General features: G+C 54.0%; 1 protein-coding gene across 2 annotated transcripts; it reads left to right on the top strand.

The window, feature by feature from the left end:
• The first annotated feature begins 24,610 nt into the window (after positions 1–24,610).
• HPCAL1 (hippocalcin like 1) lies at positions 24,611–138,645 on the top strand. Of its 2 annotated transcripts, none has more exons than XM_026518802.4 (5): positions 24,611–24,903; positions 111,496–111,581; positions 132,602–132,997; positions 134,860–134,965; positions 137,769–138,645. In XM_026518802.4, exons 3-5 carry the CDS (start codon positions 132,620–132,622, stop codon positions 137,864–137,866), a joined length of 582 nt encoding a protein of 193 aa, XP_026374587.1. In that variant the 5' UTR covers positions 24,611–24,903; positions 111,496–111,581; positions 132,602–132,619; the 3' UTR covers positions 137,867–138,645. The 2 variants fall into 2 exon arrangements, with proteins under 2 accessions (XP_026374587.1, XP_044246230.1); XM_044390295.3 differs by lacking the exon at positions 24,611–24,903 and adding an exon at positions 55,332–55,587.
• The last annotated feature ends 2,207 nt before the right edge of the window (positions 138,646–140,852 follow it).

The raw sequence follows: 140,852 nt of genomic DNA, 5'->3' as shown, positions 1-140,852 counted from the left end.
GCAATTACAATTGCAAAAGAGCATGGGGGGAGGGACAGCCCCAGTGTACCTGGACCAGGATTAGGATTTTACAGATAGTGTCACAGCGGGGCAGGGGGATGCAGCTTGGAATCAAGGAGATGTGGTGAAGGAAGATGAGGTAGGAAGCAAACCATACCACAGAGACCGTAGTGCAGCGGTTCTCAAAGTTTGGTCCAGGGGCACCCCTGCAGAGCTCCAAGACTGGTTCAAGGGGTCTGCAGATCGAAACTATTCCCATAAAAATAGGAAGACATTATTTGCTTTTATTGTTCTTATTCTCTCATGAATGTGCAGTGGAGTTTAAATGCAGAGTCCTCTATCAAGCCAAACATCAAAGATACTTGCAAAAATGTAAAAGAATGACATTTTTCTCACTAAATTGTTTTGTTTTGAAAATATAGGTTTTTTTTTTCATTTAAAATGCTATTATGCTAACATGTAATGGACCTATTTTAAAGTGAATCAATAAGAAATATTTCTGAAATTGTTCTAATTCCTAACCCAGTAAATATCAATAAACAGACCTCCCCTACACAAAGCATCTTTGGGGTCCTTAGTAATTTGTAAGAGGGTGGAGGGGTCCTGAGACTCTACAGCCTGAGAATCCTGGTCTAGAGCCGGCCCTAAAATAAGCGATGGAAATGCAACATGGGGGCGGGGGAGACGACTCTGAACTTGCAGCAGGAGACAAGGGCTTGTGGGCTCTGCACACACAGCTTCATCTCTCTGCCCGTCCTTCTCCTCTGCCTGGGATGGCAATTCCACTCCACACTTGTGTGTGTGTGTGTGTGTGTGTCTGTGTGTGTGTAGGGACATGGCTTCAAGCCGAAATTCTGTGCAAATAACGACTTTATCACATTTCACATTGTTCCTTTTGCTTCCCTGGGTATCAGGAGGGCGTGTGGCCGACAAGAAGCCCAATTATGGAAGCCGTGTGAGTGGTAGATGGGGAGTGGTTTCTTTCTTTCGGTTTCTCATACACACACACACACACACACACACACACACACACACACACACACCCCTGCCGTGGGAGGTTGCTCAGGTGCTGGCCTGTTTCTGCTCCCCCCCCCAAGCCCTGGTAAAGCCAGGTGAGCCAGGCCTTCTGGCTTTGAGAGGTGGGGAGGGCAGGCACGCTACAAGGAGCAGCAGCTGGCCAGCGGTGTGACCTTGGGCACGTCTTTCTCCTTCCACGGCCTCAGTGGGCCAGCTGTGAAGTGAGAAGGTCGGAGTCTGCTCCAGGATCCCGAGCCTGAATGGGAGGGTGAGGGGTCTTCTCTAGGGGGAAGGCCTCCAGGGACCGGCTCCACCCGGCAGACGGGCCAAGGGCGTTAGCCGGGCCCGTAAGCCACGCCGGCTGGCCTATCTGGTGCCAATCCCCTTTCTTGGGTCAGCACGGGAGCCTTATCAGAGTAGCCCTGCCCAAGACACCCAATCTAGAGCTTTCAGACCAGCATCTCAGGCTGAGTGGGAAGCGTGTGTGTGGGGGGTGGGGGGGGTGGGTGTGTGTGGGTGTGGGTGCGCGCGCACGCTCTGCCTCTGTTTACACCAGAAGGATGTTTCCAATTGGCTCCTCCTTGACCTCAGGAAAAGGCAAGGTCAGAGGCCCCCCAACGCATCAGCTCCTGCCCCAGAGGGACGGCTTGTCCCTGAGACGCTGCCCAGGGTGGGGGAGGGGAGGTGCTTTCTTAGAGCCTGAATGCCAGGCAGGGGATCTGGGCTATAGGGGCTGTGACCGTGCTCCCCTACAATAAAGAGGTTTTGAGGGGTGCCTGGGTAGCTCAGTCTGTTAAGCCTCTGACTCAGTTTCGGCTCAGGTCATGATCTCAGGGTCGTGAGAGCCCCGATAAAGCTCCCCCATTCAGTGGGGAGTCTGCTTGAAGATTCTCTCCCTTTGCCCCTCCCCTGACTCGTGTTCTCTCTCTCTTTCTCTCAAATACATAAATCTTTAAAAGAAAAAAAAAAGGGTTTAAACCCAAAGAATACAAAAAACACTAATTCAGGGGGACCTGGGTGGCTCAGTCAGTTAAGTGTCTGCCTTGGGCTCAGCTCATGATCCCAGAGTCCTGGGATCCAGCCCTACACTCCCTGCTCAGTGGGGAGCCTGCTTCTCCCTCTGCCCCCCTCCCCACTCGTGCTGTCTCTCGCTCTCGCTCTCTCGCTCTCTTTGTCTCTCAAATAAATTAATTAATTAAAAACCACAGTAATGCAAAGGGATACATGCACCCGTGTGTTTACAGCAGCGTTATCCACAACAGCCAAGATACAGAAGCAGCCCGAGTGTCCATCAACTGATGAAAGGACACAGAAGATATGGTGCATACATGCAATGGAATATTACTCAGCCATTAAAAAAGAATGAAATCTTGCCATCTGCAGTAACATGGATGGAGCTAGGGAGTATTATGCTAAGTGAAACATCAGTCAGAGAAAGACAAATACCATATGATCTCACTCATATGTGGAATTTAAGAAACAAAAAGAGAAGCAATGGAAAAAATGGAGTCAAAGCAAGAAACAAACTTTTACTTATAGAGAACAATCTGATGGTTACGGGAGGGGAGGGGGGGATGGGGAAAGAGGTGATGGGGACGGAGGAGGGCCCTTGTCCTGAGGAGCACCGGAGGACGTACGGAAGTGTTGAATTATATATTGTACACCTGACACTAATACAACATTCTATGTTAACTAAGTGGAATTAAAATAAAAACTTGACAGAAAAGGGGTTTCGAGCACACCCCTGCGGTGTATACCTTTATTCATTTATGTATTATACACAAGCGTTCCTGTGCTAACATATTACATGAATTATGAAACATTCCCCAAAGAGGAATTCTGAAGGGCCAATCACATCATATGGAGAAGCTGTATTTTCTCACGTGGGTCGTTCCCTACTCTCACCCCAGGTGGGTCTACACTCCACTTGGGAGACCTTTGGGGGGAGCCATCCTTGTAGGACCTGAGCCTGTTCTCTTGGCGGACTCAGGTGGTGCCTCCCCAGGCTGTGCCTCCCCCCCAGCAGCATAACCCCTCCTGGGCTCAGATTCTGGCTGTCCCCTGAGGCTGGCTTCATGCCCGGAAGGCCCGGCCCCTGTAGAGCCCCCAGCCCGGGAGCATTTCCACCTGCTGCTGGAAGCTCGCTGTCCTGCGCACGGTCGGTCTCTGTCTCGCCCCATGTTAGAGACACAGCAAGAACCTGAATGAGCCCGTCTGTAGGACTCTGAACCCATTCTCGGCGTGTGTGTCCTGTGTGTGTGTGTGTGTGTGTGTGTGTGTGTGTGTGTGTGTGAGCCTGTACCCTCCCTCTGCTTCCTGCAAGTGCTTCCGTTGTGAGGTTTAGCGCATGAGAAGGGTAGCTTATAACCCACCTTTTCCTTTTCAGACCCTGGAGTCCAACACCGCAGCAAAGCCAGCAAGAGGAGACAAACCGAAATTTCTTTTGAAGGGTGACAGACACTGTCACACGGGGCCAGCCTCCATTCACGCGGCCAGGCGGACAGCCTCCGGGGACGCAGCTACACACACACACACACACACACACACACACACCTCCCCGGGCTGCACACAGGCAGGGGAGGGACCCACAGGGCCCTGCTTTACTCTTTCTTCTTCAGACTGTCTGGCCGATTCATATTTTCCTCAAGTCCTAGTGACCTCACCACCTCTTTATCGCTCCTGTGGTTGTGGCTGGGTTAAAATGTTTTTCCAACTTCCTTTTACTCTTTCCAGCTGATTTAACTTTCCACGCTTGAGGCCAAATTACACACCGGTTACTCCCAGTTAGCAGCAACAGTATTGGTTCATGCCGCGGTGCGAGGTGCTGGGTTCTGAAGGGGGATCCCCCCCCCCCCACCGACGAAGCGCTCTCCTGAGAAGGGAGAAGCAGGGCTGGGTGGAGGGGACCCGGGGACCTGTTCTAAAATAAGGAGGGCTTCTCCTGCTTGAGCTCACATCCCATGCTGATGGCTGAGATCCCTCCTCCCCTCCTGGTCACACAGACCGCGTCTCCCCAACCCCACCCTCTGTTCACCAAGAAAACTCCTGAGCATCCGTCAGGACCTGGTTGGGGCAATGCCTGCTCTAGAAGCCCACCCAGATTCCCCGGGTTGGATTTGATGCCCTTCCCTCCCATGAGGCTTGAGTTCTGTCCCCTCCAAATTCATACAGTGAAGCCCTAAGCCCCCAGGACCTCGCAACACCACCGGACATAGGGCCTTCAAAGAGGTAATTAGGGTAAAATGAGGTCATATGAGTGGGCTCTGATCCAAGGAGACTAGTGTCCTTATAAGAGGAGATTAGGACGCAGAACACACAGAGGGGAGGCCCTGTGCAGAATGGAGAGGAGGGCCGGCTGCAAGCCCAGGAGAGAGGCCTCGGGGAAAACTAGCCCTGCTGACACCTTGACCTTGGACTTCCTGCCTCCCAGACTGTGAGAAAATAAATGTCTGTTGTTTAAGCACCCTGCCCCCCCACCCCGTGGTATTTTGTGGTGGAGACCCCAGGCAAACAAGTACACTCCCTTGGGGTCTCACACCTCCAGGCTTCCCTCCACCCCAGCCCCAGGGAGCACTGGTGGGGATACTCCCTCTACCTCTGTTCCCCTCACCGGACCGCCACTTCCCTGGAGAATTCAGCTCCTTTCAGGGCCTGGGTCTTCAAGGGTTCAGGAAACGCCTCTTGGAGTGAACTAGCCTTTTTTTTGGCCCAAACATACATACTTTGTACAACTCCTAGGTTCACCAAAGAAATAAAGAGTGGACCTGGGTTCGGAGACTTTTCAATCCTCCCAAGGGCTCCAGGGGCACCAGACGGCACATGAGGCTCTGTTTCTGCATTTCTGACGAGGCCCAGCGTGCCTCCCGCTCTCCCCGGTGTGCCCGCGGCACTTGGCAGCTGGGGGGGGGGGTACCCGATCACCTGTCAGTCAATTATGCTCCCAAATCCGTTTATGTTAGTTACGCTCATTATTATAACGACATTGTGTAATTCAATATACATACAATGATAAAGTAGGAATTCAAAGAGACGGTTTTTCTATGAACACTAAATTAAATGTTTTGAAAAAGATTCATGAAGGGTGAGTTGCTTTAAAAATATTGCTGTTGAATTAAGCTTGGTGGGACAGCCAGGGTGCATGCTGCCCCCACCCCCACCCCCACCCCGGGTCCGGTTGCCTCTTGGTATTCACAGTTTCGTGGGGGCTCTCCCACACCGGGTCAAGACTGCTCTGCGAGACCCCGAGAATGTGGGGTCCACGGCGCTGTGTGTCTTCCGAGGAGAAGTAAAGGGAGTTGCAGCTTCTGCCCGCCTCCTGGGTCATGAGCTCTGGAGGAAGCTGTCAATACTGTGAGGACACTCCAGCCTCTTGGAGAGACCCACGTGGAGGGGAGCTGGGGCCTCCCACGGGAGGGCCCGCACCTGCCTCTACCACGAGAGCGAGGGGATTTGGAGGCCGATCCCGCAGCCCCGGGCCATCCTTCTCTGGAGGCAGGCCTGGCCGCCAGCGGGCCGCAGCCTCAGGAGAAACCCTGGGCCAACCCGTAAGGTTCACCACCTACCGAAGTAATTTGTTCCGTGGCCAGAGGTAACTAGGACACACGGGGAAGGCCTCTGTGAAAGAATCACAGAAAAACGATAAAAATCTAAGTGGAGCCCGCACTCGGGCTGTTCCACAAATGTTTTTGAGCTCTCTATAGATTTTAAAGAAGCAATAAGTAGGCGTCAGGAGTACGGTGTGGGGGTTCCTGGAGCAAGACGATCGCTCCTACTCCAACCATGGGACCCCCGCTCAGAGGAGCCTTTGCCCCTACGTCCAAGTTGACTGGTAAATATACTTTTGTAGGATTTCAGTTAAAAATAAAAATTTTAGGGGCGCCTAGGGTGGCTGAGTCAGTTAAGCGTCCGACTCTTGGTTCCGGCTCAGGTCACAATCTCAGGGTCAGGAGATCGAGCCTAGTCTCGGGCTCCATGCTCAGCGGGGAGTCTGCTTGAGATTCTCTTTCTCTCCCTCTGCCCCTCCCATGTTCTCTCTCTTTCTCTCTCAAATAAATAAATATGTTTTTTAAAAAAATTTTAAACATAAAAATTGTGAGATACGTTTGAGTCTTTAAAAATAATTTTCCACGTTAACCAGCTTTTTGGTGAACTAAAGCGACACCGACCCTGAGAGCTTGGGAGAGTGTTTCTGGAGGCTTCTGCAAATACACGTGGATGGCCCTTTGTGCCGTGACCTGAAAGGTTATATGTTAATCAGACTGAGAACATTTGAATTACATGTTAAACATCCAACCAGATGCTTTACATGGAAAGGCCCATAACAAATCCTTTGACCTAATTTGAGTTCGGGTCCCAAGCATAAGCGGGTTTGGCCAGGAAGGAGGATTCCTGCAGAGAGCTGTTTTTGGCCAGTGCTGCTGTCCCTTCCACCCTGCACAGCTGCCAGCTTGAAGAGTTTCTTCCTCTATGTTTTCATGAACTGAAAGAGTGTTGAGAAAGGGCCTGGCAGCTCCGCCGGCCACTGTCTTTCTGCTTTCCGCCAGCATCTGCCCCACACTCAACCACCTCCTCCTGGCTGCCACCCCCACTTGTCGCTCTCCCAGCTCCCCCCCCTTCCTGCGTACTCAGCCATGCGCAGGGCATCTTGCCCATGCCCATTGCTTGCCGTGACCTTCTCTCCCTTACCCAACCCCTCACTCCTCTAGAGCCCTCTCCCAGCCAATGGTGCTGCCATCCACCCAGCTCCTGAGCCAGGAGCCTGGGCTTCTCGCCTCTTCTTTCCCCTGCTCCCCTCCAATCACCTCCCTTTCTGTTCTCACAGCCCGAAGACCCACCAAGAGTGGCCTCCTTGAGGCCAGGAGACCTGGATCCCCATCCCTGATATGCAGCCAGGAAGAGGGCCCTCAGCAAGAGCCAAATCTGCTGACACCATGACCTCGGACTTCCCAGCCCCCAGGACGGTGAGAAATAGTTGCCTAAGCCCCCCCACTTCCCGCCCACCCTTGCGCTGTGCTATGTTGTTCTAGTGGCCCAAGCTGACTACTTCAGGGACCAACCCCAGGGTCTCAAGCTCATCAGAGATTGTTCCATCAGGAAAGAAGTTTAGAGGTTGGCCATCCAGTGTGGGAATGATATTGACTCCCTCGTATCTGCACTCCTGTGTGTCTTTCTTGCACTTAGCACGGTAATACCACTGTCTCCTGAGCTCTCTCCGGCCCCTGGGTCTGCAGGACAAAGTCAGCATGTGTCTCAGCCCCAGCCCTGTAGAAATGAAGGGCTCGGAGGGTGAGGACACACCAGAAGCAGACAGGGAAAGGGGAGTGCCATGCCGTTGTGCAGGACAGTGACTGTGCCCGTGACCGTGCCAACTGCTGCTTCCCCAGTGGGCAGCCAGAAGACACAGCAGGCACCCAGAGAGAAAAGAGGGAAACACATCTGCGCAGGCTCGCATCACCCAGTTCCCACTGATCCAGGTCACCCCCAGGGAGCTCCCGTGGTCTAGGGCGCGTCCTCCAGGAAGCGGGTGGTGGGTCCTGCAGAGTGCTTCAGCTAATTCCCAAGGTGAGCGTGCACCCTGCGTGGAGAGCTGCCAGGAAAGAGAGGGAAGCAGCAGAAGGCTCGAGGGCCCTGGTTTCTGGACCGAATGTCCTCTGCTCAACTCCTGTGTTGAAACCCAATTCCATGGTGGTTTCTCCCAGGAGAAAGGGCCTTTAGGGGGGTAATTAGAGTTTAGGGAGACCATGAGAATGGGGCCCTGATTGGATAGGACTAGAAGGGACACCAGAGAGCCCTCTCTCTCTTCTCCCTTCCTTCACCTCAAGGACACAGAGGGAAGGCTGTCTTCTACAAGTCCCGGAGAGCTTCCTCACCCAAACCAAATCTGCCACCAACTTGATCTTGGGCTTCCAGCCCCAAAACTGTGAGAAGTAAGTGCTGTTTAAGTCACCCACTCTGTGGTATTTTGTTATGGCAGTCTGTGATACTGTGATTTTTTTTTTTTTAAGATTTCATTTATTTGAGAGAGAGAGAAAGAGATCTTGAGCAAGGGGGAAGAGTAGAAGGAGAAGCAGACTCCCCGCTGATCAGGGAGCCCAATGCAGGACTTGATCCCAGGACCCTGAGATCGTGACCTGAGCCAAAGGCAGACGCTTAACCTACTAAGCCATCCAGGCGTCCCAATATTGTGATTTTTAATAAGAAATATATATTTGGTCTTCATTTCTCCCACGCTGCCCCACCCTACTTCCTGGCACAGAGCTCCAAAACCCTTGGAATTTCCTAAGTGATAAGAGAGATTAAGCCTCTTTCAACCACACCTGAGTTTGTGTTATTGAGGTGACTTTTGGAAAGCCCTGGAGGATGGGGGCTGGTTGCCAGGGAAATCAACCAAGCAATTAGAGGCTTAGAACTTTCAGTCCCAAAGCCTGACCTCTGGGAGGGGAGAGGGGCTGGGGATTGAGTTCAATCATCCATGGCCAATGATCTAATCAATCATGCCTCTATAATGAAGCTTCCATAAAAACCCCAAAGGATGGGGTTCAGAGAGCTGCAGGTTGGGGGAGGTGTGGCGGTGCTGGGAGGGTGACGAGCCTGGAGAGGCTGTGCGAGCTCCACGCCCCTTCCCACGTCCCTATCCCCGTGCATCTCTCCCACCTTGCTGTGTCTGAGTTGTATCTTTTCCAACGAACTGGTAATCTAGCAAGTAAACTGTTTTCCTGAGTTCCATGAGTGGCTCTAGCAAATTCATCGAACATAAGAGGGGGTCATGGGAACCTCCACTCTTCAGCCAGTCGGTCAGAAGGGCAGGTGTCAGCTGAACTTGCGACTGGCATTTGAAGAGGGTGGGGCCAGTCCGGTGGGACTGAGGCCTTCACCAGGTGGGACCTGCCTCTGTCTCCAGGTAGAAAGTATGAGAATTGACCTGCAGGGCACTAGCTGCTGTTGAACTGCCTGATGCAGGGAAAACCCACACGTCTGGGATACAGAGTATTCTGTGAGCAGAGAGAACAAAGGAGTTTTTCCCAGATGCAACCAGGTTTGTGACCAATACTATGAGCAAGGAGTCAAATTTGCCTCTGCTTCCTGCACTGTCCCTGGCTGGGTGCCAGGCCCAAAACCATCCCAAGGAGGGGAGGAATGAGCTGTGTCCCTGGCCACCTCCCGCAAGGATGGAGCCCACCCGTGTGCAGTGAGGGCTCCATGGCCTTCTCGCTGTGCGTTCTCACCCGGCACATCCCAGGGAGAGGAGGTCCTCAGGCCCTGGAATGGGTTTGGTGGAGGAGCCAGGAAAGGTAGGGGAAGGGCGGCATGTCACAGCTGTGGCCTTGAAGCCAACAGAACCTTGGGCTGCACTCCAAGGACCACCACATTGCCTCTCTACGTCAGTCACCCCCCCCACCACTAACTCGGCTATCATGAGGTGTCACCAAGCACCCCCAGCTCAGAGGCTTGTCATCAGCCCGGCAGCCCCGGCAGCCCCGTTTGGCGGGCTGGGACTCTGGGCACTTCAATGAGGCGGCCGTAAGTGCTGGCCTGTGGGGAGAGGTTTGTTCTTGATGGCCAGCTTCTAGGCCCCCAATCTCAAGCCCCACTCCCAGCCCTCCCCGCACAAGAAGCTCCTCATCCCCACTCACCCCTCCAAAATGGAGGGGCCTCTTTGGCAGGAGCAGCTCCCAGCCTGGGCAGCTATCCCGTCTTTCACCTTCATCTTCTTTATCTTTCCAGCATGAGGCGCTCGTCTCTTCTTTCACATCAGATCCTGAGGGCCTGGGTTCCCTCTCTACAACGGGCAGGATGGCTTAACTTCCAGATACTTCCTGGATATAAGGGAAAATATTTGCATTTTCTCCTGGGAGGTGCATTCAACCCTGAAATGGGTTGGATCCTTCTTCTGCAACAAAGAAAACGAAGAGGGGAAAAAAACCCCATAGTTTCCATATCAAACTAGGTTGTACCTTTATTTCCTGTCTCACGTCATTCAGACATTTGTTGTCAGGGCCCTGACAATAAGCTGGGGACACGGAGGGGAATAAGACCAGTTCCTGTCCTCGACTCTACTTGGGCAGAGACCGACGTCAGAGCACAGAGGTCGTGCGGGCTGGAAGGTGGCTCTGGGCCCCCGTGACTCTGGGTCTAGGGCAGGCTGGCCCAGAAGGGAAGGGGGGAGGGCTCCTCTGGCCCAACCTCAGAACCCAGGCCTCAAAGCGCAGAAGGGGGAGGGGCTCCAGCCTTCAGGGGAGAAGGGCAAGCTTGAAGATAGAAGACACCACCCCTGCGTCCCCTCAGGAGCCCTCAGACCTGGGGTGGGAGCGGGGGTTCATGGAGCCCCCCGCCCTGCTCCAGGCCCCTCTCCCATTAGGGTGCAGGGAGCTGAGGCCTGTGATGGGTTTGCTTTGTCCGAGCCTGGCACGGATGCCAGGTTGAGTACAAAGCCGCATTGTGCCCTCTGGCAGGCGCTAATGGACCCCGTGCAGGGGCTGGCCCCAGGGCGTGGATGCTTCCGCAGGCCCCATTAGCACTGGAGCAGCCTCCCTTCCCCCTGGGGTCTGAGTATACACCCCCCAACACACACACACACACACACACATCCGGCCTGCATACCTTGCAGCAGCCTCAGCACCCAGAAACTCCAGGACAGGCACCTTGCCCCACTGCCAGTCTGGGTGTCCGGATTCGGGGCTTGGCAAACACCACCACAGACCCCATGCCTGCTTGTGCCCCAAGACCCGGACAGAGAAGCAGGTCACACGTGACCTCCATGCCCTATTCTGTCCCGGCTGCACAAGCCTTTGCGAGCTTCCCTGTCACAGGGCCCTTCCTGAAGGTGGACTCTCTCAAGTCCCACCACGCCCATGGGAGGAAAGGCCAGGCCGCTGTCAAAGCCACTTCCTGGAGCTGGACACGGGCAGGAGCAAGGGCTCTGCCTTGGGGCCCGTGGCAGAAGCAGGAATTGATATTTGAGCTTGAACTTTAGTCCATTGCTTTTCCTTTGCCACCCCCCTGTCTCCCCTTTTGCAAGGAGAGAAACTCGGGGAGCACCCGCCCTGAGCGGGAAGGGAACAGACACGCAGAGAGGCACCACGGGGTACCCAAGGGCCACAGGGAGGGGGTGCAAAGTGCTGGGAGCCACAGCCCCTCCCACGGGGACCCAGGCACCCGGGAGAAGGGTTCTCAGGGACCGAGGCAGGAAGGGCTGCGTGGAACAGCCACAGGAGGAGCAGCTCTGAGAGGTACAAGAGAGCGAGGCGCCCGCAGACGCGGGACAGGACGTTGGGGCCAGAGGTCACAGTTACTTAATTCCTGAATCAGCTTTGGGAGGAATGTGGACACCCAATCCCTACTTCCCAGAAATAAGCAAACCCAGACTCAGAGAGGTTGTGCAACATGCCCAAGGCTACCCAGCTGCAAATGGTTTATTGGAAGCTCAAGTCTGAGCCCCGGTCCAGGGCCAGCATCCCAGAAACACAGGCCCCAGGCCCTAGAAGGCACGCAAGCTCGCCTAGCCTAGCCGCTGGCTGGCCGGCTGGAGGAAGTGGCTGGGCTCTCAGCAGGAAGCCTGCCTGCCGTGCTGAGTCACTCTGGCCCCTGGCTGGTACAGGGTAGGAGGAAGGTGGCTGCCCAGCAGCCCTGTGGGTCTTGTCCAGCTACGTACAAGCCAACCCACTCACCACTGTGGGGCCTGGGGAGGGCCGTCCCTGCCTCAACTGCTGTGTGTTTACTGGGTGAGGGCTGCTGCGTGCCGCTGAGGGAGCCCCGCTCAGTGTGCTCCCAGGATGGGGGGGGGGGTACAGGCAGGTAACCAGTTACTGCAAAGTGCAGCCACAATGCTGTGAGAGGGGGACCCAGGAACTGGAGGCACAGGCCGGAGCATCAGGGGGCCACTTGCGCTGGCTGCTGGAGAGGGGCTTAGGGAAGTGACATTGAACTTTGAGACAAGTTCTGAAGGGTGAGAGGCGCTTGATTAGTAGAGAATGTGGGGACCACTTTCCCGGCCCGGAGGTGTGGGTAAGGCTGGCATGTGGCAGGCAGGAAGAATTCCAGGGTGGGCCTGTGCAGACTGGCCTTCAGGGGAGCAAGAGAGAGAGGAGGCCCATTTTCTGGCTGTCAGGGCCTTCCAGCCTGTGGTGGGCCCTGCATTCTCAGCTGACACGACTCTTACCAGGTTCTGGGTGGGCTCTGAGCAAGGAAGGCTGGTGGGGCTCTGGGAGGGATCCAGAGCTGGAAAAGTCTGCTGTGTCTTACTGAGTTCAGAAGACAGAAGGTCTTGGTGCCAATTGCATGGTAGGGTTCCCGCCCCTCCCCCCCATATAGTCTTCCCCGAATGTACAGCTCTGATGGGGAGTCCTTTCTGGAGAGCAGGCCTGCCTGGGCCGGGAGATGCCAGGCCTCACCTGCCTCCCCGCGGCCAGGCCGTCACTTGCCTCTGCTCTCAGCTGGGGCGGTCAGGCCTGGGGCTGCCGAGGGTCAGCGGGCACAGTGCCCTGCTCCCTCTGAGCTGGTGCATTCTCTGACAAACCAGGACAGCTGGGGCCTCCTGGGAAGGTGGAAGAAGCCGGAACAGCCCCTGAATCCAAACTAGCAAGTCACCCCTCACCCACCCACCCGGAGCAGAGCCTGGCCCCCTTCCAGCTGACCCAGCACACTGGTAGTCCACAGCCCTGAAAAGGGAAACAAAACGAGCTGCTTTACGGCCTGCAAAGCTTTCAAGTTCCTTTTCTTGCTGGTGCCTTGCCCACCCCGACTCGAAGACAGTGAGAAAGCTTCTGCCCTGGCCTTTGGGGCAAAGCAAAGGAAGGAGGGGACAGCACAGTGTGGGTAGGACCAACCGTGGGTTGCGTGGGGTCCAGAGCCCTGGTTTCTCAGCTAGAACTGTCACTGGCATAGAGAGGGGCCTGGGTACTCTTGCCCCCCTCCACCTGTAACTGACATGGGCGGATTATTCCAGAGCCAGACTCCCCGGAGCCACCTCCGGTGAGCCTCTTGCCCATCTGTCCAGAACATCTGCCTGAGACATTCCTGCTAGTATCCGGAAGCTGGGCCTGAATCCAGGGACAGTGGCGTAGAAGGGGCCATCTTCTCCCCAAGCCAAATCACAGGGCTGCTCAGCCAGCCCACATTAGGCCTGAAGATAAAGCCTGGCCCCCCAAGCTTCTCAGGGTCCAAGCAGCTTTCCCAGGGAGATAAAATGAACATAGGTTACTCCTTTGTTTTACTTTCCAGGAGGTGGTGGGGGGGCAGGCAGGGAGACTGGGCTCTCTGGCTCTGTTTTTCTAGTGCAAAAGGGAGAAGGAGCCACGGAGACTGGGTCCCGAGGTCGCTAATTCAGCCAGTTGGTGACAGCCTGCCTCTGGCCATTCTGTCGAGGCCCTGGGTATAGAGAGGGGTATAGAAGAAAAGTCCTGCCCCCAGGGAGCTCATAGTTTGATGGTGGAGATAGGCCAGTATTGAGCTTTGACAAAGCTGTGGGACAGAGTTCGAGAGAAGCAGGACAAGCAGAGGGAAGGCTTCCACGGAGCAAGGATCAGGGCGAGGAGACAGATGGAGGCACTCACCTTACACACAAGATGTAAACGGGCCCCAAAAACTCGGTCCTCAAGACAATTCCATTTTAATGTCATGTTTTTAAAACTCAAAATTAATGTAAAAAAAATCCGTGATGAACAAAATATCAAAAGCATAAACAGAGACGGGCTGGTGCTTCTTGTACGAACCTGCATTATTGAGCAATGGGACCAAGGGCGTCTGATCTACCCAAGGTCACGGCCATGTGGCCTTCTTGCCCCTGGACAGATTTGACAGTGGCTGAGAGAACTAATAATGGCCTTTGTGCAGACTGGGCGACTCGGGGCTTTCCGCGTAGCCATGGCTTTTGAATGTAGGACTTCTCTTCCCATTGGGGTTCAGAAATGGGAGGAACTGTGATGAGTGTGAGGAGGGGCGCGCATCTCCCTTCGCTGTGGCTCAGGCCCCCAGAGGAACTTCTAAAGGCTAAGCGTGTTTCTAGGTGGGGGAGGGGTGGGGAGTGCCTCGGGCAGAGGGCACAGTGAGTGCAAAGGCCTGGAGGCAGGAATGCTATTCAGGTGACCGCCAAGAGGATACAGGAAAATAAACACTTTTTTTTTTTTAAACAGCTGTATTGAGATATCATTCACAGAGTATGCAATTCACCCATTTAAGTGCACAATTCAATGGTTTCTGCATGTTCGTAGAGCTGTGCAATCACCACGACCAATTTTAGAACGTGTCCTTCACCCCAAAAAGAAACCCATTCCCTTTAGCAGATAACCCCACATTGTACTCTGATCACTGCCTCCAGCCCTAGGAAACCATGAGTCTACTAAGAAAATAAAGTGATTTTTACTTTGGCTGTTTGATCTTTGCAAATCCTAACCGTGTCTCCATGGTATAGATACAGATCTATGCCAACGTTTGCATCTCGCTCCTTCTCTGGGGGAGCCCCGAGCCCTCCACACGGTCAATTTTCTAGCTCGATCCTTTCCCTTTGAAGCGTGCAAAGTATTTTTTTTTTATTTTAACCGCTTCATCATGGAAATCTAAGATACTGTGAAAATTGGCCCAATAGTGATTCTCCTCCTGTTCCTTAACAACAGGATCCCCAATTTATTTGGAACTGCAAAGACCCCATTTAAGGACTACACGTTTTCTAGCTTCCTTAGTGAAAGGTGTAGTCATATGACTAAGTTCTGGCCAATGAGATGTGAGCAGAAGCACCGGCGCGGCTCTTGCCTTCTCTTTAGCAGGCGGGGATGGCGCTTTTCCCTTTTCTTCTTCCTGCTGCCTGAACGAAGTTATAAATGCTGGAGCTTTTGGAGCCATTCTGAGCCACCAAGTGACTTTGATACCAGAGATCGTGGAAGGAGGAGAAACATAAGAAAAGACTGGATCCCTGTCATCTGGGACCATTTTAATCCAAGACTTCCTGTCTCTGGACTACTTAAAAAAAAAATTTTTTTAAATCAACTTCATTGAGTTACAATTTACTTAAAATGCACCCATTTTAAGTGTACTGTTCATCGGAGTTTGACAAATGTATGCCCGAGCAACCACCAAGATGTAGACTATTTCCATCACTCCCCAAAATTTCTGCACCCCTCTCCATTCCATCCCTGCTCCCCCAACCCTCCATGCATCTGCTCCAGGTACTACCTTCCTGCGTTTTGTCCTATAGAATAGTTTTGCCCTGGGCTGCTCTTAAATGAGAAAGAACTCAACCTCTATCCTCCTGAAGCCAATATTTTGGGGGCCTTTATGATTTGCAGCTGATTCTAATACAGAAGTGACTATAGCTGTGTTACACGCAGCCTCAGAGCGGCTCCTAACACACTGTAATATTGTCTTGACTGTTGTTAGATACCCCGTATCTTACATTGTTCCCTAGGAAACAGATTTGGAGATGAGATTTTCGAACCAGAGGTTTATTAGGGAGTGCCCTTGGGCACGCACCTCTTCGGGAAGGAAGGGCCACAGGGTGAGGGCAGCCGTCCCCACAGGGAGCTCCGAGGCCAAGCTAGACCTTCAGAGATGCTCTGGGCTAGGTCCCCACGTTACCAGTTATTGGATGGGGGGATGAACCTGGGGGGGCAGGGAACCTGGAGCCAGGCAGCTCTTTTCACTCAACGGCAATTTCCAGGGAGGGATCAGCCAAGAGCCATGAGCAACCAATGTTCCCAGCAGCTGAGGGGGGCGTGTCTCAGCTCTGACGGGGAATCTGGGAGGCATGTCACAGCAGCTGTGACACCGTGAGTTCGGGGTGTTGTCCTCAGGGGTTACTTAGCTCTGTGGGAGCAGCCTGCATATGCCTGGAAGTCCTCATGCCATTGACTGGACAGATGCCTGTCTCTGTGGGTCCTGAAGTTCTATCCCTCCTTCCTCCCCTCTGCACAGGGTCCCCGCCCTCCTGGGAAGCTGTGGTATGCAACGCTTTCTCTACCTGTGTCTCTTTGTGGGCTATCTCTCTACACACTGACTTTGGCAATGCCTCCCCATGTCCTGGCCCTTCCTTATTCTGAGCTTCACAGTGACGTCACTGACCCTACTCCAAAGACGTGAAATTTACCATCCTCCTCTGCTCTGAGAATGGCTCACTGGTTTCCATGCTTCTGCCTCGTTTTACCAACTAAGGCTGAGGCTTCTACAGAATTCAGGACCTGGGCTGCGCAATGACCTTCTCCTCCATGGCAGGAACTGTTCCCTCTACTTGGTTTGAGGGCTGTGTTCCCAAAGGTTGGGGTTCCTGGCACCCTGACTTTTACATTCGCTGGGCATTACCATAAATTAGCATGCAGACTTCGCAACAGACAAAATGAAGGACAAGGGATACTGTTCATGTTACCTTTTTTTAATGAGAAATACAGTAAAACACAGATAAATATAGAGATAAATATGAGACACATACGTTTCCGCAACAGAGTTGCTATCGGAACAGATTGGCTTTGTATTTTTAGAAATAATGCATGTCAGGTACAGTCGATTAGCACTGTACTCTCTTTCCCATCTCGCCCTGTCCCAGAAGCAATCATTAACAGGAATCCGTGGGCTGTCTTTCCCTCCACGTTGATACTTTTGCTATATTTGTACACATTTACACAAATGTACATTGTATTGTCGTATGAGAACTTAACAGTAACATGCCCTTCTGTTTCCATTCCTTATCTTTTTTTAAATTCAATGCTTTTTTAAAGATCTGTCTATGTTGATTCAGGCATATCCAGTTGATGGATTTTACTACCATCTATAGTAAAGCGTTGTATGAGTATAATGTGCTTTGTTCACTCCTCCCACCCATGCAGGACCCTAAGGCTGCTTTTCACTCCTCCCATGTTGTGATGTGTTCTCCCACATGGCGTTTTGACTTATGTATGCACAGAAGTTTCTTGGGGTGGGTAACTAGAGGGGCAATTGTTGGGTTGAAGGGTATTTGACTCTCCAACTTTGCCAGATCTTGGCAAATTGTTCTCCAAAGGGACTGTTGCCATTGACGCTCTCCCCTCAGTGCCTGCGAATGTGTCTTTCCCCCCACCCTCTTCATTACTTTGTAGCAATTACGAAGAGTGCTGCTATTGACACCCATGCCCAAGTTTTGGGGTGAATATATTTTCCATCCTCTGGGGTATACACCTGGGAGTAGAACTGATGGTAAACTATGTTTAGCTTTTGGAAGAACGGCCAGACTCCCAGCTAGCACACGATTTTGTATTACCACCGGCAATGAACGGGGGTGGGTTCCCGCTTCTCCAAATCCCCACTGACACTTACTGTTCCTCTTTTTGATCATAAAAACACTACTGTGTGTGAAGTCATCTCACAGAGTGTTTGCTTTGTATTTCCCTGATAACTAATAACGTTGGTCATCTCTTCATGTGCTTATTGGCCCTGGTTTTATCTTCCTGAGAGAGATGTTTACCCAAATCCCTTTACATTTTTAAATTGGGTCATTTGTCTTTTTATTGTTGAGTTGTGAGAGTTCCTTATATATATGTCACAGAAGTTCCTTATTAGATATACAGTTTGCAAATATTTTCTCCCTTTCTGTGGGTTGTCATTTCATTTTCTTTTTTTTTTTTAAGATTTTATTTATTTATTCGACAGAGATAGAGACAGCCAGCGAGAGAGGGAACACAAGCAGGGGGAGTGGGAGAGGAAGAAGCAGGCTCATAGTGGAAGAGCCTGATGTGGGGCTCAATCCCACAACGCCGGGATCACGCCCTGAGCCAAAGGCAGACGCTTAACCGCTGTGCCACCCAGGCGCCCCTGTCATTTCATTTTCTTGATGGTGCCCTTTGGAGAACCGAAGTTTTAAATTTTGTCAACTTTTCCTTTGATTGCTTGTACATTTTCTGTTATACCTAAGAAGCCATTGCCTGATCCAAGGTCCCAAAGATTTATGCTTGGGTTTTCTTCTAAGGCTTTATAGCTTTCACTCTTACATTTAGGTCCTTGATCCATTTAGAGTTAAATTTTTGTAAATGGTGTGAGGTAGGGGCCCAACTTCATTCTTCTCCAGGTGACCATCTGTGACCATCCAGTTCCAACATCACATGTTGGAAAGACTATTTTTTCTCCCCCTGAACTGTTTTGGCACACTTGTCAAAAAGCAATTGATTACAAATGTCAGGACTTATTTCTGGACTTCCGGTTTTATTCCATTCATCTATAGATGTATCCTTATGCAAGTACCACACTCCCTTGATTACTGTAGCTTTGTTGTAATGCTACAGCTTTCCCGGATGTCAGTTATAAAGCGTGTTTTGTCTGCCTCAGAAGACTGCCTAGGCCAGTGGTTCTCAAAGTGTGGACTCCTGACCAGCATCGTCATTATCACCTGGTAATTTGTTAGAAATGCAAATTCTCGGGCCACACCCCTGACTTTGTGAATCATTAACTCTGGGGGTGGGGCTTAGCGATCTGTGTTTTTGCAAGCTCTCCAGGGGATTCCTACGCACCCTAAAGATGGGGATCCATTGCTCTATGTGTGCTCCCTCTAGATGACAACCACTGGTCGCATATGGCTCTTAAGCCCTTGAATTGTGCTAGCGGGAACTGAGATGTGCTATAAATATAGAACACACCCTGAATGTCGAAGACTTAATATGAAAAAAAGAATGCAAAATATTCATAATTTTTAGAGTGATTACATGTTGAAGTAATAACATTTCCTCTATGTTGAATTAAAAAAATGTATCATTAAAACTAATTTTGCCCGTGTCTTTTTACACTTCAAAATGTGCCTGCATATGTGGGTCACATTTCTTTCTGTTGGGATGTGGACAGTTGGCTAGAAGGTGAAATGAGAGACAAGCAGGGCTGTGGGGTGTGACTTCTACTCCACCTTAGCCACTGAGCTGTTTCGGGCAGACATTCGCCTACTGTCCTGCTCAGGCCAGGTACCGAGTTCTCGGGCTCCAGGAGCCCTAGTTCCCAGAAGAGGAAGGCATCGGGAGCAGAGCTGGAAAGGCGAGCAGCCTTCTCCAGTTCAGACTGGTTGGGAACAGAGGTCAAAGCCACTGTTTGTGTTTGGCTTTGGGTTTCGTGCTTGAGCTGGAGTGTGATGCAGCCGGACAGACTCTTGGCCGCTTGCCTCGTGGGTCACCAGCATGGAAAAGACAGCAGGCCCGGTGTGCAGCTCCCCGGGCTGGGGGCTTGGCTTGCCATACGGGGGGGCCTGGCAGGCTGTGGCTGCGGTGTCCCCCGCCTACCCTGGGTCGTCATGCGGGACATGGACACAGGACCCTGTCCATCCAGCTGTGCAAACCAGCAAGGTACACCTGTCCCAGGGGCTCCAGTCTGATGCACCATGACCGCTCCTTGTAGAGCCGTGACTTCAAGATCAGCACCCGAAGACCCCAGCAGGTGCTTCAACAGGGTCCCAGGCCACTTCCCACACCCTTGGTGCATCTCACCCTCTCTCCGAGCTGGTCATCTGTGGGCAGCGCTGTTCTGAGGAGAAAAGCTCCCAGAGGTTAGGTGTCTTGTTCAGGGGATGCAGCTAGAACGTGTCAGAACTGGGTCTAGAACCTGGGTCTCCTGAGATCCACCGGGGATGCTTTCCTCTATACATTTGTACTAAGTCGGTCCGCCTTGGTGCTGCCGCTGACGATGCTGAGGGTAATGTCTGTATCATGTAGCGAGTATCTACCACGCCAGAGGCCCTTTATGTGCATTGCCTCTTTTAGTCCAAGGGAGACCCGGGCATCCACAATTCACAAATTAGGACATCAGAACCCTGGATTAGGGCTCCATTGGGATTGCTGAAGAGAATGTTCTGGACCTGCTAAAGGAGAAGGAGGGAAGGAGGAAAGGAGGAAGGGAGTGATTGCCAAGGTCCCCATGCCGATGACTGCCGGAGCCAGACCTGCCTCTAGGTCTGCCTGCCCTGGAACCCCCTCGCTTTCCCCGGAACCCCCTCGCTTTCCCCTGCACCTCAGCGGCGTGCCTGTGGTGCTGCTGAGAGACGGCTCGGCTCCCGAGCCCTCACCGGCAAGCCAGGCTCCCTTCCACACCCTCACCCTGCTCTTCAGGCGGCAGGGGCAAGCGGGCGATGCACCGCTCCAGACAAGGTCCTGAACGCCCCTGGTCCTGAGGACTGGGTCCCCGGGCCCAGCCCTGAGATGCGAGGGGGCAGCTGGGCAGATGGGGTGGGAAACAGAAGATGAGAAGATATACTGGCATGTCTGAGCTTGTGCCACCATAACAAAATCCCGAGACTGAGAGGCTCACAGCAGACATTTATCTCTCACAGCTCCGGAGGCTGGAAGTCCAAGACCAAGGTGTTGGCAGATTCAGAATCTGGTGAGGGTTCCTTTCCTGGCTTGCACGTGGCTGCCTTCTCGCTGTGTCCTCGCATGGCCTCTGTGGAGAGAGGGAGAGATCTCATTCCCTCATTCCCTCTTCCTCTTCTTATAAACGCACCAATCCTATTGGATGAGGATTCCCCCCTTAGGACCTCATTAACCTTAATTACTTCCAAAAAGCCCTCTCTCCGAATACAGGCACACTGGGTGTGCTACGGCTTCAGTGTGTGACTTTTGGAGGGACACGATTCAGTCCATAGCAGGAGAGTTGCTCTAGGAGAAGGGACACTCTCGTTTATCTTGATCCCTCGGAGCTTGCAAGGGGGAGGGGGGAGGGGAGATCCATCCGAATGCGCCTCTGAGTCACACTCCCTAGGTAAGCCATGGGTCACAGCATCTGCTTCGAGGGCCTGCATGAATGCTGGTGGACCTCAGGGAGAGGCAAGGTGGCCTCCTCATCCATTTTTCCCACCTCTGAGCCATAGTGACCCGAGGCAGGATCCAGCGATCCCAATGAGTCTTGCTGTGGGCGCTGCCGGCAAGTTCTCGGACTGTTTTCCCTGGTTTGAGCTTCTGGCGTCAGGGGAAGGGTAGGCAGCCAGAGGTGCTGCGTGTAGCCCAAGGCAGCACGCCCCCCCCCCCCCCCATTCCCAGTAGCCACACTTCTCCCCTCGGTAGTTACAATGACACAGAGGACCAGAGTCAAAAGAGGACCCGGAGACAAGTGGGCCTTCACTTCCTCAAGCATTCAGAAGCAGGGGTCTGTGAGCTAGAACCCAGTTTATTGGAAAGAACCTCCTTAGTAAGGATACACACTCAAGTTCATCAAAGGACTACAAATCATTGTTTTTTAAATAGTACTTTTTCCGAAGCCTGTACAGGCCCAGCACAGTGATACTGAATCCGGCTTTTCGACCTGGCCACCACTGATGCTATGTGTCCTTGGACATTTCCTTTCTCCGAATATACGTGCTCTCATCTGTAGAATGTGGGAACGATCTCAAGAATGTGGGAAATAGCATATGTGAAAGTGCTTCACAAACAGTAATGTCATAAAACTAAGTCAGTTATTACTATTATTTTTAAAGATTTTATTTATTTATTTTGAGAGAGTGAGAGAGCACAAGCAGCAGGAGCAGCAGGCAGAGGGAGAAGCAGGCTCCCCACTGAGCAGGGAGCCTGATGCAGGACTCGATCCCAGGACCCTGAGATCATGACCTGAGCTGAAGGCAGACGCTTCACCGACAGAGCCACCCAGGTGTCCTAAGTCAGTTACTGTTAAGAATGAGACTCATTCCTGACTGTAAGTGTTCACAGTCACGGTATGGAAGACAAATGGTATATACAGCAGGCCACCTGCTACGTGTTGGATGTCCCCCCACAAAGATGTGGAAGTCCTCAGCTCGGGTACCTGTGAATATGACCTTATTTGGAAACAGTGTCTTTGCACACGATCAAGGACATATTAGAATGGGCTCTAATCCAATAGGACTGGTGTCCTTCTACGAAGGGGAAATTTGGGCCCAGGGGCGCACACACACAGAGGAAAGGTGATAGGAAGACATAGGGAGAAGACAGCCATCTGCAAGCCAAGAAACACCTGACAGAAATCAAGGGAGAGGCCTGGAACAGATTCCCCCTCAGGTCCCTCAGAGGACCCCACCTTGCTGACGCGTTGATCTCAGACTTCCCAGCCTCCAGAACTCTGAGCCCATAAATGCCTGGGTCTGAGCCAGCCAGCTGGTGGTACTTCGTTAGGACGGCCCCAGGAAACTAACAGAACACCGTATCCTGAATTTGCTTTTTGCTTTGCTCTAGTGTATTAAATTCAGAAGTACTTACTGAGTAACGGCTCTATGCCCTGCAAGAACAGAAGGAAAAGATCAGGTTGTATCTCACCTGAGGGAGACACTCCTTTAGAAGTTCAGGGGAGGGAGAAGCGCTCAAGGGCTGAGAGGTCAGAGGGCGGGGTGAAAGCTAACTGAGTCCTGAGGGATAGGTAGGTTCCAGATGAGTGAGAGAGGACGGCTCAAGCAAAGGCCGGGAGGTCCACTGACGGGCGGGGTCCAGGACTGCCCCAGTGGGCCTCTGTCCTCCCCCTGAGACTCCTTGTCCTCCACCGGCCTCCCCCTGGGCCTCCCGTGCTTTCCCCTCCTCCTTCTCTTTCAAGGCCCAGTGAAACTGTCACCTGCTCTGTGAGCGCTCCTGCCCCTCTCCCCATGAGCTGATTTTGCAGGGGGTCACAGCCAGCTCTAGCCCAATCCTCCGTGATGGTGATTATCAGGCTGTATGTGGATGTCTGTCTATTGCCCTGCGACTGAGCTGGGGAGACTTGTGCTCTGAATCTGTGGCAGAGACATTGCGACGTGTTCACCAACACGAAGGTTTTCTCCCGGGCACAGAGGAAGGCTGCAATTCCCGGACCCCTGGCAGCCAGAGAGCACCACGTGACTAATTCTGGTCACTGAATGCAGACCCATGTGATGTGTGCCTCTTCCAGGCCTGGCTCCCGATGACCCCCTCGCCCCACCTGGAGACCCCCGCCCCCTCGTACTATCTCCTGCCTTGTTGCTGGCTGGAAGTCAAGGGGCCAGTGGAGGCCTTGGAAGCCCTGAAGGAAGAATCTCGAGATGGAAGAGGCTGGAGTTCTGAAAGCCTGTGAGGCGTCTTCCCCGTGCCCTCCCACCTAGCACCAAACCGCAGCCTAAGTGAGAGGTGGGTCTTAGGTGTGACCACAGCAGAACATAACCTACGCCATGTAACCCAGTATCTGTGGTCACCTGGCTGACGGGCCTGACCGTGGCTGGGGGCTTCTCACTTGTATGCCACCCCACCGTCTGCACCGACAGACGACAGGAGAGCTGCTCAGTGACCCTGGTCCCTGCTCTGCTGAGAAGGAAAGATGCTCCCTGTGGGTACAGAGCCTCTGGGTGTGACATCACCACCGCCCCATGCCGCTGACGCTCACAATCATTACTGCATTTGGTTCCCACAGCAGGGCTGCCTGGGAGACTCACTCCCTCTGGGTTGGTTTTGCCATTTGCTTGCTGAGAGAGGGGTCTGGGCTCGGACCACCTGGCCTGCCAGCCCAGCTATGGCCCCCCAGCTGCCCACCAGCATGCCTCTCAGCAGCACCCTGGGTGGTGGGAGTTCACTCACTGGGTTTTTGTGGAGGAGGATTCGAGTTTTCCCCTGGAGACGCCAGAACGACAGTCTGTCTCAGCCTAACACTAACGCCCAGCTCCACATTCAGGGCTGTTTCTGTGGTTACCTTTCTTCGGGGATGTTTGGGGTGGGTGGTGGTGGTAGTGGTGGGTGTGTGTATATATTTGCTTTTTCCAGGGCCCAGATTTTCAGGAGCTACTGGGGTGAGGGGCTCTGGGAAGCACAGTCCTTTCTTCCTTCCTTCTCAGGTAGGGGCCTTCGGAGGGGCACAGAGGAAGTCCACAGGAAACACAGGTTTGTCTCTCCCCGGCTCCCAGGCTGCCTGTCTCTGGGACCGAGATGTCCACCAAGTCCCTTCCTCAGCAGAGACTGAAGACCCACAGCATGTCAGGGAGGGAAGGGCCCGAAGAAGCCTGCTCCTCCTCCCGTCCATTTTATAGGTGGGGAAACCAAGCCCCCGGGAGGGAGTCTCAGAGACTTGCCCAAATCGCCCAGAACCCGCAAAGGCAACCAGAACTGCAACTCAGGTGTCCCTCCTCCCGGTCTTCGGCTTCTTCCCGGAAAGAGGCGCGGGAAGGCTGGTGGTTTGTGCTTAGGGGACTGGCGGTGAGGGTGCCAGAGGGCCCTGGGAGACGGCCTGGGGCGACTCCGGCCTCGGCCTCTTCCCTTTCTGGGCCACCCCGGCCGCACTTCCTGCGGAGGACTGGGGAGGCGGGGGAGTGGGCGCGGAGCTGGCCCCTCCCGGTGCCGCCTCCCCGCCTCTCCCACACCCGCAGGCCAAAGGCCAAGGGTTAGGGAAGCGGAACCGGTGCTCGGCTCCGCTACTGCGCCCAAACCCACCCGGGACTGGGATCGAGTCAGGGCCCAGGCTGGGCGGAGAGTGCGCTGAAGAGCAAGCGACCGGCCAGGCTTGGAAGGCTTAGAGGCCCGGCACCGAAGGGCCAACAAGGGGCGTGGCTAGGGACGGGGGCGCGACCCAAGCAGGGTGGGTGGGCGTGGCCAAGCCTGGGGGCGTGGCCGGAGCGGGGGCGGGTCCGCAGGAAACTTGTGCGCCAGCCTCGGCCGCACGCCCCGCCCCCGGCCCCCGCCTCCGGGTCCCGCCTTCGAGTCCCTTCCTTCCCGGCGCTGGCAGGCGGGCCGCGGCGACTGCAGGCGGCGGACGGGCGGACCGGCGGACGGGCGGGCGCCTCCACCTCGCTCCCTCCCTCGCTGCCGGCTTCCTTTTGTTTTTCTGGGAGGCGATGAGCGCAGGGCCGGGGCGGAGGCTGCGGGCGCACAGAGGCCCGCGCTCCTAGCCACCCTTCCCGGCCTCGGCGCGCTCGTCCCGGGCAGCGGCCCGCGCCCGCCCCAGCGCCAGCCGCTCCGAACTTGGGCTCGGGAAGCCGGCGGACCGCGTCCTGCGCCGGAGCAGGTAGGGCAGCTGGGGGCTGGCTGCTGCGGAGAGTGCGGGCGTGTGCACCGGCGTGAGCTGTGAGCGGGCTCTCTGCGTGTGTGTGTGTGTGTGTGTGTGCGCGCGCGTGTGTGTTGGGGGTGCCTGTGTTTGTCTGCGTGGTGGAGTTGTGGGTGACCGAGGACGGTGGTGTGTCCCTGGAATGGCGTGTCCTCGTGGGGATCCGTGTGTACAGTGGGTGTGCACATTTTGGGTTGCGTTTGTGGAATTGTGTGTCCGGGCGCAGTTGCTGGTGGGGACGGGTGCGGGGCGGGTGGCTGGTGTGAGCGGCTGCGCGTGGGGCGCTGGTGGCAGGGTGGGCGTGGGCGGTCCAGCCCTGCGTGCGGAGCCCTCTGTCTCCCGCCGGCCGGCGCAGTGCGGAGCTCCAGGGACCCGGGGACAGCTGGGATCCAAAGGAGCTAGAGCGGCTCTCTTGTGGGCAGCCTGGGCTAGCCCCGCTGGGGGGCAGGTCCGCGCGGCCCACGTGGGTGGCAGGTGCGCTCCGGCCAGGGTAGGGGGCTGGCGCGGCGGCCATCTGCTTCCTCCGTACTAGGCCGAGGGGCGATGGACAGAGCCCTGCTCCGGCGTTAAGAGCCCTGGCCTCGCTGTGACCCGCACTGCGACCTGGGCCAGACACGCCACCTTCTCTGGCTTAGGTTTGCTTCTCTATCAAATGGGGACAGTTCCTCCCTCGGGGTCTGCCGTGACATTTAAAATGAGAACGCACTAAAGATAGCTCTCGGCCCAGCGCTTGGCACATAGTAGGTGCTAAGTTAGTTGAATTAGTGTCAATTAGTGTCTCTCCCTTTATTAATCAATTTTTTCCTTTATCGTGGGTGGGGCTATTACATCCCCTGCTCGCCCCCCCCGCCCCGCGCGTGTTATGTGCCTTTCTCACGGCCCTAACTTAACTGCGAAGCACCGAGATTCGAGAAAGTTTAGGCTGCCGGGTGCGCTGTCTGCTCGCCGCACCTCCCGGGCGGCGCCGCCTCGGGTGTGCAGGAGCGCGCGGCGCCCAGCAGCGAAGGCTCCCGCGCCCGAGCTGGGGGTCCCTCTCCTGGCCAACTGCGGCGGCTGCTGGAGTCGGGAGCCTTTTTGTTCAACAAGTGCCTAGTCCCCCGGGGCTTGCAGCTCGCACAGCCTGACAGCCAGGGCGTGGAAGTGATGCTTCTCGCAGAGATGGACCTCGGGCTCCCAGGGCATCCCGGCCCGGCCTGGTCAAGCTGAAGGCCATCCCCTTTACTCCCGGCCAACACCTAGTCCCCCTAGGGGAGGGTGTTTGCCAGGACCTCAAGTGCTGCCTTGGGCCTCGGCTTTGGACACCCTCCGACCCTCCCCCCACCCACCCAACTGCGGCTCTGTTGGATCAGCCTTACGCAGGAGGCCGAGGGATCCTTCCTCCTAGTCCTGCACCTCAATTTCTAAAATATTTGGTTTGAAGCCTACTGCTACGTAACATTGAACTGCAGTGAACGTGCGCTCCCTCTAACCACGATTCACTCCCGGGGAGAGTCCTGCCAACCGCATCCTAGCACTTGCTAGACCCAGCAGGGCCAGCTGGCCCTGGCTGCCCTGCTGCCTTCTGCCAGAGCTGGAGATTCCTTCCCTCCATCGCTGTGGTTTCTTCCTTCCTCTCAGGACCCTTCCCAGTCGGAAAAACAAATAGCCTTTCAAGAAGGGAGCAGCCGACCTCATGGTGCATGACGCTCTCAAAATGGAGCATCGGCATGGAATGGGCACGGGGCCGTGGGGATCATCAGCTGGGCTGGGCGTGGGTATGGGATGTGTTTCCCCGGATCACCTGCTCCTGGTGGGTGTGCTCAGGGAAGCTGGAATCGTTTGCAGGCTTTTATGACACAGGAGCAGAAAGCTCTTGCTTGGTCTGTCTTCTGCCAGCCCCGAATCCTGGGGTCTCAGTGGTGACGGCAGGCCAGGGGACCTGGATGAGCTAAGTTTTCATCCGATTTGGTGTCAGGGGCACACTTAGAATGCAACCTGCTTTTTCTGCTGCATAAAATGGTTTTATATCCTGGAGGAGAAAAGGGCTTTTCATCCGAATCCTTCTCTCTTCCCCATAATCAGATTGAATAAGAGTGAAAAAAAAATCAGGCTGGCTTTCTCAGCTCAGGAGACAGACCAAAAGCCGGGCTGTTTGTTGTTGGGGTTGTTGTTTTGTGTTTTCCTGCTTAAAACCAGCCCTTTGTCTCAAGCAAACCAGTGTTTCGGCCCTCGATCTATTTCTGTTTCACTTTTGAGAGCGCCTGTAATTACTGAGCTCTTGAGGTTTTATTGGATAATGTGCCGGAGGGAAGGCCCAGGGGTTCTGCTTCTCGCTTGCCGTGGGATGTGGTGCGTTTTAGCCTTGCCTGCTCCCTTTGGGGTCCACCTGGACGCTTTTTGTAAGGTGAAAAATAGATGTCAACGTGCGATAATAATTGGGGACGCTTGGCATTGGGAAGCAGATGCCTGGAAGTGCAGACTTGTGGAGAAACAACAGGTCAAACCCCCAGAAGAACAGAGATTTGCCCAAACCCTAGCCGGTGATCCATTCATTTCCAATAAGCCCTCTAGAGGGAAACTCTAAGAGATATAAAGCAGCCTGGACTAATTTCTTCAGAATTTTATCTTAATGCCCCTTTTTGGCCACTGGGCTGTGCAGAATTGGAAATATAAGCTGTTGAGCGACAAGGAGTAGACTCGCCTTCCCGCACAGCCCCATCCGGGCCTCCTCCTTCCCGAGCTCTGTCTCTTCCTGGAGTTGCTCTGGGGTTTCATCCTGCTAAAGCAGTCGTGTTTGCTGTCTTTCTGGGGGGGTCGGACCCACTGCCCCTGGGGCTCCACGTGCACGGTTCCCAGGGTCGCCTTTTCCCATAAGAATACCCTATTAGGCGTTTGTGTATTAGCCTACGGTCCTTCCCCCCAACTTATCCTGGGACCTAGTATAGCCACTCATAAGTGGTCAAGTGCACAGGTCATTGGGAGCCGGGTTCATCCTGGATACTACTAAGGAGCCCCAGAGTTTATCTGGCACCACAGAGTGAGCGCTTTGGCTGCCGAAATTTTATCTAGATCAGGATCAGGTTTGTGTTAGAGTCTAGCATGCCAGCAAGCCCTACACCACGCTTGTTTGTTATGGGATAATGCTTCCCGTTTGTGATTTGTGAGCCAGGGCTTGATGGGGGATTATGTGTGTTTTTCTAGTTTGTCAGCCCCGGATGTCATTGTGTCTGGGGAAGGAGGGCACTTATAAGCCTTAATCGCGCTCTACTTTGGGCTTCACCACTCTCCCACAGTCTCATTGGGTTTTTTTGGTGTTTTCATGCCCACACGTAAGGCTGTGCCTCTGGGCCTCTCATGTAGCTCTTGTCCTCTTCCCTTTGGGTTGAGTTTCTAATCAGGGGGTGACAGGTAATGGTATACGGAGATAGAGCAGGCTTAGGTGGGGGCTGGCTCAGTGACTCTTGCTCCATGGGGGAAAAGATTTCTTTCAAATCACTTTCCACAAAAAAAAAAAAAAAAAAGAAAAGAAAAGAAAGAAAAGGTTGGAATCTAGTGGCATGGGTTTTAATGTAACTTCTGGTGATCAATACGGTTTGACAGGTGAACATCTCTTAGGCACTGATGAGCAAGGTGCAAGTCTAAAGATTTTTTTTCTTCTTATCATCAGGAAAGCACAGTAAATCCTTTAAGAGAACTCTGCCTTGGCCATGTCCTTTCAAGTCTAATTGAATTTCAGAGGCAAAGCTTCATATCTCTGCATTTATGAGGCATGACTATCTAAAGACACTTTCGGAGAGATCCCAGGCTCTTCCTGTTACAGCCCTCCCCTGCTGGCATCAGGTGGGCAAAGATGTCTTCTTGGGGCTCTTTTCATTTACCTTTTTCTTTTTTAAAAAATATTTATTTGAGAGAGAGAGAGAGAGAGCGAGCACGCATGAGCACAAGCAGGAGGAGGAGCAGAGGAAGAGGGAGAAGCAGACTCCCTGCTGAGCAGGGAGCTTGATGCGGGGCTCCATCGATCCCAGGACCCCAAGATCACAGTCTGAGCTGAAAGCAGCCGCTTAACCTACTGAGCCACCCAGGCACCCCTGCATTTATCTTTCTAAGCCAAGCGCACCCCCCCCACACCTGCTAATCCAGCAGCTGTGTTTTCCGATATCTGTTGCTTTTCAGCTTGGGAGGTGCAGCTTGTGTTGGCAGGAAGCCAGGAGACGGGTTGGGGGGCAGTTGCTGGCATCAGTCCCACCCACCTCACTCGAGGAGAAGTTTCTGAGGAGCGAGTGATGGGCCTATGACCCTTGGCTAAGAAGCACTCAGGGTAGTTACATTTGTACTCCGTGGATAAAGCTGCCATGCTTCCGCAGACAGAAAGAAGGCTTTGCGGGGTGCGTGTTCTCCCCGTGGAAGTCTCCCTGGATTGCCTCTGTACTCTGTTGTCCCAGCTGAAATCTTCCCTTGCTCTGTGTTTCGTTCGGCCAGGGAGGTGTCCCTTGGTCAGACACCATTCTAAGTGCTCTCCTTTCACCTGGGCTCATGTCCGTGCCTTGGCAGGTGAGCAAACCTGAGCTCTCCCCAGGCTCAGACCCAACGCTGGGGGGCAGGCCCCACGCTGCACCACATCAAAACAGAGCCCAGAACTTCCTTCCACCCCCAAGCGGGTCCCTCTCACCTGTTGCAGTGAATGCGGCTCTCCTACTTGCTCATTAACAGCTAGAAACCTCAGGAGTGTTTCTGGCTCTTTTCCTTTCTCTGCCCGGAAATCGTGAATTGGTCGGTCCTGGGTTGCTCTAGCCCCTGCTCTCCATCCCGCTTTCTCACCCCTTATCCTGGAGCTCTGCTTCCGTTGCAGTCATTGTTGTCATCAGGTCACTCTGCACTCCTGCCCCTCCCCGCCCCCCCACCCCAGTTTCATGCTCTTGATCAGTAAGTGTTCTTCTGAACACCTGCCGAGTGCCTTGCTCCACGCCGGACTCTGAAAGCTGGACTCTGAAACCCGGACGCAGGCTTCCCCCTGCCAGAGCCCAGCTTGGGCTGGGGTTGGAGAGACCACCTGAGGAGCCCTCAGAGCTTGGCAAGTGCTCCAGGGAAGCTCCTCCCCCTGGGCTAGGGTGGGGCGGGGAGGTGGGGGGAGCTGGCTCTGGGAGCTTTCCTCAGCTGTGCTGGGAGGGGTGCAGGTGTCTGGGGGGAGGTGAGATTGGGAGGGTGAGGGTAGCCGGGTTGCCACAGCACCTGCCTTTCTTCTCTCCCACCCAGACTTCTTTATCTGCTAAACGCCTACTCATCCTTGAAAAAAAACCTTTTTAATTAACAGCTTTATTGAGATATAATTTATATACCGTGAAGCGTACCCATTGCAAATGTACAATCCAGTACTTTTCAGTAAATTTACAGAATTGTGCAACCGTCACCACAATCCAGTTTTAGAACCCTTGCATCACCCCAGAAAGCTCCCTCCTGCCCTTTTATTGTCACTCTCTGTCCCTGCCCCCACCCCCAGGCAACCGCCAATGGGCTTTCTGTCTCGAGATTTGCCTTTTCTTTCTGCGTTTATAGATTTGGCTCCAGGGCCTCCTCCTTGAGGCTTTCCTGGAGTTTTCCAGGGAGAATTGATTGCTCCCTCAGGCTGATCAAAGAGTCTGGGTGCTTGCCTGCCTGCAGGCTGGCCAGCTCTTTGACGCAGTGACTGCGTCCTTCTGGCCCCCATTTCTTCCCTAGCACAGCGCTGGGTTCCTGCAGGGCCTATTGGCTGTGCTCAATGAAGTTCCTTCCCCCCTTTTCTCTTGTCAGCTCCTGAGTATCCAGCAGGGGGTTTGAATTTAAAGTATAGGGTGAGGCAAAAGGGGTCAAACCCTTTTTTTAAACGGAAAAATCCAGGATGCACAGAGCACACCAACTCACCCAAAGCCGTGGGCAAGAAGTAGAAGAGCCAAGAATTCAGCCGGGTCGCTTTCTCTCCCACCCCTGTTTGGTAGTCAGGATCTGCCCTTCTGGGGCTTTTCCCGGAGTGATGTTCAATTTTTCTTGTTTTTTTTTTTTTTTTTTTTTTTTTTTTTTAAAGATTTTATTTATTTATTTGACAGAGAGAGACAGGCAGTGAGAGAGGGAACACAAGCAGGGGGAGTGGGAGAGGAAGAAGCAGGCTCCCAGCAGAGGAGCCCGATGTGGGGCTCGATCCCAGAACGCTGGGATCACGCCCTGAGCTGAAGGCAGACGCTTAACGACTGCGCCACCCAGGCGCCCTCAATTTTTCTTGTAATGGCCTCCAAGCCATGGAAATTCCTTGGGGGGCGTGAGCGGTACACGGTGTGTCTTCATTTGCTCAGTATTGGCTCACAGCTGACCAGGTAGGAGTGACGTGAGCATGCGTGGGCGCGGAGAGGTCTCCTGGGAGGGAGACGGACAGGGACCCTGGGAGAGGCGAGCACTTGCCCGCCGTGAGCATTTCAGAAGAATTCCCTTCTTGGGTTATTTTTGTTCTTCGAGGAAAAGCAAAGGAGGAGACCCCATTTTACAGATTGCGAATTGAGTCACAGAAATTGTATGCGCAGCATAGGCGGGTAGATCTGGGTCTGGTGTGTGGACCAGGAGGTCACAAATGGTCTCTCTTCGCTGTCCGTTAACCAACAAACTTAAGAAAACAAAAACCAAAACTAAAGAGAAACCCTCCTATAGAGGTAAAAAACAAAACCAAACAGAAAACACAAATGGTCTTTCTCTCCCACTGAGGCAGAGAACTTTCGCGATAGACAACAAGAGTGTCTTGTTTCTTTCCGAAGATCAGGGATGTTGGGGTCCGGCAGACCTGGGTTTGAGTCAGGCTCTGCTCTGTCATTTATCATCTGGGTGAGCCCAAGTTTGCTCACGGTTGTGAAGGGGTTCTGGGACCATGTTAGACTATCACATGGAATGTGGACATGGAGTAGTGTGGAGTCTTCGGCTGGTCACATGTCTGTGGTAAGTGTTGGTGGCCATTGTTGCCACTTAAATGTTCTTGGGCAATGCCTCCTCTGCCACTAAGGATTTCTTTTCATTTTCAGGTTTATTAGGCATCTTTTGACCCAGACTGTAGTAGCAAAGCATTTGATGTGAGAGTCTGTGAGTGCGTGTGAAGGCTCCTGGAAGGGAGCTGGTGCGGGCCATGTTTTGGAGGTTAGGGAGCTGCCATTTTGGATTGCCCAGCTCATGTCTTCTCAGAAGCCTTTCTGAGGGTCTCTGACACAGCCGTGGTGACCCCAAACTTGGGGGGCTGCACAAAAAGATCTAGGTTATGTCATTCCTCAGACCCAGTGAGGCCCCGACCTCTTGATCCCTTGCCTCCCAGAGTGCTTGGAAGCATTTTTTGAGTTTGCTTGTGAGCCTGCTAGTGTGCCAGTGGGCTGCCCCGGGGACACTTGGGAACACCGGCAGGATTACGATTCTCTGCCATCGTGTGTATGGATCACAGCACTTTTCTCCCCCTCCAGCAGCAAAATGCTCAAGTCTTTGCTTCCTTCCTGTGCATTTAACAGACATTTCCAGAAAACAGAATTGACGACAGCTCCCCACCCTTCCCTGTCACTCCCATCCTTTCTCTTTGCTGTGCAGCAATCCATTTTTGGAGGGAAGCAAGAACTTCTCAAAATCAATCACCTGGGTTTAAAAACAAATCATTTCCAACATCGTACAATTTTCTGTATTTACATGTGGGGCTGGAGAGTCACTCCTGCCACAGTGAGTGTGGGATGTCTAGAAGAGCCTATGCCCCGCCGTGGGCCCAAGGCAGGGCTGTGGGTGGGCAGGACTGGTGGCGCGCTCTCTCTCTCTCTCTCTCTCTCTCTCCAAAGCGTGGGGCGGCAGTGGCAGGAATAAGGCTTTATTAAAAATCCTCAGTCATGCAGTGCCAATCCCATGCTTGGTGACGCAGCCTGGACAGTCTGGCTCAGCTTCCAAGGGTGGGAGACAAAATGTGGTGGCTGCTTTGCCTTCCTTGGGTGTCTTTCTTCTCAGTAAGTGAGGGTAGAAAGAGGCCTCGGACAGATGTTGAGGCTTGGCTTTCTTTCCTGCTGGACCTTTGGCACTTACGATCCATTCTTATTCTCTGGGGAGGGTTTGTCCCTCTCCTTTCTCTCTGAAGATGGGATGAAGAATTGCTGCTTTTATTAGCTTATGTTCTTGGTGATATGCTATTGTCTGCCCTCAAAACAAAATGGCCTGGCTGATTGTTTTCAGAGCTAGCTGTAGGGTGAAAGCTTATGCATTGGGAAATGATGTTCGCTATCACTGGAGGAAGTAGGGGGAGGGGAGTTATAGCACAGGTGAGGAATTCCAGGTTCTCTCCGCCAGGGCCCTCCAAGCAGTGCGAAGATCTCACTGTGGCCCACTGCTCCTTCCGCCTGTGCTTTGTTCTGGGCTACATGCTGGCTTCCCAGTTCATCCACATTGGCATTCTCACCATCACTATCTCAGTCATCACCACCATCACCATCCTCCTCCCCCTCCTCCTCACCATTATCACCACCATCACCATCCTCCTCCTCCTTCATCACCACCATCACCATCCTCCTCCTCACCATAGTCATCCCCCTCATCGCCACCATCACCATCATCACCACCATCACCATTCGCCACCTCCTCCTTCATCACCACCATCACCATCCTCCTCCTCACCTTCATCACCACCATCACCATCATTCTCCTCATCTTAGTCATCACCGCCACCATCATCATCACCACCTTCACCGTCATCCTCATCATAGCCACCAGCATCATTACTACCATCACTATCATCACCATCCTCCTCACCTTCACCATCGCCACCGTCACCATTGCCACCATCACCACTATCACCATCATCATTCTCTTCCTCCTCCTCCTCATTACCATCATCACCATCATTACTATCATTACCGTCACCATCCTCCTCCTCCTCATCACCGTCATTACCACCATTACCATCACCATCATCATCACCCATCACTGTCACTACCATCGTCACTGCCATCACCATCATCATCCTCCTTATACTCAGCACCATCACCACCATCATCACCATCATCACTATTACCACCATCACCGTTATCATCATCATCACTGTAATCATCATCACCTTCACCACCACCATCAACACCACCATCCAGTCTCCACATTGCTTCCCAACCTTTGGGTCACTGCTTCACATGGCCCATTTCTGTTGAGTTAGCTGTTCTTTGCTGGCAGGTTGCGGGGGGACACATACTGTTAGGAGTGTAACGAGAGAAGTTAGTACAAGATGATGGTAGGCATAGAGAACCCAAATGGGTGGGTGATGGAATGTTACTCTAAAAGAGGCCTCATGAGACTCACTGATCTGGAATATTCTTGGAAAATCCCACCTGTGATGGTTAATTTTATATGTCAATTTGACTCGCCTAAGGGATGCCCGGATAACTGGTGAAACTTTATTTCTGGATGTGTCTATGAGGGTGTTTCTGGAAGACGTTAGCATTTGAATTGGTAGACTGAGTACCAAAGACCCCCCTCACCGATGTGTGCAGGCATCATTCAATCCACTGAGGGCCTGAATAGAACGAAAAGGCAGTGGAAGGTGTCAACTTGAGTTGGGATGTCTGTCTTCCCTTGTCCTTGGACATCAGTGCTGCTGGTTTTCAGGCCTTTGGACTCTGACTGGGACTTAACACCATCGGCTGCCTTGATTCTCCAGCCTTTGGACTTGGATTGAATAACTTTCCTGGGTCTCTAGCTTGCAGATGGCAGGTTGTGGGACTCCTCAGCCTCCAGAATTGCATGAGCCAAGTCCAGTAAGTCTCCTCATACGTATATCTCTTATTGGTTCTGTTTTTCTGGAGAGCCTTGACAGACAAATCACCTGTCCTGCAGGCCCAGGAGAGAGCCGGTGGTACCTATTCCATTGAGTTCCCCATGGCCCTTCCAGGGAGGACAAATTTGGCCCCAGTTGTATTCTCCAGACCCTTTGCTACCCCTCTTCGCCAGTGCTGGCCGGAGCCTGACCTTCCTGGTTGGGCACTGTGCTTGTCTGCCTCTCCCAGGGCAGTGGGCCGCTTTGCATGTAGGACCTTGTGGATTTCTTCTCCATGGCCCCCCATCTCTGGCACAGAGCCTGGAACACAGTAGATGCCCAGACGTGTGGCTAAACCACCACTCCCTTCCCCGGCTGTAGGACGGTGGAGGAATTGAAGCATTTACCTTAACACCTTTGCCAAAGGGGCTTGCTTTGCAGGCTGAGTGTATGATTGGCAGGTCAGCACTGTTTTCTGTGCTCATCACTGATTGGCGAGTGTTTTACCCATTCGCTAAAATTGCAGCACCGTGGTACAGAAGCCATCAAGGCTTTCTGGGCTGGTGGAATGATCCCCATCTGATTATGGATGTCTGCCTTTAACTAGGCGCGAGTGGTTTTCCCTCTCCAGATCTCAGTTTCCTTGTTTGTCAAATGGAGTTCAGGACTAGGGAGCCTCTACATTCTCCGTCAGCTCTCCAGTTCAGGAGAAATGTTTAAAAACGTAAACTTGAGGGGCGCCTGGGTGGCACAGCGGTTAAGCGTCTGCCTTCGGCTCAGGGCGTGATCCCGGCGTTATGGGATCGAGCCCCACATCAGGCTCCTCCACTATGAGCCTGCTTCTTCCTCTCCCACTCCCCCTGCTTGTGTTCCCTCTCCTGCTGGCTGTCTCTATCTTTGTCGAATAAATAAATAAAATCTTAAAAAAAAAAACAAAAAAACAAAAAACAAAAAAAAAAAAAGCGTAAACTTGAGGGGCGCCTGGCTGGCTTAGTCTGTCAAGCAAGCATGCGACTCTTGATCTCGGGGTTGTGGGTTTGAGCCCCACGTTGGGTTAGAGATTACTTAAAAATAAAATCTTTTCCCTTTAAAGATTCCCCGCTGAGCAGGGAGCCCAAGGTGGGGCTCGATTCCAGGACCTGCAGATCATGACCTGAGCTGAAGGCAGACGCTTCACTGTCTGAGCCACCTAGGTGCCCCTTAAAAATAAAATCTTAAAAAAAAATGTAAACTTGCATTGTAGGGCACACCCAGCATAAAGCACAGAGAGAATTTTCCTAGCTAAATTGACTGCAAAAAAAAAAAGAAATAAAAATAGAAAAAGAACGTCTTAGAAAGTACAGACACCTTAGCAAGAGCCGGCACCCTAATTCAGAGGCTGGTCCTGTGGAGGGTCAGATCTGTGGAGCACAGATGAGAAGGAAGGGGAAGGTCAGAGGATACTGCAGTTGGGGAGGGGGGTCGGTGTGCTTCATCCACCCCTCCGTCCATTCAGCACGTTCCTGTAACTTCCTGTGCCAGGACCGGTGCTGTGTGTGTGAAGGAAGCTGAGATGAAGAGGATGGGCTCCTGGTGCAAAGGAGGTGAGCTACGGCAGTGGGAGCACAGAAGGCTGGCAGTGGAGCAAAGTTCTTAGGTTCTACATCCAGTTCCTGATTTAGAAGCTGTTGACTGTCCCTTTAAGAGGACCCGCCCAGGGAAAACCAGTGTGGAGGATACACCTCTGCTCTTTGTAATGGTGCAACTCGGTTCTTTCTGGGAGGTCCTTACTGCTGATGATCACGAAACTGGGGGACTGAGCTTTTTGACTAATTGTGAATTAGGGAGAATTAGGGAGTATTATAGAAGACAAGAAATTGTGTTATTTTGGGCAAAAGTATGTAGTAATGCAAACTCCTGAATTAATTGAGTTAATGAATTATTAAGAATTCTTTGAGGGGTTGCCTGGGCGGCTCAGTCGGTTAAGCAGCCAACTCTTGGTTTTGGCTCAGGTCATGATCTCAGGGTTGTGAGACCGAGCCCTGTGTTGGGCTCTGTGTTCAGGGCAGAGTCCGCTCCGAGAGTCTCTCCCCCTCTCCCTGCCCCTCCCCCAGCGCTTTCTCTCTCTCTCTCTATTAATTAATTAATTTAAAAAATCTTAAGAAAAAAGAATTTTTTGAAATGAGCACATTTATGGTTATAGGATGCTAGTTTTTGCTAAAGGAGTTGAAAATAAGCAATTTAAACATTTCTACTAAATATGGGGCTGGGGAGCAAGGTATAGAACTATATGAACAGTTTCATTCCAGTTATGTTTGTGAGGGGAAAAAAAAGTCAGAGAAAATAAATGAGAAGGGCATATACCGAACTTTTAACAGTGGTTGAATCTGATGGGCTCATGAGTGGTTTCTCCTTCCTGCTTTTTCATATTTCTCTACACCCTGAATCTTCACCAATGGGTGTGTATGACTCTTGCAATTAGGAAAAAAGAAAAAGATTTTAAAAGGAACCCCAAGGACACATTCCTCCGATAACCTTGTTTACCCTGTTATTTGCTTAGCAAACTTTCTTTTTATAGTCAGACTGTCTGGAACCCACGAATTCCATAGTTGTGATGATTTGAATTAATGGAAATTTATCATAATGCATCATTAGAATTTGCTAATCTCATCTAAATTCAATGCTGAGTAACTTTATTAACTGGTTATGAAGAAGAATGTTCTGAGCCTTCCTAGAAATTCACCAACCCAACATGGCAGAGGGTAGAGTTTGTTTATGGTCAAGAATATGTTTCTTCTTTTTTACTTGCTCGAATTTGAGTTTTCACTTTGCTTCTTGATCTAGAAGAGACTTTGTGGCTCCCGCAGGGATTATCTGGGGTATTTGAATGAGCTGGTTGGTGTCCTCACGCTGCCCGTGCCTGGTCTCGGCTTCTGTTGCTTTTCCTTTGCTTTTCTCGTCACCAGGTGTTGAGCACAGTGGCCTTCTTCCAGGGAGAATCTCCTTGCTGTTTTGTCAGTCAGACTGCTTTTCAGCTCTCTTTTTGAAAATAACTTTTTCTATTCCCCATCCCTTCCCTTGTTTCATGCCCACCTGAGAGTAAAACTACTGGTCTTCATCTCCTTCCACTTGGAGGTGATCCTTCCTCACTCCCTGTGCTGCTCCTGCCTTGGACGTTGGGTGGACTTGGGCTGATGTTGGGTTGGTGTTGGGTTGACATTGGGTTGATGTTGGGTTGATGTTGGGTTGGTGCTGGGTTGACGTTGGGTCGATGTTGGGTTGACATTGGGTTGACATTGGGTTGACACTGGGTTGACGTTGGGTTGACACTGGGTTGACTGTCTTTATTTACTGGCTGGGAAGCAGGACCCTCTTAGCCCTTGTGAGGGCCGTGCCTGACTTTCAGTGGCATCGCTCCAGAGGCTTCTTAGGCTGTTACTTTTTCAGAGGTTTGATCTGTCTGAGTCCAGGATACTGAGTCAGCAGTGGAAGGTTATGAAGTTGAGTCCAGCCATCAGAGAACTTGGCTAATAGGAAGCGTGAATTTCAGGTAAATGAGGGAGAGACACTGGTGCCTGGGCCGTCTCTCCAGGCAGACAATACCGCTATATAATGTGAAAAACTGGAGGTTGCCTTTGCTACCAGCTCTGTCTGCTTATAGTTTCTTGGATTTGAAATTTTAAAAAATCACATTTTTATAGTCTGCAGTCCATATTGCTTGTCCTGAGCAAGGAAATAATTGTCAGCAAAATTCCACACACATCTGGCAAACTATTTCAGGATCTTAACCATAAGGAAACCATCTTTAAAAAAATTAGTATGGCTACAGCACTCAGAAATTATTATTTTTGAAAGCTGGGTCCTCAGTTTATTGTAGGATTCCACACGGAGGCAGGAAGGAAGCGCTCCAATCCCTGGAAACAGGTAGGTTACCATGGAGACCGGGCGTGTCCCTGTGGTTTCCTGGGTGTATCCCAGTTGTCCTGGAAAAGGAATAAGCCTGACTTCTATTTCTGAAATTGTGCGTGTGAATGAAATTTTTCTAAACAAAGGTCATACGTTTTATTGACTACAGTCTAGTGATTTCTGACATAATTTTGCCCTCCTTTCTGTTTGTCTAATTATTAATGCTGTGTGCCCTTGCCTTTCCTGACAGAAACACTAAAAAAAATAAATAAATAAAAATGCATCAAGGGACCACCTACCCGAAACAACAACCAGAACAAAATCTTTTCACAAAGCTAGGCATGCTCTCTTTAGTGCGAACGGTGATTACTCTGTACGATTTGGTAAATTAGTTCAACCCTTATGTATTGTACGCCAGGCTGGGCTCTGGGCCCTGGGGACCAACAGTGAGCAGGATGTTGGGGGCCCTGCCCTTGCCGAGCCTGTGTTATGGTTGTGACCATAGCGATATAGCATGAAGCCCAGGAGGGGCCCTGGGCCGATCTGCTCAGCTCCCGCCTCCCACCGGCAGCCACGGAGCCACAGACAGCCTCCCACAGATCAGCAGCTGGAGGCTGCTCTCTCTCCTGCCGAGTGCTTCCTCGTGGTCACTTCCGCAGAGAAAGGCACGTCCACTTCGGCCTGCCGTCTGCTGGTTCGTAGTAAGCAGAGAATGACTGCGGCCTCACCACTGGATGGCCCGTTTTGCACAAGCTTGTTCACTGGCGGGGACCTCGGTGGGCTTGTCACAGCCCGAAGAGGCTGCCAGTGGGCACGGGGCAGAGCTGGTGCCCACCCTGGACGTCGGGGATGTCGAGGAAGCGGCAGTCTCTGGCCTCTGTGCGTGCCGTGATTGGACCAGCATGGTCTTCACGGCCGTAGAAGATGCTGTCATCTGAACAAGAAAACAGCCCTCAGGGCCCCAGTGTCCTGGGCCTCGAGGAGGCTTCCTGCCTCATCGAGCTGGAGAGGGTGACCCCAGACTAAAGCTGTCTCTTCTTGGTGTTTTGTGTTTTTTTGTTTTGTTTTGTTTTGTTTTAAGTAGGCTCCGTGCCCAGCATGGAGCCCAGCACGGGGCTTGAACTCACCCCCCTGAGATCAAGACCTGAGCTGAACTCAAGTCAGATGCTTCACCGACTGAGCCACCCAGGTGCCCCTAGAGGTGTCTCTTCTTGACGCCGGACTGGCTTCTGTTCTAATGGGTAGTGAACAGACTCTTCTTTTCAAAAGGAAACAAGGCACCTGTATGGACTCGGTCCCTATCTTGCTCCCCTTCCCGAGGTGTGAACAACACCCACTGTCACTTCCCAGGCAGGTCCCTTGGCTCGGCTGGAGCACGGCCTCGGAGCATCCCGTTCTTCATCTGAAATGGGAATTATAAACCCTCCCTCCCAGGATTGTTGTAAGAAATAGCCATTAGACCTCCTGTAAGCTCCGAAGTGCTGTGTTCGTGGAAAGGCTATTACGTCACCATCATCTACCTTTTATATTCACGTCCTGCAGCCCCTGGCGCATGGTGGTCTAACACACCAGGTCTCCTGGCTGGGTCTTTATGGCCCCCCCTGTGGAAACTGAATTCGGAATCTTCTGCTCTTTTTCTTCTCCCTGTCTGGGGTCAACACGTGGTTCTCATTTCCCTCCTGCAAGGTGTCAGCCCACAGAAGAGGCCCGGAGAACTGTATTGTCTGAGACTCACAAGAGGAATGGAAATGTGTATCTGCTCACGCACCCTCTGGGACTGTCAGATCTGCTCCGTCTTTCTGAGTCTGCCAGGCAGGGGGGTCACCGGCTGATTGTGTGTCCGGAAGCCTGGAAACGTACTGGTCAGATTAAAAACACTTGTTCAAATACAGTCAAGCATGGCTCCAATCAGAGTATGTGTTTAGCAAGCAGCTCTCCAGGCTTACAGCCAGCTGTCTGGTCACCTTTGTTGGGACCAGAGGGGCGGGAGCAGGGGGGGGGTGGAACAGGTGGGGCAGGGACTGGGGGTAGAAGATTCTCGGGGATTCTTTTCACGTCTGACTTTTGCCTGCTAAGTGGAGCTGGTCCTGGGCTGCAGGTGCTGTCTGTCTTGGGTCTCGGACTTGGGTGATGGGGAAAGAGAACACTCACCTTGACTCTCATCATTTGAGGAGAGGAAGTCTCCCCCCGCAACCTGGCGAGCACCCACACATCGTCCTTCAGGAAGCTTCCAGAAGCAAGTAGGGCTTCTCGTGCTGGTTGATGCCTTCTCCCCTGACTGTGCCCTGCGCACCTGTACTCTACCATCATTATCAGAGCATCTTTTAGAGGGAATGGCATGAAAGAATAAGTCTTTCTTCCCAACAGACAGAAGCCCCTGGACAGTGGAGACCAAACATGTTCCCGTTCGTCTCTCTGTTCCCTGTTAAGCGTCGCGTTGGGGCTGTAACTGCCCCTTTGCCACGGATGACTGTTCAGTGGGATTGGCGGGGAGTGACTGAGGCAGCCCCAGGTGAAGGCTCGCAGGTGAGCCTCCCATACTTGCTCCCCGTATTCTAAAGCCGCAGAAATGCACCACCATCTCCAGGCTCGAACCACACCTCACTTAGAATGAAAATAGTAAAAGATGGAGTAACGGGCACCATCCTAAATGGCACTTTATCTCAGGCCATGAGAATGAGCCCTCATTCGTTCATTCAACACACAGTCACCACCGAGGGCCTGCTCTGTGCTGGGGATGCAGGGGATGTGTCCGTGGGGAGAAGAAATCTCTCGGAACCCCTCTTGGAGCTCACATATGCTTCCATCGCTGCTGCTTCACACTTGTGGAACTAATATGCAAAGCATTCAAATCAGATTAACCTCTCCGTGTTCTCCGTGTGATGCGAGAACAGTCTAAAGGATGAACTCCAACCTGCGAAAGGTCCTACTGTCTTCTCAGGGGAAAAAAAAAAAGGCGAATTAAGCAAAAATGCACTTCCAGAAAGTCAGTGAAGAATTTTTCCAAGCAGGAAAACGCTGCATTACTAGCTTTCTTCGTGCTGTCTTAAGGGTCCCACTACGAAAACCTCACTCACCCTGTTGTTATTAAGGGTGAAACCCAGATGTTTAGTTATGTAAAAGCCAATTAAAATAAGTTAAATGCAAATACTGTTTCATTGTAATGTAAATTTTGAGAACTGGATCAATCAAAGGTTGTGGAAATGCCAAAGTTGTTAAGACTTTGGTTGCCATGACAACGGTGCTCTGTCGCGAGTGGTCTGTTCCTGGGGAATTCTTGGGGGCCTGGCTCTTGTAGTGACTGCCATCTCTGGGGGCAGGGGCGGAGCTCTCAGGAGGGAGGTCCCAGTCCAGCCAGGCTACCTGTTTCATGACCTTGGGAAGGGAGCCACCTCCCCCGTGCCTCAGTTTCCTCCCTTCAGGGACAGCCGCTCTGTGGCTCTGGGTGTAACAGCCCTGCAGCACTTCTCAGAAATCAGTGCCTTAATTTTGGGGATTCCCGATTGGCCTGCTGGGTTTCAGGCTGCCTTTTGGGGAAGCCAGAATCGGAGAGCCGGGGGCAGGTGAGGGAGCTGCTCCTGGTCCTGCTTTGTCTGTCTTCACTGACCTTTGGTGAGGGTGCTGTTCTTTGCCATCTTGGCTACTGGCCAGCGAGGACCTACCTGCCCTGTTGCTCCATTTTGGGGGTGTGTGTGTGTGGAGGGGGTTGTTGGGTTTGAACCCACCAGCTGCCGTCATCACACCTTCTCAGGGCTTTCAGTTCACAGACATGCTCTTTACTTTTGCTTCCTGCAGAGCCCCAGCCTCTGGGGCCGTAATTATTTTACAGGTGAGGGATTTACAGACGTTGGGATTCGGGGGGTGGGGGGGCTTGTCCAAGGTCTCAGGGCCCCAAGATAGCCGTGCCAGGATTGCCGTGGGCTCCGGACTGCCAGGCAGAGATGGTGCTGTGTCCCAGGGAGGCTCCGGGGACCCACGCTTCTGGGCCTTTCCCTGCACTTGCTTCCGCAGAGGCCCACTCAGAGCTGGTTCCAGCACCCCTCCTCCTCCAGACTCCAGCTGACCAGGCCTCTCAGTTCCTGATGCTGGGCCCAGAGCCGCCATGATGTCTCTTTTGGGGTGTCCCTGCAAAGAAGCTTCCTAACACGGTACGTGCTTTTAGGATGTCAAGATCCCAAACTGCGGTGCATATTATATCCAGGGCCTCTGCTCTCTTAGCCAGGAGGAGGGCCCGGAAGCATCTGCCAAGTGCCACCTGGCTGCCTCACGGTCCCTGCCCTGTGCTCCAGCCCTGCCGGCTAAATGAGGGCCAGTTAGTGCCCCCGTGGGCCTGCGGTCCAGGTCCTTGTGGAACATGACCCGACTGGCCTTTTTCTGCTCTGTGGGGGACAATGGTTGGGAGATGATGCAGCAGTTGGGGATTTTTATTTTTATTTTTTATTTTATTTTTTTAAAGATTTTATTTATTTATTCGACAGAGATAGAGACAGCCAGCGAGAGAGGGAACACAAGCAGGGGGAGTGGGAGAGGAAGAAGCAGGCTCCCAGCGGAGGAGCCTGATGTGGGGCTCGATCCCATAACGCTGGGACCACGCCCTGAGCCGAAGGCAGACGCCCAACCGCTGTACCACCCAGGCGCCCCAGCAGTTGGGGATTTTTAAACTCTGTAGAAACTAGGTTGTTGCCTCGATGTTAGTTTCCCCTCCGCAGAGCAGTCTGACTGTTCACACCCAAAACAGAGTGACGGTCTGACTGTTCGTTGGACTGTGAGGCCCCGGAGAAGGTGGAGGCCGTGAGATTGAGGGGCGCAGGTGTGCCGTGGGCCGCCGCGTGTCCCCTCTCTGCTGTGGCCATGCTCCCTCTCAGCGCGACTGTCCGCTAGGTGCCTGCTGACCGCATTGGGGTGAAATAATTCCAGGAGGTAGCGGTTTGCGCTGGAGGACAGGTGTGCTCCCAGTCTGGCCTGGGGGGTATGAAGTTTAAGAAACTTAGCCATGTTTTCTTGGAGTTGCTTCTCGAAGTATGTGCAGAGGGGGTCTCCCTGCCTCACTGGGCCGCTGGCCACGGGGCCACGGGGCCACAAGCAGGTGCTGCCCGATCAGCCCCAGTAGTTGTGGGGAAGATGGGAGGTTGCTCAGTGTGCGTTGAAGGAGACGGGCGTGTCACCTTCGTCATCCTCAGGCTCTTAAAGCAGGTGGTGGGAACCCTGTGATTGATCCTGCCTTTGACACCTTGACCTTTGACACTCTTTTCCTTGACCTCCAAAACCGTGGTAGGCCACCCTTTGGGGGGTGGGGTTGGGGTCCAGTCATGTTGGCTGGACACCCGGGCCAGGAGTGAGCTGATCTGGGATCTGCCTTTGCACCCGCCCCGAGCCTCAGTGCCCTCACCTGCCAGCTTTCTGTGACTCGAGGGGAGAGTGTGGGAGGCTGGCTTGGAGCCCGCGGTGCCCTGGGTGAGGGCAGCACTGATGGGTACATGAGCCATGGTGCTTCTCCCTTTGGGGAGAATCAGGGCACTGTCACTTGACATATATTCTGCTTTTAGAGAACGCTGCCCCCCCCCCCCCCCGTGCACTTTGAAGTTGGCTGGTGCCTGCTAACAGATGCTCCAGGCTCTCAGCCTGGGCCGCTGGCCACCGTGTCCTCCCCCGGATCCACCCTGTGTTCCAGCTGGGTTGGACTGTCGCCATCCCGCAAACGCATCGGCATGTCCTTCTGGCCTCCAGCTCTTTGTCTTTACTGCACCCCCCTTTCGCCAAGCTAGAGTGCGCTTTCTGTCCAGGTGGCCAGAGCACAGGGCTGCTCCCTGCTTTGACCTGTGGTCCCCGTATCTTAGAGGAGGATGGTGCCAGAGCCTCTCTGCTGCAGCGTCCCCAAGGAGGGGAGCCCGTCCGGGGCACGCAATGGGGCTCATCTTCCCTGGGGCCCCCGCACCCCATCCAGCCTGTGGAAGGGCTCCTGTCATCTGGGTCCATCTGGAATCCGGCTTCACCTTCCCATCACGCCCGTGACTTGCAGCCATGGCTAAGAGTTGGAGAAATACTTGGCAGTATTCTAGATTATGTTAGAATTTCAAAATGTGCATTTCGGGGATACGGGTTCTGTAACCCCAGAGTGTATCAAGCAGCACCCCAGTAGCGAGGGCAGGCCTGCTCTCAGAGGGAACGTGCCCGTTGCTTCTCTTGCTCTCTTGCGATAGCTAGTGGAGGGGTTAGGCCTCAGCTCCGTTTCTTGGCCCTGTGAGCCCCACACAAGTCACTTGGCTGCTCTGAGCCTCAGTTTCCCCACGTGCACATTGGACTGACGTGGTAAGGCTGTCACGAGGATTATATGAGCTAGCTGACACTAGAGTCTATGTGTATGTTAGTTTGTTAATGTCAGGGCTCCATTGGTTTTTCTTCTGAAGGAACCAATTTGTTGGTTCCTGAAGGAACAGGAACCAATTTGCCAGTCCTCTGTGGGCGTAAGTACTCTCACCTTCAGCCGGGACCGCATTTTGGCCGAGAGCCTTGTCTTGTTCCGCTAGAGAACGGTGCACGGGACTGAAGTCTCCGGGTAGCACTGTCTGCATATGGTGTTAGTGCTAATGACTTACTATGTATGTATTCACAAGTGGGTGACTTCTGGTTACCACCAGACCCGTAACTTCTCATTTCCCTACTGATGTATCAGAAACTGCGTTTGTAGTGGCCTGTAAGATCTAGTAAGTGTAAAAAGACGTAAGTTGAGGCCATTTCTGTCCACAGCTGTTCGTGTATTTCTAGAACACTGGCCCCGCGAGGCACGGAGAGGGTGGCTGAGGGGCCGCCCCGTGCACTTGGCTGTGCATGTGGGCCCAGGTACTCAGCACAGTAGGCAGGGGTTGGCACGGATCCCATTGTACAGCGAGGACCCTCAGGCCCAGAGAGGTTAAGTGACTTCTCCGAGGGTTCATGGCTTGGAAGTGACAACATGCATTGGAACTCAGGTCTGTCTGACTCCAGGCTGGAACGGCCCCTAGCTTGGACCAGGTGCTCTGTTAAATTTGTTGTCCAAGATCTGGTCGACTCGCCCACCTGAACACCCTGTACCCCAGATGTTCAGGCCTGTTGGGGTGGGGGGGGGTTGTTGAGGAAGATTATTGAAATGCAGCGTCCTGGCCCCAGCCCACCTCTCCGGCATCGGGCACAATAGGTGGTGAGCCTCAGAATGCCTTTGAGCTGTTCTGGGGGTTTCTGTGCACCCAGAAGTTAGACACCACTGCTCCAGCTTTGTGGAATCTATCCCCTTAATGGTCTCGTGGCAGGCAGGATAGTGGCCTCCCCTCCCTCATCCCCCAAAAGGGATCCACATCCCTGAAGGGTACAGGGTACAGGCGGTACAGGGTTCCAGGACTCCGGCTCCTTCTCTGTAGCTCACTCTCTCCTTCCACCTACAGACTCTACCTTACATGGTGAAGGGCTTTGCAATGCGCTGAAGATTAGGGATCCCGGCTCAGGGACAGCATCTCAGATTCTCCAGGTGGACCAGGGAGTCCTTGAGAGGGAGGAGCCTGCCCCCGCTGCAGTCAGTCTGACGACGATGTGACAAGAACAGGCCGAGGATGCAGGGCAGCGCCGCGGCTGGCTTTGCGGAGGAGGACGGGGCCACCAGCCAAGAGATGTGGGCGGCCGTTCGAAGCTGGGAAAGGCAGGGGAACGAAGTCTCCCTGGGAACTTCCAGAGCAGATACGGCCTGTGGCCCCTCTGTCCCAGCGAGGGCAGTCTCTTCCTCATCACTTCATGCTCTCCCTCTGGAACGTCCCCCCTTTCCACCACCCTGTCCCCTTGGCACCACCCCTGCCCGCACCCAGAGTCCCGGAATTCAGGGGGCCCTTGGGCAGTCATGGTTCCCAGCCACAGGGACTCGGAGTTAAAGATCGGGCTAACAGAGTGCGTTTGAAGTGGTGTGGGTCCCATCATCTTGGCCTTAGACGTGTCGCATTTTTCCTCAACGACGTGGTCTGTCTGAGGGGGTGCAGGCCATGGCCGCGTCAGGCGGTACAGGGTTCCAGGACTCCGGCTCCTTCTCTGTAGCTCACTCTCTCCTTCCACCTGCACACCTGGTCTGCAACCCTCAGAACACTTCCTGTTATTTAAATCTTGGTCCTTTTGATTTTTTTTCCTTTTAAACTAGAGACTTGACTTTGTACAGTTTTGCGGTGAGCCAGACATGTTTTCTCTTTCCGAGTGGCCCGGTGATCTCTGAGTGTGTGAGGAGGGCCTTGTGACGGGGGTCCGTGAGGCCTGCTTGGTGCTCCCCATGTAGACACCTCTGATGAGGAGGAAAGAGAATCCATCTTGAACCTTCGGGGGTGTTTACAGGGCATAGAATGCTCTCACGGGAAGTAGTCTTAGTCCTGTAAGGATAGTGGTTGGGAGCATTCGCTTGGAGAGGCCTGGGGGCCTTGGCTCCCCTGCTGTCCCTCCCTGCCTCTCACGGGTAAGTCTCTTAACTGTGCCTCTCTCTGATGGGGGGCTGACACATCAAAAATGTCTTCTCACGGTCCTGGAGGCTAAAGCCTGGAGGCCTTCTGAGCCTTGAGGCCTCTCTCTTTGGCTTGTGGACAGCTGCCTCCTGACTGTGTCCTCACACGGTCCTCTCTGTGTGCCTGTGTCCTGATTTCCTCCTCAGATAAGAACACCAGTCAGATTGGACTGGGTCATTTCAGTCACTTCTGTAAAGAACCCATCTCCAATTACAGTCACATTCTGAGGTCCTGGGGTTGGGGCGTCAACATATGAATACGGTGGGGAGAAGTACAGCTCAGCCCATAGCTGAGTCCCCGTTCACGTGGCAATTACAGTGCTCGCCTAAATCAGGTTGGTAAGGGATTAATTGGAATGCTGATGTATTTAAGTGCTCAGCAGTCAAGAGGTGGCAGCCAGCAGGAGCTGTGGAAAATTTGGAGGGATTTTTCTCGAGTGCCTCTTGCATGCCAGGTCTAGGTTCTTGCTAGACAGTAACTTGCTTCACGCGCCAGTGGTTGCTGTCCGTGTTGTGTTTCTCAAAATGTGGATCCTGACCATCTCTCCGAGACTGTAGACACCTGGGCCTCACGCCAGGCTTTTGGAGGCGGACGCCACTGGGCCAGGGCCTGGAAGTTTGCAATTTACGTAAGTATTCCCAAGCACACGAACTGCAGTTTGAGAACCAAGCTCCCGTCCACGGCCCTCTTTCCTGCTGTCTTGTCATTATCTTGGTCCATGCTTGCCCCTGTCCTGTGGACCTGGGCAGCTCCCTTTCCATCTAGCGGACTTGCTAGTGGTCTGCGAAAGACAGCTTGAGCTCAGGGGACTGCCTGGTGGCCAGGTGGGGGCCTGCCTGGGCTCCTGCCCACCTCTCTGCCACCGTGTGCCATGGAGCGCTGTGGGCCCTCTGCGGAGCAGGGTGCCTGTCCTGCCGCGCGAGGACCCTCTCTGGCACCCCTCCTCCTGCATTTCCTCCCGCCTGTGCTCTCAAGTGTGGGCTCCTTCGTGTCCTCTGTGGCCCCGAACACCATTTCCGAACCCGGAGACACTCCGGAAATGTCTGTCGGCCGAGTGGATATAAGAAGGGATTTTCCAGGGCAGGAAATGAATTCCCAGTACCTTTTTTGAGGCCGTGTCACGGCCGGGGGCCAAGCTGAGGCGTGTTCTTCAGGGGAGGCTGTGTTTGCCTTTCCCCGAACGTCCCCAGACTTCGGTGAGGTCACAGACTTTGTACTGTTTCTGTCTCCTTCGTTCACGGCTCTTGTGGTGGCTCCAGCTGCTCCGTCGTCCCCTCTGATCCTCTGTGGACTTGGAAGGACACCGCCATCTGTTGCTTGGCCCCACTGGCCACATATGGTGGCCCCTGGCTGAGCTTGCTGCCTGTGCCAGTGAAGCTCCCTTGGCAGGGCTTGGTGAGGGAGCCCAGTGTCACCTGTTGTCATTTCACCAGGAAGCTCCATGTCACCTGTTGTCAAGCCACCTGTGTCATCTCAGGAGGCAGCCCTGTGACACCTGTCGTCATTTCACGCCCCCGGCTTCTGGCTGTGCGGTAACCCGCCACACACACAGGCTGCCAGCCCCGAGCCTCAGTGTGAGTCCTGCTCCAGACGGGTGTGGGGTCTGCTTGAACGGCAGTCACTGCTCTGCAGAGCAGCCCCTGGGGATGCGAGGGGGCAGGAAGTAACTGAGGGGAAGTGAGGGGCGAGCGGCTCTACCCGCCTTACTCGCTGGGCCCCCCATTCCCCATGGATGCATTTTAGTGAGGTTCTGGGGGAAGATGCATTTCCAGATCTTTTATTTTTTTAATATTTCTTTTTTTTTTTTAAGATTTTCTTTATTTATTTGATAGAGAGAGTACAAGTAGGCAGAGCGGCAGGCAGAGGGAGAAGCAGGCTCCCGGCTGAGCAGGGAGCCCGATGCGTGGCTTGGTCCCAGGACCCTGGGATCATGACCTGAGCCAAAGGCAGAGCTTAACGAAGTGAGCCAGCCAGGCGCCCCTTTCAAATCTTTAGCCAAAGTGAAAACACTAACCCAGGCAGTCTCTAAGGCCCTTCCAGTGCTAACCTTCTTTGGCTTATGGAACAAATCCCTTCATAACTGTCGGTGGCTTCACTGGAGGTCACTAAGGTCAGGTCGGCTGTCCCTAAGAGCGGTCATGGCTGCCCAGAAAGGACAGGTGAGCCTGGCTGAGAGGGAAGGCAGCGTGGGGTGTAGTGGGGGGGTGGCATTTGTCCTCACCTTGGGTGTCCATAGAGTCCCCCCGCCGGTCATTTGGCAAAGTGAAGGGGCAGGCAGGGAGCTGGCTCCGGGCCAGATGGCTGAGCCTGGGGCCTCGGCCTGGCAGGACCACAGCTTTGGGGAGCCCGGTGACATGAGGGGGTCCACTCCCCAGCTGACAGGCAGTGGCAGGTGCTGGAGGCGGAGCGCCTGGGCTGCTGTGGTCGGTCGGTGAGGGCGCCGGTGATCCTGCTGACCGAGCCTGAGAGAGAGACCACAGCCTGCCCATGAGCTGTGACGGGCTTTCTAAAAGGGTTTGAAGTCCCATAAAGCCCGCTGAACTCAAAAGTTTAGTTCTGAGTGTGGATTTGCCCGGCGGTGCGTGGAGACAGGCTGCTGTATGTGGACTTCCCGTGTCACGCGGTGAGCATCCTGAGTGTGTCCCTCCTCCCAGGGCAGACGTGTGTCCCTCTCCCCAGATGGATGGACGGACAGACAGGAGAGCAGAATGGCTTGTTTCGCTGGGACAGCGGTTGCTTATCTTGTGTCCTCTCCCTTCCTACTTCCGTGGAAGATGACAGAGGGCGATTCTGGGGGAAGTGACTTGCCCGAGGTCACACAGAGTTGAGGCCGCGCTGGGACCCAAGCCCTGTCCGGTCACGACTTTTCCCCACGCCTTCCCTAGCTGACTGCCTTTTTCCTTCTCTCTCTTCTTCTGGGTCTCCTCCGCATTGACCATTCGCTCCATGGAAGGCTTCACAGCAACACGAGGGCCACCGTGTTCTCTGACCTTTTCCCAGCCATGTGTTTAAGGCCCATCGGCCCGGCCTGCCCTCCCCGCTCCAGCCACTGCGCCACCTGCCCCGCCCAATGTCTCAGGAACTTCCTCCGTGACCCCCACCCCTTTCTGGGCAGGTGGCAGCGTGGGGGTCGCGTGCTGGGAGGGGCCCTGGGCTCCCCGGCAGGGCTGCGGCTGTTAAGGAAGGAACCGTGCCGACACATGTTAAGCAGTGAGGGATCCTTGACTCGGGACTGGAGCAGGAGGGTGGCCTCTGTGGCAGCAGTGGAGAGAACACAGCACGGGCGAGTGGGGATGACAGCTGAGGAGCTGGGGGTCAGCAGACGGCAGATCACTCATCGGGACCTCAAGGGTTGGAGGAATCTTGTGTTCGTTGCGCAAGACAGGCCAAGGACTAGTAATACCTCCAAGGGCAGGGATGAGGAACGCGGTTGGGGCCTCAGGGGGTCAGATGTCGAGGGTGGGGGCCTCTCACTACCCTGCTCGAGCGGGGCAGGGGGCAGCCAGGACGGGCTCTGCAGGGGGCCAAGTGCTAAGTGGCACATGGGGCGCGGAGTCCCTGCGCGAGCCAGGTCACCCGGGCTCGGTCTTTCATCAGCCTCTTGGGCCTTGTGGATGTAGACAAAGATATTTCTCTTTTTAAAGTAACTTGTTCCCCTGTGATAAAAGTAACGAGTTTTCCCTGCAGACTCGGGAAGTAGAGAGGGGCATAAATCAGGCGGTTATAACTAATTGTAGCCGCTGGGGCCTCTGCGCTGGGACTTGGTTTGGCCGCTCTCCTTTTGACCCTGCTAATCCGTGAGCCCTCGAGGGGAAATTCGGCCAGTGCTGGGGGGCCCAGGAACCTGCTCGTTGGTGTCAGCAGCCTCCGGCCTCCAGCACCGGCAGCAGGAAACCCTTCCCTCCCAGGGACGGGAGCAGGCTGTGGCCTCCCACATGGCTCCCTGGGGTCCTGACGTCACGTGCCACTTCCCTGGGCCACCCTGGCGGGGGGGGGGGGGGCACCGCCTAGGATGAGCTTCCAGGGGCCCTGTGTCTTGTCTTCCGAAGAGGCAGGTGTTTTCTCCCCAGACCTTCCCCCATAAACTGGAATTCCTTTGTGCTCTCAAAACTCATGTGCTCCGGTATTCAACTGTGGCCATTTTGCTTTTGTGCTTGACTTAATCTTTGAAGAAATTATTCATCTTCCTACACAAAATTCTGCATCACTTTGGTAAGATAGGCTGACACAGAAAAACAAAGGGGAAAAAAGATCCTTTATAAAATTGTGAGCAGGGGCGCCTGGGTGGCACAGCGGTTAAGCGTCTGCCTTCGGCTCAGGGCGTGATCCCGGTGTTATGGGATCGAGCCCCACATCAGGCTCCTCTGCTATGAGCCTGCTTCTCCCTCTCCCACTCCCCCTGCTGTGTTCCCTCTCTCGCTGGCTGTCTCTATCCCGTCGAATAAAAAAAAAAAAATTGTAAGCACCCCCCCCCCCCCCCCATATAACCCCTGTCAGCATTCTGTTGTGTAGCTCTCGAGCGGCATTTCTGTCTACAAAAAGCTGTCTGTGATGTCTGGAAACATAAGCAGATAGATACAACATCATCTTTAATCTGTAAAAGAATAAGAGAATGTCCTCTGTGTCCAGACTTTATAGATGTCCTATACATATGTATAATAAAAATTGTATATATTTTAGCAAAAAGTAAGATCATAGTTTCCTTTCATTTTGACTGTTCTATAAAGATGGTAAACATGACAGACCAGCCAAAGGCCAACCTGTCCTTCTGTCTGTCTGCCCCTTCCCCAGGGCGCCCCTCTGCCGAGGGAGTAGGGCTGTGTCCATCTGTGTTTTGGCTTCTTGCCACACGTGTGGTAAGAGCTTTATAGAAACATTCGTTTTTATGTGTTAGAAATACTCATAAATTGCAACTCTACTTATTATTCCTATCGTTTTATAGTTTGGCCTTTGACAGTGTGTCCAACACTGTCTTTGAGGTTAAGCCTAGTGAAGTGTAGGTAGGGTTCATGGTCTTCTTTTCCCTCTCTTGTTAATTGCTATGTAGAGTTCCCTTGTCTCAATAAACCACATTTCCCCATTCCCCAAGTTAAGTCCAGTTAGGTCATTTCTGTTTTTTCTTACCATCACAGAGAATGCTGGAAGGAGCACTGTATTTTACTTGAGTGCCTTGGAAGGCAGCCTCGGACCCGGTGCCCAGTGACCCCTGCGTCCTGGGTGATCCCCTGCCCTTGGGTGTGGACCGGACTTAACTGATTTGATTCCAAGATGGAAAACAGCAGAGGTTTGCTGTATCACCTTATTAGGTTATAAAAGGACTGCGGCAGCCAACTTGAGGGTTCTCTCTTGCCCTCTCTGGGGTCTCTTGCCCTGGAGCAATCCAGCTGCCACATGGGGAGGGCACCCTGCAGGGAGGCTGCCAACACCCATGTGAGTGAGCCCAGAACGAGTGCTCCACCCCCAGCTTCCACCCCCGCCGAGCAGCCCTGGATAGAAACCTGGCTGGAACCACATGACTGACCTTGAACCAGAGGCCCCCCAGCTAAGCTGCAGCAGATTCCTGCCCAAAGAACCTGTGAAATAGGAATGTTTGTTTTTTGCTGCAAAGTTTGGGGGAGAATTTGTTACATAGCAATGACTAGCACGAGCATACCATGAGAATTCTGGCTCTATAGACTGTCTAGCAGTGGAATGGCTGGGTGCTGTGCCGCGTTCACACTCACTGTTACTGCTTCTAGTTGAATCTGTCTTCACGGTGTTTGCGGCAGTGCGTACTCCCACTCCCACTATGAGGGTAAGAGGTTCCTTTCCCCCACACCTCTCTAGCACTTGTGTTCTCAGATGTCAGCGTGTTGACCCATGTATCTGATGGGTGTAAAACGGTATCTCATGAGCTTTTAATTTGTGTGTTCCTGAGTTCTAGTGACGTTGAACACCTTTTCAACGTATTTTTGTCCTTTCTGGTTTCCTCTGTTTTGACTGGTATGTTCGTTTCCTTTGTCCGGTTTCTTTTTTGGGGTAGATTATCTTTTTCCTATTGATTTATAGATACTTTTACATTTTGGAGACTAATCTTTGGTCAGTAATACTATTTTATACTCTGCTTTTTTAAATTCATAGCATATTGAGAATGTTTTTCTATGCTGTGAACACTTTTAGCTATGAACTCACTGTGAGCATGTTATTGGCATCGTTGTAGAGATACATATATATACACACACACATCTAATAAGATATACACGTATTTACATATAAACGTGTTGTATATAGCATGCATATTACATATATAAATATTGTATGCATCTTATAACATATAGTGTGTTATTTGTTAGTACATATGTATATATTATGTTATTTGGCTGGTTCTTTAGGTTGTTTGCCATTTTGCATTAGTAGAAACAGTGTATCAGTTAGCTAGGTTATGCTTTGGTAACAAATGACCCCCTAAATCTTCTGGTTGCAACAACGTAGATTTTTCTCTTGCTCAAGTTACAGGACCATCGACTGTTGGCTATGGCTCTGCTGTCTACCCTTGTCCCGCTGGGACCCAGGCTGACAGAGCAGCCCATGTGAGACATTGCTGGTCTCATGATGGAGAAAGAAAAGATGCTGGAACAACACCATGGTTAAGCTTCTGCTCAGCAGTGGAAATTGCCTGTACCACTTGTCAATCCCTCTCACCTATCTTTCCTCCCTTCCTTCCTTCCTTCCTTCCTTCCTTCCTTCCTTCCTTCCTTCTAAATTTTAGGTAGTTACCATGCAGTGCAATATTGGTTTCTGGAGTAGAATTCAGGGATTCGTCACTGCATACAACACCCAGGGCTCATCACGACAAGCGCCCTCCTTAATTCCCATCATCCATCCAGCGCATTCCCCACCCACCTCCCTCCAGCAACCCTCAGTTTGCTCTCTATCCTTAAGACTCTCTTATGGCTTGTTTCTCCCTCTCGTTTTTTCTTTTCCCCCTTCCCATATGTTCATCTATTTTCTTCCTTAAATTCCACATTTGAGTGAGATTATATGGTATTTGTCTTTCTCTGACTGACTTATTTCACTTAGCATAATACTCTAGCTCCATCCACGTTGTTGCAAATGGCAAGATTTCATTTTTTTTGATGGCTGAGTGATATACATACCACATCTTCTTTATCACTCATCAGTTGATGGACATCTGGGCTCTCGCCGTAGTTTGGCTGTTGTGGATAATGCTGCAATGAACATGCATCCCTTTGAATCAGTATTTTGAATCCTTTGGGTAAATACTAGTAGTGCAGTGGCCGGATCATAGGGCAGTTCTAGCCCCCTCACGTGTCATTGGCTAAAGCAAACCGTATGGCAGGGCCTGATGTTGGTGGGGTGAGAAGTATCGTCCCCCCATGGGAAAGGACGATGACGATTTTGAGCAATAAAGTTTTCCATATGCTGTGATGAACATTTCTATACCCAACGCCCTCACCAGTTTGTGTCATTACATCTCAGGATTAATTCTTAGAAGTATAATTGCTAGGGGTGCCTGGGTGGCACAGCGGTTGAGCGTCTGCCTTCGGCTCAGGGCGTGGTCCCGGCGTTGTGGGATCGAGCCCCGCATCGGGCTCCTCTGCTATGAGCCTGCTTCTTCCTCTCCCACTCCCCCTGCTTGTGTTCCCTCTCTCGCTGGCTGTCTCTATCTCTGTCGAATAAATAAATAAAAATCTTAAAAAAAAAAAAAAAGAAGTAGAATTGCTAGGTTAGGAACATGCATGTTTGTAAAGCTTTTGCTCTTTATTATGTTAGGTTTTAACTGTTACTGCATTCCTGTTGTGAAATTATAAATAATTATTAGTCCTGATGAGGATGACTCTTTTTTTTTTTAAAGATTTTATTTATTTATTTGACAGAGATAGAGACAGCCAGCGAGAGAGGGAACACAAGCAGGGGGAGTGGGAGAGGAAGAAGCAGGCTCATAGCGAAAGAGCCTGATGTGGGTCTCGATCCCATAACGCCGGGATCACGCCCTGAGCCGAAGGCAGACGCTTAACCGCTGTGCCACCCAGGCGCCCCCAAGGATGACTCATTTTTAAAGGAAAAAAATACCCTTACATGGAAGTACTCCCCTGCACCCCGCCCCCCCCCATTACTATAACAACTTTATTTACTTCTCGCAGCTGCTTTGTGAAGTTTGGTGGTGCCAGTGTTTTAGCACTCTTTTATAAGTGAGAAGCCTGAGGCTCAGAGAGGTTGAGAAATTTGCCCAGGATTGCACAGCAGGTAACGAGGAGAGGCCCTGACTCCTACTCAGTGCTGGGCTCTTTCTCTGTCATTCTGGCCTTTGGAGTCTGTGACTAACATGCCCCCGGTCCCTTTGTTCCCACCCCCCAGCCTCTGCCCTGTTTCCAGACGTGCCCTGTGGCCGGTTGTGTGGTCCTCAGAGAGGCGTCAGGCCCGGCCCCGCGCTGAGGAAGCCCGCCGGCCCTGTGAGGATGAGCCAGCCGTGGCGACGTTGGCTTAATCTGCATTAAGGTATCGCTGACCATCTTTGGACTTGGGGAGGGGATTTACTATTTTTAGAAAAATGTAAGGGAGCGTTATAAATCCTGTTAGCCGGTGGAACTGAAGACGGATGCTTGTTTATTGAGGAGGGTGGCTCTTCCGTGGGAGGGGCACAGTTTAGACCGGGGGACTGGTGTGCGTCGTGGGTAAATGCTGCAGTCAGAGGAAACCCCACGGCGGGGCCAAACGAAATGACCGAGCCCTTCCTCGGTCCCCGTGGAGCCTCACACGTCCGCTTGGTCTCTAGACCAGAGGAGAAGCTGAGCCGGCACAGTGCCTCGTGGTCTTGGTCGCTTTGACATTGAGGTGACGCGCTGTCATCATTGAGTCAGGTTTTTCATGGTCTCTGGGCCTGCAGTTTGCTCATCTGTCAAATGTAAAACTCGGGGCGCCTGGGTTTCTCGGATGGTTCAGCACCTGCCTTCGGCCCAGGTCATGATCTCAGGGTCCTGGGATCGAGCCTGTGCGTGGGGCTCCTGGCTCAGTGGGGAGTCTGCTTCTCCCTCTCCCTCTCCCTCTGCCTCCCCGCCGCCTGCTGCTTGTGCTCTCTCTCTCTCTCAGATGAAGAAATAAAACCTTAAAAAAATGTAAAATTCTTCCCTGCCTCCTTCCCGTGCTTCCTGTGGGAGCCCGTGAGGTTTCACAGAGGTGCGGTGTGCGCTGTGGATGCCTAGACTGTAAGTGGATACACCTGCTGGGATGGCCGGAACCCAAAAGATGGACAGTAATAAGTGTGGGTGAAGATGGGGAGAAATTAGAGCTCTCGTTGGCGGTGGGGCTGTCCACTGGGCCAGCCACTTGGGATAAACTATCTGGCGGCGTTCCTCAAACAGTTAAACACAGAGTTACTGTGGGACCCGTAGCTCCGTTCGCAGCTGTGTGCCCAAGAAAACACATGTCCACGCAAACCCGCACGCGACCGTTCGCAGCGGCATTGATCCTAATAGCCAAGAGTGGACACTAGCCATGTGTCCCGCAGCTGGTGGAGGGATAAACAAAATGTGGTCTATCCATGCAATGGAACGTTAGTGAGCCGCAAAGGGGGATGAGGGTCAACTCATGCTTCAACACGGACCAGCCGGAAAACAGGATACGCCGCGGGAAAGACACCAGACGCGAAAGGCTGCATCTCGTATGTGATTTCGTTGGTATGAAACATCCAGAATAGGCCATTCTAGAGAGACAGACGTGGATTAGTGGTTGCCAGGGCTGGAGGTGAGGGGGTGGGGAGCGGCTGGCACAGGGTGTGGGGTGTCTTTGGGGCTGGCGGGAGTGCTCTGACTTAGACGGGGTGATGGCTGCACAAGCCTGTGGATACACTAGGAACCGCACGACTGTATCATTTCAAAACAAAACAAAGGGGATGATAATGGGCAATATTTGATACGTTATTGGGGGCAACACAAGGAGACAGAGTGTGAACTTGGAACCAGACAGGCCTGGATATTAGTTGTGTGATTTTCATCCTTTCGAGCCTCAGTCTCCCCGTTGGTAAAGTGGGCGAGTTGCCACTTTGGGGTAGAGCTTGGACTCCTCAGGGCGATGTCTGCACGGTCGGCACCAGCAGGTGCCTGCAGAGCCGTGGCTGTGATTGCTCGGCCACCTTCTCTGTGCCCCACTCTGTGGGGGCAGCAGGTGCGTGAAGACGGTAAGACATGGTCTCGACCTGCGGGGCACACCCAGGCCCTGGGTCGACTTACCAAGACCCCTTAACACCATGTTTTTGGAGGATGAGGGTACCGTCCGGAGAGCCCACCCCTGCGCCCATCTTCCTCTCCTGACGGTAAGGTGGTGTCCCCAGTCAATCCATTGCAAGTTGAAAATACTGTGAGTCGAAATGCATTTAATACACCTAATCTAGCAGACATCCTAGCTTGGCCTGCCTTAAACGTGCTCTGAACGCTTCGTTCGCTGACAGCCGGCAACGTCATCTCACCCGAAGCCCATGTTATAGTGAAGGGTTGAACATCTCAGCGTTGGTTTATTGAACACCGTCCTGAACGTGAGAAACAGAATGGCTGTGTGGGGGCAGCGTGGTTGTCAGTGTCTCGGCTGTTCGCCCTCATGATCACGGGGTGGCCTGGGAGCTGCGGCCACCCAGCGTTGCGAGAACCCCGGGAAAGATCCAAATTCGAAATCGCAGTCCACCTTCTACTGAATGCTTCTCGCTTTCGCTGCGCCGTCGGGTCAGAAGCTGTTAGTCGCGCCATCGTCTGTCGGGGACCGTCTGTATTCCCGCAGAGCTTTGAAGCGCGCCCACGAGGTGGCTGAGGCAGGTGACAGTGGCCCCACTGACAGACAGAACGGCAATGCACAGTGGGCGTAGTAGCCGAGGCCGCCTGGAGTGTGGCCGTGGTGGCACGGTGCTCGTGTCGGCTCACTTCAGTAAGAGCGAGGATGCCAGGCTGCCGGTACCGAGTACGTGCCGCACGACAGCACCCGGGCCTGAGCGCGTTACTTGTGCCACGGCTGTAATTCTCAAACCAGCCCCGCGGCGTGCTGAAACCGTGGGTGACGGTCGGGGGGCAGGGGGTGTCGCCAGGAGACGCGGGGTATGGGCAGGGCGTGTGGCCGAGGGGGAAAAAGATGCACCGTGTGCCGGCCTCTGAAGCTGGGTCCCGGGAACCCGTCACTCCCGATACTAGTCTCTCTGTTTTGTCTGTATTGGCAATCTTTTATAAGAAAACGTTTTAAGCACCGACATGGTGAGGTAAGACGTTATTCTCTTCATTTTACAGAAGGGAAAGTCGAGGTACAGGGCGCACGAGGTCACACAGCAAGACTCAAGGATCTGGTAGAATCTGTGGGCACGTGATGTCACTCGGTGTCTCATCCTGTGATTTTCAAAAATGCGAGGATCAAGTGGGAGGTGGGTTCGTACCTGCACTGCTTTCTCCCCCCCACCTTCCCCGCGAGCAGAAGTAAGATGGACCTCGGGGTGAAATTTCATCCCTCGCCAGCTGTGTGGCTTTGGACATGTCATCTAACCTCTTGGAGCCCACGTTCCTCCCTTGAACTGAAAGGATATTAACGCTTCCTTTGCTGATTCCTGGAGCTCCTCAGTGTGGGCTTCCAGACTGTTCTGACCACGTAAAGAAGAGCTGTTCTATTGTAGGGCCTGTTGCTGAACCATCTCGGTAAAGGATGTTTGCCAGAGGCTGGCGGAGAGATGGTCTGGTTAATAGTGTGTCTTTCCTGTTGGATAACTCAGAATACCGCTTACAATAGAAGGAAGGTGAACTTGAGAGACCAGCTGTCGGGGGGCACGGCATGTCCCCGGCGGGGTGGCACCCGATTTGTCCCCCAGAGATTCAGGCTCAGAGGGACTGAGCTTGCTGGGCCCATGCTGTTTCTCCCAAAGCTTTGTTTGTAGGTTCTCACTCCAGATGCCAAGGGAGGTTCCTTTGGGACTTGGACGGTTTGAGAAGAAACTGCGTCCTGCAAGGCCCTGCAAATTTCCTCCGGGCCCAGTCCCCCCCCCCCCCCAAGCCACCCCAGTGCCTGTGGCCCCTTTCCTCCCCAGTACCTGTGTGCCTGTCCTGTTTACTGTCCTCTGGGTAAGAAAGAGCTTTTATAATCATGATGGTTTTACTAAATTAACCCTCAGACTTCTGTTCTCCAGGCTAAATCACCCCCCCACGTCAAACATCTGTTCTAAATTCTAGATGCTATATTGGACCCGTCTTCGAGTCCAAATAAATTACATGTGATGGCCCGCTGCACTGTAAGCCGTCCAGAGGCAGGATTTCTGCAGGGTTAGGCTTTAAATGGGCTGTCCTGAGCAATTTTTCTGATGGTTTGGGTTGACGACCCAGGGGTCCAGATTCATGATGGAAATCGTGGCAGGGATGTAACTACATGTGTGCCGTCAGGCTTGATGGTGACCCCGGGGTGAGGGCCTGTGGGGTCTGGGTCTTTAAGCAAGAAGTCTCTCCAATACACTGGCAGCCGCCCAGAGACCCGTAAACTTAAACGGGAGCCACTGGCTTTGTTAAAATCGGGAAGCGATTCTGTGGCTGCTTGGTTGTGTTGTAACCTCGCAGGGAGGGTGGGGCTGCGCAGCCCGCGCAGGGGCTGGGGTGGGGGGAGCTTCCTGACAGATGCCATGGTCTTAGGGGCAGTACTCTCCGGATTACCCTGGAGAAAATGCAAATATTTCACAAAGATCCCCAAGTTTGAACTTGAAGGAAGGGGCCCTTCATTTCACAGTGTTGCTGTCTGTTTCATTTAGGTGGGAGTCGTAAGATGTAAGATGGAATTTCATGGCTCGTGAGGAATCCCTGACTCCACACTGAATGAGTGGGGGGGGTGGGGGCTGTCCTCCTTCTCCCCTGGGGGCTCACTGCATCCTCTCCAAGGCCATGGCCCTGCATCCGGTGTGCCAGGCCAGACAGTTCTGGGTCCCGGCCTAGGGCGATAAAGAGCTGCAGCCCGATCAGGGAGGGGGTACATGAATAATACTGCCCACGAGGACAAGTGCCCGGAGAGCTCCAGGAGGAACTAATTAACCCAGCCTGGGAGGGGTTAGGAGAGGCCTCCCAGGGAGGTATGCTTGCCTGGGCTTTAAAGGATGCTAGACTTTTGGCATGGGAAGAAATTGGGGTGACCGCATTCCAGGCATAAGGAACAGCATGTGCTAAGGTGTCTGGGCTGTAAAGAGCCGGATATGTTGAAGCCACTCGATAAGCTCCTTTCTGTGGTTCCCGTTCTTTCTCTAGTTGAGTTTTGTTTTGTCACTGGTCAAGGAGAGGCACAGTATGTTCCCGGGCTGGGCCATCTGCCCTCCAGGGGCCGGGCCAGAACGTTCTGGCCCGGCCTCTGAGGATTCTCTCTGTCTGTCCTGTGGCCTGAATCCAAGGCTGTGGCGTGTAAGTAGCCATGTTGTTTCTCCTCTCGAGGTTTTCCATCCCCCTTATGGGCGGGCTGAGCCACACAGCAGAAACATGGGCTTTAGTGATGGCCAGCTCCCGGTCAGGGTCCCGTGTGGGACAGGAGAGAGAAGGAGGAACCCTTTCCTTCTCCCTACCTGAGGTCAGGGTTGAGAATGGCAGAGTTTTAGGACAAGAGAAACATTTGTTCCTTTTTATTCCTCTTTGTGCCCCTCCCCTAGTGTGTCCATCCTGCCAAAGACTGTTCTTCCCTCAGGTGCTCACTCCAGCAACCCACAGAGGCCTGTCCCACTCCCTAAAACACAGTACACGCATTACCTATCCCCCTTTCTCCTGCTCCTCCACTAAGAAGGCCCATCCTCAGAGAGTGGCTCTCTTCTCGAGCAAGATGAATACAACCTGCTGGTAATTCTCACTAGTGTGTGAAGGACTGACAGCACCCTATCTCCCCCGGGACTCCTGGGGGGTGGGGGAAGGGGTGAATGTTTGGATGGTGGGCCACCAGGCAGGCCTGCTGACTTCCACATAAGCTATACCTGCTGTTACCAGAGTTGTTCTTTCTTTTGCTTCTGGATTTGGAGGTTTCTTGAAGTCTGTAGCATTTTCAGGCTGAGCAGTGGTTTTGGCTAGGGTACCTGGTGAACGGGTTTGCAAGCTGCAGCTGCCTTTGACTGTAGGCCGTGGACTGAGTGAGGCCACCGCCGGCTCAGAGTGATCCAGCTAGAAGCGACTAAAACCAAAGGCCAGAAACAAAATTTATCCTTATGGAAGGACATTCAGATCGGTCCTGGTGGCATATGAAGTCTTTCTGCTGCTCTCTTGTGGGGAGGTGGGTCAGGGGTAAGGGGGCGGGGACAAGGGAAGAGAGGAAAAGGGTCAGTCTGCGGTCTCTCTGGGGCAGGCTGGACAAATGGCCCACGGTTGCACTCTCCCTAAGCAAGTAATTTGAGAGCCAGCTTCCAGCTCAGAAAGACCCACGCTCCTCTCTGGGTTATTGAGAACATTAGTGCACCGGTTCTTTGAGCCTGAGCCCGGCTCGCCCATCTGCGAAGAGCCCTGACCTGTTGTGTTTTTAACTAGGTTATTGAGCTGTTGAAGGACCAGGGATGAAGGGTCTCTTATTAAAAACTAAACAAGAAACAAAAAAGGCAGGACAAGCCAAGCAGAAGACGGAGTGCTACGGTGAACTCATCAACCCCGCGGCTTTGATCTTGGAGGACAAGGAAGACATGGTCTTTGATGTTTGCTCCCTCCATGGCCCGTCCCCGCACCAGCCGGCAGAGTGCTGCGCCTCGGAGCCAGAGATTAATTATGTAACAGAGCTCCGATCGCTGGCGGCTGGCCGAGCCGGGAAGGGGCCCTGGCAGGCTCTGCCCAGTGCCCCCAGGTGCCTTGGGATTAGCCTAAGGCCGGCCCATCTGGGAAGCAGGTGCACTGCCCGGCGTTCCTTCAGTTCTACGGTTATTGTCTTTATGGAACTCCACAATAGCTTCTTGGCTATCACTCTCCAGGTCCCTGAAATGGAGCCTTGTGCAAAGAAATAAAGAAAAGTATCGGGGCATCCACAGCCGCTATTACACCATCTGGTAGCTCAGAAATATTTTATAATCAAATTAGAAAGACGGACAGGCATCTGGCTTGCTCTGCGTACGCGGCTCCCCCCTTCCCTCTCCTCCTATTGCACGCTGTCTGGGGTCTTCAGAAAACACCAAAGAAGCCTTTTCCCAGGTGTGAGGACACCGCTGCCTCAGCTTTGGCGGTGCTGGCGGGGCGACCTTGGGCCGCTCTGTCCGCTCTCTCATCCTTGGTCTGTTCCCTTGTAGCGTGGAGGCCCTCATGCTCAGGGCTGTTACGGGAATCGAGGTGAGGTTAATCGTGTCCTACCAGGAGGCTGTCCACATTACTTGTCTTAGAAAGACTTTTAAAAGTTGGGGGGTTGGGGGTGCCTGGGTGGCTCAGTTGGTTAAGCGTCTGCCTTCGGCTTGGATCATGATCCCGGGGTCCTGGGATCGAGCCCTGCGTCGGGCTCCCTGCTCAGCGGGGAGTCTTCTTCTCCCTCTGTGCTCTCTCCCTCTCTCTCTCAAATAAATAAATAAATAAAATCTTTTAAAAAAAATTGTGCGCTTGAACTTTTTCTGAACAGAAACGTGAGATATGTGTGTTCACAGAATATTTTAAAAATTAAAGTAGGAAACGAATTAATTATGTACAACACCCCCTCCCTCCAGACGGGTGATTATTCGCATTGATGAGGTGTGGGGACAACGTTTGGGGACATCATCAAGCAGAAGTTGACCTTTGAACAGGACGGGTTTGCAGGGCTCAGGGGTGGTCTGCTTGTGGGTGGGATTTTTTTCATAAATATAGCACCGTGCTGTCAAATGTACTTTCTCCTGTGATTTTCTTAATCAGATTTTCTTTTCTCTAACTGGCTTTTTTCTCTAACTGGCTTTTTTGTCAGAACACAGGATATAATACAGCATACAAAATATGTGTGCGTGATCGTTTATGTTATTGGTAAGTGTTCCGGTCAACAGTAGGCAATTAGTAGTTTCGGGGGGAGTTGAAAGTTATACACAGATTTCTGACCCTTGGGAGGTGGGGGTCAGCACTGCTAACCCCTGCATTTTGCAAGGGTTACCCGTACTCTATTTTCAATCTGATCATATAAAAATGAGAAGATGACAGTGTATCACTTCCTCTCCCCCTCCCCTTTGCTAGAATATACGATATAGGCTCCCATTCCCCCCAGTACATCCATAGGCGCTGGCCCTGCTCCCCCTTCCACCTTCTCTCTGCTTCCTGTTGGAGACAGGACCACTCTGATAACATTCAATTTTAAACATTGGTTTCTCTCTCCCTCTCTACCACTGCCCCCTCCCCATCCCCACCAGACCATTCTCTAAGGAATTCATATCTGCTTGTAAAGTGGTGCAAACTGTTTTTATCCTCAGAGGAACAGAACACCTTAGAGAAGCCCGAGTATTGCATTGCTGGAATTCACTTTCAGAAGTTTCTAGAACCCCTGCCCCTGGCTGGTGATGGAAGCTGTTTCCATGAGTTCATCTTGACATGCACGCCAGCATCAATGAGAGGGAATGTGTTTGATCACCTGGACCCTGGGGTCTGAGCAGGGGGCCCTACTCTTTAGAACACCTTGCTCAGCGTTCTTTGGCTTGGTCTTGCAACTCTAACCCACCCCTCTGAGCAACTCCTCCCTGCCAGGCTCAGCTGCATCAGGACCACAGGGGGCAAGGGGCAGGGTATCCAGGGAACGCTTCCTCCTGAGCTCGTGGCTGGCTTGGGCCACAGTGGTTTCATGTTAGGTATAAGATGTGCCTCCCAACGCCTGAGAATGTTCATTAACCCTAAGCTCCAGTCACAGGCGGGGATCGAGGCGGGGCAGAGGGGGGAGGCAAACTTTTCAAATGGCCACGGCTACCATCCCTCGTTTGGAAGCGCCTCTTGCTACTTTGGGGTTTCTGGATCTGATCTGGGGGTGTCATGCCCAAACTACATCTTCCCTTTCCTTGAAGTCCAGCTCAGACTCTCTGGGTCCTGTGGGTCCTCGTTCCCCCGCAGGTTTCAACACAGCTTGGTTATCACCTGTTTCCGTGGCCGTGGGCCGTTTCTTCATGTCTGGGGGAGCTTGGGAGTTCCTGGAGGCCCCCTTCCTACCCTTGGAAGCCACTGTGTCCCTGGAACAGGGCATTGGCCATATTGACTTGCTTTCTGCTCCCGATCCCATCATTTCTGTGTCCTCGGAGATTGAGACAGGGTCTGGCTTAGCAAACTGTATTTCAAACATAAGAGCCAGTAATTATGAGAATGTGAGGCTGTGGGCATGGTGGTGTGTCTGTGTGTGTCTGTGTGTGTCTGTGTGTGTCTGTGTGTGTGTCTGTGTGTGTGTCTGTGTGTGTCTGTGTGTGTGTCTGTGTGTGTCTGTGTGTGTCTGTGTGTGTCTGTGTGTGTGTCTGTGTGTGTGTCTGTGTGTGTCTGTGTGTGTCTGTGTGTGTGTCTGTGTGTGTCTGTGTGTGTCTGTGTGTGTGTGTCTGTGTGTGTCTGTGTGTGTCTGTGTGTGTGTCTGTGTGTGTCTGTGTGTGTCTGTGTGTGTCTGTGTGTGTCTGTGTGTGCATTTTTCAGCAGCCTCTGTCGTTCCAGAAGCCTGGGGCTGTAAGAGAAGGCCCAGTGTCCTGATAAACTACTCTCAAGTGCAGCATTCATTCCATTATTAGATGCCTACTGTAAACCTAGCACAGTGCTAGGATGAAGAATCAGGGTGGTGATGGAGGAATTTAGGTCCAGCGAGATGCACCTGTTGGCCCCCTCATCCTGTGCGGAGCAAAGCAGAAACACTGCATTTCTGCAAAAATACTCTGAATTCTGGTCTTCTCCCAGGAAACCGAGATTTGCCTGGTGTGGTGTTACTTGAACCTTCTTCCAAAAGCAAGCCTGCCTTTCAGCAGGTGAACCAAAGAGCTGTGTGAAGGGACCTGTCTCAGCTTCAGCCAAAGTAAGGAGACAGTTTCAGTGTTAATTAACTCTCAGAATGGCAATGCACTCGAGCCAGGGATTCCTGATGAGTTTGGTGTTCTGTATTGTTCCTTTTCCATATTTCTTGTTGACCTTCATAGCATTGGGGCACGTCATTGGCTCCAGGGACAATGCCGGCCAGGACAGGGTGGCATTTCTGGATTCCTTCCCATGGTTAGCAGGAAATAATAGAATCGGGATCTTAAAAAAGGTATTTTATTACACATTTTCTCTGCTGTAAAAGCAATACATACTCATTAGAACGCTTTGAAAAAAACAAATGGTAAAAAGGAGGTAGAAAAAAAGTGACATTTTGTCACACCTGCCCAGGTAACCACCATTGTATTCGTGTCCCAGAAGAAGCCTTCTTCTGGTACCATCCGCCCTGGCAGCGAGTTGCTTGATTGAAAAAGATTAGTAAAGAGGGGATCAAAAAAAAAAATGATGTAGACATACCTGGAACATTCTATTTTAACATAAAACATGCATTCATTCCGCCTGTCCCCTGATTTAAGACTGAAGCCTTCCTTGCGTTACGGGTCTACTGGATGTTGTCCATATTATCTTTTTTGCATTACTCTTTAATGTCCCCTCCACTTTTTCTGATTCTCAGTTTCTGTTTTTATGAAGTGAAATAGGGACTGAGAACCTACTACTTGCAGATTTTCATAGAACACCCCCCAGTATCATACAGTGATTTTTGTCCATGCCTAATTTAGCAGCGATCTTCCCCAAATATCCAACACTTGTTTCATAAAAACAATTCCTTTTTAACTCCTATTCCAATGGTTTACATAAAGTTTAATTAAGTTATGTAATTACAGAAGTACAACCCGTGTAGGCAGCTTCGAGGATAAGCACGGCTGAGTCTTGGTGAATTCAGAGAGCAGCCCACCCCAAGCATCTGGCAGGCCCTGTTCCTCACAGGGGATGCTGAGCATCCCATAGTCCAAGGGCAGTTCAGGGGAGGCATCTATGCTCATTTTACATATCGAACATTTTGTGTGATTCCTTCTCTTAACTACTTAAGTGTCACAATGTTATCAATTCCAGGCTGAAATTTTTACACTTAAATACCTAACAGCTGATGTCGTACTCAGTGGTGAAATACAAAAAGCTTTCTCTCTAAGATCAGGAATGAGGCAATGATGGCCACCATTGCCACTTCGAGTCAACATTGTACTGGAAGTTCTAGCTGTAGACAGCAGGCAGGCAAATAAACAAACAAATAACCAAAAGCAACCAAACCAAAAACACAAAAACCATAAATAAATAAGAGACATCTAGATTGGGAAGTAAGAATTAAAACTATTTGCAGACAAGATGATTTTACATATAGAAGATCCTAAGAAATCCACTAAAAAACACTGTCAGAGCTTATAAACAAGTTCAGTAAGGTTGTAGGATATCAGACCAATATAAAAAATGAATTGCATTTCTGTACACTTGCAATGGAGAACCTGAAAATTAAATGAAGAAAATAAATCCATTTGCAGTAGCATCAAAAAGAATAGAATGCTTAGGCATAAATTTAACAAAAGCAGTGCAAGACTTACTCTGAAACTGACAATGCACTTTGAAAGAAATTAACAACCTCAATAAATGGAAAGACATCCCATGTTCATGGATCAGAAGGCTTAGTATTATGAAGATGCCATTGCTCCCAAATTAATTTATAGATTCAACACAACTCCCTATGAAAATTCTGGCTGAATTCTTTGCAGAAATCAACAAGCTGATTCTAAAATTCATATGGAAATTCAAGGAACCCAGAATAACCAAACAATCTTGAAAAAGAAAAGGAGGGCTTGTACTTCCTGATTTCAAAACTTATTACAAAGCAATAGTAATCAATACAGTGTGGTACTGGCACAAAGAGAGGCATACATATCAATGGAATATAATACACATTCCAGAAATAAACCCTCATATTTACAGTCAATTGATTTTCAAAGGTAGCAAATAATTCAGTAGAGAAAGAATAGCCTTTTCAACAAATGGTGCGGGTACAACTCAATGGTCACATGAAAAGAATGAAGTTGGACCTCTACCTCACACCATTTATAGATATTAACTCAAAATGGATCAAAGACCTAAATGTAAGAGCTAAAACCATAAAACTCTTAGAAGAAAAATAGGTGTAAATCTTCTGGACCTTGAATTAGGCAATTGTTTCTTGAATATAGTAACAAAAGGATAAATGACCAAAGGACAAAATAGGCAAATTGAACTTCATCAAAATTTAAAACTTCTGCGCTTCTTAGGACACCATCAAGAAAGTGAAAAGACAGCCCACAAAATGGAACACAATATTTGCAAGTCATGTGTACTCTGCACTTGTATCTAGGATAGATAAAAGGACTCAGAACTTAGTATTAAAAAAAGCCATTAAGGGGCGCCTGGGTGGCACAGCGGTTAAGCGTCTGCCTTCGGCTCAGGGCGTGATCCCGGCGTTCTGGGATCGAGCCCCACATCGGGCTCCTCCACTAGGAGCCTGCTTCTTCCTCTCCCACTCCCCCTGCTTGTGCTCACTCTCTCGCTGGCTGTCTCTATCTCTGTCAAATAAAATTAAAAAAAAATCTTTAAAAAAAAAAGCCATTAAAAGTAGGACAAAGGCCTTGAATAGGCATTATCCAAAGATGTACAAGCCCATGAAAAGATGCTGACCATCATTAGTCATCAGGGAGATGCAAATCAAAACCACAAGATACCACTTCACACCCACGGAGATTTCTAGAATCAACAAGTCCGATAAATGCAAGTGTTGGCGAGGATTCGGAGAAATCGCAACACTTCAACATTGCTGGGAGGAACGTAACTGGTGCGGCTGCTTTGGAAAATAGTCTGGCCGTTCCTCACAAGGTAAGACAGAGAGTTCCCACGTGACACAGCAACACCCCAAGGAGAGGAAAACTCATCCACATGAAACGTGCACGTACGTGTGGAGACAACCCACATGTCCATCCACTGATGAATGAGTAAACAAAATGTGTTAGATCCTTCCAGTGGACTATTATTTGGCAACAAAAAGGAAGTCCTATTCACGTGCTATCACTACAGAAGAAGCTTGAAAACAATAGGCTGAGTGAATGAAGTAAGCCATGAAAGACCACGGAATGTGCGATTTCACGTATATGCAATGTCCAGAATGGCAAATCTACAGAGACGGGAAGTAGATTCGGGACTGCCCAGCGCTGGGGCTGGGGGCTTGGAGGGAAAGGGGAGTGGCTCTTAATAGGTGTGGGTGTCTTCTGGGGGAGATGAAATATCCTGAAATTGATTGTGGTGATGGCACAACTCTGTGCAATTACTGAGTTACATACCTGAGATTTGTGCGTTGTGTGCTTTGTGAATTATATCTCAGGAAAGCTACTATTTTTAAAATGCAACACCAGGAGCCCTGCTGCCTGTGCACACTATGCCCCCAACCTCCCCTCTCTGACCCCCTCCCCTTTCCCCATCTCAGATTTCTAGGAGAGGGATGTTCTGCATGGAGTTCCCCTTGCTGTGTTTGGGACCCTCCTTTTCTCCCCTTCCTAATCCCTCAAACCCCTTAGGATGTAGAATATACCTTGATCCCCACCCACATATTGCTGGAACTTTCCCATTCTGGTCTTGAATCTCTTTCTTAATGGACTGATTTCCCAGTAGGTTTGTGTCTGATTCTAAATTAATTATCCCGGAAGCAATTGACTTCATCCTCCATCGGCAGCTGGTTCCATTGGCACAGGTCATGCGTGCTGGGGCAAGACCCAAGCATGTCCCTTCCTCTCTAGTCTTCTGGGGACCTGATTTCAATGTTGGGGGTCATGAGACCTCAGGCCTCCACAGAGAGGTGGCGAAGGAGCTCAAGGCTGGGCGCTCCCAGCAGCAGCACTGTTGGAGTCTCCCTGCTCTGCCAGGCCTTCTGCCCAGATACGGAACGTTCCAGCTCCCTGCACTCTCTGGAGCAGAGTGAAAAGAATCTTCTAGTCTTTCTGACCAGCCAGTAAGTTCTTTAAAGACAGGTACCATTCGTGACATTAAAAAAAAAATTGTGAGCAGGTTAGACACTTAACCGCTTTTTGATTTGAACTGGTCACTGAAAACAAAGACTTTGCGAAGACGATGCTTTGTCAGTCCTGCCGACAGAAGGTGGTTGGACGCGTGGTTGACCAGGGTAAGATGGAGGCAGAGGTACTCCCCAGCACCCTGGGCTGGCAGGCAGTCAGCGAGGACACACTTCTCTGCCTGCGGTTGCTTTGTTGGAGGACCATGGGAAGGTCACTTGGCCTTTCTCTACCTCAGTTTTCTGCTTTCTAGCCTCAAAGGTTGGTTTGAGAACCGACAAAAGCTTGTGCACATGTGTTGAGTGTGGGACCGTGAGGTCAGGGCGGCTTCCCATGGCAGGGCAGGTCCCCGCGCTCCTTTGCCTCCATCATCCGGCAGATGTTTTCTGAGTGCCTCCCACTGCCAGGCACTTAAAGACTCTCGGGAGCCTGCCAGTGCCTTTATTCTCCCCTTCCCTGTAAGCGGCCCCTCCCCTCCACTGCTCCCTTGAACAGAACCTCCGATCTTCTCAGAAATTCTGGGTGCAAACCGAGGCCCACCTTGCCAAGGTGAGGCCGGGTCAGGGTCAGGTGCCTTACAGTTCCCTTGCCAGAGTGGCCTGGAGGCATCACTGTCCTCCTTGCACGGAGGAGTAAACTCAGGCTCCCTGGCTCATCGCACAGCCGGAGGCCGAGGCACCAAGACTCCAAGCCAGGTGTTGGCTGCAAGCCTCACACTCTTTCTGAGGCCCCGCACGGGCAAGGCGGGAAGGGCTTCTGACTCCTCAGACCTCCTTTCGGCCTCTCTCTGCGTTCTTGCATAGCTCTGGGGATGGGAATGTGGATGGGAGCTTATCGTACAAGTGACCGAGATTTCCCAAGCGCTTCTGATCCTCAGTGTGCAGTCCCTCATATGGGCCTCGTGTGAAAACTCGTGATGTGACCTTCGTTTTGCAAACTTTTGTTACCTCCTCCTCACTGCTTCACCTGACAAGCCCGCCGAGCCTCCTCTATGATCCAGGTGTGGCGTTAGGTGCTTCAGAGCGCATGGTGGGGAAGACAGTGTCCTTGTGCCCCAGGAGCTCCCAGGCTAGTGGAAGGGCAGGAGGCAGACGGGCCTGTGCACCCAGCCTCCTGAAAGCCCGGGGGGAGCAAGCGGCGGGACACCTTCCTGAGGTGGCTGGTGGCAGCAAAGAGAGAGGGCATTTGGATTGGGCGTTGAAGGGCGCATAGGAGTTTATGGGACAGTCACACCATTAACTGATCACTAAAAAGTAAGTAGGGAGCAATGCTGGGTGTTTAGTCATGACCGCTTTTCCTGGAGACTGTCTCGGAACGGGTTAGTTTGTACAGAAACACCCAACGAATGGCTGGGAAAATCAATAAGGGTTTGACTTCCTTTGTTATCTGCTTATCGCCCAGGGCTCAAGGAGATGGAGAAGCTAGTTTTGCAAAGGCCTGGGACCATTAAACTCCACGTTAGATGTACACATTTTTTTCTATGTAGATAAATAATGACCTTATGAAGGTTTCTTTTGGCTCCTGTTGGGGGGTGGGGCACAGGCCGTTGCCCTGAGGGTCTGGGAAATCGGTACCTATTTTCTCTTATTTGGAGACAGGAGCCCCGGGCTGAGGTGCTGGGCTGTCTTGGAGAGTGCATTCTCGTCCCCAGGAACATTAGTCACGCAGTAGTCATTTACCTCCGGAACTGCACGGAGTGGGATGATATTGATTTGTGGGCCTTTTGGCAAAACGTGCTTATTTATAACTGCGAGAGAAGCAGCCTGAAGACGTTCTGCGGGACGCCCGCCTGCATGGTCGCAGAGGGGGTCCTGCCCTCTCTCCAAATATGTGGGGAGAGAGGAGGAGAGGGGAATGCGATGGGGGGGTGCGGAAGATGCAGAGAGAGAGAGAGGCAAGCAGAGAGAGACAGAGAAAGGTGAGGGAACAGGAAGAGAGAGGGGGAGATTGGCCAGTGCCCTGAGTCCACCCCCCCCCCGGCCTTTCTCTCTCCTTGGAAAGCACGCTTTGGGGTCGGGCCCCCTGGCCTGGGATCCCGAGGGCCCCTGCCTCACATCTGGGAAGGGACAGTGTGGGACTCCCCGGCCAGGGGGAGGTTCCCGGCTTCCTCGGGGTTGGGAAGTCAGCTTTCCACTCCCTGGCAGGGGTGGTTACATCATGGGCGGGGAGGGCTCCCTCCTGCCCACCCTGCCGTCTGCGTTACGGAGCATTCGACCTGCACCAAACGCTGTGACAGAAGCCATGGAAGAAAACGCACCTCGTGTCTGCAGCGTGTCCCGGCCCGCGAGGGGCTCAGTCCTGACACCGCTGACACTTTTCACATGCTCGCTCCGCGCCGGGCCCTTTCCTTTACTGGCTTGCTTATTCACTTGCACATCTGCTCTTCTGATTCCAGCCACAACCCTCTGAAGCAGGTATTATTGTCTTTGTTTTATACATAAATTGATGCCCAGCAAGGTTAGGTAACTTCCCTAAAGACACACAGCGCCTATCTTATTCGTGGTAGGATACCACTTCTAGCCTGGGGGTTCCTGGGGGGGTGGTTTGAATTAGGCCTCAAAGCACAGCCGAGGAGAAGCTTGAGGTAGGGAGGGGCAGGCCCGGACAGTGGGGGGCAGCGGGAGCAGTGCTCCGTGCCCGGTGCCTGGATGTGGTATCACACAGTCCCCTTTGTCCTGCAGCCGGCCGGAAAGGCTAAGTAACTGGTCCGAGGTGTAAAGGTAGGATGGGGACCCAGCTCTGTCTGGCACCGTAGCGAGTCTGTGCCCTGTATCCACACCACCGTGGGGCTTGGCCAGCAGGAAAGGGCCCCCCAGTGTTGGTGGCACAAAATGAGTGGTGGGTGTACAATAAAACCCTCACCTTTGTTCTCTATGGTCTCCCATGGGGTTCTGGGCCCAGCCCCGGCCTTCCTCCAGGTCTTAGTCACCTACCCGCCCCCAGGTCCAGCTCCTTCCCTGCGCCCGTGTGGGCCTCTCCCTGCACACTCTTCCGGCCCGACCACGTTCAGGGGTCGCACCTGCAGGGCTACCATCCCACACACCCTAGCTCTACATCCGCATCTGCAGAGCCGTTTCAAATGGTCATCTCTCAACTTGTGGGGCAGGCACCTGTTCTGACGGTCCCATGCCATCCATTCAGGGAGCTGCGTCCTGAGGTCCAGGGTGGCAGAGGGGGCCGGAGGCGGTGTGCTGGGAACACCGGAGTCCAGGCGGCTGGGGGGAGGGGAGAGGAGGGAGAGCCTCGGCAGGTGATGCCCCCGTGATGGAATTCACGACTCCCGGTCCAGCTCGGGCTCGCGCACTGCCCTAGGCTTGGCTCCTCCTGGTGTGTGTATTTTCCTTATTATGTTGCAGTGCTTGCTTATCTCCCTTCTTCCTCTGCGGCATGAGCTGTGTGCCGTGAGGCAGGAGTCTCGTACCTTCTATGCTGCTGCCGTGGCCAGGAAGCTGCCACTGGTCCCGATAAACGACCGCGGGTGGATGCGGGAGGGAGGTTCCGCGCTGCGCGGTTCTGCCCTGATTGGTTTCACACCCTCGCTCGCAGTGCGTTTCCTCCAAGGAGTGTATTAGGAAGAGCACAAACGCCTCTCGCATCTTTATTAGATCTCCCTAGATTGAGATCCACCGCGGACCCAGGAGGTTCTTCTAAACATCACGACCTTCCCTCCCCACGAGGTGTCTGTAGAACAATGATTTTTACTCATGGTTTCCCCGCCTGCAGTGGAGAGAAGAAAATCAAGAAACCATGGTTTTCTCCTCCACGCACATTCCCACTCCCACCGTGATAACGACAGATCTGTCTTCCTGTTACGAAACGGTGCCTCGTCGTTAGGCAGAGAAAGCGTGTTGTTGTGTGTGCCGGGAGCGAGACAGCGGAAGGAGCAGCTGGAGGCGGAGGGGGGCACGGCCGTGCCTCCCCAGGTCTACACCCTCCAGAGCTTCTGCCCCCTGGGGGCACGTGGCTAGGATTTGGGGCTGTAGCAGCTGCCCATCACCCTCCCCCGAACCTGCTTCCTTTCCCCTTTCCCACATGGCTTTGCTGTGTGCAGCCCCGAGTAACGGAGCCTTTCTCCTGGGCCACTGGGATTTGCTGCAGAAGAGTGTTTGGGTCCAGTTTCTGGCTACATGTGGTGCCGATTGCAATGACTCTGGTCCCACTTTATAAATGGGGGGCAGATGTGATGTCAGGGTGTCGGGATCGCTGGGTTGAGCCCCACTTTTTTAAGTAGAAAGTATGAAGAGAGAAGCAGGAGTAAAGTGGTCCAGTAACCATCTAGAGAGCCTTTGGAAATGCGCTCCAGGTGACCGAGGTGGCGGCTGGGTAGTGGCAGACATGCAGACTGGCCAGCGAGGGGCTCCAGGCAGCCCTCAGGATGGAGTCCAGCCTCCAAGGTGATCTGGCGTCCCCGGCCCAGTACTTCCGAAGACTCAGTGGGGGCTGCTTCTTACCTGGCCTCTCCCACGTCTGTTTTCCTTTGTAGCCCCTGCAAGCGAGCTATTGTAGAGCGGTGGCTGAGAAGCTGAAACCAGGCGCCTTGATTCCCAGTCTCTCCTCCCCCCATCCTGACGGCGTGCATGGCAGCAGCAGCCCCCGAGTTGGCCTGGGGGACTTTTCTTCTGCCCTCTGCTTCTTGGGGAGCCATCAAGCCATGGAGCCATGTCTCTCTGGCCCTCTGCCCAGGTAGAGCCTCCCACCTACAGCCCTGGGGCCGTGGAAGGAAGGTTCTAAGACCATGAACCCTGACCCCCACCTTCCAGGCCCGCTGGGTGGCTGGGGCCTCACCCTCCCAACCCAGACAAACTGCGGCCCTCACTTCCCTGCCTCCCGTGACCCTGACCCTGACTTTCACATCACTGCCTGGTGGGTGGGCGGTCAAGCCAGCTCCTCTCCACTCTGAGTGAGGGGCCCACGTTCCTGGAGGCAGCAACCCCAGCAGTGGTGGGTGGTTTTATCTCTGTATTTATTGATTCATTTATGCACACTTTTCAAAGAAGGCTGGGTCAACTCTGCTGTCTTCACCTGGCTTGGAAGCCCCTAAACTTGCCTCTTACCCCTTCCTCATCACCTATGAGTTTGCCTTGTGGGCTGATCAGCGCTGCTTTTCATTTTTCCATTCGTCCAGTCATTCTTTATCCGCAGGGTGTGGGACACTAGCAAGGCCCCCCAGTCTTGGAGGGCAGTCATACCCCTAAGGGGCACGTTGATGGAGGAGGCACGGGGCTGGGAGAGAGGCCCTGACTCTCCGCGCTGGTTTGGAGGGTATGGGGGAGGCGTCCCTGGAAGGGGCTGCACTGAGCTGCTGCCCTAGTAGCCAAGGGGGGTTGCCAGTGGGGAGGGCGTTAGGAAGCCTTACCCAGGAGACGAGTTCCCCAGACGCCCAGCACCTGGGAGCCGGACCCGCGAGCTGAGAGCTTTGGCTGTCCCGTTTCATGAGAGAGTTCTTTGCAAAGTTCCTGAGTGGTCAGCTATGAGAGATGAACAGTGGAAGGCAAAACCAGAAATAAAACAATCCTTTCATCAAACTGTCCTTTGGAAAACAAATCCTATGTGACAGGAGACCAGCCATCTTCCCAGCAGTAGAGCCGAGGTCTGTGCATTTTCCAGAAGAGTTCTTGGGATTCTTGCCCTTTCTCTCTCCACTGCCTGTCTCCTCTCTTCTCTCCTCTTCCCTCCTTCTTTCCTTCCTCCCTTTCTCTCTCTCTCTCTCCCTTTGAACTTTCTTAATTAAACTTTCCATCTCTCGTCCACCAGCATCGCTTCAGTGGAGATGCCTGGGATCCTGACATGTGCCGTGCATTTGCTGAGCGCTAAGGATATGTGGGAGCGAGGCGGCCAGACATGGGCCCCTCTCTCAAGGACCTCATCGTCCAGCCTGTTGGCCGAGGGACCCAATTTCTAGAATACTGACGGAGGGTGGGTGAGCCTCCCTTGGAAAACCCTGTGTGTCGGGCCACCCCAGGACACGTCACGTCTCTCTGAAATTCGAGTCAGTTACCCTACTTGGCTTCAAATTATCAGGAGACGGAATCTCTCACCAAAGCCCTTGACCAGTCCCAGCCTCTGGAGGTTTGTCCTGCCTCCTCGTTGGTGCTGTGAAGCCGTTAGGTTTGGGAACTTGAGATGAACGATTCACCGATTATTTTAAACTGATTCCCTAAGCTGTGTCCACAGTGCTTACCATCGTGATTAAAGCTCTTTCCATTTTGCAATGATTACTCTAGTGCCTCGGAAGGTTAGGATGTCTCTCATGGGGACTGTTGTCTCTTCATAATAACATGGATAACATTTCTGTAGCTCTTGAAAGCTTGCCAGTTGCTTTCATAAACTTTAGCTAACTTGAGTCTCATGACAGTCCTGGGAACTGGAGTTACCATCTCTCTCATAACAAGGAACCTGAGGCTCAGAGAGGGTAAGCAGTGTGCTCAAGGTCACACAGCTAGTGAGTGGTGGAGAAAGGCCTTATGGCGGGTTTGATTTGACTCTGCCTCATTCAATTTGAGTTGCTCAACCAATGAGTCTTTATTGAGCACTTGCTGTATGCTAGCATAATGGAGGAGAGCAGGCGCACATGCAGGATAGGCAGGAACAGGCAGTGCCCAAGTGGCGGCGGGGACAGAGGGTGGCAGCTGTGGGTTGGGGCCCAGGCAAGTGGAAGGAGCCCTTGGCAGGTGTGTGGCGGGCTTGTCAGGCCGTCAAGTGAGGAAGCCAGGGTGGCATCCTAGGGAGGGTGGCGTGACAGCAGGCCGAGCTTTGAATGGCTCTGGGTCCTGCTTCCCAGAGAGGTCAGGCCAGAGTTCTCAGGGGTTAACGTCTGCGGAGAGACGTTCTGGGGAGTGTGAGGGCCGGAGCATCAAGCCGTGGAGAGAACAGGGAAGGACCGTTCCTGCTTGTCCCTCTGTTTCCTATTTAGATGAGTCTTCGTTCCTTCGGGAAAGAGAGGTGGGCGGTGGGGATGGGCGGCGGCCTAGGCCTTCACCGTGACCTGTTGTAACGCTGGGCGAGTTGGCAGCCTGACGAGGGACGTAGCAGCCCCGGGTGCTGATCCGCACACACGGATCCCATTTCTGCTGCGGTGGGAGAGGAGGGGGCCGGCCCCGAGGCTGTACAGACTGCGCGCTTGCTACCGACGGACGCTGAAGGGGGAAGCCGCAGCCCCTCGTGGTCGTGTGTCAGAAAGAAGTGCCCAGCATTGGGACTGGTTTCACCAGCGGCTTTCGCACCCCACAGCCTGCGTTGGAAAAGATACGGTCAGGTTATTCCTGAGCAGAGACTCTCAGGCTCAGAGGGGGAAAGTGGTTTTCCCAGAGTCACCCAGCCCCAGTCTCACTCTATCCCATGCTGTGTCTCATTTTTTTTTTTTTCTGAAGTAGACTGGAAGATGAGAAGATTTTTTAATTTTTTATAAAGGCAGTGCAGAGCAGAGCTGCCGAGAAACGGATTTCTCCTAAAGCTGTGCTTCTGAGGTCACTGTGACACCACGCAGGGAGTATTTCTGACTCTGGAGAATTCTGCAGCATGAAGCAAGCAGTGCACCTCGCAGTGCGGGGGGCTGGTTTGTGCCCCAGCAGCCCCATTCCTGCTGCCCCGAAACTTGGGTGGTGCTGTAGAGACACCTGGGACTTTCTTGGCTGTTGGTAGGAGCTGCTAGAAGGGACCTTTCAGGTTGTGCGGGCACGTAGGCAGGTGTCTAACCTCTACTCCTGGCATTCCAGTTCAATGACAGGTGCGGGGGCGTCCTTATATTTCTGAAAGGTGTGGCCCACCTTCCATCAGAACCACCAGGCCGCTGGTGGGCTGTGATGCAGACTCCCGGGTCCTCCCGGGCCTACTGATCAGACTCTCCGGGGCGGGACCAGGCATCTGCATTTTATGCAGGCTCTGAGGTCAGCCCCGGTGTGAACCCCCTGGCCCGGGCCCGGACGTGGTTCAGATCGGAGCTGCCTCCCATCCCTGAGCCTCGGGTTTCTGGTCGGAAAGGTGTGGATGCCACGCCTACCGTTTTAGGTCATGGTCGCCTATGCGGGAAAGTGTTCAGAGCCTGGTGAGTGGTGGCCTTTCCTGGGTCTGCCAAGTGGTGGGCAGGGCAGGGAGAGATTCGGGGTGCGGGGGCGGGGGGTGCAGGTGCCTGGTCAGGACTGGCAGGGGCCTCCCGGAGGAGTGTGGGCCTGTGGGAGTGGGGGAGAGGCTGCAATCAGGGACTCAAGGCTGCAGTTTGGGGAAGAGCCTGTAGTAATACTTGGAAATGGTGTCCTTTTTGCCTCTGCCCCAGGGCCCAGGCGCCAGAGGGTACCTAGAAGGGGTGTCCTGCTTGGGGTGGCCGTGTCAAAGCTGGGCCCCCAGCCCATGTGCTTGCCTTTCAGCCTGGGCTCCCCCAGGAGCCTGTGGCGATTTTCCTGCATGGTGAGGAGGGCCCAGTGTGCCCTGCACAGGGATGGGGACCTGCTCTGCCCTCCGGGTGTGGCTGCGGATGCAGGGAGGAGGGGCCGGGACCTGGGCTGGGGTTGCCAGGGAGACAGAAGCTAGGAGGATGTGTGTGCAAGGGTCGGGGGCAGGGGACACTGGGGAGACAGATCCGAGAAGTCCCACGGGAGGCACCCTCAGGGCCATCCACTGATCGTCGGAAGGAAATGTTCCCTTTCCTGTTGGCTGGTTTTCTAGGAACTTCCCTTCCCTGACCTCTTGCCAAGGAGTCTCCTGCCTGGTCAGTTCTCCCTTTCCTCTCCCTGCTGTCCCTCCAGCAGGTGCAGCTCCCCCTTGAGGAGGGGCTGTTGGAAGGAGACGGGGCCCTTCCCACTCCCTCACGAGTTTCCAGTGCTTGTCCTTTGGTAGCTGGGGCCTGGGCACACGAAAGCCGGCCACATCCCGAGCCGTGTGCTCCTATGTGAGGTCCCCCAGAGGTCCCTGGGCATGTGCGTCCTGGCCCCTCTGACCACCAGCCTGAAAGTGCAGAGAGTCCCAGGGAGCTGGTTGCAAGGGATCTGTGGCCCCTTTCCCTGCACGTGCGTACACACACGTGCGTACACGCAGGCCCAGCTCCTAGAGGCCGTAGTGGGCAGCGCTGTCCCCGTGCTCTGGAACTTGGTCATCCACATGGTTTACAGGAGAGGAAACTGAAGTCTTGAACTGGAACCCAGGTTCCCTAACCCTGCCCTTGCTCCTCGCCGATGAGATTCCAGGACAGTAGGATCTCGTTTCTCAGCGGGCGACCCCAGCTTCTGTGTACCTGCTCTAGGCCCATGTGTGTGGGGGGGCTATTTGTGAGCGACTGAGCCCTGGCTCTGGGGATGTGCTTGGGAATAAATGCTCCCTCCAGCACCGAGGTGCATGGGTGGCGCGTCTGCCACGTGAGCAGACAGCCCGTAGTTCGGGCGGGAGATGCGTGGAGGTGACGCCGGTCTGGGGAGGGACCGGCAGGTCTTCTTCAGACATGGCTATTTCTGGGGCTTGCAGCTGGGAGCCACTGCTTCTCTTCCCACCTGATCTGGACGGTTCTTCATCCTTCCGCATCACAGCACGCCCCGCCCAGCCCCATCGTCTTCACCTCCCTCCCCTGCTGTAGAGAGTTACGTCGTAACAACAGCTCCCAGGCGGCAGGCTTTGCGGGCCGTAGCCACCCTCGCTCAGACTCCCACTCTTCTGAGTGGCCTCTTGTCCTCAGCTCACAAACAGGCTCCCAGAAGGTGGAGCAGGAATACTGAGCTGTCGGTCTGGAGCAGCCCCAGGCCTGCTGGTTTCTGGAAAAGCAGTCTTCCTGTAGAAGGACCTCCCCTGTTGGATGGGAGTCCCCACCCTGTGTCCCACAGGCCCTCCCCCTGAGCTCAAGCCAGATTGGAATGTGGACCGGGCAGGGATGCTTTGCGTAACCGAGGAGCTCTCTGCTCGGCTCCCATAAGTAGCACAATCTCCCAGTTCACTTGAAGAGCTAGTTTTGCAAGAGCACATCTGTCCAGGACCAGGGGAAGCACCCATGCCAAGCTCGTGCCATTGGCCCGTCCTGGTGTGCTCCTCCCCAGCCCACTTGCAGCCTCATTCTGCCACCTCAGGGCTCGGGTGTCGCTTCTGGAAGCCTCCGATGCCCGCCCCACCTGCCGCGGGCTCCCCACACGGGCTACTGTCCTGCTTTCCACTCCCTGATGTGGACACATCTCAGCCCCCAGCAGCGGCACAGGGAACCCTCAGCACACCGAGAAAGCACCGCGGTGGCCTGTTGGATGGAGGATGTTGGAGGCCACGGGGGCCCCAAGTATAGCTCATGCAGTGCCCTTGTTTTGGGGGGCTGCATCAGCCCGGGACTTTCCGGAGGGGGGGGCAGCCAGCTGCAGGGCAGACAATGGCTCCCTACAGTGTGAGGATGGGGTGTTCGGCTGGGCAAGGGGTGCCTGGAGCCACACAGAGTGGTTCTGGCCCCGCCTCTACTGAGAGGCCCCCACGTCGCGGTGGGGAGTACAAAGGAGATGAGTCTGTCTAGCGATTTCCAGTTGTTTCTCTAGTTTATTGTCATCTGCTGGGGACTTCAGAGCACTTCCTCCCTGCGTGTGAGATCTTTAGTCCAGGGAGGGCGGGCAGAGACGGATGTTGTTCTCAGGGGGGCACTTTGTTGTCATAATTTAAACTAAAATTTTAGTATCTCTCTTATTGAAAATTCATAAACTTTAGAAGGAAACCAGTAAAGCAAAATAATAATCACCATAATCCCACATGTCAGTTCTGATGTGCACTTCCGGCTTCCTAGCATAAATGCATCGAAGTGCCGGAAAAGCCCCTGTCCCATGCCACAGCCCCCTGACTAATGCTCCCACAGGAAACCGTGGAACTATTGTCACAAGGAACCCTGTGCTGGGTGGGGGATGTGGACCCCGCTGCCCTGGACCTGGGGCAGCCGTCTGCCTCTCCCACAGGAGCCCACGCTGCATGGGATCCTCATGCCTCATCTGCCCCTGCCCTCTCTCCTGTGGGACTGTGTGTATGTGCGTTGCGTGCACATGCGTGTTTATGTGGGCATCTGTGCGCACAGGTGTGTGTCTGTTGTTTGCCAGTGGGCATGCATGCATGTTTATGTGTGTGCTCATGTGTGTCTATGTCAACATGTGTGTCACCATGTGTACGTATGTGCCCGTGTATGTGGGGGCATGTGTATATGTGTGCGCACGTGAGTTCATGTGTCTTCATGCCACACACACGTCACCATGTGTATGCATGTGCCCATGTATGTGGGGGCATGTGCACATGCTTGTGTGTGCACATGCGTGTCTGCGTGTCACATGCATGTCAGCATGTGTACGTATGTGCCTGTGTATGTGGGTGTGCATATGTGCATGTGTGTGCATGTGTGTCTGCATGTCACACACGTGTGTCTCTGTGTGTATGTGCCCATGTATGTGGGGGCATGCATATGTGCACGTGCCTGCACGTCACACGTGTGTCTGTGCATGTAATTTCCCATGTGTATGGGGCACACATATGTACATGCATGTGTGCATGTGCACTTGTGTGTGCATGTTGGACGTGCACGTCAGTGTATGTGTGCATGCATGTGGGGCATGCGTATGTGTGTGCGTGTTCGTGTGTAAATGCGTGTGCATGTGCATGTGTGTCTGTGTGCACACATCTGTGTCAGTGTGTGCGTGTGGGTGGATGACAAACGTGCATCTGCGTTTACTAGACCGGAGCCCCCTGAGGGCAGGGCGGTTCTCCTTCCCTCAAGTGGTCAGTGCAGCTTGGGTCACACCTGTGGCCTCGCTTGCGAAACTCCCGACTCCCCCAGGTCAGTGAGCCCCCTTTCCTCGAGCTCAGTGTGGTTCCTGAGCGTTTCTCCAGCAGCACACCTCCTGTGGCATGGTCGCTATTTGTGGCCTTGGACGGCTGTTCCTCGGGCCCTGCCGGCCGTGGCTTCCCGGGTGCGGGCCTCCAGCACAACGCCGGGCACCAGGGCTCAGAGTCAGCGGGTGTGTGTGGGCTTGAACGGGGATGTGTTTACTGAGCTGCTCTGCCGCCTGCACCGGCAGCTCCAGATGACATTTCAGGAATCGAATTCCATTTCAGTACTTGCAGCATCCAGGAATAGATCATTTGATTGTATCTGTTGGAAGTCATTGCCACAACCGGCTTCGTTCTCTTAGCCAACATCTATCCCGGGTGGGGAGACATGGCAGAGGAATGCCATCATGACCGGATTTTCCCGAAAGCATGTCTTCCAAGCTGGTGGCGGCCCGTGCTTTCCCCCCAGATGGGGGCACAGCTGGCACTGGAGGCGCACGGCCGCCCTGCCTGTCCCTGTGGCAGAAGCCCACGCGGCCAGCCCAGTCCCGCTGAGGATGCCGCTTTGGGGTGGTGGCCGCTTCGGGAGCTCTCTCCAGCTCTGTGGGGCTGGGGGGCGGGAACCATCTCTTCTGCCCGGGAAAGTCATGGAATGCCTGTGCCTGATTTCCAGGCTCCGGCTGGCCTTTTAGGGGTGTATTTTCTCGGGGGGCTCACTTCGGTCTTCTCTCGACCCCCTGGGAAATTCTCTCTGGGTTTTCCCAGCCTCACGGTATCGGGAGAATCTCTAGAAATCTCAGAATGCCCTTCCTGGCCCTGCAGGGCATCTGTCTTCCTGCCGTCCAAGTGCTTGGTGGTCGCAGGGCCAGGAGGCTGGGGGCTGCGTGCGGGCAGACACTTGCCCTGTGCTCCTGTTTGGGTTCTCCGTGGAGCCGGGCACGGCCCAGGATACGAATCCAGAGCTGCCTGCTACCCCAGAGAAGGGGGAACAGTGGGCAGGAAGTGGGTTGCGCCCCCAGTGTGCCTCCTACCCCTGCTACGTCCAGAGAGAAGTGAGCTTTCCTAAGGAACGTCCGAGGAGAGAGCCTCTCTTCCAGAAAGCTGACTGTCAGCCCTCTGCCGGCTGCTCCTGCCCCCTTCCCTAGCTTCCCTAGCGTGGTCCTTCTCTCTGCTTCCACCCTTGCTGTTGATTGACGAAGTCAGCCTGGCCTCTCTTGCTCTGGGCTGATTTACGTGTAGGGTCAAACATCGAGAGATCCAGGCTGATGGCCCGGCCTCCGATTTCATCTCCCACTAGAGTCCCCGCCGGGTGTTGAGCACGGGGCTGCGTGAGCACAACCAGGCTTCGCCCTGGGAAATGAGAATCAGGTCAACACGGAGGTCAGATAGTTGATAAAAATGTGCTTTTTCGTGTGGTGGTTTTAACAGTTGGTTCTAGGTGCGTGCCCGTGGATAGTTCTCGAGGGACGTGCCCACAGGCCTCCTGGTCACTCTATTTCAGCTCCACCTGACAGCCATCAGTAAGCACCGCCTGGTGCCCGAGCAAGTTCTAGAATCGCGGGCCCCGCCCCTGCCCCCGGGGGTGGGGGGCACGGCAGGTGGGGGAGGAGATAGGGCCACGGTGTGGTGGGAACCCTCGGAGGGGACCCTGAGGCTTTGTTGGAGGAGGCGGCGGTGAGGCAAGCCAATTTGGTCTGTTGGAAACTGTTCCCTATTAATCAAATAATAATGAATATGCCATGTTTGAATCCACCGGGGAAAGCTGAAAGTGAGCTAAAGTGCAACGTGGACTCAAGCAGGCCAGATTTACTTAGACTTCGAGAAGTTCAGTGTATGGTTTTGAAAAAGGAAAAGGCTCTGGCCTCATTAGGCCACCCCCAGTGTGTCCTTGAAGCCTTTTCCCTCCTTGAAATGTGCTTCTTAACATTCTGGAAAAAACAACGTTCTCCTTCTATATATGGCCCTTATCTGGCCGTGCAGATGCATACCTGGTCCTCTTATCTTCAGCAAACGACTGGGCTGGGCCCCGGGGGTGGTGGGGACGCAGGTATTAGATCTGGCATTGTGCCCAGAGGGAGCTAAACACTTGTGTGTGGGCCTTTGCTGGAGATCACTAGGAGCCCTCTGCTGCTTGCCTTCCCGAATTTCTCCTTCCCTTTAGAGGTGATGACTTTCCCAGTTTCCAGCAGCGCTGGGGCCCGGTGGGGTGTGTGGCGGAGGAGAGAGGGGAAGCACGTGTGCGCGCCCCTGTATGTCCACAGGTGCGTGCATGGAATGGAGGAGGGCGGTGGTCGTGGGGCTTAGGATTTCAGCCTGGCGGGTTTCTGGCCTGTTTTGTATACTTGTCCCCACCCGTGGAATCCCTAGGGCCTCGTGCAGAACTGGACTGTCTCTGTGAGGAACGGTTTGATGCTGATGGGAAGAGGCTCCAAGGAGCCTCGGAGGTGCTGGCCTTGGGGTGTTGTTGTGTCTGACCCCAAGCAGGGTCCACCATGGAGGACTGAAGGGTGACAGTGAGTGGGCCCTTGGACAGGCTGCCCTGTGATGCCTGGACACTGGGGTCAGGCTCCGGACATGAAGTGGCCACTGACACTGGCCTCTTGCAGGCCACGAGAGCCTGCCCAGGGGTGTGACCCAGGGGCACCCACAAGGGCACCACCAGAGCCCCTCTGCTGCTGAAAGATCCCAAGGGTGCATTCCTCTGTCCAGTGGCACCCTGCTCCTGGGGTTGTGACGGGCTTGCAGGTGGCGGCCATGTCGAGGGAGGATCGGGTTCCAATCCTGACCTCCCACAAGCTTCTGCCCTCCCTCCCTCCCTGTGGTCCTCGGTCTCCCCACCTGTAAGTTCAAAGGCCCATCTGAGGCTGTTATCGAATTGAGCATGTTATGGGGCTGACCCCTTGGCCAGTGGGGGCCCGAGCCAGTGCCTCTAGGATCCAGGGGCCGGTGGTGAGCCGACAAGAAGAGCAGGGCACACAGGGGCTAGAGGGCAGGGAGGGGGTGTGACCTGGGACCTTGGAGTGGCACTGGTGGCCCGCGGGAACTAGTCAGGCAGGTTTAGGCAATGGCATGAGGTGTGTGCGGCCTGCTGTTTGCAGTTTGGGGGTGTGACTGGTGACTGGGTTGGAAGGGAGAACCCGGCTGAACGCCTATCAGTCCCGGAGCTGGGCGGACAGGCAGAGCCAACACCCACCACCGGCCTCCGAGGGAGAGAGAAAAGTCCCAAGCGTGGGCAGACCCAGTCATGATTCAAGGAGGGGGCGGCTGGCCTGTGCCCTGGGGTCTCCCGTGTTGCTCAGGAGTAGCTGTGTGGAAGATTCTCGAACAGGACCAGGAACAAATCCGGGCATGGTGCCACAGGGTCACCAAAGGACCATGGCCAGAAGCCAGGCCCTCCTCCATGGCACCCTGCCCCCCCTGGGGGTGGGACGGCCCAGGCCCGGCAGAGGGGACTTCCTGGGAGCCTCACCTGGCCGCTTGGGGGGGGTGTCTCTAGATGAATGGAGAAGCCCTACGGGGAAAATGGGGAGCATGGGGTGAGGAGGCCAAGCAGAAGGCCACCTGGAAATGAAGGCTAGTGTCCACTGGCCACGGGAAGAAGGACGCCATCCCTCCACGGTCGCCTCTCCCTGCTGGGGACCCCGGGGCTGGCTGAGCGCAGTGGGTGTGGCCGGCACCCCAGGAATGCCTTCCCCGGCGGGGCCATCCAGCCCAGGTGAAACTGCATTCAGGGGACACAGAAAACAAAGTGAGCAAGGTGAACGGTTTGCTAAGAAAAGCTCTTCCCACGGGAGAAGTATGGAACAGGCCGGTTCACCTTCTTCGTCTCTTCTGCCTGACGAGCTTCGGAGATGAGGGAGTACCCCGAAGGGGTCTTTCTCTCACGTTAAGCGCAGCTGCGTGCTGCTGAAATGGGGGGACAGCGGACAGTCTCGGTCCAGTGTCACCAGAGGTTCCAGTTTCCCGTCTGCTTTATCTCTGCTTCGGATGGTCCCCATCTGGGGCTGAAGAGCAGAAACACTGCATTTCCTGGCGTGAGCCACGCCGGAGAGCCGAGTGCGCCGTGGGTTGTGCTGGCTGGGGAGAGGGGAGGAGGAGAGGGGAGAAGTGGCGTCAGAGGCTCTTCATCGGGGTACGGTTGGATTCCGCTTGAGTCCGTGGAGCACCCACTCCATGTCCTCCATCAATTATTAAGCACCGGTTGCGTTCCAGACACTGTTCTGTGGAGGGCCCACATGATGAGTAAGGCTGGATGCCTGGGAGCCTCCAGTTGGGTGGCGGGGGACAGGTCACGGGGCCAGCAGGGGCCCCCACAACTCCCTGGCCTGGAAGTCAAGGCTGGTCCTGGAGAAGGTGGCCAGCTTTAGGGTCCCCCTTGCTCCCCGCCTCTGGAAGCCCCCTGGGGCCCCCTCTCCCTGCCTCCATCCCTTCAGTGCCCTCCGCAGTGAGCAGAGCAGTGCTACAGGGCCCCCCAGAAAGAGAGCGCTGCCTTGCTCTCTTCCAGGTTGACCTTACCTTCCAGTAAGAAGGGCTGGAGCAAGTGTGACTCTGGGCACCCCAGAGCAACAGCCACGGGCAGGGCCTGTGGGGACAGTGGGCCTGAGTGGCTGGGGATGCCCTGCGAAGGAGAATGGCCTGCGGGCCAGTGGGGCCATGGGCCGGGGGTGGGGGACAGGAATGGGTGGCCGGAGAGGAAACTGAGGCCCAGGGCAGAGGGGCTGGTCCAGGAAGGGGCAATATGGGGCCTCCGAGCAAGTTCTCTCTTCACCACGCGGAACCGCTTCTCCATGAATAAGACATGCGGTGGGTGGAGGCCTGGAAGTATCATCGTTATCATCTGACTGATAATAGAAAAATTAAAATTTAAAATGATCTAAAGTGACAAGTGACAGGAGTGTTCCTCGAAACCGGAGATCGGGTGCTGGAGCAGATCTCAGTGTAGATGATATCATCACAAAACCCCCTGCAGTTGGTGGGGTTTTCATGTCTCAGAGTTTTTTAAGCCAAGGGAATAAGTAAGGTCTCTTGATTTCGGAGATGGTGGCAGTCCCTTCGTCTTCGCCACCTTGTGTCCCAGCTCAGGGCTCAGAGTCACACCACAGTGTGCCTTCTTGGGTCGAGCCTCTACTGCCCTGGGATCCTAGGACCCCGGAGCTGGCTCCCTAGGACCCGAGGCCCCTTCCTGCCCAGATTTCCCACCAAGGCTGGGAAAGCCGGCTCTCCTCCCCCCTGGCCCTCACTCAGCCTTCTGGAACCAGGCTGGTGTGTCTGGGCCCTTGGGCTCCTACACGAGCCCCGGCTAGCCCGGCAGCACCTCCCTAGAGATTCATGGTGTCCTTACTCTGGGACACCTGGCCATTGTGCTTGGGATCTCTTTGTTCTGTCCCCAAGGAGCTTATCTGGGTCAAACCTTGGGAACTCACAGTCCAGACCCACCTTACCCCCCGGCTCACCTGGGCTCCTGCAGAATCAACTTTGCGTGCATTTTAGCCTCTAGGTCAGTGTTTTTCTCCTTGGACCTCTAGCAAAATACAGCCTGGACAGGTCCTCAAGTCCCCAAGTCTCCTGACTGGCTATTCCGGGAGCTCGAGGCAACCTGGCTGGGTCAGCAAGGCTGCCTGCTTCCATGATTCCAGCTCACCCCTCCTTCCTTCCTTCCTACCCTCCCTCCTTCAGCGTGTCCCAGATTGTCCCCCTGACTCACTGGGCCATGTCTTCGAGGTCAGTGGGACAGAACACCAGAGCCCGGGGGACAATGGACTGCATAAAACTCTCACTTTAATTAGAAAAGTTATGTAATACAATGCCTAACATACATCAGAAAGTCAGCGAGATATAGGACAAAAAAAAAAAAAATCACCGATCGTGGCCTTCCAACACCGGTGTTCCCTTCTGGCTTTGTCTTCATTACGATGGAGGCCCCTGCCTTGCAGGGCTGCCCGTGGAGCCCTGACCTGACCGTTCTCGAGGTCTTCATGGTTGTGACGGGGAGCTGTGGCTCCTCATGTCTTTATGGAGTGCAGGATGCAGAGACAGAAGCCTGCCCTGCCCTCCGGGAGCTGCCCATTCAGACTGGAGGCCCAGCTGGAATTGAGCAGGGCTCTGGGGCCCAGCTGCCAGGCAGGCCTGTGCTGGCTATGAGTGAAGTATGGCTTCAAACCAGACCTGCCCTCTAGGAGCGCACAGGGAGACAGTCACAGGTGTTTAACTCAAAGACAACACGTGGGACAAGAGTTTAAGTAGAGGCGGGAGCAGGAGTGTTGAGGCAAGTGGGTGCTGGGTGGAAAGGGAAAGAATGCTGTGGACTGTTTGCGTCTGAGAAGGCTTCTTGGAAGAGCCTCTTGGGAGGGCCTGGGACTGAGCTGAGTGTCCACAGCGGGAGGATTGGGACAGAGGGGAGGCAGGCAGACTGTTCTGTCCAATGGCACAGAGGTGGCATCCTGACCCCGCCTCCCCCACCATGGAAGCTCCGTGGGAAAGGACTTTGTTGGTCTATTCACCATCCAGATCAAGTTGCCTTGAAGTGTTGAATGCAGGATGGGCAGACGGGCAGGGGTCTGTGTCCATGCGCTGGCCACACAGGGATGGTCTTTGGGAGATCTGGGGGGACCTGGGCCCGGAGGTCTCTGGCAGCGGGGCGGAGGGAGCGGGGATCTTCCCTAGTTAGCTGTCTTTAGGGAAGAAAATCCTACACGAACAAAGAGGTGGGAGCAGAGGGTCGAGAAGTCCTACCCAGGATCCCAGCATGAGAGGCAGCATTCTGGTGCCTGTCCTACCCCAGGAGGACGCCCCTGCAGGTACATAGTCCTATGGATGGAATTTCATACATGAGATCCTTCCCCATGTACTGCTTGAAAACCTATTTTTTCATTCAGCGATGCTTTGTTGTCTGTAGAATTCACCAGGCTGGATGGTACCAGCAAGGAGCCTCTCCTGACATTCTGACAGTCTGGGGCTGGGGGTCTCGGGGGCTTTTCTTGTCCCCAGAGCTGTGTGTCAGAGGCTTTGGGTGAAGAAGGAAGTACACAAGCAAACTGGGCAGAGGGCATGGGATCGACGGCCCCCCTGTTTCACAGCGTGCAGGAAACTCAGGGCAAGGCCGTCTCACTAGATGCAGAGAAAGAGCACAGATTGTAATCACCACATCGTCATTCAGTTATGACAAGGACTCCATCGTTGTTTGCTGGGACGGACGTGAGTTCTGAAGTCGAGAATCCACCTGATGGATGAAAGCCCCAGACCGTCCTCTTCACAGCCCTGTGACCTTGGGCGGGCTGGTTAATTTTCCGGCTGTGGTTTCTTCCCTTGTACCCCGGACACAGTACCTCCCTCGGAGGGTTCCAGGAGAAAGTGAGACCCAGGAAGATGTCTCCATCCCAGCGTCTTATGCGTACGAGGCACTCAGCAAACATTGGCTTCCTTCTTGCCCTTTTTTGGATCTGGGGAGAAAAAGAAGAATCAGTTGCAAAACTATCAATTAGTGAAATAATTAGAAGAGTAGTTGGAGAGAAGATAAATATTCCTATTAGCCGTGACTGCTTATTAATATATAATTTTCAAAGATCCCATTGTTGTGCTGAAAATGTTATGTTGGGGGTCATACAACTGTATACGTTTGTCAAAACTCACTGAACTGTGGACCTGAAAGGGATGAATTTTAGTATATGTAAATTATACCTTAAAGAACTTGCCTTTACAAAAAAAGATCCCATTCTTAAAGCCAATAAAGCATCTGAAAATACCCAGGTCTCGCATTAAGGGGAAATGTGCCTGATCTAGATGAAGAAAAAAAAACCCCGACATCTAAATTTTTTTTGACATTTAAATATTTTGCTATTGTTATTTCTTCTCTTATTACAAAAGATAGGCGTGTGAATTCAACAGGTGTCTATCGAATGCCTGCTACGTGCCGGGTGCAGTTTTCGGCTCCGAGGATACTCCCGAAACATACAATACCAAAGCTCCTGCCCCAAGGACGAGGGGGGGACCAACATGGTAGTGGGGGACCAACACATGACAATCGAGCAAATTCCATCACGTTGGGAAGGAGTTGAGCGGGTAATGGGGGGCGGGGGCGTTGGAGGGAGGGGCTTGCAGTTTGAGATAGTCAGTGGTGGCAGACCTCATTAAGAAGGTGATATTTGAGGGGCGCCTGGGTGGTGTGGTTGGTTGAGTGTCTGACTCTTGGTTTTGGCTCAGGTCATGATCTCAGGGTCATGGGATCGAGGCCCGCGTTGGGCTCCACACTCAGTGGGGACTCTGCTTGTCCCTCTTCCTCTGCCTCTCACCTCACTCATGTTTAATCTCTCTCTCAAATAAATAAAACCTTAAAAAAAAAAAAAAGGAAGAGATATTTGACCAAGTGTGGGGACCACTGCGGGGGATGATGGTCCAGGCAGAGGCAGTGCAGGACCCAAGGTGGGAGTGGGCCTAGTGGGCTCACGGGGGGGCGGGGAGCAATTTTGGAAATAAACCCTTGTAGCCTGGCAGGGTAGCCCCAGATCACACTGCCTTATAGTTTCTAGTCTCATGAATGTCAGAAAATGCATGTCTCTAATTAAAGTTCACTGTAATGAGACTGTATTTTTTACACACTGCGTTGTAACCTGTTTAACATAACTTATTGAAAACATTCTTCCATTTTATTAAAATCATCCTTCGTGGCCCGATTTTGCAGGCTTTGGCCGTATTTCATTCCTGGGCATGAACTACTTACTTAACAAACACTCTGCCATTCAGCATTTGGTCCTTCTAGAAGGCACCGTGGAGAGGTGGGGTGAGCTGGATAGCATAGGCTGCACCCGCCCACCGTGGAAGGCTGGAGGGAGGTGGCCGAGCTGAACCACAGCTAAAATATGGTACCCTGTACGTCCAGAGCTGCTGGGCACTCGGGATTTATTCTGTTTTTTCCACTGCTTTAACACTTCACCCAGCGAGGTGTATGGATAGGACTTGAGAATGTCACTGCCCTGCTGCTCACAGCTAAGTTTGACTCTGGCACCTGAGTGCCCGGCCATGCTGGAATCCCACCCCCGGGGGCATGTCCCCTTCTGGTCCTGTCTTGTGCACTTTACCCACCCTGACTGCTCTGCACACCTCCTGGCCCACATCCAAGCCCACCTTCTGGAAGGTTCCCTTGGTCTTGGCTCACCTCATGCCTCCACCCACCCGAACGTTGTCCTTGGAGAGTATCCAGGAGATTAGCAACTTCAGGGTGGGGCCAGGGCCAAGTTATTCACGGTAATACAGGAACCAGGCCTGCTCGGCTCTCTCCCTTCCATTCAGCCCCAGTGCTGGGTTTGGCACCGAAATACAAGAATGGTTATTAGGGAGTTCTCATCTGAAGAGCTGTCAGCCCAGTGTGGAAGATAAACAGATCCATACACATAAGAACATCCAAAGTCTTCCTAGGCATAGCAAGCCCTCTGGTGGGGGGCAGGGGGGCATGCAGAGGAGAGGCTGTCTGAGCAGCGTGCAGAGAAGTGGGCTGCTGGAGGGGAGCCTCCTCACTTTGGACTGAAGGCCTTCACTGAGCCAAGTGGTCCCTTCCAGGCCCGTGGCCTCCTGTCCAGCATGGATGCTGGAGGCCAGGATGATACTGGCTCTTTGGGGGTAACTTGTTTGGCTTCGGGGCTCTTGATGGGATTTGTGACATTGTGGGATCCTGAGGGTGGATGCAGCTGCCTGAATCCCCTGGCATTTTCCAGTATCAGCTCTGCACCTGCCTTGCCCACGGCAAAGTGCAGGAAGATATCATTTCAGTTTGGGTTGTTTTGGGTTTTTTTAAAGGCTGCTTTGAAGGGAGGTGTGGGACTCATTTGTGTGAATAATCCGCATTTCCAAGGTGCTCAGGGCTGGGGAAATTGGGTTGCAGCTGTGTTTTACCCCTGTGCCCAAAGTTGGGTGCTGCCTGGTCTAGGACCCAGCGGCTGGGGTGAGGCTACGGTCTGCTAGCCACCTGTACCGGAGAAGCATGGCCCTCAGAGTGTTTTTGGTCTGGTTATATATGTTCGATGCTCACTGTGAAAAAGGTGAAAAATGCAGAAAAAAAGAAAGCAAATCTAACCTCCTGTCCTGCAGTTCAGAGAAATCACAGTTAACATGTGGGCCGTTTCTTCCAGTCAGTGTTTATTTACATACAGGGCCGTAAAGGGCCACAGCGGCCATAGCACGTACTCACTTCATAGCCGCCTCTCCAGTTAGCATCACAGCCCATCTCCCTGTGTCATTAACAAGGATTTCTGAACTTAACTTTTAATGGCAAATCACAGAAAGTTCTGGACGTGGACATGATTCGGTCCAGCCTCTCGTTCCACAGGAGGCAAGCCTTGTGCCCCTGGCATCCTCCTAGGGATGTTGGGAGAGCGGGGTGTGGGCCTGCAGCCACCGTCGTGAACTCCCCACCCCCCTGCCTGCCCTTCCACCCCCGGGAGCACGTTCGAGTCTCCAGCACACAGGCCTCAGCGAAGTCAGGGATTCCAGGGACCGGATTTGAAGTCCGGCCCTGCTGCTTCCCCCAAACCCGGCCTCCTTTTTCCTTTTGCAAAATGCCCTTCCCTGTATGTTTCTAGAAAAACTGTGGAGATGGGCGAGGTGTTGGTTGTGGGAGTTACGGTGATGGAGCGCGGCCCCGGGAGGGGGTCTGAGGGTGGCCGCCCGCGAGGACACACAAACCGGGCTCCTTTCTTGGGCAGCTGGGCTGTGACCTTGCCCTCGGACTTAAGCGGGGTGCAGTGGAGGCTCTGGCGGTGGGGGCTGAGCAGTGGTGGCCAGAGGCCGCAGGCGTGGTGGCATGACCCTCCCCGCAGGCCTTGAGAGGTGGGACCACAGTGGCCCTGGACGGCTCCACCAGTGCCGCTCGGCTCTGCCCTGACTGCATCAGCACTTCACCCCCGCTGTGTATGACGTGTGCCTATGTCATGTGGCTGGAAACCGGGGGCCACGGAATACCAGAAGCTCTGCGAGGTTGAAAGGATGAGCTGACATGTAACAGGGTTAAAGCCGAGCTTTGCACGTCGGTTTAAGTGTGGATTCGTTCACTCACGAGCGTACGGGTTTGAGAAAACCGTGAAAGGCCGTGGGCGGCGGGCTCGGCGTGAGTCAGCAGCTCCTCCCCGTCGGTCGGGACAGCGCTGGAGTCAGGTGTGGGCCCAGCCGCTCGCGTCACCTGGGCAAAGTGTCTTGTGAGGGAAGGTGGATTCCTTGCCCCGGGGCCACCTGGAGGTCCGGACAGGAACTAATCCCCGCAGACGAGCTCTGCACGATTTTAACCGTGCCGGTGCCCGCACGGCGGACGGGCCCCTGGAGGCTGCTGGGGCTGCTCTGGCGCGGCCTCTCCCTTGGCCACAGTACCCTTGCAGGTACGCAGAAGAATCCAGCTGTCGGTCAGGAAGTGCGTGAGGTGGCTTGGGTCTGGAGACACCAGGCTCGTTCGCTCTGGCGCTGGCAGGAAGGTGTGTGGGCAGGTGCGTGGTGGCAAAGCCCCGGGTCTCAGCCTGCCCGCTTCGTGGGCACGGCGGCCCGTGAGAACTGGAGAGGATCTGGGAAGGCGTGCTGCTGTGGGCAGGGCGGGGGTGGAGGGGTGTTTGCTGTTTGTGTCTTGAGTACGTTGGAACAAGCCTGCGGGCACCTGGCTGCCGGCTTCCCTGACTGTGATCCACCCAGGGGCCCTGACTGCAGTAGGCTACTGATTGTGGTCTGTCCGTGGAGGGCCTGGGCCCCGAGGACCTGCGTTGCCCCTGCCTGGGTGACAGAGCTTCCCGGGAAATCCCTGGCAAGCCTGCTCCTATAACCCACCCCTCTGCATTTCCTCTGTCTCTCTCTGTGCATGGCTAATTCTAGATGTCACCTCCTCTAAGAAGCCCTCCCAGATCCTTAGGTAGGGCTGTAGGCCTCTCAGTGCCCACAGCCACCAGCCTCCAGCACTCACGCTCCTCATGGCACGTGCCACATTGCCCTGGACTCTCCTGGGCACGTAACACGAGCTCCTTCAAGCAGGAATTCTTCTTGTCCACTGTTTGTCGCATCTGTAACACAGCGGATGGTGCCTGGTCCCTGCTAAGAGTTCAGGTAAATGTAATTCGAATAAGTGAACGAATGCATAAATGGGACTTCAGTTCCAGCTCAGAGACCAGCCCATCACCCTGACAAGAAGGTCACATGTGGGAACCACTGGGCGTCTTGTTTGGCCCAGGTCACCTGGGTCACTGCTTGTGCTAAACAGAGGCAGCCCCTGTCCTCATGGGGGCTCATGGGCAGAAGGGGAGGGCCCAGCAGGGGGCCTGCTGCCATCCACCTGAGGCGTCTGGGTGCCCCTGAGGTGGGCCCCCCCTGGGAGGTGGATCTGACTATGAAATACCAGGTAGGCCCTTGACCCAAGCAGGAAGTTCCTACGGCTCCTTAAAGATTAAAGGTTGTGCTTTGAACAACAATGTGGGCCTGAGTCCGCTGAGCCCCAGGAGAAGTCTTGCCCAGGGACCTTGAATCTCCCTTCCCACTCAGACCTCTGCCAGCCTCCCACCTTCTCCGGCCCAGGCTTCCAGGTGGGGAGGGTTAAGTGGCAACGCAGGTGTGACGTTCTCTCTGGACTGTGATGCACGCTGCGCGGAGTGGATTGTTCCGTCCTTCCCCCTCGTGGTTTGGCTCCAGGTGTCGACTCTACATGTCGGGCAGGACTAAGGCGTGGTGTCTAAATGGGGTGTCTCTCCTGATCAGATGAGGGCCCCCAAAAGTGGGGGGGACGATTGGGTGGAAGCAGGTGGGGTGGGCAGTGGAAGCAGTCACCCGAGACCGAACAGAGGAGATGGAAGTCTACTGAATACAGCGCCAGGGAGCACGGGCAGGACCCCCGAGGAGAGGCGGTCTGCAAGTGAGGCAGCGGGTGGGGCCTTGTAAAGGGGGAAGGTGAGGAGGTGTGGCAAAGTCTGGGGTTCTCTCTCTTTTGGTAACTGTGCCTGATTGGAAGTAGCCCATGGGTCACTTAGGGCCTATGGATTTTTTAGGGGGAGGGGCAGAGGGAGACAGAATCTTTTTTTTTAATTACTAATATTTTTTTATTATATTATGTTAGTCACCATACAGTACATCCCTGGTTTCTGATGTGAAGTTCGATGATTCATTAGTTGCGTATAACACCCAGTGCACCATGCAATACGTGCCCTCCTTACTACCCATCACCAGCCTATCCCATCCCCCCACCCCCCTCCCCTCTGAAGCCCTCAGTTTGTTTCCCAGAGTCCATAGTCTCTCATGGTTCATTCCCCCTTCTGATTACCCCCCTTTCTTCTTCCCTTTCTTCTCCTACCGATCTTTCTACTTCTTACGTTCCATAAATGAGTGAAACCGTATGATAATTGTCCTTCTCTGCTTGACTTATTTCACTTAGCATTATCTCCTCCAGTCCCGTCCATGTTGCAGCAAATGTTGGGTAATTGTTCTTTCTGATGGCTGAGTAATATTCCATTGTATATATGGACCACAACTTCTTAATCCAGTCATCTGTTGAAGGGCGTCTCGGCTCCTTCCACGATTTAGCTATTGTGGACATTGCTGCTATGAACATTGGGGTGCATATGGCCCTTCTCTTCACTACGTCTGTATCTTTGGGGTAAATACCCAGTAGTGCAATGGCTGGGTCATAGGGTAGCTCAATTTTTAACTTTTTAAGGGACCTCCACACTGTTTTCCAGAGCGGCTGTACCAACTTGCATTCCCACCAACAATGTAGGAGGGATCCCCTTTCTCCACATCCTCTCCAGCATTTGTTGTTTCTTGCCTTGTCAATTTTTGCCATTCTAACTGGCGTAAGGTGGTATCTTAGTGTGGTTTTGATTTGAACTTCCCTGATGGCTAATGATTTTGAACACTCTTTCATGTGTCTGTTAGCCATTTGTATGTCTTCATTGGAAAAGTGTCTGTTCATATCGTCTGCCCATTTTTTGATTTGTTTGTTGTGTATTGAGTTTGAGAAGTTCTTTGTAGATCTTGGATACCAGTCTTTTATCTGTAGTGACATTTGCAAATATCGGAGAGAGAATCTTAAGCAGACCCCATGCCCAGTGCAGAGCCTGATGCAAGGCTTGATCTCACAGCCCTAAGATCATGACCTGAGCTAAAATCAGGAATCTGATGCTCAACCGACTGAGCCACCCAGGCGCCCCAGGGCCTGTGGATATTTTGAGGTGGGTCACCCAATGGGCCTGTCTGTATTCAGCCAGGTGGTCGCCACCGTGGGCCCTTCTACCTTCCATCACTCGAGCCTGGCCTCTACGTAAGGAACCGTGTTTGTCAACTTCCCGCTCCCCTGAAGAACTGGGATGGGGGCTGACACTTTTTGTATAAACTTCCTGCCCAGGTTCCGGGCCACCAAAACCTAATGTCCGTAGAGCTCTGATGGAACGTTTGAGACTTTGGCCTGCAGAAAAGACCCCATCTTGTGTGATCTTTAAAAAAAAGGAGGGGGGGGCACCTGGGTGGTGCAGTCAGTTAAGCATCTGCCTTCAGCTCAGGTCATGATCCCAGGGTACTGGGATCGAGCCCCAAGTCAGGCTCCCTGCTCAGTGGGAAGTCTGCTTCTCCCCCTCCCTCTACCCCTCCCCACTCTTGCTCGCTCTTTCTTTCTCTCTCTCTGTCTCTCAAATAAATAAAATCTTTAAAAAAAAAATAGGGCTCAGAAGGAAATGGCCACCGGCCAAGTCCCGCACTAAGGGCTGGCTTCCTAGCACACGTCAGCTAGTGCAGAGACGCCGGGCAGCATACCTGGCCCGCGTGGGAGGAGTGTGAGTGCGTGTGCCTGCTGTCGCCGCCGAGTGTGGTCTCCACAAACCAGCCGCAAAGGCTGCATATCTTCCTGTTCCCACCCGGCCACACAGCAGGCCCCTCCACGATTGACATGAGTCCTCAACCATCGAAACTCGGCTTCCTAGAGCCCCTCCCTGTTGAAGAGAAGTGTGGGGAGTGTGGGCTTGCTTGTACAAGACTTTCTCAAGCAGTGGGCGTGTGGGGTGGCTCTGCACCCTGCAGGGCTGTTGGTCCCTTATTTGGGAAGGAGGGGCGTGCTTCCGTCAGGGCAAGATTCTGTCCCCAGCTGAGGGGCAAAAACACCGGGAAAGGTACCCGCGTCAGGCGCTCTCGCCCTCTGCACCGCTGAGGCTCTGGCTGCATCAGTCTTTGTTGGGGTGGGGGAGGGCTCCTGGGCACTGGGGGAGGTTCAAGGGCATCCTTGGCCTCTGCCCAGTAAGTGCCAGGAGGTGACCCCCACGGCCCAGTTGTTATTACCAAAAATGTCTGCAGACACTTCCAAATGCCCCAGGGGGCAAAATTGCCCACAGTGGGGAACCATTTAGTTGTGGGTGTGGGTATGTGTGTGCATGTGTTCGCACACACATATACACGCACTCCCTTTTGCAGGTCGTTGTGGATGGGCAAGCTTGCTTTCTGGCCAGAATCAGCTTCCTGTTACTTGTCCACACTCTTAAAAACCAATTTCCCTTTCATACACAGACAGCCGAGCAACTGCTGATCTCCACCCTTGGGGGGCAGCGTAGAGGTGGGGGCCCCAGGCTGGAAGGGCATTTCTTCAATCAGAGCTGGGGGTGGGGCTGGAAACCCCTCACAGCAAGGGCTGTTCTTGCGCGGACCTGTCATGGAGGGGCAGGGACAGAGGGACGAAGCCCGTCTGCTCACATCACATGGGACAGCTAACTTCTGCAAAAGAGAAAGAGGTTAGTTTTCACTCCCCACGCTGACCCTGTGGCTCTGGGCCAGGCGGTGTGCTGGGCCCCGGGGTAAGACCTCAGACCTTCTACTGTGCCTTTGCTTGTGGGTTTCAGATGCAGGTCAGTAAATCCCAGCAGAGCGCAGTGCTGGGAAATTGAGCAACCATCTCGAGTTTGGGTCCGATGGAGGGGGTTCTCTGGGCACTCAGGGTGTTCTAGACGAGCACATGGCTCCTTGGTGAGCCAGAGCTTGGCACTCAGAGAAACCTCACGAGCTCTCCTTCCCAACTGTGACCCGAGCTGAACAGACGGGAATCAAAGATACAAAATTGGAGGCCTGGGGCTATGCAAAGACCCAGCTGTGAGTGGCCTCAGCTGAGCGCCAGTGCGTGAAAGTTCTTTGCAAATGTTCTTTCTTGCCACCGCCCAAAACCCATCAGGGCACCTGGGGCCCCAGAGGCGAGAACCTGACCCAGCGCGGCCCAGCGGTGCGAGGCTGGCTGTGCTGTGATTGATCCAGGAGATTCCTCCTGTGGCCCCAGCTGGGAAATGCAGTGTCCCACCTGGGCTGAACCCTGGAGGTGTCCTCTGGGCCCAGAAATCCGCATGCTAGCCAGCAGGCCAACTCCAGGCTTGTGTCCCTGGCCTGGACGGTGACTCGGCCCCTCGGGGGGAGCGGTCAGGGTCGGGAGGCTGTGGGTAAAAGGCCAGTCATTCAGTGCAGACGTGCTCTGCACAGGAGCCCCGCGTCTCCCAGACCAGGCCAGGCTGGGCTGTGATTTTCCATTTGATGCTGGGCTGATGTCACTCGTGGCTGCAGAATGGAAAGCCGTGTGGGCAGGTCTCGGGTGAGAGCTGTCTACATGGGGTGATGGCGGAATCCGGTGTCACTAATAGGATTCGCTGAGCCTTTGGGGTGTTTGTGGTGCGGTGGCTGTTGCAAGAACCGAGGGGCTGCTCATTCGTGGAAAATGAATAATTTATCTGTGTTTTCAGATGACTTATTCCTTCATCACAGATACGGCGGCCGAGCTCAGCGTGCTCTGCCGGCTACCGAGTAAATGGCTTTAGCAGGAAAGCTGGCCTTAATCCCCATGGCCCTGGGCGCCTGTTTCCTGGCTCTTGGTCGCAGGCTGCATTTCAGGGGAGCCAGATCTGCCTCGCTCTGGGCACTTCTCCGTCCGTCTGTGGGAAATTGTGCTTTCTGCACGGGTCACCTGCTTCAGGAAGCGTGGCCCCCGAGTACTAGCTGGCCCGGGAGCTTTAGAGCCAAGCCGTGTGGGGTCACAGTCGCCCTTGAAAATGTCCCATTTGCACAAATGCCAGTGCCCGGGTTGCTCACCCCCACAGCCCCTGACACCAGCCTTCACGCTGCCGTCCTTCCTGTCCAGCCCACCAAGCCGATCTTCCTCCAAGCCCAGGCCCAAGAGCCCACCATGGCACCCTGTTGGCAAAAGTGACGTGAAGCCCAGTGTCGCAAGCCCTCCGTGATCCAGCTCTGTCGTTCCTCTGTAGCCCCACCTCACATCTCTTCTTTGAGCCACCAGCTCCCTGATTCATTCGTTAAACGTTGATCAAGAGCCCCCCACGCCCCAGGAGCCATGCAGGGGGATTTCTGGGAGACGTGGGAGCCTGACTCTGCCCTCTGAGCCTTCTGTCCAGAGGGGTCGGGATCCCCAGCAGATGGGTAACAGGCAGGCCTCACAGACCCTCAGGGCCCTGGAAACGGTGGGGAGCAGGGGGGGCTTCGTGGGGAGGGAGTCTCAGAATTGTTGGCATCTTTAACCTGCCACATTTGGTGGGACCGGGGCCTCCAGTGCTAAACCACAGAGGTTGGGGGGCATGGGACCACCAGGGGCTTCAGTGGGGGCGAGAGACTGGCACCTGGAGCCTGGACTGAGGGGACCGCTTTGTGGGCAGCCTGGTCCGGAGCCCCTCTGTCCACCCACCCTTCTCGCCCCTGCACAGACCCCACCTCAGGCCTCCCCTTAGCCCTGCCTTCTGCTTTCATTGCTTAATTACACTTAGATACTTCGCGGTGCTGCTTCCCTTGCACCTTTGTGGATCCTTGAGGGCAGGGTTGGGTCTCTGGCGTCCCTGGGGCTGATGGGAGAAGCATGACCCGCAGGCCAGCTAGTCTCAGGGCGCACAGAACGGCCAGGCTGTGTGGCCTTGAGAAAGGGGCTTCCTGTTTCTGAGCCTTGGTGTCCCCATCTGTAGTTGGGAGTGACCCCAAGAGTGGGACGAGGTGTGGCTGTGCCCAGAGGTCCTGAGGTAGAGTTTTAAAGGCTCTGTTTAGACTGCAGGGTTAGGCGTCGGGGCTGGAAGAGCGTCCGTGTGATTCATTGCTCCCCATGGTCCTCGAAGCTACATCCAGGCGCTCGAGAGCAGGAAGCAGCCCCAGAAGGTGGGGTGACTTGCCCAGGGCCACATGGCAGTACATCAGAGTCCAAATCTGATGTGCTTTGGGCCACGTGCACGGCAAGGGGTGCGTGGTACCCTTCCGCCCCAGCGCTCCCGGTGCTCTGAGTACCTGCTATCCCAGAGGCACCCAGGCGGGTCCAGGGACAGCCTGTCAGGGACTAGATTTCCTGTCCTCTGCCACCTGGCTGCGGCCACTGAGAGGAGGGGACTTTGGGATGGCAGGCACAGTAAAGGTGCCCCTCCCGCCCCCTCTCCTCATCTGGGCCCGCATTTGGAGAGCAGAGAGCCTGGGTGTACCCATGCTGCAGGGCTTGGGCCCCTGTCACCTGGTGACACCTTCCTTGGATCCTGCGTAGAATGACACCGCCCTCTTCCCAACCCCACCGCACTTGCCGCATGTGGCATGAGGCTCGCCCAGGGGCTGTGAGCTCTGTGCACCTGGGTGGCTGCCGGCCCGCGGGCCGCTGGCTGAGTGGATGGAGGAATGCCTGGCAGACGGCCGGTGGACTGGCTAGAGGTGCCTCCCCCCTCAAGTCTGGGACCAGACGCCTCCCTGGAAGGAGAAGCCACCTTGAGTGGGCAACATTGCTCCAACACCAAGTAGCCCCCTCTGGGTGAGCCAGTGCCTCGGCCCAGTTCCCTGAGTTGGAGTCAGGAGCCCACGCTCCCCTCCTCCTCCTGGCTCTGTGGCTCCAGGCAAGACCCTGACCTTGCGTGGGCCTCGGGGTCCTCGTGCGTGAAGTGGGGTCGGACGGATTGCTGTGCCCGCCCCGGGCTGTCCCGGAGGCTGGCTGGGGTCATGCGTGTGGACCCGGGGCTGCCGTTGGCCCGATGTGGAATTCCTGAGCTCTCCTGTGCCATGGGCTTTCACAGAGAAGGGCCGTCTTGACCACTTGTCCCAAACCTCTTCTCTCTCTCCTCCGACATCGTTATTAACACAACTCTCAGGACATTTAAGGGAGAGAGACCCGTGGCCCAGCCCAACCCCCTGGAATCTGCATCTGCCCAGCAAACCCAAGTGCCTGTGTCCCCCCCCGCCCCGCCCCGGAGTCTGGCCGGCTGGTGCCTAACCCTGTGCTCTTGGCCGAGACCCTCCTTGCTCAGCTGCAGAACAAAGGTGCCGGACCCCATGCGTGGCTTCTCTCCTTTCTCTTTGTTATTCTCTGAAGCTGAACCTTTTCCCTCCCCCGTGAAACCACGGAAGGAGGTCCCTGTACAGGGCACACGAGGTGGCCCTGCAGGATGGAGGGAGGGTCCCTGCAGCCCAGGCCTTCAGACATGCGAGGCTTGTTCTCCAGCTGATAGACAGCAGACAGCGAGCATGTCTGTGGGCAGAACGTGCCCCCAGATAGATCAGCTTTGGGTTTCTTGCTCTCCACCTCCCGGGGCCCCACTCGTGTTCCCCCTGTGGCTGCCTCATTGTTGTGATGCTGGTAAAGGCTGGCTTTTCCTTCCTCTGACCGGAACAGGAAGTGCCTCAGACACCGCCTGAGAAGACCACCAGAGCGGCGTTTCTGTGGCCTCTGGTCGGGGGATCAGTGGCATCGGGGAGCCATGGGGGTGGGGGCGGCAGCGGCCGGGACTCAGGAGGTTCCAAGAATTCTGTTAACGGGCATTGAGCCATTTTATTTTCTTTCCTGGAGAGTCGAGAGTGAACAAAGTTGAATTTTATGTCTCAAGAAAATGCAGCTGGTGAAGAGACCTCACTTGCTTGCTACTCCTCATTGCAGGGGCTCTTAGCATCCCTGTGCCTGGTATTTTAGTAGTGCTCTCTGGTTTTCAGAATTCTTCTGCAACACTTGTGCTTAACATAAAATGTAAAAAAAAAAAAAATCTTTTTTTTTTTTTTTTTTAACCAAAAGGCTCAGGTGGGAAAATCAAAAGACCCCTAAAGGCAAAGCATTTTAGAATAAAAAAAATATGGAATTGCAGCTGGATCCATTTTCTGAAATGTATTTCATGTTGTCTTATCCCGTAGTTTCTCCATGAAAATAAGATTTCCACAGGCAGACACACGGGGAGTCAGGCATGCCATGACACCCCCTTAAGGACTGAGCACATAAATCTTAGTCACAAAGATTGAAGTTAAATAAACCGGTCAGGGACGCCTGGGTGGCTCAGTCTGTTAAGTGTCTGCCTTCAGCTCGGGTCGCGATCCCAGGATCCTGGAATCGAGTCCTGCATGGGGCTCCTTGCTGAGCAGGGAGCCTGCTTCTCCCTCTGCCTGCTGCTCCCCCTGCTGTGCTCTCTCTCTCTCTGACAGATAAATAAATAAAATCTTTAAAAACAAACAAACTGGTCATACGTTAAAGGGTCTGAGAAGTCCTGCAGTAAAGAAACCAATATAACTTTGTGGCAGGAGGTAATTTGCGCATTTACGTGACCCTGGAGCACCTCTTACCTTCTACATTCTGTGAGGCGCAACACCCCAAACTAATTTTCCTTGGAAGACGTTTTTGGGACTACCGTGTGTAAATGAGAGCAGGAAGATGAGGCCGTTTCAACACCTAAAGGTCCTTCAGCAGAACCGGGAACTCTGGAGGAAGATGAGATGCTGTCGAGTTCACCTTCCGAAGAATATAAGGCATCTTTCGTCAGTTTGGACTGTGTTGAAAGGGATGGGAAAAAAAAACGGTCTCAAAGTGGGTTAAAGCAAACGAGGGAACCTAATATTTCCCAGCACTGAGGAGTCCAGCGTGGACTGGGTGGGGACGCTGCCAAGCTCAGGGACCTCCACCGCCGTGCTCCCCCTGTTCTCCGAGCCCCCGTGTGCTGTCTGGAAGGCCACCCGCTGTGGCTGATGGGGCAGGAGCTCCAGTCATTCCTGTTGTCCGGATGGAACGTAATGGGAGAGAGCCCCCTCTGTGGTGGGAAAGTGAGGCAGCCCCCTTCGGGTCCAGTGAGTTGGGAATGCCTGGGCAGTGTGGACCCTTAAGAGGCACAGAGGATTATTGCTATAAGAGGGAATGGATGCTGGGGGGCGGGGGACACACAGTTCAAATGCCGGAACAATCATCCAGTACATCTCCCTGGGTCCTTTCTCTGTTGTGCTGGTGGGGCTGGTGCAGGGGAGTGGGGGAGGGGAAGTCTTAGAACATCACTAAAGGTCTGGGTGCTGACCTGAGGGAGGGAGATGGGGGGCGTATGACCGGGTTCCCCTGTTGCTCTGGACAGACTGGAGAAAGACCCCTCATTGGTGGGGGGAAAGGAAGGCAGAGGCTCTGAGAAGAGCGTGTCTGGCTGCTGAACTCCCCTAGGTTGGAAATGTGACCCTGGGAGTTCGCACTAGCAGGAGCGCCCCGAGGGCTACCCCAGCCCTTCACTTTGCCGGTCCTCCTTTTCCTTCCAGATCTCTGAGAATCTCTGTCTTTGCAAATGATCACACACAACCCCTGGCCTCTGGGGCCTGGTTCTGAGATGCTCCTTGTTGCTTCGCCGACCAGGGCCATAAATTATTATTTATTGTAAAGAGGGGAGATGCTTTCCTTGCAATCCGAGGTGGTAGTCTGAGAGATTTCCCTTCTCCCCACCCATGACAATCGTAGCAGTACTTACGTGTATTCGAGTGCAATCTGTGTGTGTTATTATTATTATTTGCCTTTTGACCCCTTTCACCCATTTTTCCTGCCCTCCCCCCATTTGCATCTTGTTATGGCAAAGTCAGCCCTTTGAAGGCAGGGTGCTTGACAGTACTCAGGAATCCCCAGGCCTGGCACAGAGGAGCTCCCCTTAATCTCAGCCTAGGAAGCGGATGGCTGGCATTGCGGCGACGGCAGGCTGGGCGCAGGTCACGCGGTCCTTACTTACGAAAATTCACATCCCTGGGAGCCGCCCCGGACAGATGTGCCAGCCATGCTCAGGTGAGGAAGATGGGGTGCGGAGAGGTTAGCCAGCCTGGGGGAGGTCAGGGCCGAACGGGCCTGCGCTCTTCCCCCCATTTCACAAGTGACCCGAAGACATCCTGGGCTGCGGCCTCAGCCAGGCTGGGGAGCGCTGGGAAGCCACCGGCCTGCTGGGGTGGGCCGGGGATGGACGCAGGGGTGGGTGCTTCATTCCCTTTGCTCGGCTTTTCACTGAAGTTTGCATGTTTTCACAAGAGGAGCCAGCTGTGTAACCAGCACCCAGAAGCGCCGTCAGATTCTTTCTAATCATCACCCCGCCAAGCGTCGCCCGCCTGGATTTCCATCACATGTGTTCATTTTGCCTGCTTTTATTCTTGCTGTAAATGGAATCCTACAGCATGCAGTATTTCGGGTCCGGCCGCTTCCCTCGGTCCTCCAGTCGGAGATGCCTCCGTGTTGTGTAACGAGGTTGATTCCGACGGCGTGTGGTCTTCGCCGTGTGAACACACCGTAGTTCATTAACCCGGTCTGTTGCAGACAGACTTGGGGACTTCCAGCGGGAACCATTACAAATCATGTCTCTTGACCGACACGTGCCAGTCTTACTGTTGGGAATAGAGCGAGAAGTTGAGGTCCTAGTGTATGGGAGGGGGGTGTGCTCATCTTCGGGAAATGCACTAAACGGGTTTCCAGAGCGGTCGGAAATAGGCTCCTTTGGTTTTGTGACAAGATCGCAAACCCCTGGTGATGGCAATGGCCATGGGGGCTGCCACTGCACAGTGGGCGCACGAGCTGGAAGTCGGGGATGCCGTCAGCCACCACGCGGTGGCCCAGGTGACCAGGGGGCTGGTTCTGGGCCACACGCATGGCTGTGCCAGGCTCAGGGTTTCCTTAATTGTCCCACAGTGGGTCCTTTCCAGTCCTGCTCCCCTCTGTGAGACTGGCGGCCTGGGTGGTCTCAGCTCTGTAGGGCCCACGCCCGCCTCGGTGCTTGAACTGAGCCGTGGAGGAAAATGCCTCTCTCAAGTGGCTGTTGGACGAAACGTCAGCGTGGAAATATCCTGGGAGCATCTGCCCTCATACCTGGGGACCGTGGCAGAATTAGTCATGCCTGAAACTGCAGTCACCCCAGACATAGTCATGATCCAAAACCCATCCACCTGGACTCAGACCCCACTCTATTTTCCTCCCTCGGGGACTTTGCTCTCTAATTAAGTTAGATTTCAGGATATATTAAAATAATTTGTCAGCTCTTGAGCACATATCTGCCCCTGGTGGGAGCCAGCAGGAGAGGCCATGCGGTTTTCCGCAGATCCCAGGCGGGGCGGGAAGTCTGTCTGGGTGTGAGGAGGCATCGGGCACGGAAGGAAGACGCTTTTCTAGCTGTTTTCCTCAGGACTGGCGCGCAAGGACAGTGGGCACTGAGTCCCTCCGTGCCTGGGTCCAGGAACTGCGCCCAGAAAGGCCCCCAGCACTGTAATCCTTAGGTGGCACCCACAGTGCCCCGGGGTGGGTGGGGGGCTGCCTGGGCCATTTTAGGAGCTGAGCTGAGTGTTCGTGGCACGTCCCTCCCTGAGCGTGTGTCCTGAGGGATGCCCCCCACTCCCCGCGGTGGATTGGATCACATCCTTGACTGCGGAGAGATCCCGTGCGCTTGTGGCTGTGGGCCCACCCCGGACATCTGGCACATACCTGAGTGTACCCCGCTGGCCGTGGGCCCCTCAGAAGTGGGGCCGTTGTCCCTGCACCTAGCACACATGTTGGGCACGCACGCAGCATGCGTGTGGAGTGAATACTGTGTCGGGGGGGGGGGGTCTCTGAGGCAGCTCTGTGGCTCAGCACGTTGCTAGGGGCCACGTGCCCAGATGAGGCCGCCAGGCTCTGGTGGGAAGCGAGGGTGCCGGGAACTCGAGCGCCAGCACTGGGAAGCCCTGAGTTTGCCTCCCTGCTCCTGTGAGCCTGCTCTTTGCCCTTCTGTCCAAAGACCTTGACTTAGAGCCCCCTTTTTTCTCAACAGCTTTGTTGAGACGTAACTCACATGCCATATAATTCACCCATTTAAAGTACGCAATGCACAGATAAATAAAATCTTTAAAATAAATAAGTGAAATAAAATAAAGTGCACAATGTAGCGGGTTTTAGTACATTTACACATACGTCACCCATCCCTACAGTCAATTTTAGGATATTTCCATCACCCTGGAAGGAAACCCCATACCCTTTAGCTGTCACCTTCTATCTCCCCATCCCCCAGCCCTAAAAAACCATGAATCTTCTTACTGTCTCTATAGCCTCCTTATTCTGTCATCCTTCTGTGTCTGGTTTCTTCACTCAGTGTAATGTTTTCAAGGTTCCTCTATGTTGTAATGTGTCAATACTTCATTTCTTTTTATGGCTGAATAATATTCCACCTTATGAATATACCACATTTTGTTCTCATTCATCTGTTGATGGACATTTGGTTTGTTTCCACCTTTTGGTGATTATGGACAATGCTGCTGTGAACATTGCGCATGAGTCTTTGTATGGCCGTGTGTTTTCATATCTCTGGATAAATACCCAGGAGCTGAGTTTCTGGGTTACATGGTAACTGTATGTTTAATCATTTGAGGAACTGCCAGACTGTTTTCCAAAGCAGCTACACCACTAAATTCCCAACAGCAATGTATGAGGGTTCTGATTTTTCCAAATCCTTGTCAACATGTATTGATCTGACTTTTTGATTCTAGAAATCTTAGTGGGTGTGAAGTGGTATCTCAATGTGCTTTTGATTTGTGTCTAATAACTAATGATGTTGAGCATCTTGCCTTGTGTTTTATTGGCCTTTGTATGTCTTCTTAGAGGAATGTCTGTTCACATCCTTTGCCCAGACTTTAGTTGGGTGATAAGTCTTTCTATTGAATTGTAAGAGTTCTTCACATATTCTAGATACAAGTCCTTTATCAGTTATGTGATTTGCAAATATTTTCATCCATTTTATGGGCTGTCTTTTCATTTTCTTGTCTGTGTCCTCTGAAGCACAAGTCTTACATTTTGATGAATTCTAATTTATTTATCTTATCTTATTACTTGGGCTTTTGGTGTCATATCTAAGAATCCTTTGCCAAATCCAAGATTACAAAGAGTTAGCCCTATGTTTTTTTCTAAGAGTTTTATAGTTTTAGCTCTTACATTTAGTTCTCTGATCCATTTGAGTTCATTTTTCTATATGATGCGAAGTGAGGGTCCAGTGTCATTCTTTTGCACGTGGCTATGCAGTCGTCCCAGCACCATTTGTCAAGAAGATATTCTTTCCCTATCAGCTAGTCTTGGCACACTTGTTCAAAATCAGTTGACCAAAGATATGTGGGTTTATTTATGGATTCTCGGTTCTGTTTCATTGATCTATATGTCTGTCCTTGGGCCAATACCATACTGTCTTGATTATTATTGCTTTGTATTAAGTTTTGAAATTGAGAGGTGTGAGTCCTGCGTTGTTCTCCCTCTTCAGGATTGTTCTGGCTATCCTGGGGCCTTTGCAATTCCATGTGAAATTTAGAATCAGCTTGTCAATTTCTGCAAAGAAGTAAGCTGAGATTCTGATAGGGGAATGTATTGAATCTAGATGAGTTTGGGGAGTTTTGCCATCTTAATAACGTTAAGTCTTCTGATTCCTGAACATAGGATATTTCCCCCAATTATTTGATCTTCTTTTTTTTCCCAATAATATTTTCTAGCTTTCAAAGTACAAGTTTTGCACTTCTTTTGTTAAATTCATTCCTTATTCTATTCTTTTTGATGCCATTGCTAATGGAATTGTTTTCTCGATTTCATTTTTGGATTTTTCATTGCAAATATATAGAAATACAATTGACCTTTGTATATTGATCTTATATCCAGCAACCTTGCTGAACTGTTAGGGTTTTGGGTTTTTTTTTAGTGGAATCTTTAGGATTTTATATATATAAGATAATGTCATCTGCAAATAGAGATCGTTTTACTTCTTTTCTAATTCTGTACTTCTTTTTCTTGCCTTATTGGCCTGGTTAGAACCTCTAGTATACTGTTGAATAGAAGTGTTGAGAGCAGGCATCCTTGTCTCATTCCTGATCTGGGGTAGAAAGTATCTAGTCTTTCACCATTAAGTATGATGTTAGCTGTGAGTTTTTGACAGATACTCTTTGTCAGGTCAAAGAAGTTCCCTTCCAGTCCTAGATTATTTAATGTTTTTGTTATGAAAGTGTTGGATTTTGTCAAGTACTTTTTCTGTATCAATTGAGATAAGCATGTGATTTTTGCTTTTTATTTTTATTGATATGGTGTACTACATGAATGGGTTTTCAGAAGGTAAACCAACCTTGCATTCCTGAGATAAATCCCACTTGGTCATGGTGTATAATTCTTTCTATTCTTTATGATGCTGGATTTGGTATGCTAATATTTTGTTGATTTTTTTGCTTGCTTGTTTTTGCATCCATGTCCATTAGGGACACTGGTCTATCTCTTGTGAAGCCTGTCTGGTTTTGATACCAGGGTAGTACTGGTCTTATAGGACAAGTTGGGAAGTGTTCCCTCCTCTATTATTTTTTTGGAAGAATTTGTGAAAATTGGTATTGATTCTTTAGATGTTTGTAGAATTTAGCAGTGAAGCCATCTGGGTCTGGGCTTTTTGTGCGTGTGAGTAATATTTTGCTTACTAATTCTATCTGTCGCCTTGTTATAGGCATTTCAGATTGTCTCCTTCTTTATTTCAGATTGTCTATTTTTCTTGAGTAAGGTTTGGTAGTTTGTGTCTTTCAAGTGACTTAGGTTCTTATAAGCATGTTCTTTCTGCTCTTTCAGTCGTTGTTGGCATTTATTGAGTTCTTCCTATGTGCCAAGCACCTTTTTGTGCATCAGCTCAGTTAGTTTTTACAGCAGTTTGATGAACTAGGTAGGGCGATTACCATCTCCATTTTACATACCTAGAAACTGAGGCAGAGACAAGTTAAACAATGGGTCAGGACCACGCAGCCAGGCAATAGTAGAGCTAGGACTTGAGCCCAGGCAGTCTGGCCACACGGCCGTCTCTGCTGTCCTTCTTCCTGCCCTTCTGAGGCCCCACTTTGTGCTAGGAGCTGGAAGTACAAGAAACAGGTCAGACCTGGTCATTGCCCAGAGACCCCAAACCTAAGAGAAGGAGGTATCTTATGTCTAACATGAGCAGGGGGCTGGGGAAGTTGGGGTGTCAGGAAGGGTCCCATGGAGCAACTGATGTGAAAAGCCAGCTTTGAAGGAGGGTCCAGGGCAGGGGTGCATGTGGCTGAGTTGTAAGTGAGCCCCCTCCAGGGCTTTTGTAATCCATGTCTCGTCTCTCCCGAGTGCTCAGCAGAAGAGCCTCACAGAGAGCCTTACCCTAGGGTGCTGATGCCCTCTCCCCGCCAGCAGGAGTTTGGAGCAGTGGGATTGCGCCCCTTATGTCTGTTTGAATCACCCAGGCCTCTGCAGTTAGCTCTTCTGGAGAAGAGGCAGACCATTTGCAAGACAACTGCTAGACAGAAATCAGGAGCCACCAGACATAACTCAACATAATTATTTCTGCATAATGACTTCTGCTACTTGATTCAGTCTTGAGCAATGACGGTAATCTTTATCTGTCACAGGAAAGCTGGTGGCCGGGGAGCCCCTGTGGCTCAGCGATAGAGCCAGAAGGAAATTTGCAGTTTGAGTTAATGGAGTGTTCCCAAGGAGCTGGGGAGCAGAGGCTTCAAGGCCTCTGGAATGATGGGCCCTCCTTCAGCTAGGAAGCCTGATGGCAGAGCCGAAACAGTCTTGGAGGGGATGCAGCCCACGGGCTTTGTCACAGATGGTGAAACAGAATGGCAGAGATGACAGGGCGTGCCCAAGTCACAGGGCCACTTGCAGCAGAGACACACCCGGAAACAGAGCTTCTCCTCCTCGCACTCCTGCCACCCAGTGCTTTCCCCGTAGGGCGGGTGTGTGTGTCCGTGAGACAGGAGGAGCTGTGGTAGGTGTCTGTGTGGACTAGAGATGCCCTCACCTGGCGCTCAGGGCCCTGAGCCGGGCACTGAGCGCGCTGATTGTTGAGGACCGCCCCCAGGAGGCTGGAAGTGGTAGGGCTTTTGTAGCGGACAGCCAGCTGACCTTGACCCAAGTGCGGTCCAGCGGCATGAGTCCTGCAGTGCGGCGGCGGACTGTGTCCCGCAGGAGGGTCTCGCTGAGAGGGCTGAGGGCTGGGGGAGCACCTGCTCTGGCTCCGGGCCCCCCTGACCCAAGGGGGCGCTTGCTCACCGCATTCCCACAGTCTCCTAGAAGCTCCTGTAATTAATGGCAGGAGCAGGCATAGGCTTAGGAATTTGCATTTTTGGCATCCCACTTGGCCACGTCTGACCATGGCAAGTGTCCCCAAGTATGTTGGCTCCTCTGTCAACTGGGGGTTAGAATGGGCTCTCCCTGCCAGGACCATTAAAAGGGTAGGATGATAAAATTATGACCAGACACAAGGCTTCTAGCACATTCTGCTGTTAGCTCTGTTATTGGGTTTTGCAAAGATGACCTTGAGGAGGGCCCCTGACCCTATCTGGGCCTGATTTCCCTGAGGGTCAAAGCAGGGCTTATGGAGCCACAAGATGGCTTAGCTAATAAGATCATGGACTTGAAAGTGCCTTTAAAAGATATGGGACAAGGAGAGCACAGAGGACTTTGAGGGCAGGAAAACTTCGCTGTATGATACTGTCATGGTGAATATACGTCATCACACAGTGGTCCAGACGCACGGAAGATACACCTCCAAGAGTGAACCTTAGTGCGAACGGTGGATTTGGGGTCGTCCTGTGTGTCCATGTTGGTTCATCAACTGTAATAAACATGCCACTGTCTGTAGTGGGCGTGTTGATCACGGGGAAGGCGGCTCAAGTTTGCTGTGAGCATTAAACTGCTCTAAAAATAAGGTCTGTTTAAGATATATATACATCATATAATGCAATAAAATATATACATAAAATATTTGAATATCCATATATGCGTGTGTCTATATATATGTGTGTGTGTATGTGTGGGTATGTGTGTGGGTATGTGTGTGTATATGTGTGTATGGTGCTGTCTAAAAGCTCAGTGACCTTCCAGTGGGAATTCCTGGTGGGAAGATGTATGGCTTTTTACTCGAGGTCTTAGATCCCAGCAGTGAGTTTAAATAACGTAATTGGCTTAATGTTCCATATTGGTGAAACAGGATAGAATTTTAACTCTGAGCCAAGTGCACTCTGCTTCCGGTAATGTCCCTGCGATGCCATTGGGGGCCTTCATTTGTCAAACGTGGATTACTTATCGAGTGCCAGTTGCGTACCAGCCGCGCAGAAGCAGAGACAGTGCCTCCCCGCCCTCCTGGAGCTCAGAGTCAATTGGAGGAGACGCAGCCCCTCCTTTTGTGGGAGCAAAGGCGCGAGGGGAGCCCTGCCGGCACCTGCACTGTCCAGGGGCTGTATTTTCTGGGGTGAATGAGCTCCTTGGCTCCCATCCTCAGGACCACTCCCGTGAGTGCGTATAAACCGTGATCGTTGCAGGAGATAACCACGTATTATGGGCAAATAGCTGGGACATGTGTTTTGATTAGGAAGAAAAATGGGGTCTCAGGTGAAGAGACGCGTGACAGGGGACTGGGGGTTGAGAAGGAGCCAGCCAGAGGGGAAGGCAGGTAATCCGAGCTGTGAGAACCCAGGACGGTCTGGCCTCCATTCTGGCTCTGCCACTTGGAAGACATGTGCCCTTGAGCGAGTTGTTAGTTTCTCTGAGCCTCAGTTTCCCCACCTGGAAACCGGGGTTAATCATGATGCCTACCTCACAGAGCTGTTGGGAGGATTGAACTGGGTAGTGCACAGAAACGCACAGCAAGCTCTCGGCGCGGCACCCGGCGGCGTAGGATGGTAACCACGAGAACGTTGTGATTACACGCCACGTACAGGGCGCAGCCCGTTCACAGAAAGGAGTGAAAGAGGAAGTCAGCCATCCGTTAGCTATGCAGGCAGGGTGTATGGAATGTGCCAGAAGCTGGTGGTGTGATGGTTGCAGGTGGGGTGGGAGAGTGGTTCGGGGCACCCAGGATGCCCATGGCATGTGGGCTTCTCATAGTGACCATGTGACTCTGTGAGCCATTGGCTTGAGGTCGGTGATGCCTTCTGACCGTTTCTGCATGCAGCGGTGGGAGCTGGGCAGGGGGCACCCCTGTGAGCCCGCCCTGTGCCAGGTCGTGGGCACATGATCCCGGGCCCTTACAGTGACCCTGTGGGTCAGAGCGTTAGGACAGGCCACGGTGACTCGGTGATGCTGCCAACACCCAAGCCCTGGGTGAGCGGACTGCAGGGGCCGTAGGCCACCGGCCAGGCCTGGCTTTTGCTCCAGCGTGTGACAGCTGGTGCCCTCACCACGGGGAGGCCAGGGTCCCCCGGGAGAACTCTCCCATCAGTACTGCGGCGGGCTTTCTTCCCTCCCAGGGCAGGACATACATAGGCTTGTGGCCCCTGCCCTCGATGGCTGGGCTGGGCCCAGGAGCCAGGGCGTTCCTGTACTCAGTGAGGGGCTCGCAAAAGCTGTAGTCCCCCTGAGAGGCACACAGAAGCAATCAGAAAGGCAGTGGGCTCTGGGCGGGGGGTGTATGCACTCTAAGTGACCTATTGTTCCTCTCTCCCAGGGCATGGTCTAGCAGCCCAGACAAGGACGTGGAACCTGCCCCCAGAGCTTCTGGTCCCAACTGTCTCCTTCTCCACTTGGCCTTGGGTAAGTCACTTTGGGAGGCCAGAAGGGTCCGGAAGCAGGGGAGGACCCATGGGTGGTGTGGGGTGGGGGTTCTGCCCCTCTGTGGGGTCTGCCTATGGCTGGTGTGTGAGGATTTCACCCAGCTCAGTGGGAGGAGACCGGGAGTCGGGGGACAGGCTGCCCAGCACACGCATGAGGTGGTCGGGAAACTGAGACTCTGGGATGCAAAGAACCCGCCCAGGTCCTGTGATCATCCCGGTTCTCTCCTGAAGCTGGCCAGGTCTTTCTGGTAGGTCATTTGACCTGGGGTGCTTTGATTTAGGGATTAGAGCATTCTTGAAAGCTTCTATCTCCCAGGCCCTGCCCACCTCCCACCCCCACAGAGGGGAAAGAGCTGCCTTTCCAGGGCCCCAGGGCTGAGCCTCCCCACCCCCACCTCCCTTCTACCCCAGGCCTTGCTGCGGCCTCTGAAAGTTTGGGTTCAAATATCCCCTTCTCTGGCCCCACCCCTGTCCTCCCAGAATTTTCTCTGGCCTCTCGGGACTTCTCCCAGCCTCTCCACTTTGCTGCCCTTCCTGCCTCCCCAAGAGACTGACCACCCTTTCTCACTCACACAACCCCATGCCCCTCCTGCCCTCCAGCATGGCAAGGCCTTAACCAGGTCTGGCCCCCAAACCTAGAGCCCAGCAGCTCTCCTCGCAGACAAGGGGTCAAGAAGAGTAATTAATATGACCTACAAGCCCTTGGTCTGTTGGAATCCACCATGCTCCTGGCCCTGTCTCAAACCACGGCCTACTTTCGGTTCGAGGGCAGCTCTAGTGACAGCAAAGGGCCTGTAATGTTTGAATGTGCCATCCAGCCCCCAGGCCTTTACTCACGGGTCCCTCTGCTTAGAGCACCGTCCCCTTTCCTAGTCTGGCCCACTCCTGTCCAGCCCATACAGCTGAGCTCAGGGACGTCATCCTCTCTCAAAGCCTTCCTGACCCCGGGGCTGAGCCCATTGCCTGTCCTCTGTCCTCTGTCCTCTAGACGCACTCTGTAGGGCTCCCTTGCCACCAGATGGCTCCCCTACCAGGAGGTGCTGGCTGTGCACTGAACAAGCCCCCCTGGGGGGCCTAGGACCCGCCGCCTCTGCTGTGCTGTCTGTCGCCCCTGCTGAGCTCAGGGTTCGGTTCTGTTCCCAAGTGAGGAAGCAGGTGGTGAGTGGGAGAAAGGCCTCTGCCCTTGGTTCGTGCACTCCGGGTCCCACTGGGCCCACTTCACAGCCTCCCCGCCTCATTGTAAGAAGGTCAGTCACACCTCCCTTTTGGGGTGGTTGCAAGAGTGGAGGTGTGGGGAAGCCTCAGCTGCCCTACAGCCCTTCTTCCCCTTCCTCCTCCTGCCCGGCTTCTGGTAATTATTGCAGTGACTGTCATTAGTCATCGGCCCTGCCCTGCTCTGTCCAGCCCACCCCAGTACTGTGAGCTCCAGTTGAGGCCAGGGGTGTGGGGGTCTGTGGCCAACCACCAACCGGCGGGACGAGGCTGCATCAGGGAGGGGCCGCTGGGGGCTCGGCCCTGCGGGGCCAGGCCCAGCCCAGGAGAACCCACCTCAGAGCCCTTGCAGAAAGTCTGGACTTTTCTAGGCCCTCCAAGCATGTAATTCTCACCTTCCCACCCAGAAGGAATCACCTTTAAGGCTCAGCTGTGAGGCTAAGATTTGCACCCAAAACCTAGTGAAGAGTTACCACCTCCATTTCCACCTTAATAAAGCACCTGAAGATTGCTGGGTGCCCAGCACCAGAGCCCTGAGGGGGTCTGAGGGGTCCGAGAGGCCTGAGGGGGCTGCAAGGCAGGGAGGGCAGAGGCCAAGCTGCTGCTTCCACATGAGTCCCCCCAGCAGGCGGGTCAGCAGGTGGGTTAAACCAACAGACTCCCAGCAGCCCCCAGATAACACGGCACGCCTCCCTGCTGCCTGTCCCCCCAAGGCAGCTTGCATCCCTCTGGTGGGGGGGACCCCCAGCTCTTGTTTGGATGTCCTTCCTTCTCTGATTTGTCCTCTTCACCTTTGCGAACGTGCTGCCGGGGTTGCCTGTGCCTCAGGGGATAGATGAGCATGGAAGGTGGGCTTTCACTTGTTCGAGCTCCTTCCGCCAGCCCTATGGGAGCTGGGAAACGGGAGGAAACGGGGCTCTGGGGCTCTGTGCTACCCGGACCTTGTCTGCGTACAGGCACGCCTCAGAGACACTGCGAGTTCCGTGCCAGACCACAGCCATATGGCGAATATCCCAGTAAAGTGAGTTTCCCAGTGTGTATAAAAGTCCGTTAAGTGGGAAATAGCATTATTGCTAAAAAAAAAATGTATGTACTTTTATTTAAAAACACGTCATTGCTAAGAAATGCTAATCGTCATCTGAGCTTTTAGCGAGCCATCATCACGGATCAGAGAATCACCGTAACAGATAAAATCATAATGAAGTCATTTGAAATAGTGCAAGAATTACCAAAACGTGACACGGAGACACGAAGTGAGCAAATGGTCTTGGGCAATGCCACCGATAGACTTACCTGACGCAGGGTTGCCACAAACCTTCAGTTTGTGAAACGTGCATTATCTGTGGGACGCCTGGGTGGCTCAGTCGGTTAAGCATCTGTCTTCGGCTCACGTCATAATCCCGGGGTCCTGGGATTGAGCCCCGTGTCGGGCTCCCTGCTCTGCAGGGGTCTGCTTCTCCCTCTCCCTCTGCCCCCCTGCTTGTGCCCTCTCTCTCTCTTTCTCTGACAAATAAATAAATAGAATCTTTAGGAAAAAATGCATTATCCACAAGGTGCAAGAAAGCAAAGCACAATAAAACCGAGGTTTACTGTACACGCATTCCATCTAGAGGCTCGGAGTTTGGCACAGGTGTGGGGGTTGGGGTTGGGGGAGGCTCCTGGCCAGGTCAGGTCGTGCTGAGGCTGGTAGCTGGATGTCAGGATGCTGGAGCAGGTGCAGGGGCCCAAAGGGGGTCGAGGAATGTCCCTTCGCAGCCCAGGGTTCCAGTGCCCATGGCAAATGCCTGCTCACCGCCCCCCCCACCACTACCACCAAGAGATGAGGAACTCTGGGAGTCAGCTGGTACTTCTGGCACATCACCATCCTTAGCTGTGGATGACATAGGTCAGGTGATGGCAAATGGGAGGCCCCCTTCTCTTTGCTCCCGGTGTGCTGAGGCCGTGGGCTCCAGCCCTCCCCCAGCAACCCTGTGCTCGTTTACTTAACGGATACTTATCGATCGCACACTCTGTGCCAGGAATCGTCTAGGCTCTGGCCTTCCAGTAGAGAACAAACCAGAATAAAGCCTGGCCCCGGGGACCTTGCATTCTGGTTGGGGGGAGAGAGACAATGAACTCAACAAAATAAAGAGAAGAAAGAGGTAGGACAGGAGGATGAAGAATGTGTGTTAGGGTTTCGGCTTGGATATCGTACTAGGGTCTGAGGAACGACCAGCGCACAGGGCTTGTGGCAGAAGTACGCCCGAGTCATTAAGGAGCAGCAGGAAGGCTGGGGTCCCTGTGTGGGGAGGCACAGGTACAGGAATAGATGGGCCAGGCAGGTGGGACGGGAGGGGCAGCAGGTCCTACTCGGGCAGGACACCTGCCACAATAACCCGACGAGGAACATGGGTGATACGCGGTATCTCAGCGCAGCCCAGATCACACCCTACAAGGCAGCCCCTCGGTCGTTTAAGTAGCGACCCCCTCCTCGAAAATGTCATAATTGTTGCTCACAGAGATTTGTGTAGCCGCAGTTCTGCTGGACGATGTTAGGTGAACAGGGGCGTGGAGATTTGGGGTTTTGCAGAAGTGGACAGGACAGCTTGACGCCGGGCCAACCTCTCCTCTCGGTGCTGGGCTTGCAGCCGCGGAAGGGCTGCTCGTCTGCAGGTCCCAGGCGGTCCCTCAGAGAGCCGTCCGCGGGCCGTTCTGAGGTGGCTGCAAGGTAGAGACGGCTCCGGGTTCGAGGCCGGGCGCTAGGAAAGGGGAAATCCTTCTGTGTTGTAAGTTGCGGGTTATTTTTATAGTGACTGGGGATGACTTGGCAATATCGCTTCCTGCGGGCGTCTCCTTCAAGCCTCCACCACGGGCAGATCCTGCATGGCAAGCACTGCGGGCAGGCTGCAGTGTGTGCACCTGCGTGTGCACACACGCACGCATACGCACACGCACACACACACTGTGGGCATGCACCGCTCGGCTGGGCATTCTCCTCTGCTGGAATCCATGGAAGGACTGTTGTCCTGGCCCGAATCAGGACTGCCAGCCCCAGACAAGGGGACCACTGCCCTTCAGCACCCCTGAGCTTCCGCCCCGGGAAGGTTTCTGCGTTGTGTCGGGGAGGTGAAAGGCAGCGATAAAAGGAAGGGTGCTTTAAGTGCCAGTCAGCCCTTGCTCCGAGCCGAAAGGACTGGACACAGAGGGAGCCTCCTCATCCAGCGAATGAATGAATGAATGAATGATCAAGCCGTGACCCCAAGATCTTGCTGCTTGTTGGCGCCTGGGCTGGGGCCCCCTCCCAGGTCTGCATCCACGCAGGCCCTCCCTCCCCCTCCGTGATGCAGGCCCCTCCAGGTTGGCCCGCACTGATCCTTCTCACTTCCCAAAGCCCAGGTTTCCAGGTCAGCCCGGATTTCATGTTTTCTGTCCTGTGGACCCCTCGACTCTTCTTGGACTTGTCAGCCTGTATGTGCGGGTCTGTGGCTAAGAAGTCCTCCCCGGGAACATACTTCAAAAAGGCTCAGAAAGTCTCGGATGGGAAATTCAGAGACCTGGAGCGCCAGGAAGATGGGCTTCTCGGGGCCGGGCCAAGTTCACCGTGCAAGGAAGGGCTGGGCCTGCAGAGTGGCTGGTGGTCGTCAGCCTCACCTTTTCTCCCTCCCTCCCTGACTTCCTTCTCACCAAGTGCCGAGCACTGCAGCTTTCCCGCGTTTCAGGCACGGCACTCATTAGCTACAGGCTTACTCCCAGCTGTGCTCTGGGGGGACGGAACTCAGCTATGTCCTTGGGGAACAGGGTCTGGAAAGGACGTGGGCCGCAGCCTGAAACCTAGAGTCTGTCGGTTCCTCCTGGAAAACGCCGTCTTCCCTCGCTCCCCCTTATGCCTCCAGCCCTGGAGCTCGGGGCCTGGCTAGCAGAGGAGCTCCCTCGGCGTAGAGAAGAAGGAAGGAATGCATGCTTTGCCTCCCCAGCTGGACTGTAAGCGGTGTGCGAGCATCCCATCCTTCTGTGTGTCCCCAGCACTTAGCGCGCCGTTTTTCACTCGGTACGTGCTCAGTTAATGCGTGTGGACCGACCCTGTCCGTGTGTGTTTGCACGTCGGCTTCCGCTCTCCCTGCAGAATCTATGGCTTCTGGTGTTGTGATTTAAAGAGTGAAAATGGCAAAGGGCAGCTTTTATGAGCTGTCTGCATTCCTGATTATAAACACGCTCCCTAATGACGAGTTAAGACCGCGGCCGCTGTGGTCACCGAGGGCAGCTGGCACCTCCCCGTTCGCGCGCCTGGTGTTTTAGCCGGGCTGATGCCGTTTTTGTTGAGAATGACTTACTGTTTTTATTTCTTCCCAAAGACATTAAACATGAATCAAATAGCATATGAGATGATTCACTGGAAGGTTCCTTCCAAGTTTAAAAAGAAAAAAAAAAAAAAAAAACAAGAAAAAAATTTCTGGATTAGGGAGCTGGGCCGTGAGCAAGCTCTCAAACCGGCCTTTGGCGGCGGCCGGGGCCCTGGGAGCCCCGCCGTGGGCAGCAGCTTGTGGAGTGGACTTTCCTGGGGACAGAGCCACTTGTCAGCGCCCACAAAACCCCAGGGGGTCATGCGTGTCCGGAAACCATCTTTGAAATCTGGTATCTGTAATGACATTTCTTACAGACGGTTTCTATCCGAGTTATCTTAGAATGTGGCCAGACCTCATTCATTTGGGCCACGTGAGTTCAAAGTGTGGAAGCGGTTCATTTGGGGCCCCTGAGTTGTGAATTGAGGCGTCACTCGAGCAGGAGCCTGGCAGAAATTTAGCTTTCCACCATCTACTGGGACAAGAGCTAAGCGAATGGATCTGCGAATGGATCCTGGGGCGGGGCGCCTGGGTGGCTCAGTCGGTGAAGCCACTGCCTTTGGCTCAGGTCTTGATCCCAGAGTCCTGGGATCCAGCCCCGTGTGTCGGGCTCCCTGCTCAGCAGGGGGTCTGCTTCTCCCTCCCCCCCCCACCCCTGCTCATGCTCTCTCCCTCTCTCTCAGGTAAATAAATAAATAAAATCTTTTAAAAAGGGGGGAAAAAGATCCTAGGGAGAGGGACATACATTCCAGCCAGGTGCCGTGGAAGCCTCCAGGGGGTTCATTCATGCCCCCAGGGCCACTGGTCCAAAGTTATAATTCACAGGTAAGGAAAGCAGCCCTTTGAGGCACAGGACTTCCTGGGCCCCCCACTCTGTTCTGAGGTTGGGACCAACAGCTGTGCTAATAGCACCTGACTTCTCTCCTTACTCCACATGCCCACTCATCTACCTCACAGAGCTGCCAGTCCAGCCCTTACCCTTTACCTGAGAAAAAATTCAGAGGCACCTTTTTAGGTTTTTTTTTGACTCGAACTTGACATATTTGAACTACCCTTTGACTAATTAGTCTGATTTCCTAGGATTTGATGGTATTTTGTCTTCTGTCCCCTAGCTGCCCCTCCTCCTCACACCCTACATTTGTTAATCTATCCATTTGTTCCCTGTTGTCCTGTACTGGTCAGTACCGTTATATTGCTGGTCCAGGCATTGCTCATGAAGGAGCCTCAAGAGGAAACAGGCCCAGGGCTGTGCAGCAGGGGCTGGGTACTTGCTGGCGGCGTTCTCCTTGCACCCCCAGGATAAAATCCTGAGGCTAGCCCTGCCCACCCCTCAGCCGTGTGCCCCAAGCCAGCATTTCTGCAGCCACACCATGCTATTTCACGCTCTTACCCACACCTCTGCGAACACTGGGACTCCTCCTCGAATCCCACTCTCAAGCCTTCTCCGCTGGGAGAATGGTTCCCAGATGGCAGCCCTGGAGGTCCGTCCCCGCCCGCCCCAGCAGAGGCGCCAGTGTGCGCTTCTTCATGTCGGGCCCACAGCGGCTCCCTTTTTACAGCCTCGGGTCCTGGTGCGTAAGGAATTTGTGCAAGTGTAGTGAGGGTCAAGATAGCCGTGGAATGAATGAGTGAATGGTAAATGTGGCTGTGCTATTTTCTCTAAGACAAGAACATTCCCGGGGTGAAATCCTAGCCATTCCACACAGTGATGTGTCAGAAGGGTCTTCGTCCTGGCAGCACCCCCCACCCCTGCTCAGCCAGGCCTGGGTTCTCTTCCACTGGGCGCCAGGGAACAGACGGACGCACTGGGACAGTCGGTGGGGGGGTTAGCACACCAGTGTGGAGGGGGGTGCTGCTGTGTGTGCTGTGGTAGGGTGTGGGGGGTGTGCGTGTGCACACAAGTGCGTGCACCCTGTCCTGCACAGATCCGAGCAGCCCAGCCTCCTCGGAATGCTGGGGGTCGCTCTGGGCAGATTCCGGACCTTTCCTTCAGTATCTGTCTTTCGGGGGATTTGTCCTGTGCTCCTATGTGTACCTGCTTAAATGGACCTGAACCCGGTAGAAGCCCCAGATTCCCCCGGAGACATCTTGCCCTTAGAGAAGAGCCCATCCGCTCCTTGAGGGGCTCCCCCTCCTCTCCGCCCACTCGGGGGGGTGGTCACAGTGTCCCGTGGCCGGCAGGTGCCGGCAGTGCCCACGGAGCCGCAGGTGGCTTTGCCAGACTTGCACGTCAGATGGTGCGGGCTGGCTGAGGCTCTGCTCTGCCACCAGAAGACTGTCCTTTTTTTCTGTCCTTTTTTCTCATTTTCTCTGAAGAACAGGAGTTAGAATTTCACTGACTCTGACCCACACAGGATGTGTCTGGGCTGCTGGGATCCCAGGTTTTCATGCTCTGTGCTGGGCATGTGGGTGAGAAGTGTCTGCAAAAGTGGCAGCTTGTGGCAGCCCACAAGCTCTAGCTGGCCTCAGCCTCAGGCTCCAGCCTCAGCCCCAGCCTCAGCCTCCAGCCTCAGCCCCAGCCTCAGCCCCCAGCCTCGGCCTCCAGCCTCAGGCTCCAGCCTCAGCCTCCAGCCTCAGCCCCCAGCCTCGGCCTCCAGCCTCAGCCCCAGCCTCAGCCCCCAGCCTCGGCCTCCAGCCTCAGGCTCCAGCCTTAGCCTCCAGCCTCAGCCTCAGCCTCCAGCCTCCAGCCTCAGCTTCAGCCTCCAGCCTCGGCTCCAGCCTCAGCCTCAGCTTCAGCCTCCAGCCTCAGCCTCCAGCCTGGCTCTGTTCGGTACTGCAGTTAAGCTCATTAAGTGCTTATACTGTCTCTAAGCTAGATTTCTTGTATCCTAAAAGCTGTGATGTTACCTCCAGATATTTGTCTGATGTTGTAAATTCGTCAGTCCTTTTACGCCCTTCATTTCCCTTTATCCTCACGGCTATGCGGTCACATCAGCAGGCTCAGACTGTTATTCCCATTTACAGTTGGGGAAACTGAGGCCCAGAGAAGTTATGAGACAGCCAAGACTGTAAGGCGAGGCAGGGGAGCCTGGGAAGAGCCCGGGCTGGCCATTTTCTGCGCACCTGCTACCCTGTGCGACCCCTTCCGTGCACAGCCGCCACCGAGCAGGCGTTCTGGTCCCACGACAGCAGAGCGAGCAGACACTGATCTGAGGCACTGAGCCTGGGAACCACTGCAACCCAGGGCCTGGCTCGGTACGCCCTCCGCCTCCCAAGAGGTGCCCCACTGGCCAGGATGGGCTTCCCTCCTGCAGGGGGAGAGAGGGGCTGGAAGGACTGGGGTTCACATCCTGGCCAGGAGCGTCAGCACGGAATTGGGGACTCACTCCGTCACATGATGTACGGGTCTGTCCCACGCAGGCTGGGCTGGTGCTGGAGTCATTCTGCGGCCGGACACGCGTAGCCTGGAGGCATTTACGCAGATATGTGGGGGCTGGTGTCCCAAATCTCCATATGTGATAAGCACAGCTGAGCCGGGTGGGGACCCCTCCACCAGCTCTTGCCCACGGGGCTGACTGAAGTGGGGTCAGATCTATGGGGGTGGGGGTCAGGGGACTTCTGAAATCTCAGACTGGCTCCTGCCTTCAGTCCCCAGGGACCAGTCTAGGGGGCCTCTTACATTTCCGTTGAAAGAGCAGGTAGCCCTGGTGGGCTCCAGATCCCTGCAGGGGCGATGTCGGATGGTTCCCAGGTGTGGACCATCGAAAGTGACAGAGTCTCTGAGTCCTCGGCTGCTTGTCTCGTTCTGAGTGCTTCACGGGACTTGGGCGTTTCTAGGGATGGTGAGGGGACATTGCAAGTCTCGCCTTCTCCAGTCCCCACTTGTTTCTCTCCTGGACCCTCTCCTCCATGTTGCATTGTTCCACAGTCATGATCACTGGGGATGTCCCAGCCTCTGTGGCCTCGGGTGGGCTCTCCCCCAGCCTCCTGGCCCCAGCACACGCTCTTTCCTTCCTCCACCCATCTGGAGAACTCCAGGAGACTTGAAGCCTGGCTCAGACCTCACCTATCAGACCTCCCAACCATTGCTCGGGGACAGGCTAGCTCTGGTCCCCCATTCCTGGTCCCTCCCAAGTAAGCTTCGTTGTGCACATATCCCTGTGGCTCGTGGCTGTGCCTGGGGGAAGGGGACTGCAGGCACCTGGGGACGGTCTGTTGTTCACCCAGCTGTCCCCACACCTGGCACAGAGGGGAAATGGAACTCTTGGAAACGTTTGCTGGCACAAGGGAGCAAATTCAGAAACTTCCAACTCCCCACTCCAGCCTGGCAGTGGCGGTCTGCCACTGGAAGCCTCAGAATCCGGAACTCACGGTGGGTGGGCCTATACAGCGGTTTTGGTGTTAAGAAAACTCCCATGGTCTTGTTTTGGATCCCACCCAGAGTTCTCTTCCTCTTGTGTTAGCAGATTCCACAAGGGAGAGGATCGGTCTCCTGGGCATTGTCTCTTCCTCTCCCCTCTGGCTTTGCTCCCCAGAGGCTCATTTACATCTATTCCACTAACCTACCTTCCTCCACTGGGCAAGCAGCTCAGAGTTCTCCTCCCTGGGAGACAAGTAGCAGTGATGTTGCTCTGGGTGAAAGATCCCAGCTGGAGGGGGCAGTGAGGACCCTGGCCGAGGACCACATAGCCGGGGGTGTGTTCACGGAGGGAGGGAGGAGATGGCACAGGTTTGGTGATTGGACCCCGGGGTCTGACATGCCCCAGGCAGGCCCTCTGCTCTGCTATGGCTGTTTCTCTATCAGTCAATGGAGCTTTCCAAAATGCCAAGTCTGAATTACAGAATGTCCCTTCTTAGAGCTTCAGATCTGGGCAAGAGAGCACTCTACCGTCCTGATCCATGATGTTCCTTCCTGGATCCCTAATACCGGAGAAGTCACAAAATGTTGGAGCAAGAGGGTCCTAGAAGAAACCCATTCACTCATTCATCCGCTCATCCATTCAGGCACTGTGTTAGGCCCTTGGAGCACACAAGCTTTATTTCAGATGGATTTACCGAGCACCCGTTGTGTGCCAAGCCCTGTTCTGGGCCATGTGGGGATACAGTGGTGAACAAAAGGAGACAGAGTCTAAATGTGTCACTGAAGTGCAAGTAGTAGGGAATGCTATGACAGGGAGCAGGGTGAGGGACCAGGGTGTGAGGGCCGATGCTATTTGAGATGGGCTCCTTGGAGGAGGCACCCCCAAGAAGACTCCAGCAAAGACGTGAACGTTGAGGGAATGCACCTTGAGACCAGGTGGAGGAAACAGCAAATACAAAGGCCTTGAGGCTGGAACATGCTTTGGCATGAACGAGGTGTTCTCTTTCCTCAATAAGCTCACAGTCTAATGAGGGAAAAACACGAGTAAAGGATGTTATAAAAGCTGAGGTCATAATAGAAATAGGTTAGAAATTGGTATTAAGATGCAAAAGGAGTAATTGTCGGGGGCTGGGACGTGCATCTGGAATCGGCAACTTGTGAGTTGGGCTTTGGAGGTTGAGTAGAAGTTTGCTGGGCAGCTAAGGCGAGTAGGCACAGGGATGACCCAGTGTTTTCAGAGGCACAAGGTGTGTGGGGAGAGCCACCCACAGTTCCGCCTGCTATTGCATTAGTAGCTTCTGCGAGGGAAAGAACATTCTCTCGGGGGTTTCTCTCTCCTTTTCTCCACCTTTTCCCTTCTCCCAGCCTCATGTAGCGCATTTCAACCTGTGCTGAGTGGAGAGGAAGGCTTAAGACAGGGAGGGGAGTTCTACGTCTCAACCAACTCCCTCCCTCCCTTCTTTCTTTCTTTTATATTTTTAAAGCTTTTGGGGGAGTCATGAGGATTTACGCTGCCAGGGATGCGTGCAGAAGTCAAGAGGGTTTTCAGTTGAATTTCTCAACCAAAGGTCACTGGCCTGGAGCCCATCCAGCTGGTAAACTGGATGCAGCAGGTTTTCAGAAAGCCCTCTGAAAACAGGCTCCTGGAAGTCAGCAGGCTGAGTTTGGATCTGGGTGCACTCTCTCTCGGCTCCAGAGGGCTCTGCCAAGGACTGCCTCTTCCCCCAGATCTCGCCAGGGGCTTCGGCTGTTCTCCCTCAGAGAACACTTTCTGCCACTCCTGACTCTCCGCCATACACCTTAAGGACCTGGGCCATCATAGCAGGTGGCCTCTGGGAAAGTTCTTGAAGCTGCTGAAAATAGAAACTTGTGGACCCATGTAAATACCGTGATCTTTCCTTCAGGGGCACTGGGGAGGGAGACAAAGACCGCCTCCCCCAGCTGGGTCTCAGTTAGCAATGGGCCTGTAAACAGGGTGCTGGTGCGCTTCAAGAGTCCCTTTTTGGTACCCCAGATCTGCAGTGTCCCAAGGCTGCAGGGACCCAGGGCTGAGCGGCCAGTAGAAATAGAGTATCAGCCACATTCATATGTAATTTTAACTTTCCCAGTAGCCACACTAAGAAGGTAAAAAGAAACAGATGAGATTAATGTTACCAACATGATTCATTTAACTCACGATATTGCAAACGGTGTCACTTGTCATTCCACATGTAATCGGGATAGCAAAATCATGAGATATTTTACATTATTTTTATGTATTAAGTCGTCAAAAGCCAGTGTGTATTTTACTCTTTGGGCACATGTACGAATTCAGACGGGCCACATTTTACGTGCTCAATAGCCACATGTGGCTGGTGATTACTGAATTGGACAAATCTAGCTTAGAGGCAGAGAAACTGAGGCTCCCGCGACGTGGAGGAGGCGTGGGGGGGCGGGGCCGGGAAGGCGGGGTCTCCAGTCGGTCCCGAGGAGCCGGCCTGCTTGCGCCCTCTAGCGTCCGCCCAGCCGCATTGCAGCCTGAGCCGCCCTGAGCGTGCGGTTCTTGTAGGGACTCCCCGCAATGGTCACGAACCCCTTGGGACAGGACTGGCCCTTCCTCAGAGCAGCTGCACTAGAAGCCAAGGCTGCCTGCAGCTTTTCTCTCACCTGCTTCCTTGGAGAAAAGAAGGACAAATTCTCAGCATTTGTCCGTTTGTTAATGGGTCACCAGGAGAAAGAACCACTTGGGTCCTGTGCTGTACGAGGAACAGCACGAGCCACCTGTTTTCTGCTGGTCCCTTCAGCCCCGACCTTCCTGTTCGACCCCAGACGGAATAAGTGCTCATCCCAATAAAAAGCCCTCTGGTCCCTTGAAGTTCAGATTCACTGCGGATGCCCCTCCAGCCTCATCCCAAGCTTTGACCTTTCATAAGGACTTGCTTCCTCCCATCCTTCCCATCGTTTTCCAAGTGTTTGTAAGTCCGCCCGGCCCAGCAGGTTCTGGAGATCTAACCTGCTGAAAGCGTTTAAAAGCAGTGGCTGAAATGTCGGCCCATGCCATCAGCCGGTGTGGAGCTGTGATTAATGACGCATTCGAGTACTTGGTTCCCCGGAGCCTCAGCGAGCAGCTGGTAGAACTGCGCCATTAAAAAGGCTTTAATTTGCAGGCGATACCTTCTTTGGGTTAAATACTTTCATAGGGCTCCCCAGCTACATGTTTGTGCTTTCTTTTTTTTTGAACAATTTAGCACATTCAGAACAATAGAGTCACCGAGAGCCAGAGAGATGGATGGATGAAAGCGCTCGCTACATTAACTGTCTCCCCATTCTTCCATTCCTGGGAATTAAAATGTGATCTTTGATGTATCCAGAAGGCTGTTGCCTGTCTGATCCGAGCCCTGCTTGGTCACGAAGCTTTTCAAGCCAAGTGAGAGTGGCTGTGATCCCGAATTGATTACCCTTCCTGCTATGCCCATTCTTCACCCCATCCGTCCACGGAGATGCGAGTAAGATTTTCTGGTCTGCAGGGGCGCCTGGGTGGCACAGTCATTAAGCGTCTGCCTTCGGCTCAGGGCGTGATCCCGGTGTTGTGGGATCGAGCCCCACACCAGGCTCCTCTGCTATGAGCCTGCTTCTTCCTCTCCCACTCCCCCTGCTTGTGTTCCCTCTCTCGCTGTCTGTCTCTATCTCTGTCAAATAAATAAATAAAATCTTTAAAAAAAAAAAAAAGATTTCCTGGTCTGCAGATGAAGGACGGCTGTGTGCCTGAGGCACCAGGGCTGGGGGGCCGTTTCTGCTGAGAAACGGGGGTGGTTGCTTTGTCTTTGCAGAAAGGCTGGCTTGTTATCTTCCATCTTCCCAGCCAGCCAGTCGTCAGGAATGGTTGGTTCCTTGGCTTAATTAGTAACAGAGGGGTCACCGTGCTTGTAGCGTTCCACCGTCCTGGGTCCCTGCGAGGCCGCGTGCTTTCGGCTCAGAGCCTCCAGGAGGGAGTGAAAATGAGGCTCTTTGTATTAACTGCTTCATCGGAGTTTTTGGTAAGCCTGTGTGAGCTGGCCCAGTGAGAGATTCACGGTGCATGGGCGGCTTTATTTCGTCTTCATGGGCCCCACTGCATGGTGGGGGGGATGCCGGCTGGGAGCACCGTGGTGGCTTCCGTCACTGCCCACGGACCTGAGCAATGAAGGGGCCCTGGGGAAGGTCGCAGAGAAGCACGTGCCCCACAGAAACCTCACTTGTCTCTAAGATGGTGATATCGCACCCTCCCAGGCTGGCCAAGTGTGACCCCCCACCTTCCCGGCACCTGGAATCTGCCTAGAGGTGGCCTATGGTCAACCTCCAGTGGCTTTTTGGTTTTTGTTTTGTTTTGTTTTGTTTTGTTTGTGTGTTTGTTTCAGTAGGCTCCATGCCCAGCGTGGAGTCCAGTATGGGGCTTGAATTCACAATCCTGAGATCACTGAGATCAAGACCTGAGCTGAGGGGCGCCTGGGTGGCGCAGTGGTTAAGTTTCTGCCTTCGGCTCAGGGCGTGATCCCGGCGTTATGGGATCGAGCCCCACACCGGGCTCCTCCGCTATGAGCCTGCTTCTTCCTCTCCCACTCCCCCTGCTTGTGTTCCCTCTCTCGCTGGCTGTCTCTATCTCTGTCAAATAAATAAAATAAAATCTTAAAAAAAAAAAAAAGTAAAAAAAAAAAAAAAGACCTGAGCTGAAACCAAGAGTTGGACACTTAACCGACTGAGCTATCCAGGCGCCCCAACCTCTGGTGGCTTTTAAAGTCCTCCTTATCATTCAATTTTGATTCCACATGCAGTCTTCCTAGGCAGACTACCTAGTCCCCCCCATAGGAATGAATCGTTCCCCCCTAGAGCATCCCCCCCATCTGTAGGCACCTATGGAGTGAGGCAGCCCGGAGCACTAAGAACCAGGAGGTGCATTCAGAGGGTTCCATGGACTGGAGTAGAGTGCACGCCCACTGTGTGCCCAGCCTGGCGCCAGGCCCTGAGAACATGCCGAGGGCAAGGGTGGCCTGCACTTCTGGGTTTGGGCTTTTGGGGAACAGAGCACCGGCTTGGGGACACGTGCGGGCAAGCATCCCCACAATTAAATGACTCAGGACACAGTGCAGGGTGTGGTGGGGCACCCAGATTTGTAGACCTCACATTTCCGGAATCTTCCACAGAATGCTGTATCCCCTTCCCGGACTCCTTTGCCTTTCTTGGGAGGGGTCACCGCTTGTGATGAGAGACTCCCCCACCTCAAATACAGACACAGGAATCTTCAGCCTGGGACCTCCCAACCCAGGGATCTTGGACTATCAGACCAGGAAGGAACCCTAGTCCGGGAAGGAGGCCCTGTCACCCCACACAGCCCTCCCAAAAATACCCTCCACCCCCTGCTTGGAAGCACTTTGAGAAGGGGCTGGGAGGCGGGACTCCCCGTCTGGTGGGTTGGCTTCAGGGACACACGTGGGAAGAGCTGGCAAGGCATCGCTCCCGGGGCACGTTGCCGAGCCCTCTGCCTGTGACCTTCCAGCTTTGGGTTGACCGTCCTGGTCCCTCTCCCTAATCTGGTACCTTGCTTTCCACAAACACGTGTTGTCTCAGGCAGCGGAGGTGCTGGGGTTTGGCATTTCTGTGGGATCTGGAAGAGCATAAGTCCCAGTACATTCTGAGAGCGTCTTTCTGAGCGCTGATTTGGTCTCCAGTGAGGTGAGTGGTTTCCAGAGGGACCGATTCTGAGCCCTCAGAGCCTAGAACTGGACAGAAGGCTGCTCGTTTCCATGGTGAAAAAGACAGGATGCTAATCAGGGTAAAGGATGTGCCATTAACGATCCAGGGCGGCCTGGTGAAGGTGCTGTTCGTGACCACATGGCCCTCCCGTGGACCAGGCAGCCCCGGCCGAGTGCCGGCTCTGCTTCCAGAGCCTGCTGGCGGGGTCGGGCAGGAGGCTGTGGGAACCTCCGGTGTCTGGCCCCACAGACACTAACGGCACATGCTGATCGGGTCAGTGGCCAGGGGCGGCCGAGTTAGCCTCCGAGGGCGGTCGTAACCAAGTAACACAGACCGGGCAGCTTCCAAAACAGGAATTTATTTTCTCACAATTCCGGAGGCCAGAAGTCTGAGATCAAGGTGTCACAGGTTTGGTCCCTTCTGAGGCCACTCAGCTCACAGATGGCTGTCTTCTTGCTGTGACCTCATGTGGCCTCCCCTCTGTGTCTTTTTTCTTTTTTTTTTTTAAGATTTTATTTTTATTTATTTGAGATAGAGAGAGAGTGAGAGAAAGCACCAGCAGAGGGAGAAGCAGACTCCCCGCTGAGCAGGGAGCCTGATGTGGGGCTCGATCCCAGGACTCTGAGATCATGACCTGAGCCGAAGGCAGCCGCTTAACCGACTGAGCCCCCAGGCGCCCCTCCCCCTGTGTCCTGTAAGGGCACCAGCCACGTTGGATTAGGACCCACCCCAATGACCTCATTCTACCTTATTACCTCTTAAAGGCCCTGTCTCCAAACCCAGTCACGTTCCGAGGTGAATTGGGGGGCTCCGGTTCAGTCCAGAATGGCCTGTTCACGCTTGTCCTGTCCCGCCATGCCCCGTGCAGTATGACAAGGGACACATGGACACACGCTGCCGGTGGGAACAGTGCCAGGTCTGGGTGAAGTGAAGAACAAGGGTGAGCAGGTGGAGAAGGAAGCCATCCGAGGCGCGGGCCCACTGCGCGTGTGGCTCTGCCGCCCTTGAAGCCTCGGATGGGGGGTCCCACGGGAGAGACCCCGGACAGACTGTTGGTGCCCTCCCCGCTCCGGACGCTGGCTAGCACACGCCCACGATTCGAGAGCAGCATGGAAAATAGGAGAGCAGCTGAACTGATTAAAGGATTGGAAAATGAGCTGGTATCAAGTCCAGGTGCCGCTGACCTGAACTGCTCGGTCGTCAGGGTGTCCCGGGTCGTATCCGGGAGTCCTGGGGCGCGTGCTGCTCAGGGCTCCGCAGACCATCGCCCGCCCCCTTGCTCTGCAGACACAGAGAGGTGGGGCTGCCGGCCAGAAGCCACCCAGCGAGTCACCCCAGCACGTGCCGGGTCAGCTGGCCTTGAGGTTTTGCTGTCCAAAATTTGCCGTTCAAAAGTCCTAAGTGACAGGACCTGGAGGAGGCTGGGAGGCTGTTAAACAGAACGGACAGAAGCCGTGGTATGGCTAGCCGGTTCATAGAGGGATCCTCGTGGGAGCAGAGAAAGCACGTGGTTGTTGGGTCACAGGAGAGCTCGCGGGGACAGAGCGCGGAGCGTGTCTGTAGCGCTGAACTCCGGGGCTCGCCCTGCGGCCTGGCTTGCCTCCTCAGTGGCTTCTGCCCAGTCACCCTTGGGGGGCCCCGCCCAGCGCCAGAGGCCTGCTGGACTCCGAGCCCCCTGTGTGTGTAGACATGTGCACGAGAACACACCCCCAGGGGGCTGGCATGGGCAGCAGGTGCCTCCATGAGGGGACCAGCCTCAGGGCGCAGGTCTCGGGGTCACGCCCAAGGCTGCCTGGATCTGCCCCCCACCTTGGAGTGCAGGTGGGAGAGCATGTGGATGGACAGATGGACGGGCAGAGAAGGATGGGCACCTGGCCTAAGGCCCTGGCGACACCCAGGTGACTTCTCCCTGTGCCCTCAGCTCCGGTCCTCGGGTCTGGGGGGCAAGGTGCTCTGGCTGCGGGGCTGAGAGGCGCCTGGTCCAGCAGGGCCGAGCCGCTCCCTGGGGTCTGTCATACTCGGCTGCCCTAACGAGACACCACAGACCGGGCGGTTTAAACAGCAGGAACGTTTTCCCTCGCAGTCCTGGAGGTGTGGGCAGGGCCCTCTGATGGATGTAGGGAAGCATCTGTTCTGGCTTCTGGAAGCCTCCCCGTGTTCCTTGGCTGGTAGATGGCTGTGTTTTCTCCCCACCTCTTCACATGTCTTCCTTCTGTACTGTGTCCAAATGTCCTCTTCTTATAAGGACACCCCGGTCACCTCATCCTAACTTGGTCATCTGTGGAGTCCCCAATTCCAAATAATGTCATGTTCACGGGTATTAGGGGTTAAAACCTCAACATCTTTCTTCAGTTGAGGGGTCAGAGTTCAACCATAACCTGAGAGTGCCTAAGGAGACAGACCTGCCACGCTGGGCCGCCCCGGGCGCCCAGCACCTCCCAGTCCTGGGGCACGTGGCCCTGCCCGCCTGGCAGGACTCTTTGGGGACGGAGCCATCCCAGTGTCCCGCCACCAGATCCACCAAGGGGAGACCTGGAAGGACCTGGGAGCTGGTCTGGGTGGGGCCCCAAGAGCATGGCAGAAAATGCAGAATCGAGAGGCAGCCACAGCTCTAGGTTTGGAAACCTGGCCTGGAGCGCTTTCCAACAGGACAGAGATCCGACCTGCACCTCGCTTGTTTTTCCTCTTCCGTGGGGCATTTTGGTGTCTGATGTTTTGATTTTCATATTCACCTTTATTTTTCATGTAGAAATCACAGTGGTCATTAAAAAAAATCTTATTAACGAACTGAATTTCCGAAGGGACCAGAAGTTGAATCAGCAATATGTGAACACCAGGACTTTTTTGGGCCTCCCAGAGCATGCCACCCCAAGTCCCAGGGTGGGTCAGAGAGCTGGCTAGTGGAGGCATGGGGTTTCCCGATCTGTACACGGCGGCCTTGACCTCAGTGTGACCTCTCAACTCCTGTGGAATGAAGGTCATGTGTGTCCTCGTTTTAGGACACACTGCACTTGGCCAGGTGGGCTTGCAGGTTCTGTGTGGCCTCGGGTGAGGCAAGGACAGTTTCCCCAGTGCGGGTCCTGCCCTTGACGTGACCTCTGTCCCCAGGAAACTGACAAACAGCTTCCTTTCACATTTGCTGGCTTCCACGTTTTAGGGTCAGCCTGTAGGTAAGGGCAGTAAGTAGAGATTGTAAACCCTGACATTCTGAAAACAGTGGTTCTCACAACAGAAGCTGATAAGGGAGGAAGGGGGTGGGATCAATAACTTGATCTTATGGAGAGAGAACCAAGAGTCAAGTTGTTTGATCAAGAAATAGAGGGGCGCCTGGGTGGCTCAGTCATTAAGCATCTGCCTTCGGCTCAGGGCGTGATCCCAGAGTGCTGGGATCGAGCCCCACATCAGGCTCCTCCACTGGGAGCCTGCTTCTTCCTTCCCACTCCCCCTGCTTGTGTTCCCTCTCTCGCTGGCTGTCTCTCTCTCTGTCAAATAAATAAATAAAATCTTTAAAATAAAAAAAACAAAACAAAACAAAAAGAAATAGAGGCTGAGTTATTTTTATTTATTTATTTATTTTTAAAGATTGTATTTATTTGAGAGAGAGAGCATGCAGGAGTGCGTGCACATGTGTGGGGGGAGGGGCAGAGGAAGAGGGACAAGCAGACTCCCCTCGGAGCAGGGAGCCCCACACAGGGCTCCATCCCCGGACCCTGAGATCATGACCTGAGCTGAAGGCAGATGCTTTACCAACTGAGCCACCCAGGCGCTCCTTGTAGAAAATACATATACAGAGCTCAACAGTTTAAAATTGCAAAAGGATTTATAGGAAAAGCTCCCCGTTCGAAACTTGTCCATCGGCCGTCTCTCTCTGGGCAATGTCGTGTCGTAATAGGTCCTTCCAGACACAGACACACGCATGTATACATTGTTTTCTCGCTTTTTCACAAATGGTAGCAAACTCTGTGCGCTGCTCTGCACTTCCTCTTTTCACTTAAAAATGCATCCTGGTTACTGCTTCTCAGTACATGGTGACAGACGCCTGGTTATTACAGACAGCAAGCGGCACACACACGCTGTTCGCACCGCCGGGAGCATCTTCGGCTACTCCTCCGAGTGGGAGAGCTGGTGATTGCGGTTTTGAAAGACATGGCCAGGCTGCCCTCCATAGTCGTTAGGAAAGGAACTTTAAGTATATAAATTAAAGTCATAAACGGGCGCCTGGGGGGCCAAGTTGGTTGAGCATCTGACTCTTGCTTTCGGCTCAGGTCAGGAGCTCAGGATCGTGAGATCGAGCCCCACGTCAGGCTCCCCACTCAGCGGGGCGTCTGTTTGAGATTCTTTCTCTCTCCCTCTGCTCCTCCCCCTGCCCCCGCTTGCATATGCTTGCACTCTCTCTCTTTCAAATAAATAAATAAAATCTTAAAAAAAATAAAGCCATAAAGATAACAAGTAAAAACAGGGATATGTGTTATAAAGCTAATAAAACCCAGCGGGGGCAAAGGCGGACGCGTCAGGGAGAAGAGATGAGCTACGTCTGTTATCCTTCCTGATGTGGATGCGGGGCGTAAGCAGTTCCAAGTGGGCACCTCTGGGACTGGGCAGGAGACATTTTCCTTCGATTGTCTAGTCTTCTGTATGCTTGGAAACTGATTACTGTCGTGTGTTACCGTCAGAGCCGGGCCCTGAAGTGAGGAGGTGAAGGGACAGCCGTGTGCGTGTCGAGCCGTGATGTGGCTGCGGGTCGGTCCTCTGTCCGGGCGTGCGGGGAGCTGCTGCGGGGGGCGGGCTGCGCGCTCCCACGGCCGCCTGATAGTTCACGGGTCACTTTCGAGACATCCTGGGCTCCCCGGTGCTAAGTCTAGAGCCACCCCACTCCCCCTGCCCTAGCCCCGGGGAGTTTCTCAGAGGCAAAATAGAGAGGGGACTCCTTCAGAGTTTCTGGACAGCTGTTCTAAAAACAGAATGTGGTACCTAAGAGAGGAAGAACCGTTCAGAACCCGGGGCCAGGGTGCGCTCGGCAAGCAGGAGCTCTGCTGGAGTGGCGAGGCTCGGGAGAGGGGGACGAATCCTGCAGTCTCGTTCAGCCCCAGTGAACACCTGACGAACACCTCATTCCACTGATTTTAAGTTGCCTCCCACCCCCCATTTCCACATTCTCAAAGTCAGAATGTTCCCGCGAACGGTCCCCCTTCCCGCAGGGTGTCCTAGACGGGCTGAGACATCCTGTGCACCGTGGTGGCCTCTCTGGCCTTGGGTGCGGGACACACAGCCCCCCGGACCCCCCCCCCCCACTGATGCCCCTGTCTTGCAGGGTTGCCCAGCCCCCCGGGCTCCCTCTGCTGACTCCCGTGTCTTGCAGGTGTGCCGAGCCCCCTGGGCTCCCCCCGCTGACGCCCCTGTCTTGCAGGAGTGCCCAGCCCCCCAGCCCCCCCCACCGCCACTGACACCCCTGTCTTGCAGGTGAGCCCAGCCGCCGCCATGGGCAAGCAGAACAGCAAGCTGCGGCCCGAGGTGCTGCAGGACCTGCGCGAGAACACGGAGTTCACGGACCACGAGCTGCAGGAGTGGTACAAGGGCTTCCTCAAGGACTGCCCCACCGGCCACCTGACCGTGGACGAGTTCAAGAAGATCTATGCCAACTTCTTCCCGTACGGCGACGCCTCCAAGTTCGCCGAGCACGTCTTCCGCACCTTCGACACCAACGGGGACGGCACCATCGACTTTCGGGAGTTCATCATCGCGCTGAGCGTCACGTCGCGGGGCAAGCTGGAGCAGAAGCTCAAGTGGGCCTTCAGCATGTACGACCTGGACGGCAACGGCTACATCAGCCGCAGCGAGATGCTGGAGATCGTGCAGGTAGGACCTCCCCAACCCCCGGTCCCCGCCGATGCCAGCCGCTCCGGGACCACCTGCCACCTGCCCTGCCCCTGCACACTTTTGAAAGTGTCACCTGACCGGGAAGGTCCTTGCCATAGGAATGATAAGACCCAGTGTTTCTGGATCAGGCCTGGGTGAAGGGCTTTGATCTATTTTGTTCTTCACAACCCTGGGGGGTTCGGGGGGGTCCTTCTCTGCATTTCACACAGTCTGAGGCTCAGAGAGGTGATATCCTAAGAATTAACAGCTGAAAATTATCATGGCGAGGTCCCTTGATACTTGCAGAAGGCACCTACTAAGACCTTCTCGAGTCCCCGTATTTGAGAATGCAACATGCAGCCTGTCACGTCCCCAGGAATGTGCCCCGGTAAAGGAAGACTGCAGTATTCGTGGTCAGAGGACAACAAACTCTGACACAGAAGGAACACTCTTCATGAGACCTTTTTCCCTCACCTTAGCAGCTCTGGGAGATGAGGCTGTTTTCCAGAAAGAAACCAAGTCTTGTTCACTTTGCCAGGTGCCTGGGTTTGTGATAGAGCAAAGAACCCAGAGCTGCTTCTCCCTGGTGTCCCCTGTGCCCCTACTCCTGGATGCGGGGGATTCGGTTCTAGAATGTACTATGTAAGTGCCTAGATGAGGCATTTCTTAGCTCAGGAGCTAAGTCTTGAGCAAAGAGTGTCAAACCCATGAACTCCTAAACCAGCCGTAAGTGGCCTGGGGAGTGACCAACCCATTTCCCTAATAGGCGGTTCTCGCCAGAATAAATCAACACAGGTTTGGGGACGTCTGTGGTTCGATTGCCACTTCTGGTTCGTAGCTATAAGAGGCGTAGAAGTAAGAATTCTGTCTCCCTGGAGTCCTAGCCTACCTGTCACCCCTTTTGCGAATGGGCATGCCTGTCACTGGCTGAGCAGACTGGCTTGGCCAAAACTGAGACACACCAGTGGGATTGTTCAAAACAGCATGGATGCGGTAAGGGTGGGCGCCGTGTCTGTCCAAACGGGATCTGGCTGCTCGGCCCCCACACCATGTTCCCAAACCCTGAGACCCTTCCCCCTGGCTCCTTGGCCTGCTGGTGGGATACTCACCTCCTCTACCCTTGTCAGCATGGACTGTGCTTCAGAAGTCTACCAAGACCTTGGAGGGTCTTGGTGCTGCCCTTGGCTCTGCGCTTGGGCAAGCTGCACGGCCGGTGCCAGGAGGACGCCCTGTCCCAGGGAGATGCACACGTGTGCAGCCAGGCCCCGAGACACACTGCCTGTGCGGTGAGGTGCTCTGAAGAGGTTGTCCATCCTCTGGAGAGACCTGTGCTGCCCAGCTGCTGTCCTTTCTGGGGCTCGTGATGTGGTTCTCCCTACAGGTTTCAGGGCAAAATCTTTCTTGTTTTAAATAGAGGTCTGACGGTCACAGAGGAGAATGCTCACAGCTAAGTGTGCCGTGCGGTGGGTCATGCACACATATGCCTGTATGACCACCACCTCGGCGAGTTACAGACACTCCCCGCCCCACAGAAAGCTCCCTCAAGAGCCTTTCTGGGTGCTATCCCACCCCCACCCCAGACAGCCCCCAGTCTCAGGGCTGTCGCTGTCGTGTTGTTTCACCTGCTCTTGAACTTCACATAAACGGGTCTGGCTTCCTTTGCCCAGCATGCCATCTGTGATAGTCACCATGGAACATTCTAGAAATGTTCCTCTAGAAAACTGAGCAAGGGTCCTGAAGGCTGCTCAGATCCCGACCTCTTTGTGCCTTGCTGTGGCCTGGGCAGAAGCTCACACCTGCCCCATCTGCCCAGGAACATTCCAGAATCTCTGAGCACATGCTTCCTATGTGTCTCTTTGCAGGCTATATACAAAATGGTGTCCTCTGTGATGAAAATGCCCGAGGATGAGTCCACTCCGGAGAAACGAACGGACAAGATCTTCAGGCAGATGGACACCAACAATGATGGTAAGGAGTGTGTGTGTGTGTGTGTGTGTGTGTGTGTGTGTGTGTGTGTGTTTGTGTGTGTGTGTGTGGCTACTGAGAGCAGAGGTATGTTTTGAACACTTCCCTTTTCCTCCCTGCAGCTCCTCAGGCCTCCCCCAGCGCGCCCCTGGCCTTATGCAGCCAGGACAGCGGTCCTGAGGGAAAAGGCAGGATTCAGAGTCAGGGAGACTCGGGTCTGCGTCCTGGCTCTGTCCTCAAGGCATGTCCTGTCCCCCGAGCCTTAGTGTCCTCGCTTCTAAAACAGGGGAGACTGTCGGCCGCATGGGTGTGTCTCATGGAGGGGGAGGCAGGTGCCGATGGCACGTGGCCCCGTTTGGGTTGGGGGGAGGGTGCGTATCAAGGGTCCTGGATGGTGGGACCCTTGCTGTCATCCTGAGACGGCAGGCTCCCCAGTGGCCCTTGGGGGCTCTGTTGGGGCGCCTTAGCAGTGAGGCTCTGCAGGGTCCATGTAAGAGCAGGCCGCTACGACCTGGTGGGTCCAGGCTTCCTGCCGGCTTTGTCAAGTGCAGTCCCAGAGTCAGGTCTGATTTGATTTTGAACAATAAAGAAATGGGCATTTAGAAAAGAAAGGGAAATACCCCCTGGCTTGTGCTGGAGAGGAAAAATCAGCTAATGCCTGAGGAAGTGCTCTGTAAACTCTGAGGTGCTTTTGGCAAATGAGTTTAAGGACCGAGCCAGCCCAGGAACGGGTTTACTGTGTGACCACAGGCGGCAGAAGGTACGTCGGACGCATCAGACGGACGGCACGGGAACAGTTTCCCAAACACGTTCGAGTGAAAACAAGACAGCCTTGTGCCTGGCATTGCCCTGGGGCTGATCTAAAACCTGTCTTTCACCGTCCAGGGCAGCAAGGCACACACAGGCTTCGGATTCCGACAGACCTGCACCAAGCCTTGGCTCTCCTGAGCCTTGGTTTCCTCCTCTATGAAACGGGGGTAATAAATTCAGGCTCATGTGGTCGTGATGACTCAGTGAGACGATGCCCAGAAAGCTGTGAGCACGGAGCCCTGGGCACTGCGCTCTCGAGCCCTCTCCCCAGACCCGCATCCCCGCCTGAGCCCGCCCGCCTCTTCGGAGGGCCCGCATCTTCCCAGCTTGTCGGTGAACCCAAGTCTGTGCACAGTGGGGCAGGGCACCTTGTGAGCCCCAGTGTCCGTCTGTCCCAGGGCCTTGGGGAGGGATGGGGGAGTCCGTGTTGGAGAGAGAAGGGTGAAGGCAGGGGTGCTTAGGGGCACCCCTTCTTGTGGGGTCTGCTCAGGAGCGGACGGGGCCCTGCCCTTGGTCTCACCTTCCCTGCCCCCCCAACCAGGGCTCAGGGGAGGCCTGGCGGTATTTCTCCAGCGCGACCCTCTCCTGTTCACACCCGTCCTGGCCGTATGTGTGAACGGAGACTGGCCGAGTGCCAGGAACACGCTGACCACTGCCGGACAGACCCAGACCGTGCTCAGGAGCCCCCAGAGCCCCTAGGGGCACTCCCTAACCTGTCAGCTCCTCACCCACTCTGCTGTCTGCCAGGACGAAGGGGCTGTGCTTTCAGAAGCTTCTCGCTTCTGGATCAGAGGGTGGGGGAGTGGCGGGTAAAAGTCCCCACCAGCCGTAGGAGAGCAGCAAAGCCCAGTAGCGCCTCTGTGTAAGCAGAGGGTCCCAGAGAATTTCTCCTCCTTCGAAGGGGGTGCTTCCCAGCCCACCCTTTAGCCTGGGTGTTGTTTAGTCTTCCCTGGGGCCAGGCTGCCTGCCCCCTGCTGGGGGCCGGGAGGAGGGGTGTCCTCTGCGGCAGTGGGCTGGCAGTTCTCTGCCTGGGACCCTCTGGATCCCTCTCCTGGCTCCATGGCAGCAGCTCGCTGAGTGCCTCCTCCAGGCCCGGTCGGGGCTGAAGTTCCTGAGACGTGGAAAGATTGGTAGCTTGCTGGTGGCAGCGTGGCACCGGCCACAAGCTCCTTAGTCCCTTTACTGCCATCCTGCTGGGTCGATGTCACCACGGCTTCACAGCTGCAGACGCCCCCAAGGCATAAGCTGCCAGAACAGAGCCAGCTTGAAGCCTAGGTCCTTCTCCGTGTGTGGGGTCCTGGGAGAGAGACCACCGAGGAGGACCCTTGTGTGTCCCCCACATTGGCTCCTCCAGAACTCACTTTAGGTTTCAAACCTCCTTTCCTATGCTTGGCCCTAGCAGTAACAGGGTCGGCGGTGCAGGAGGGACAGAGGATGACCGACTGGACCCTTGGCACGGCCAGCCTGCCCTAGTCCCCACCCCAAAGGGCCAGAGTCCAGCAGCAGAGAGCGAACCTGCCAGCGAGCAGCAAGCCTGGGCCACCACCAGGGCAAACCAGGCAGGCACTGCGCTGTGACTGGGGGGAGGGCTGCCCCTGGCCCACGCCCCCCAGCCATGGTCCCCTCAGCTCTGAATCAGTTATGGATGAGAGGCAGAGGCCATGTTCTTTCCGGACGAGTCACAGCTTTGTTACCTAAAGCCTGGAGTGGCTTCTAAAAGGATTTACATTGTCCCACAAGCCACAGCTCTTGTTTTCCTGGGGGTGTGTCCTTTACGTGGCCCGATCCTTTGCAGTGAGCCGTGAAAGCAAAAAGGGATTTTCCAGAAAGGCGTGCTAAGTGAGTGGAGCCTCACTTTGGTCCAGCTTCGGGAAGGTGCAAGATTTAGACCAAAGGGGGCATCTCCCTGACATGGGAGTGGTGTCCGGGACCTCTGGACGTGCGAAGACCACGGAGCACTGGCTGACCCCCATTTCTCCTCTCTCCCGTGCCGCAGGCAAACTGTCCCTGGAAGAATTCATCAAAGGTGCCAAGAGCGACCCCTCCATCGTCCGGTTGTTGCAGTGTGACCCCAGCAGCGCCAGTCAGTTCTGAGGGGCCGGGCGTCTGGACAGTGGCAGAGAAACACAGGCTTGTCTCGCCGTCTAAGCTTTGCTTGCAAAAGTGGATGCCTCCTCCACCATTCCTGCTCTGCGGCCGGGACCCAGGCGACACGCGCCACCTGCCCAGCCTGGCGGCTGCACCTCCCTTCTCCACCTGGCCTCCTCCTGCCCCTGCCCGGCCCCCCCAGGGCACCCCCCCAGGGAGGTGTTCACACGCAGGGCTCACAGTTTTGGCTCCCGGGATGTCTCCCCGCCCCAGGGAGCCCGGAGAACACCACTGAGGACACAGGTGGGACTTCCTAAGATCGAGACAAGGCCAGCTGTTGTATGTTGTGATGGCAGGTGACCGTGGGAAAGGTGGGGATGAGAACCGAGGGAGAGTAGACGGACAAGCCCTCCCCGTGCATGGCTCCACCTCGCTCGTGCGTTTCCTCTGACCAAAGCTGCTTGCACGAATAGATACCGTGGGCTCCTTCCTTTTCATGTATAAATTATGCCTCTGGTGAAGTGATATGTGCCGTGTAGGTCCCGTATTTCATGCCTCCGTTGCCTGTGAAGCGTGGTTTCCCCCGTGGCCTGTGATCCGCCCCCGAGCCTGGTTATTTTGTGATATTTATGCGCTCTCTCAATCTGCCCGTTTCCAAGGAAATGCATGCGTGCCCAGTGCCGTGGAGACCGTCCCGTCCACGTAGTGAACTCAGGCATCCGTGTAAGGTCTGTCCTCCCTGTTGACTGGTCTGGCATTTCCTGTATTAAAAATGATCAAATAAACGGAATTCTGTGAGTTTTGTCTTGGCCCGTGAGAGCCCCCAGGTTGCCCAGGATCCTCGGGTCAAGGTCGATTTCAGCGGGGCCAGTTGCTGTCAGTAAACTCAGCCCCTTTCGTGTCCCTGGGTCTCTAAATCTTGTTCTTCAATATCTGCCCCATTTGTGCCAACAAATATTCATGGAAATGAAAGCTGACCGTCCCTGGCAGGTCTGACTGTCAGGCTTCTGCCTGCCTCCCTGGCCCCACCCCTGGTCCCACCCTGCCCCCATTTAATCAGCAAGGGAGCAGGACAGCTCATGCCCCACGAGGACAGAGTGGGGACCAGGGCCATCAGCACGGTCCGGGAGGGAGACCTGGTTTCTCAGCCTCTGGTCGCAGGGACACCTCTGGTCCCAGCAGCAGAAAACTGAGCAGAGGTTGCTTCCATCAGAGGACGTTTGTCTCACATGTCAAGAAGTCCAAAGGCAGCGTGCTGTAGGCTTGGCTAATCCAGCAGCTGGAGAGAGCATCACTGGGGACCCCCCAGGTTCCCTCCACTTTCCCCACCACCCCGCCCCCCAATCTCACATTTAGCTTTTGTCCTCACACTTATCTCCTCGGGATCCCCACAGTCCAGCTGACACAGCATTCCACAGGCAGGAAGAGAAGCAACCCTGTTTTCTCTTCTTCCTGGAGAGGGAGGAGAACTTTCTAGAATTTTCCCCACCACCTCCTCACCAGCTTCCCCTCTCACTGGCTGAAACCCAGGTCAGTGCCTGGGGGGGAGGGGACCATGACTGGCCAGTCAAGAGGCACCCTTGGCTGAGGAGAGCCCACCTTCCCCAGAGGGCATGGCAGTGGTAAGGACCTGACAGTATTAGAATTAAGTTTCCATCTCACACCTGCCTTGGGCTACAGGACTTGTCAGAGCCTCAGTGTCTTCGCTGGCGGAAGGGGTGAGAGAGAGAGGCAGGTGATTGAGGTAAGCCTGCAGCTCAGAGCCTGCCTCCCAGGCTGTGAGGACTGTGGCTATTTTGTTAGTAATCTTTTAAGATACTTGGCTCCAAATAGAAACACTGCACGTGTACAAGTGCCTAATGGGCCAGGGGCACTACCAGAGGCTAGTTCGTGGCGCAGCTCCCTACCTGCCCACAGCTGTGGGCCCTGGTGGGCGGCACCGTCCACTGCTGCAGAACGGCAGGCTGGTGCCTGCAACTCTGCCTGGCCCAGGGGAGTCTGGTCCCCCAGTGAGGGCCTTGAATTCTACAAGAAAAGGTTCAATCAATAGTACTTGTTGGGGAGGGCGTCACTGCTAGGAATGGGGGGCGGGGCATAGATGGGAATGACTGCGGGTAGCAGAATTCTCCAGAGAAGCAGACCCAATAGGAGATCTACACACACACACACACACACACACGTGTGCATGCACAGGAATTGGCTCACACGATTCTGGAGGCTGAACCGTCCCAAGATCTGTAAGCTGGAGCTCCACCCAGGAAAGCCGATGGCATAATTCCAGAAAGAGTCTGAAGGCAAGAGATCAACATCCCCGTTCAAGACCCTCAGATAGAGCAAAATTTCTCTTACCGAGTCTTGCTCTATTCAGCCCTTCAACGAACTGGCTGAGGCCCGCCCACATGGGGAAGGACCATCTGTGTGCTTTTCTCCGTCTACTAACTGAAATGTTAATTTCATCCGGAAATACCCACATAGACACACCCAGAATAATGTTTGACCAAATGTCTGGGCCCCCATGACCCAGTCAAAATGGCACATAAAACGAACTATCAGGGGCTCCTGGGTGGCACAGCTGGTTAAGCGTCTGACTCTTGGTTCCGCTCAGGTTGTGATCTCAGAGATCGAGCCCCGCATCCGGCTCCACATGCAGCATTGAGGCGCAGAGTCTGCTTAAGTTTCTTTCTCCTTCTCCCCTACACCCACCCCCATGTGCTCTCTCTCTCTCAGATAAATACGTAAATAAATCTAAAATAAAATAAAATAAAATAAAATAAAATAAAATAAAATAAAATAAAAAACCACGATCACAAGTGCTTCTGCCCAAATGTGGAAGACATGGGTTTGGGGGTCCTCGTCGACCCGGTCCCAGCAGGAGCTCACAGAAGTCAGTGTGGCTGTTCTCTAGGGAAGCCACTGGTGCCAGAGAGTGAGGGGAAGTAGCCCTGAAGATGGTATCACTATGCCAGGGAAGCTCAGCTCATCAGGGGGAAAG

This window comes from Ursus arctos, unplaced genomic scaffold (genome assembly GCF_023065955.2).
Source record: "Ursus arctos isolate Adak ecotype North America unplaced genomic scaffold, UrsArc2.0 scaffold_8, whole genome shotgun sequence".
NCBI lineage: Eukaryota > Metazoa > Chordata > Mammalia > Carnivora > Ursidae > Ursus > Ursus arctos.
This window is presented reverse-complemented; position numbering and strand designations above follow the sequence as displayed.

Coding starts and splice junctions, on each gene's coding strand:
- HPCAL1 (XM_026518802.4), top strand. CDS start 132,620: ATGGGCAAGCAGAACAGCAAGCTGCGGCCCGAGGTGCTGCAGGACCTG. Junction 132,998..134,859: donor AGATGCTGGAGATCGTGCAG/GTAGGACCTCCC, acceptor GTCTCTTTGCAG/GCTATATACAAAATGGTGTC. Junction 134,966..137,768: donor GATGGACACCAACAATGATG/GTAAGGAGTGTG, acceptor CCCGTGCCGCAG/GCAAACTGTCCCTGGAAGAA.